General features: G+C 39.8%; 1 protein-coding gene across 5 annotated transcripts; it reads right to left on the minus strand.

The window, feature by feature from the left end:
- Positions 1-2156: 2156 nt before the first annotated feature.
- Positions 2157-99920, minus strand: LOC308385175 (CMP-N-acetylneuraminate-beta-galactosamide-alpha-2,3-sialyltransferase 1-like). 5 transcript variants are annotated; one of them, XM_080863963.1, is made up of 9 exons: positions 99653-99920; positions 91180-91335; positions 51680-51805; positions 47553-48237; positions 44162-44355; positions 21433-21612; positions 13158-13203; positions 8563-8682; positions 2157-5968 (listed from the first exon to the last, which is right to left on the minus strand). In XM_080863963.1, exons 4-9 carry the CDS (start codon positions 47841-47843, stop codon positions 5795-5797), a joined length of 1005 nt encoding a protein of 334 aa, XP_080720089.1. In that variant the 5' UTR covers positions 47844-48237; positions 51680-51805; positions 91180-91335; positions 99653-99920; the 3' UTR covers positions 2157-5794. The 5 variants fall into 5 exon arrangements, with proteins under 5 accessions (XP_080720089.1, XP_080720091.1, XP_080720090.1 ...); XM_080863965.1 differs by lacking the exon at positions 51680-51805 and adding an exon at positions 84318-84374; XM_080863964.1 differs by lacking the exon at positions 51680-51805 and adding an exon at positions 89426-89489.
- Positions 99921-144179: the final 44259 nt, after the last annotated feature.

Raw genomic sequence — 144179 nt, forward strand, 5'->3', positions numbered from 1 at the left:
CGAGACACAGACAGTTAGTAGGTGAAGAGGTGACACAAAGAGCATGTGAGGTCAACATACACACACACATGAGTTAGATTTATTTAGAGGAGAGATTAGTCATGTCTCGGTAAGAAAGAGGAACAATTCACTTTAAGACAAGAACGGAAAGTACCAGCCATGAAAATAGAAGATGATCTTCTGGGTTAAAAGTCATTGTGGTGTTGATCTGATCTATGTATAAAATGTATCTGTGACGCATGAAGGGGCGTCAGTAAATCAAACCCTGATGCTATAAAATATCTGTTCATGCTTTGATTAAGTTGAAGCTCAACTGCTGTCGGCATACAGAGTTGTCTTCCCACACGTGTGTGTTCATTAAAATCATTGTTTGACCAAGAGCTTCTGGACCAAGGGTGGTTTGTACTCTCCCTCCTCAATTTTGAACCTTAACAGTACTGAGCAGAAAGAAGAAATAATGACTTTTAGCTGTATAGGTCATGAAGGAAAAAGCAAAGTTATTATTGACCAAACTGTGAAGGGGATTCATGTAAATAGCGCCTCACCAATTAGGACTGATTAACCATCGACCATGCTTGTGATTACATCCTTAAAAAGAGAAAGATTAATCAGGAACATTAAATGCCGTGTATTTCTTTTCAAATCCCAAACTGTGAATCATCTAACTTTGTCTCAGCTGCTGCAGACTGATATGTTTCTGTGAAATCTGTGTAGACCCATCCACATACAAGCTCATGGCCATCTGGTGTAATTTGCACTCAGCCTACTCAGAATTTGTGAAATATTTTACAAATCATTAACCTTCTTGTCCTTTTTACACGTTTCAGCAAAAAGCTCCAGTTGTATTTGTGTGGGAGTCTACAGATAGCTGAACAACTGAATAATTCAACTTCTCATTATCTGTCTCTTCCACACAAGTCGGTGTCAATGACCTGAACTTGAACTGTATCAGACTATACATGTATGTATGTATGTATGTATGTATGTATGTATGTATGTATGTATGTATGTATGTATGTATGTATGTATGTATGTATGTATGTATGTATGTATAGATAGATAGATAGATAGATAGATAGATAGATAGATAGATAGATAGATAGATAGATAGATAGATAGATAGATAGATAGATAGATAGATAGATAGATAGATAGATAGATAGATAGATAGATAGATAGATTTATATGTATGACATGCTCTTGCTAATATAGTATGCCTTGCCATGAGTGTGTTGACAAGAATCTTGTACAATGACATCTCCACTAGACAAAATCAGAGAGGCAAGGCTGAGATGCTTTGGACATGTGCACAGGAGGGAAGTGGAATTGGATAAAGGGTGTTGAAGATGTAGCAATGGAGCTGCCAGGCAGAAGGAAAAGAGGAAGGCCATGCAGAGGGTTGGTGTGACAGAGGAGGATGTTATGGGACCCTCAAAAGGAGCAATGGAAAGATGAAGACAGAAGACACATGTCAATGTCAGTCACATGACACAGGTTGTTTTTACATTTTAAACTTTTTAATGTTAACTCTAATTAACAAATCTAGCAAATATGTAGAACAGCAAAACTGATCTTTTTTTAATATTGAAGGGTTGAATACTTTTGTCTGAAGCATCTGTGCCGCATCACTGCTGATACTCTGTAAAGGTTCAGAAAATCATGAGCCCGTTTTCTGTAGTTTTCTGTGGGTGACTGGCCTGGGCTGCAGTCACACCAGTTTTGCACATGGTCTTCTTTTTTTTTAAACCACAAAGCTACGCTGCTGGAATAGCCGTGCTGTTGAATATCTTCTGGGTTAAGCAAGACCTTCCCTGAAAAGGCATCATCTGGAGAGGACCGTTTTTTGTTTTATAACCTGTATCACTCAAGAGAAATGTTGCTCCTCTCTTTTTGAGCCTTGAGGACAGGGTGTCTGTGATTTCTAAAAAAATAACTAAAATGTTTTGTTCACTGTGTTTGAGTTAGGCTTACACTAAATGACTGAACTTTCTTTGATATAAATCACTAACAAATTCCAACAAGATATCAGTAAAAAAAAACGAATACAAAGGAAACAAAAAGGCTTGAACAGATATAAGAAACCAGCTGAGCTGTTGTAGGAATTTTCCAGCCTAATGTGTGTCAGACCGTGTGTTTAACAATTTTCTGTAAAACTAAATGAAGTCACCCATTCTTTTCATTGGAGCCTTTATTTTGTGTCTTAGTCTTACATACATCCATCTTCACAGCTAGTGTGTGTGTGAAGACTGAAACAACTGCACTACTTACAGTTTATTTAAACGATAAACAATGAATACAGTTTGAAAAGTGCCAGTTCATACTGAATCATATAATACCAAATCAAAACACGTTAATGCTGACCCACGTTTTTGTCCACTAGGTGGCAGTATTCCCTGCTCCCTGTATGACACATTCACACCACTGTTGTTTTCTGTGGCAGCTGAATGAATTCATGGTGACAGGAAAAACCAAATTGTGGTTTGTCTCTGTGTGTGCGGGAATGAAGAAAAGACACCGGCCATACAAATGTCTCTAATCTGTTACAAGGCACACAGAGCAAATCATAGCCTGTTACTGCAGCTAAGCCTAACTCCTGCATCATCTGAACAAGCACAACATTTCAGGTCAGATGTCTCTGAGTAAAAATAAGAAGGTGAGAGTTCAGTGTGATCAGCAAGCTAATAAAGTCTGGACAAAACAGAGCGACACCTCATCAAAAAGTGCAAAACATGTTGGCATCTTACTGACAATAAATGAGACAGCTATACTGTGTGTACCAAGCATATGAGTGTCAGATTTACACAACAATACAGTACACTTTAACTGTAAGGCACTTTACACATACTTTTCATTTACAAACTGTGTCACATAATACATCAAAAAATTTATACTACATCACTGATTTCAATGATAAGGCACCCCTGTATAGGCTGGTTCGTATGTCAGGTGTTAATGATCGATGACAAAGAACCCGCTGTTTGTGTTACGCTGCAAACACTGAAAACCTTTCTATCATTTTTCCATCACACCCAATGGCACAATCTCATTGATTGCTTTGCTATAACACAACTCTTAATCCACAGGTAGCTGCAGGTCTCCAGTAGAGTCCTTTTGGCCCAGCAGATTTAATAAAAGAAACAAATTCCAAGCACCAAACTTTCTTTCTGTCTAGAACAGAAACTAAGTTGGTGTTGGTATTCTACAATTTCAAATGTAGAATGTGCTGAAATTGTGAGAAACATCAAAAGCTGACCCCCTTCACCTCAGCTCAACAAGAGAGCGAGAGAGAGCCACAGTGGTTAGTGGTGAGAGAGAGAGAGAGAGAGAGAAGTGATCACGGGAACAAATAAGAGCAATAAAACATTATTTTCTGTTTCACCTCGGTTACATTTTACATATTAACACGCCCACACTGCCACATAAAGCCGCAGGAAGGTGCCACATTATGGTATTTTTAGTGAAAGCAGCTGAAGCACACGCTGCATCCTGTCTAATGTAATGTCTGTGCTCTGAATATGTAGCTCAGGCCAGCCCTCTGTCAAAGAGATGGAAATAATTCATATAATTCATGAAAATTTCAAGAGATTTTTCATTACAGTCATCTCTCCTAATACACACTGGGTATGTAACACTTAAACTGTGGGTAGAAAATTCGATACTACAACTAGAGAAAATGAAAATGACTGAACTGGTGTCCTTTGAAGAAGTTGCTTTGAAAACAAAGACTGGGTCTGGGACTACTCTCATCCTTGCTGACTTCAAGGATTGCAATGCAACAGCAATAAGATGGAGTTAGTCTGCTATCAGTTTGCAATTGAATGGGGTCAAGTTAGCGTTTAAATGCGGTCAGATTTTGTTAATATGGTGATCAACTGTGTTAAACTGGTGAAAAATACAAATTCATTGCTGTCTGTATCCACAGAAATTCATATTAAACAGAAATTTACATTAACTGCTACTGCCAACCAGAACCATGGATTTAAAATTCAGAAATCCCTCCACAAATAATGTAGTTGCTGCATTACGGTCATTTAACTGCAAGATGACATTGGCGCTCAGCAACTTTGCTTATATATAAAGACATAATGAGAATATAATTTTGGTGGCAAGCTGTTGAATTACAAGTTGTTGACTGTTACACACTTAACCTTTAGGCAACCAGTTGTTGGTCCCAACTATTTGAAATAAGTCGCCAATGTGAAAAAAGTCAGTACAAACAATGACTGATTTTTCCTAGTCACAAGGAGGTGGTCATTCTATTGTTCTCTATGTGACTGAGACATATCTGAAAAAGCCAAGGATAGAGGAGGTGGATACTGTAATGTAGCCCATGAGTACCAGCGTGCTAGCTCAGATTTGTGTGTCTACTTCTCAACCATCACAGTCAAGAAATATCCAACAAAATAAGAAGAATAAGATTAAAAAGCTAAGTCTTATTTGTACCCTCAGTGCGCAGCGAGCACAGAGAGTGACAACTAAGGAACTAGCTTATTAATTTTTTTTAGTGTCACCGTGCTAATTCTGACTTGCTAGGAGATACACACTTGTGTCACAAAAAACACTACAGCCCACAAATCTTCAACAAAATAAGGAGAAAATAAGATTAAGTGTGGAAAAATTAAAACACTGTATATACCAGCAGCTCTGAGACACAGGCGAACTTGGGCTCAATACTAGCATGCTAAAATGCTCTTTATGATAATGCTAGCATTATTAGCAGAAGGAATGTTTAACATGTTCCCCATCATAGCTTAGCAGGTTAGACAGCTAACATTTGGCTCGAAATACATAGCACTATTGAAGCTTATTAGACGCAAAACAAAGTGCATAGTCATTTTTAGACTCTTTTTGATAGAGACTTAATTTTTGCTCTAGCATTGACAATATGGTTATTTTTTAAACTATACTGCAAAACTTAGTATGTAGGGATGACAAAGTGTTTGACATTTGGACTGAACACTTAAGTATTTCCCATAGATGTGGCTGTAGTCCTGGGGGTTTTCTGTAAATGTCCCAATGTAGTAAAATAATTTCTTGGGGCTAGATTTTGGGTTCAATTTTAAGCACCCCTTTAGTGTCATTAAACTTTATTTTACAGCTGTAATCAGGAAAGCAAGTTAATAAATAGCTTTTTAGTGCAGGTTGCACATTAAAAAATTGGTGGGTCTGACAAAAAACAGCAGAATTTCTCGCATGTCCATCACTACAAAGTAAAAAACCAATGCCATATTGTGAAAATGCATTTTGATGTTAGGTCTGTAGGGTTTTGCTTTAAATGCTTTTACATTTATTGGGTATCAATTTAAACTTAAACAGTTTGCAACAGAGGCAATTGAATGACATTAACGGTAATTACGGCACTTGGTCTGATCATTAGCATACAAAGCTTTTGGCGGCCACAGTGCTGGACATCATTACCGTATATAGAAAAGCGACACATGGATTATACACATACTATGTAGTAGAACTTCAGCTTTTTATAATAACATGCTTATTAACATACATCTTTGTCTCCCTTCTACTATTATCTGCTCGGTCTCCCATGGCAGTGCTGATTTTGTCTTATGGATGGCCTGTCCTCGTCTCCTGGTGTGACAATAGAAGTGACATTTGTTAAACAGCCACTTCAGTAAATGACAGGAAACTGGGCTGAGCAGAATAGTGAAAATGTCTTTGGAATCTGTAAAATAAAGAAATAAAATGAAAACAAAATTCTTCTTTTGGTGGGTAACGAACATTAAAAGGCTGCTGAGGTTCATTTGGTGGTCATCCAGCTGCACATATGGGCTCGGTATCATCTGCCTTTAAACATTCGGATTTTGTGCTTGTCTGCCAGCAGCAGGGTGACATTATATTCGTAATCTCCATCGTGGACTCCTGTGTGTCGGAAAGCTCCGGCCAAATGGTTCTCCTCCCAGTAGTGGTGCCAGTTTCCATACTGGTCTGCACCGAATCCAAACACACTGACCTGTAAGAGACAAAGTTAATCACAGTGAAACTACCACAGATGCTCTTAGTGCATAATAACATACTTTGCAGTATCTCCAAAGTTCTCCAAATGCCTTTTTTTAATCATCAACAGAGCGATCTTTGCTTCACAAGTCCAGTTGTGGAAGCATTTTGCAAACTTTGAAATTGATTTTTTACAGAAATACACTGTGCAGTATCACCACATGAGGCCAGTGATATGTGATGAGATTTTGGTGACACTAGAAAACAATTTTGTTTCTACTACCTATTTTTTTTTATTTAAAAAGAGAAATTGTTGTAATTTGTAGATGGTCTGGATGCACTCATCCCACAGCCTGTTACACAGAAACTGAATTCAATTTGGCTAGATCAGATGATGGCTCATTTTGATGAAAATTTGGTTCTAGCCCATTGTCTACACAAAATAGTTCGCTGTTGTCACTAATGATGCCATTTAACCAATACAAGCCTGATCAATTCAACAAGCAATGGAAACAATCTGAGGAGAAGAGGTGGAGCCAGGTCAAGAAAAGTAATTTCAGGTGAGCAACTGAATTTAAACACAACCTATAATTTCTCTTTTTTTTTTAAAGAAGGGAGACATATCTCAGCCATTGTCCATTTTTGTTTTTGCTTCATATTTTTGTAGACTTCTAAGACATCAATATGAGGTTTAAAGGCCTGGGATACATCCCCTGAACACTGTGCTTTTCATTGTTTCATCTAGGGTGTACTGAAAGCTTAGTTCTGTTCTTATTTTTACTCTCTGTATGCATGAGCAGACCATTGTGTGGTTCTGACCACAGATAAAACTGTTTGGATGGGTTTTTAGATTTTGCCAGAAGAATCAACGGTTTTGCGAATGTAGTTTGAGAATTGGGTTTTGTTTTTAGAGTTATGAGAAAAGGGTGAAATGTTTCAAGAAATGTGTCTCTACAAGTGAAACAACTACAGCAACTGGAGGAAAGTGTTTCTTTAATTTGAACAATATTTCATTAAGGCGATATTGACATTGGAAGTTTAGTCAACATCTTTGCAGAAGCACTTCTGAACGCTACCAGATAGTGATAGCAATGGTTAAAAAAAAGACTTCAGCGTTTATGTCCTCAGTCACTCATTTTGGGTCATATTGAATAAAAAACTTCATTCTTTTTATTGTTTTGTTCTTCCACACTGAGGGCACATTCAAATCTCGCATTAAGAGATTTGAATGTGCAATCCAGTGTCAGTAATGGAAAGGAACGAATGGGATGCTATCAGTGATTGTACAGCCAGTGTGCAGTGGCTCTTCAGACCAGTCGATCGGCCCCAAAAGTGCGTTGGCACACTGGAAATATGCCAGATTACCAGTGATGGTAGAAACGTTTATCTCGAGGCTTTAAATTGATCTATGGTAGCTGTTTCTCTTCTACACTCTCTATGGGTATACTTAGTTCTTAATTACTACATCAAAGCACATTGGCATGGAGGCACTCAGCTTGTGGCACTGGTTAGGAATTAGCCCAGGTTGCTTTTATAGTGCTCTTCCATTGGTCTTTTTTTTTTTTTGGTCTGGAGTTTCTCATCTTTCTCTTGTCAATATGTCATAAATTTTCTATGGGGTTCAAGTTAGGCAAGCTGGCTCATCAGTCAAGCACACTAAAACAACCTTGACAGTAAACCGTTTTGTAGCAGTACTGGCTGTGTGAGGAGGTGCTAAGTCCAGCTGGAAAATTAAATTGGCATCTCCATAAAGCTTGGATTCTTTTCAGATTCTGTGCCTCTCCATTCTTACTCCAGACTTTGAGACAGACAGACTTTCAAATGAAATGCTGAATGTCCTCATCTTAAGTCCAGTGTCCTCCACTGAAAAGAGGACACTGGACTACTGAACATAAATCTCTAACTTTCCATTGATGTGCCCTGATATAGCACTTTGAAAACAGCCAGGCTTTTCAGCAATGACCTTCTGTGGTTTGCACTCTTTCTGTGGGGTGTTGATGATAGTCATCTGGACAGCTGTCAAGTCAGCAGTCTTCCCCACGATTGTGATTGTGTGTATTGAACTAAACCAGGAGATCCATGATGTTTCTAATACTTGAATACTAATTTACTTAAACTCAAAATAATATATTCTAATAATATTTTATTTTTGATTTCCATTACCTGTAAGCCATAATGATCAAAATGAAAACAAAGAAGGTCTGAAATAGCTCACTTTAGGTTTATTAAATACTCAATTTCTTGATATGTGCGGATATTTTATCTGTGTCTGTTCCTCAATCTTTGCCAGGTCACAACTCTATCATTTTACCTTGATGTAATTGAGTATGACATCACTGCAGGCTGAAATTATCTGCAGTGTTTGGACTGTATTTCTAAAACAATCTGACATCTTAGAACGCATCAGATAAACACACAAAAATATGGATACCAGGATGACAGTTATTCATAATGAAGTTTGAGGGTCACACATAGATAGAGGACTATCCAAGGAAAAACAATAAATAAGGAATTGGCAGGGAAATATGGGAGAAACTTATGAAAAATGGAGGTGTTGGCAGGAATGACTGAGGAGTCACATATGTTACCTATTAGAGTAGTTCTCCTTACCTCATCACATATGTGGACAGCGAGCAGCAAACTGAGGAAACCGGTCGAAGGATATCGTCCATGACTGTCAAGCCACGATTCGTAGACGTATTTGAAAAATGTTGGACTGTAAATCAACACCTGAAAAAGAGTGAGAAGAATTTCTACTCCTTTGTCATTTATCAAAATCAGGAAATGAAGAAATGTAAGTCACCAGTGCAGACTGCTTTTTAGATATTCGGTCTAGAGCAGATTGTGCTGGGCCCCAAATCGAATTCTTTATGGTACACTTCAGAAAAGTGGATAATGGTATAAACTTAGAGACAACAAAATAAAGCCAAGATGTGCCCAGAATGTGCTTTGTGTGCCCTTTCTAGGAAAATAAACCCTCTTACCACATCATGCTTTGTAAAGTGTAAAAGAAAATAAGATACACTCTCCACTTCACCTTGATCACACAACACACAAAATTTTTTTCTCTTGAATATTATGGAATCAATTGACGTCAGTAGCCACTGAAAAACACCCTGCTATCATCTGTGTGATTAAAGAGCGTTGACTTCAAGTTGAAAACAGGACTTGTGTCTTCTATTTGATTTAGAACTGGCATGACCTGTTAGCGTGATGCTACACTCGGTCGACGCTACACTCGTGTGGCTGTAGTTGTTAGAAATTGTCTTGACTGCATTAAAATATTTTTTTATTGCCACTGATCCTCTAATACAGTGCTGTGCATATTTGCAACTTTAAATATTTCAGATCATTAAACAATTTTAGTATTAGATAAAGATAACAGAGTAAAACCAAACAGCATTTTTTAAATGATGATTTTCATTTATTAATGGCCTGGTGTGAAAGTACTTGACCCCTAAAACTAAAAAATGCTTGTGGCACCCTTGGCAGCAAGAACCACAATGAAGTGTTTGCGAGGAGTCTTTTCAGTCTTTTGTCGCACTCTTCCTTTTAGGTTAGTCTTTATTCAGTCATACTAAAGAGTTTTCGTGCATGAGCGGCCTGTATAAGGTCTTAATTAATCATCTGAATCAGATTTAAGTCTGGACTTTGACTAGGCCACTCCTAAATCTTCATTTTGTTTTTTGTTTTTTGAGCCATGCAGATGACTTGCTGGTGTTCTTCAGATCATTGTCCTGCTGCATAATCAAGCCCATGAGCTTCAGAGCTCAAACTGAAGGGTGGACAATCTCCGTCAGGATTTTTCTGGAGAGCAGAATTCATGAATCCATCAATTTGGAAAGCTGTCCAGGTCTTGAAGCAGCAAACAGCCTCAGACCATCACACGATCAACACCATGTTTGACTGTTGATATGATCTCCTTTTTATTAAATGCTATTCTTTTCAATCCAGATGTAAGAGAACTCAAACTTTCCAAAAAGGTCAACTTTTGTCTTGTCAGTCCACAGAATATTTCTCCAAAAGTTCATTAAGATGTTTTTTTTTGGAAATGTGAGATGAGCCTTTGTGTTGTTTTTTTTCTCAGAAGTGATTCTCACCTTGGAAATCTCAGTTCTTTAGATGTTTTTTCTGGGTTCTTTTGTGGACATCTGGATTAGTCATTAATGTAATGTTGGAGTAATTTTCGTAGGCTGGCCACTCCTGTTAAGGTTTGCCAGCGTTCCACCAGGTTTTCTCATTTGTGGTTCACTGGAGTCCTAAGCCATGAGAAATGACCTTTTAACTCTTTCCATGACTTTGTTTCTCACCTGCTTCTTTATATCATGTCATAGTTAGTTTTTAGATCTTTTAGCCTAGTTTACTTTATCAGACTTAAATTATTTCTTGATTTAACATATCTGGAAGTAATGAAGCCTGGATTTTGACTTGTGACATTTACCTTGTGAAATTACATCTTCCAGGTAGGTTTGGATATTTTTTCCCCCTAATAAATAAAATCATCATTAAAAAATACTGGTGGCTGCAAGTGCTACCCATCAGCTTCCAACAGATGCACCTATGGTTTCAATTTCAAAATCCTACATCGCTTCAATGTTGAGTTATCGCATTCACAAGATTTTCAGAAAACCTGACCTCTGACCTTATCCTTTAAGTTTATGTCACTGAGATTCAAACTCGTCCTAAATTTTAAGAAGATGCACCTATGGTTTCAATTTCAAAATCCTACCTCACCTCATTCGCTCGTTTTTGCATTTAAAAACTCTGATGCCAAGGCAGCCGATCATGTAATGGCAATAACCCATCAGCCTTTCACAGCTGAGGGTGAAACACTGCATTCTATTTTTTGACAAGCTATAGTTGAATAATATTGTAATTTGTTTGATGGGCTGAATCTTTTAAATGTGACGATTATTTAAAAAGAATATGCAATCGGGAAGTGTGCAATTACCTCAAAGCACTGAACTTCTGCTATGATTGCAGTGAAGACCACCGCATGTGATTCACATAATTTTCATACACAATAAACCACTCCATGACCCTTTCTGACCAGTGGATGAGTGCACTGTCATCATTGGAGCCATTCTGTTATAGTTTGAAGGACTTTGGACCCAAAAGCTTTACAAGCAGGCAGAAACTCTACAGGCAGGCAGGTTTAACTAAAGGCTCACCTTTAATGGTGGAAAACTGTCCAAAAATTCAGAGAAACAGAATACATGACAGTCAAACACATAAAAACAAACAACAGTGAGATAAACAGACATTGCGACAAACACAAAGGGCAACTGAAGCTATTAAAAACACAAAGGCCTAATCAGGTGAAAAGGGAGCAGTTGGCTGGACAGACGGAATAAGGCACAGATGGACGGAAATATAAGGCACCAGGAGCAAAAGACTACCAAACAAAACAGGAGGTATAATAAGAAACATCTGGCACAGGGATGGAGATTTGACAACAAATTACAGGGAAACACCAGAGAGGCAGAAAACCTGAAACCTAAGGAAGTGATCTATACAACATAACTATGATCAAAGAAGACTAGATCAGAAAACTAAAGGTAAGAAAACATAAATATAAAACTGAGGCTACAAGGAAAATATTGTTAAATAGAAAATGAAACCCAAAGACTCAGAACACTAAATATAGGAAATCAAACAGTAAATGCCAAAAACCCAGGGTCTGTGACACGTTCACATCAGGATAGAAATGATTCAGTGCATTTCATAAAAATTCAAGTACTCACTCAAAACTTTGTATGGATTTGCAGTGACTCTAACCCTGCTGGGGTTCTCACAACGGCAGTCTAATTTTGTGAAGTGAACAAAAAACATAACCGATTGCACCTTTACTTTATACGCAGTTCAAGTCATACTAAAATATGGCACAAACATTTCAATGTCAGTACTTTTATTATAAAATATTTATGCATTCTAATCGTCCTGATCATTTTCTAAAACCTTTAAAGCCTGAACCATGAAACAACTGCCAGAAAATTCAAATAAATTTGCATCTATAAGTTTTAGTTTGTATAACTTTTGCTACATCTGGCATTTCTGTGCAATTTACTGCTCACAGTTAGTTTATCTTAAATCAACAAAAACATATAAGGGAATTAAAGTTATGGTTAAAAACAATCACAATGATGACGCAGAGGCCTCAAAAACTCATGTATCAAATGTGATACACTTGGCATTACTGTTGCTAATGCCAAGAAATTCAACATGTTGTCTCACAAATGGTTAAAAATATATATAAAGGAGTTAAAAAATGACAAAATCACTCTCCTTTGAACAAGGAGGTCACAAACAAGAGCTGAAAGTAACACTTGCATTGCAAGAGGGACTGAAATTACAACGCAAACCTCAACACGCTACAGAGTGACCGATGACTGATCACCGGCGTGAAGGGAAATAAGGGCCGCTGCTGTAGCCTACATTCATTATATTTCGGGCAGACATTTCACATCTGGAATGACTTATTCATTACAACAGCTGAATACAGTTATGAGTTTGGCATCAAGTCTCAGAGCTCATCAGCCCCTGCAAATATGATACAGATACAAATTTGGGAGAGATGAGTAAAAATTCCCCAGGAGCCTAGAGGTGAATGCTGGGAAGCTGGTGTAAGGGTTGAACATGTGAACATGAAAAATTCTGCGTCTTTAATAGACGGCCAAATTGATGTGGTATGCTTGAAGTGGAAACTATCAGAGTGCAGCTCTCGACAAGCTCGCAAGCCTTGCTACATTAGCGGGAGGGTTCATAACCACTCCACAGGCTCTCCTGTGCTGTTGTATGTTCCAAATAAATTATTGGTTTTGGAACTATGTTGTTTAATGCGTGGAAATTTTCTTAATGCGTTACTCTTACATGTTCACCCATGCACTCATCTACTTGTTGAGAACTTGGTGAAGGATGACTCATCTGGCCTTCAAGCATGTTCTTACTGGCAGTCTGATCACGTCGTCATTGAGATTCTCACTTGGCTGAGGGAGAATTGCTCTTCTGTTTTTCCTTTTATATCACACTGATGCATAAGAATAACTCAGTTGGCTTCAGTGTAGCTGTTTCTATTAAAACACTATCCAGGTGAGCGGTTTGTTTTTAAGTGAATCTCCAACAGTGAACCCTCTTTAAAAGTCATTTACCCATTTTCCTCTTGAAACAACGGCGCCTACTGATGCTGTAATAAAGTCATAACTCACCTTATCTTTATTTGCCTTTATCCTGGACATCACAGGTAAATATGTGCTGTAAGACAAGAAAAATTACAGGAGTTTAGACCATTGAATTGTCTAAAGCAGGGTTGTCAAACATAAGGCCCTGGGGCCAGAATTGGCCCAACAAAGACTCCAACCCAGCTAGCTGGAGTGCTTTGGAGAATGTGAAGGATGGCATAAATTTTGGATTTCTAACTTTATTTTCATAAATTTTAAATCTCTTCTTACTAATAAAGACTTCTCTCATGACCATAGCAGTCCTACTATAACAAAGTGAGTAAATAATAGATAAACAGAGTTTTTACAATCGTTGAAACAAAATTGGTTAAAAAATATAAACTTTCAGTTTTATACTTACAGGACAGTCTGGAGTTACCAGAACTGCTTCTGTAATTTTACACATTCACTTCTAATAATTTAAGCCCAAATCATGTATTACAGAAACATACTTTTGCATGTATTTTCCTTATATTAAGAAAATATTAATCTTCAGGATTAAATGTACAAATAAACTTCTCTATACTGACAGAAAAGGGACTTTAGCTGGTGCAGCCCACTTGAAATCAAAGTGGGCTGTATGGGGCCCATAATGTAAAATGAGTTTGATACCCCAGCTCTAAAGCATCCCCTGAAATGTTCTGCTGAACACCATCTGGCAGGTTACATGTTTGTAATGAAATGCCACTGATGATGTATAAAAATGAATGCCCAGTGTCCCTCCTCACCTGTATCAGGCAAAGTAATTAAAACCTCATGAACAGAGTTTGCAGTCATTACAGTGACTAATGCTCACCGTCAGCCTCTTTTTTTGCATCGTTCCCCACATCAGAGCTGTTAGTGACAACACATGATTTTTAAATAGAGGTGTGTGTGCAGTGCTGTGAGGTGGCTGCATTTAGGCTGTGTGGATTGTAGCGCATCACAAATGGAAACAGAGGCACATGCAAAAAATGGGACTCTCTACTTTCCTAAATAAAGAAGCTAATAAACTTAATTTACACTCCATGGGAATTCCACACTCTGCTTGTGCATATGTTCACACACTGCATGATAAACTACTAGGCTCAAATGAAAACTAAATACATGGCAAACTACAATAAAGATAAAGATGTTTAATTAGAAAAAAGGTTAATCAAGGTTGTGGCCTCAGAGGCAGCATGTAGGGTATTTTTCAGAAGAGATTTTTTTGGAAACCCTCAGATTTATTCTTCATAAAGAACCAAAAGAAAATGCAGCAAAGTGAAGAAAGAAAAAATGTTTACACTCAATTGTTAATAGAGGTTTCTTCTACTTGAACATAGTATAAATTTGTTAAACTTATTAAATGGTAAAAAAAAAAAAAAAAGGAATAACATACATTCTTTTCGAATAGGATAACACAAACTCTTGGCCTTTGCAAAGTAATTGTGCTTACATTTTAGTCACCCATCCTAGCTGTCAGAAAAACCCTAAGTGTGTCTCATTTAAAGAAAGAAGATGGTACAGAGAAAAGTGTTTCCAGGAATTCAAGTGGGCACAGTGGGGGCAAAGACCCAGTCAAGAGGAGCCTGTGGGAAATAAATATGCATCCATTTGATATTTGTCTGAAAATTCCTAAATATTTTAGTTGCAGACAGACCTGCAGCCTCCATAAACGTGCATTAGGAGACATGGCTGTCCTACAACAATATAGTCACTAAAGTGAAAGACAGGACTCTATTGTGAGAGAAAGGAGAGTCTCACAGATCCTATTTAAGATTCACATACGCAAAGCAAATTCAATTTAATTCAATTTAATTCATCTAGTGCAAAATGAGAGACCCTAGAACAATACTGAGAAAACCCCAGCAATCAAACAGCTTCCTTTGAACAAGCACTTGGTGACATTGGGAAGGAAAAACTCCCTTTTAACAGGAAGAGACCTCATGCTCAGGGACGGCCAGCCATCTGCTGCGACCACTATGAAGGTGGGAATCGACTTTTCAAGCCTTAAAAAACAGTTTTTCATGGACCCAACAGATTTCTATGCATATCAGATTATTAGTTATACTTAAAACTCAGCATATACCAATTAAAATTTTTTACAGCTTCAATATAATACAGATTCATTGGTTCATGGTCTTATAACAATGTTGTTGAATAAACTCCCCACTTTCAACTTTCTTCTGTAGAAATAAAATTTATAAAATCCTTCCAGGAATATATATATATTACCGAACTGATTTTAATAAATCAAATAATTTAAAAAAATAATAAAAATAAATTACAATTTATGCAATTATTTGCACTGCAATCTAATTAGAGCTCTTTTTTGCAGACACAAAACGCCTCCAATTTGCTTAATCTTTTGTGGTTAGCTTTCTCTTGGTAATGCTAGGTCTTCCACTAGTAATCGTTCCACAAAGTGGCACAACAGCTTTATAGAGTTGCATCTAAAGAAACCTTAAAAAAACCCCTCTTTAAACAATGTCCTTTCCACTAATGAGATCAACGTAGCGATGTCTAGCTATCACGCACAGCATGATATTTGGCAAAAAACTAAAAACTACCTCTGTAACTTTGCTCTGCTTCACTTCAGCAGCATCAGGTAATGTTCAGATGTTGATTAATGGTTTTCTTTCGTTGTTGATCTACTACAGAATATTTTTTTTTTGAATCCCAGGCCAGGAAAATCACCTTCGTGTTTTTTTGTGTTTTATCCTCAGTTACTTTGACACAGGCATCTGCTGTGATGCTTACACCTTTGATAAAGTCTCGCAAGTGTCAGCTTTATTTTTATAGATATAAAAATATGGACATGTACTGATGCATGATCTGAATTATAATATTTCTGACTGTCTGAGGCAAAATTTCCCCGATTCAAATCGACTTGAATCGAATCGTAGATCGAATTGATTCGGGACCTTGTGAATCGGAATCGAAACGATTCTAGAAATCAGTGACGATACCCAGCCCTAGTTTGCATAAACAATACCTGCGAATCTCAATGAACTAAAGCAACCTTGTAAATAAGAGTGGGTCAAAGCAATGACGTGAGTGACCGACAGTCATACAGAAAATTCCTGCATCAAAGATGGTTCTACAAGCTATAGAAGTGTCCTTAGTTTTTCACAGTACTGCACATGACAACTTGTTTTCAGGCCCTTCTGGTTCTTTTATTTAACTACAGGCTGTTATGCAGATTTGTCAGATTTTATTTTTTGTGCGTGTACAGCAAGGTTTGTTCCTATCCAGAAACAGAAAGCCATATGTCCATTTAACTAGTTCTGTCCTTTCAAAGCCCCATTTAATTTAACAAGCTTAGAAAATGTAAAACAATATAAATAACTGATAATAACTCATATCTCCCACTTAAGATCTACTGGCTGTTGGGTTAATGCTGACATTACTCTCAGCAAAGTGAAATTTAATGATGCAGAATGATTGCTTTGGCAGAGTTGGAAGACAACTGCATATTTATGGGCAATATTTGTTTGGCTACTTGCACCATCTAACATGCTGGCGTGATTGAGTTATTGGCAGTGGCATTAATTGGCGGTGACTTCATTTTTTTCCCTGGATGTCCAGTAATCAAGCTAATGATTATGGTTCACTGGGGGTGAAACAACTGAAGGTGAAATTTACTGGAAAATTTCAAAGTGAGTGATTATCCTTGTTATGGCTATGTGACAAACAGCAATATTGAGCAAGTCTGATTGCTGTGACAATCTGGTATTTGAAGGATGTAAATGAATCTGGGAATGCTGCACATGAAGTATGCCTGATTATGCATTTGGGGCTTTTACATTTCCATGCTAGTGAAAATGTTTGAGCTGATTCCAGTGACAAATGAGATGGTAAATGAAGCAAATCACATCCAACTCGGAATAAAAGAGAATGTCTGTGAAGGTTCTCAGTCATCCAGGTCATCGTAGTCAAAGGAGATTGCAAAGAAAAGTGTCTGGACTTCTTTAAGTTGCTTGAAGACGTTTCGCCTCTCATCCGAGAAGCTTCTTCAGTTCTAAGGTCCCCACCATTTGACCTTAGAACTGAAGAAGCTTCTCGGATGATCTATGCTACATGAAACCTGTGTGGAAAAACATTTTTATTGTCTAGTTACACAATAAAAATAGACTAACTGAACTCTGTGTAACTATTGAGAATTAAACTCTATTTGACCTCATGGCTATGCTTACATGCTGGCACTGCCACAGTATGCTGTCATACAGTCAGCAGGCAGAACACAGTGGGAGTAGATGGGATGTGTTGTGTAGCAGGCATGCTGGAAAGGTCAAGCTGTGCCTGATATGTTTGCCATATGAGTGACGATTCATGGTGTAGCCAGCATATCGATCCTTGTATATTGTGTATGCTTGTGATACATGACATGATTTTTACTTTAAATAACAAAGACAAGAGTCGGTGGCTCTTTGCTCTACAGGGTGGGCCATTTATATGGATACACCATAATAAAATGGGAATGGTTGGTGATATTAAAGTCCTGTTTGTGGCACATTAGTATATGTGAGGGGGCAAACTCCTCAAGATGGGTGGTGACCATGGTGGCCATTTAGAAGTCGGCCATCTTGGATACAACTTTTGTTTTTTCAATAGGAAGAGGGCCATGTGACACATCAAACTTATTGGTAATGTCACAAGAAAAACAATGGTGTGCTTGGTTTCAACATAACTTTATTCTTTTAAGAGTTATTTACAAGTTTCTCTTTGTTCACAGCCATTAACATGTCGAAGAGGTTAACACGTGAGGAGCGGATCGAAATTGTTTTGATATCTGGTGAACGCAGTAACCGGGCCATTGCAGCAGATTTCAATGCAAGACACCCTACGAGACCACCCATCTCCCATGCTACAGTTAGCAAATTGCTTGCTAAGTTTCGTGAAACTGGTTCAGTGTTGGATTTGCCAAAATGTTGATGCAAGAAAACTGTCACTAATCAAGAAACATCAGTGGCTGTCCTAGCTTCATTCAGCAAGAGCCCACAGCATAGCACTCGCCGCATGTCACTGGAGAGTGGCATTAGTCGAACATCCCTTCGGCGGATAAACTCCAGCTACTGCAGCATCTTAACGAGGATGACCCAGATCGGCGCATAGAATTTGCAGAATGGGCAAAACAAAAATTGGAACAGGACCCTCAGTTCACACAGAAGATTTTGTTCAGTGATGAGGCAAACTTTTATGTGAATGGTGAAGTTAACAAACAAAACCACCGCTATAGGTCTGACACTAACCCACATTGGATGGATCCCTCCAAGACTGTTGGACCAACAAAAGGTTTGGTGTGGTATATGGGGTACAATGATAGTGGGTCCATTCTTCATCAATGGAAACCTCAAGGCCACTGGATATTTGAAATTGCTACATGATGATGTGATTCCCTCTTTATGTACTGAAGCTGGCACGTTCCCTGAGTTTTTCCAGCAAGATGGTGCACCACCACATTATGGGTGCCAGGTCCGAGCATTCCTAGATGAACAGTTTCCTGGAAAGTGGATTGGTTGTTGTGGGCCAGTTGAATGGCCCCCAAGGTCTCCCGATCTGACCCCCTTAGACTTTTATCTTTGGGGTCATCTGAAGCCAATTTTCTATGGTGTGAAGATACGAGATGTGCAGCACCTGAAACTACGGATACTGGATGCCTGTGCTGGCATTTCTCCTGCGGTGTTGCTATCAGTGTGTGAAGAGAGGGAGAAGTAGGGTTGCATTGACAATCCAACACAATGGGCAGCACATTGAACACAGTTTATAAGTGTTCAGAAACTTGTAAATAACTCATGAAAGAATAAAGTTATGTTGAAACCAAGCACACCATTGTTTTTCTTGTGACATTACCAATAAGTTTGATGTGTGTAAGTTTGATGTGTCACATGGCAGCACGGTGGCACGGTGGTTAGCACTGCTGCCGCACAGCAAGAAGGTCCTGAGTTCAATTCTACCATCACATCTTTCTGTGTGGAGTTTGCATGTTCTCCCCATGTTTGCGTGGGTTCCCTCCGGGTACTCCGGCTTCCTCCCACCGTCCAAAGACATGCAGCTTGTGGGGATAGGTTTATTGGTCAATCCAAATTGCCACTAGGTGTGAATGTTCGAGTGAATGTGAGTGCGAAAGGTTGTCTGTCCCTGTGTGTTGGCCCTGCGAGAGACTGCCGACCTGTCCAGGGTGTACCCCGCCTCTCGCCCTATGACAGCTGGGATAGGCTCCAGCGCCCCCCGCGACCCTGAAAAAGGATAAGCGGAAGCGAATGGATGGATGGATGGATGGATGGATGGTGTCACATGGCCCTCTTCCTATTAAAAAAAACAAAAGTTGTATCCAAGATGGCCGACTTCTAAATGGCCACCATGGTCACCACCCATCTTGAGGAGTTTGCCCCCTCACATATATTAATGTGCCGCAAACAGGACTTTAATATCACCAACCATTCCCATGTTATTACGGTGTATCCATATAAATGGCCCACCCTGTATATAAGTGAGGGCCCAGAAGAGTCTCTTTTCACTGTTGGAGCATGTGCTTATGGGAAACATTCTGGGGACACTTTTGATTCTTTGACTAATGACCCTGCTCTTTTTGTCAACAATCAGTTTTGCAGCAAACTCTGTTTTTTCCCAGAGGTTCTTTTTTGAGTGTTGTTACTTTTTAATAGACTAAAAAGCGAGATTCCAAAAGTGATCGGCCAGAGAAAGATTATCATTTTGGCTCCGGATTTTTGACACACTTTTGTGCTAATTATATATAAAAAAATTACCTGTGATCTGTGTTTATGCTTTACTGTAATTAACTTCTTATAAATACATTATGGTCGGTCTAGAATTAATACAGTTCAAAAGAACAAAATATTTTTCCTGCATAAAAACTGGCTGCTGCAGGTCTGGCTAAATCTATTTTTGGACCTAAAAATTCTGACTTAAGTTATTTTTATTGATCAATTTTAAGTGTCAATATAGTTATACATAAAAATATGATATGTTAAATGATTCCACAATTTAATACATTTTGTTTAATACATTTCTTTAAAGCTAAAATAACAAAACCTTCTAATGAACTCATACTGACTAAACATTTATGTATCCATTCTGGAAAACCTGTGACATCTACTGTTACAGCTCTAAATTCTGGATAAGCATCAACTGGCCTTTTTTATTATCTTTGAGTTCATCTGCAATAGGCTAGTGACATGTTCAAGGTCAGTTGTGGGCAATGCAACAGTCACTTTAGACCTTGTTAACAACAAACTACCCATTTAAGATGGGCATACACTGTGCGATTTTTGGCCCATTTTGGGATGATTTTTCACTTATGCAACCATTTTGGGGATCGGCACGAGTTTCGCCTTAATCGTGTGTCATGCATCGTGTAGTATACATGGGATAATGTGAAGCAATTAACACCTCGCCGCCAGCTCCCAATCAGCAATCGTGTGGCCACGAGAAAATCAAACCTGTTTGAAATCCTGGTCGCCTCCTGTGAGGGTATTGCACTGCTGAAGCAGTGCCACGAGTCGATTTAACGCAACCTCTCACACTGCGCATGCACAAACACAGAAATGGAAATGACAGAGACAGAGCAGAATGGCAGTGCAGCGTGTGATCTGGACACAAGCGGTGGAGGCCCAACTTGTAGAACTTTGGCAAACCTTTTCGATGTGGCCTCACAAAACTATCACGACTGCAACAACCGAGAAAAGAGCTGGATGGACATTGCTGCTCAATTATGTTCTTCATTAGCAATTTAGCAAAGTTGATGGTGGTACGTGTGTGTGTGTCTGTGTGAGTGAAAGACAGAGAGGGAGAGAGAGACAGATTTTGTGTTATATATTAGTTATATAATATTTAGACGCAAATTTGGACGCACAGTGTGAGCACTCAGGTCGTATCAAAGCTTCGAGCCGTATAGCCGTATATATGCCCAGCTTTAGGCATGCAGAAGGTTCAAAGCGCCATTTCTCCATTGATTTGGAGTTCACTGAAAAACATAGGATTTCTCAGGAAAAAAAAGAACTCTTTAGCTGCTAAATAGTGAATATGTTGCTGTTAAATTTGGCAGCAATTTGGTGGTGAACAGATGGAGCCTGTCCACCGCCTACAGGTGGAAACAGTAAAGATGAGAGCGGGTGAATTTAAACAAGTTGCTGCCCATAATATAAGATTAGTGAGAAGAATGACATTATGTTACAACTCTCTGTGGGTTCTTCACTGACAGTCTTTCACATTATGCATCAATATTTAATCCATTTTGAATGTGGAATTATAGATGAGCGCAGCTTTAATGTTCACTTACTGTTTAATAGTGCCAGTGGTCAGAGCACTAATAATCCACTGCAGATCCAGAGTCTTGAAAGGGATCAGCACCAGACTAGTAATATTGTCCAGGTCTATGGCACTTTCTGGATACATGACGTGATGAGTTGTCCTGCTGCCCACATCTTCCTCAAAACCACTGGTGGGAGCCTGGTTCATCCTGCAGAAATAGAAGAAGACTTTTCTGAGTTATTTGTCACACATTCTCTTTCCACTTTAGTGCTTTTGCCATCTTTGTCTTTCATTCGACAGTTCAAAGTGAGTTTTATTTCACCCACATGTTACAAAGATGGAAACCATTTGGCTGCTGTTATGCGAATCCCTATAATCTTCAAAGGGTCTGTCTTATAGACCATGTGTTTAATTATCAAGATTCTCTCATGTCACCCAAACCACATGTCGCTGAGTCATACAAAACCAGCCATGATTGTGAGAGACAAAGACAACAATAAAAAGCACAATTTGTCCTGCTCTCCCATTTTTGGGCATCCAGACAGTAATTTTGAGATCAACAATTACCACCTGGCAAGCTAGGCGAAACATCCCTTTCATTATGTCAAACAATACTCTCTTAAACTGGAGCGGTAATTGGCAGGAACATAGCTTGACACTGGCAGTTGGTTTTGGTCAATGGCAGAAAGTGACACAGAGGAAAGAGAAATCATGAAGCTGACCTCCTATGTAACTAGCAACACCTTTTTGAGCGCTCTGGTCTGGGCAATATCATCTTCCTCATTACTGACTCTTGGGTGACAGAGATGTGATATTTTCAGACTGCTTCTTGAATCATTTTGACTCCTGACAGACTAGTTGTTTTTTTTCTTCTTCTTTTTGCTGCAGCTATTTATGGTTGACCAAAATGTTTGGGTTATTTGATGTTGCGACTTTTCATTTGAAATGACCTTGCACAAATTGAGACAGTGACAGTCTGGGTATAAAAGTAAAATTTAAGAAAGCGGTTGCAGCATCTGGAAAATATTTCCCGAGCGGATGATTGTTACTTTACTTCTAATTGGTGCTGAAATGCTTGGCCCAGGGCTTAAGATATTATATTATTTTTTATTTTAGACCGGATATGGTAGTAGAATATTTCAATTCTTTAGTGAATTTCAGGTATTTGAACATATAAAAATTGGAAATTCCCTCTTTTTTCTCAGAAAACCTTCTTTTAAAACCTCATGAACTTATTTTTAATTTGATATGGCAAATGATTTTGATCCTTAAATATCCATCCATCCATCTTTAGCAACTTATCTGGTACTAGGTCACAGACGCAGCAGCCTAAGCCTCCCTTTCACATCAAACAGCTTATCTGGGGTCCATCCCAGGCCTCTTCCCAGTAGGACATACCCAGAACACCTCACCCAGAGGTGCCCAGTTGGCATCATGCCTGAACCAGCTGGCTCCTATCCATGTGGAGGAGTAGCAGCTCTACTCTGAGTCCTTTTCAAATGACTTTACTCCTGCCTGTAAGGAACGGTCCAGCCAAAGATCCACAGTCAGGACGACAACAGTATTGTTTCCCCTGAATCTGAGTTTCAACTAATGGGTTGACTCTCTTCTCCAGTATACTAGCATCGACCTTTTTTCCTTCCCACTGTCGCCAAGTGTTTGCTCAAAGGTGGTTGTTTGACTGCTGGGTTTGCTCTGTATTATTGTAGGATGAGGTGACTGTTGCTGTGATCTGGCACTATTATCTAAAACTGAATTGAACTGATTTGAAACAACCCCCTTTTATTTATAGTACTGTATCACCCAGAGCCTGTCTTTGTCCTGTCTTCATCCACTCACCCCAGCTTGTTGAGGCAGATGGCTGCCTGTTCCTGAGTCTGGTTTTGCTGGGGGTTTCTTGCTGTTAAAAGGGAGTTTTTCTTTCTCACTGTTGCCATAGTGCTTGCCCATACAGGGTTATATGATTATTAGGATATTCTCTGTTTTCTTGGTAATATTGTAGAGTTTTTACCTTACGATATAAAGGGCTTTGAGGCAACTGTTTTTGTGATTTGGTATGATATACATAAAAAATGAAACGAATTGCCCGTGTCCTTGTCTTGTAAAAAACACTCAACATACAGGCAGCAAGCACACACACACAAAATACTATGAGAAGGCTGGATGATTATGCTACACATGGGAAACGTTTAGTAATGAGGTCAGCCAGTGTTTAAGTAGTTTCTAAAGCCCAAAAGCTCGGGCATCAGGCTGCTCTAAAAATTCAGTTTTTAGCTTTTAACTTTTGAATCTGTATGATGTAAATTAGAATAGATTTGGTCGTCTCAGAGAGCTCGAGGTGGGATCATCAAAGGCACCACACACATACCATTAGATCATCTGTTTACATCGGGGAGCCAATCAGAAGAAAGTTCAGCTAAAGGGAAAGCAGCTAAAAAGGTTCGTTCTAAACAATGGATAAACTGAGGGGCTGCACCGAGAACCTGAGCAAGCATCAATGAGAATAATTTTGAACTGTTATTCGTGCAAAGCCATTGAGTCTAAGAATAAAGTATATGTAGCTGTAACTGTAAATATGTAATTGAACCATTAAGCCTTTTATAAAAAAGCATCAAACATTAAACAAGCTCATGAAAACGAAGACAGTGTTAATGCAACAGATGACAAAAGTAGCTGTGGAGCGGTAGGAATGGCAGTTACTCACAGAGGAGAGTGCTGTGTTACTAGTAATAAAGCTGCGGCACCAGATGTGACTGCGGTTATTAACAGCACACCACTGAATATTATGATACATAAAGCATTTAAACTACATAATATCTCCATTCATATTAATACACCTACAGAACTCCTAAAGACACTGTTTAGTCTACTTTATACTTGACGTGACAGAAGAAGCATTGGTTTATTTTCTATTTGTAAGTAATGGTACCATTTCAGGGAAAAAACAGTCAGGTTTCAACAGCTGTTTGGTAGTCCTTTGTTACTTTGATGAGGTTCATGTATAACAAACTAGGTTTATGGCTCTGACTGAGCTCAAACTGTCAAGTATGGAAGAAGAGAAGCACTGATGATAGGCTTTATGGTGCAATATGTCACTAGAAGAAAAGCACTTTTTGACAGGAATACTTTGGTAGATTTCTTCCTTAATGGTAACTGCAGCATCTGGGAGTTTTAAAATTGCCCTACAAATGGATGCATCCCGTCGAGAGCAGATGAAAAAGTATGCCGAAGAGGGCCAAGCAACACCAAATAGTAAAATGTGAAGACTTCATTACTCCTGCAGTGCATTCAGATATATTCTTCATCTGCACCACATTACTTTGTGTTAGCTTTTCTTAGCCCTTAATTTACATCCCAGCTATTATGCAGGTGTTTGGGAGACAACTGGAATCAAGATTAGGCTTTAATAGAATTCGATGCAGATATTGTTCCTTTTCCACTGACACACAATAGGAAAACAGACCCTGCTCCATCTTCCCAGAAATAACCCCAACAGCAAACTATATCTAATTTAACATCTTACAAAACCAGTGCAGGCACTGTGAGGCACTTTTCTATCATCTTTCTCTCAATAGTAGAAAATTGCTACTCATTTTAACTAGAAGAATGGACGTGATTCGTCTGAAGACCTGCTGTGCACATAGAAAAGATGTGTGTAGATGTAAAAGATAGACGTAACCACTGGTGACATTATTCCCCACTTTGTAGACTTGTTAACGTTTTGGCTGCGTAGCATGTGTCGGTTTGTGACCATATTTGGAGGACAGGGCGGGGTTATCAGTCAGTCATCATCTTTAAATGGGAACTGACAAGTGGTTGTTAAAGGAACTGCAGTTTTTAGCACTTCTGTGTTGGCTTCATTTTTCAGCCTCTGCATACATGTTGCCATGCATCTCTACAGAGGTCAGTACTACATGAATGCAAATGTGTATGGGCACACAACAAGCCACCTTGTTGTGGGCTGCTCGCTCACTTAATGTTGTGGCGTGCGTGTGGAGTCAGCTATGTTAAGGAAGCAAATATATCAGACAATATTCAATCAATATTCAACTTATGCTTCAACTACCCCTTTGGCACTGGAAATTTGCACCAGATGGGCTTGAAACAAACCAAAGCAGATGTAGTGGGCCTTTGAAAAGCCCATCTCATGCACAGGAAACCCACAAATACCCAGGAAAAGACAGAAGACATCAATGGGCAAAAAAAAACCGCCTAAAAAACGTATTTAATGGCTCTGACTGATATCTTTTTGAACCGATCAAACAATAGTTAATATTCAGATCCTGAAGCAACATAGAGTTGCTTCAGGATAGATAGATTCAGGAAATTAGATTCAGGAAATTATAAAATGTCAACAGTGTTTTAAGGGAATGCATAAAAACAGGACACATAACTCATTCTCAGTGAAGGGAGGAAAATCAGAGAGGAAATCTTTTTATTTATGACAGATCTCTTAAGTGGTATTTATAGCAGAGGTGAATGAGGCTTATAAGTTTAAAAAAATAAATAAATGCAGTAATTTGAGCATCAACCAGCCTCACTCAAGTTTAGTGGCTCAAATCTAAGAGGCAGGTTGAAATGTGCATATATTTACAGGATTCATTTGAATTTTTTTCCACCTCAGATGGTTTTCTGGAGTTGAAGCATTTCATTTCAAACAGGAGCACTGCGTGGGTTTAACACTGCAGCAAACCTGACAGTGTGGATTAACAGCTGCTTCGTGCTTATCAATTCATGGCATCGTAACTTATTGAATGTTTATTTATGGATGAAATCAAACAGTGACTGAAAGTTTGTTGTCTGTGTGGTTCAGCGATGATCGGTTCATCTGGTGCCAGTTCCTAAAGATGTTATCAGTCCGTAAGTGTGGACCAAGCTAAGAAATGAACCCAACATGGAAGTGCCAGGCACTGCAGTTCCTCTAACAACCGCTTGAGGTGAGTCAGTCCCCACAGACCGTGCCTGCTACCTGTACCTGTGTACACACCCATACAGCTTGTGGATGTGGCTTGCTAATCAGTGTTGCTAATGTTAGCTGATATCTTGGAACTCCTCAGAGTAGTTTAAAGCTTGTGAGATCAATGGGAGAGCCACATTAGCCGGCAAGTCTGAGGGTCCTCTCCCTTGAGTTTTAAGCATCAGACACATTTCTTACATTCTAATTATTTTGTATGCAGCATTTGAACACTTTTTTGCACAATTTTATAGCTTAAATGTCTAAAAAAATCAAAAATAACAGGGGCAAAATGCATCCATCCATTCTCTTCCGCTTATTCTTTTCAGCCCCTGGAGCTGGGATAGGCTCCAGGGGCTGGACCCTATCCCAGCTGTCTTAGGGCAAGAGGCAGGGTACACCCTGGACAGGCTGCCAGTCTGTCGAAGGGCTAACACATAGAGACAAACAAACATTCACACATATGGGCAATTTAGAGTTTCCAGTTGACCTATCCCCACTAACTGCATGTCTTTGGAAAGTGGGAGGAAGCCGGAGTACCCATGCAAACATGGGGAGAACATGCAAACTCCACACAGAAAGACTCCGGCCTGATGGTGGAATTGAACTCAGGACCTTCTTGCTGTGAGGCAACAGTGCTAAGTGCACGGTGCCAACTTTATCATCACTCTAGCCAAGAACCCAGAGTGATGATAAAGTTGAGTGCATGCCGACTCCAGCCGAGCAGCAGCAGCCTGAACTTGAACTGGTAACAAAGGCAATGATGGGCAGTCAGCCTCGCAGCCTCCATTTCTATTTGTTCATGTTTTTACTGTAGAAATGACAGTAACGATCATGGTCATCATTTTATTGTGTAAATATAAAAAAAAAACATTCTATGTGTGTCCTCGACTGGATGGGAATTTCTGCTGGTGCGTGGGACTGCAGCCTAAGATTTATATTGTTAACTGCTAATCATGTGACAGCATATTTCAGATCATTTTACAGAGTAGCGTGAAAGTAATGTAACAAGTAGTGTAACAAACTGCTTTCTCTGGAGTAATGTAATGTATTACTTTTACGAAAGGTAACAAGTAACGTGTAATACTTCCCTGCTTTTACGTAACGACCCCAACACTGGTCTAGGCTCAGTTAAGATAATATATTTACATTGTTACTGTACGTCTTCATATTTTCAGTCAAGACAACTGATAGCCTTGAGACTGAAACATCACTGGAATCAGATGGACTTCAGTTTGCACTCAGGCTAGAAGTGAAAACCTGCAAATGTGCAGGTCCCGGTCCATGAGTGTGTGGAATTGTATTTTTAAATTGTTTATTTACTTACTTAAAAAAGGATAAAAACAGGAGTGTGAGGCTGATAAATGAATAATGACATCTTTAATATCAGGACTGTTTGCCTGCCGGCATGTGGTTGCACATTACTTGTCCAATTATTATGTATTTGCACCCAAAATGCTCACAGCCAAGAACCCCAGAGTTCCATAAGGCAGCCTGATGCTTACGGATCACGCAGCATGTAATAGCTGACTAACACTTTAAAGGTCACTGGTGTTTCAGAATCCTCTCTATTCTCCACATTGCTGCTGCTTTCCTTTGAAAACCCGAGTGTCTGTACATTTTTTAAAACCTAACAGTTAAGTTTCCACTGACCAATAATCGCAATTTACATTTTTATCGAATGAGTAAAGCTATGGGACCACGAATGAGGCAAGAACTGAGACAAAAGAAGAGATGTCCCAGTGTTTTAAAGGACACCAATTATGCTCATTTTCAGCCCCATATTTTCTATTCTTGGAATAGCTGTGAATGACTCAGAATTAAAAAAAATAAAAAATAAATCTTGACCTTATGTCTGAAAGAAGTTGTTTCATCACCCCTTCCATTGCCTTTAAACCAGCTTCTGATTTGCTGCCCTGGTAAACAAAAGAGTTGAACAGTAGGTGGGAGGAGCCAAAGCTGTTTGCCTTAAAAACAACAGATTAAGAAATATCTGCTTTTTACTGACATCATTCAGAGCAATGAATAAAAAATAATGCGAATCTTTAAGTTGACACACATTACTTATAAACATCTGTCTGTATCTGACCTCTTTGTTTTACACTTTTTTATATGAGCAACCACCGTTGTCATTTGTAAGCATTTTCTAAGATAACATTTATTTTTACGCTAGTTGGAACATAAACACTGCATGCATAGAATAACCTGTCATATTTGATATGCTTGGAAGCATTTTCTTCGCTCCTGGAAGTTATATTTCTAACACCATCTGTACGATTGTAAAATCCACCCATAGATTACATTTCAGGATTCTCTGAGCCATATCTCTCCCTTATGATGTCTCTACAACAGTCTGGCACCGCCTGCTCGGTATAGTAAATAGCTTGCAGTTGTCCTGGAACGACAGCTGATATTATCTACCTGCCTTCCGAGCACGGTCTGATGTATAGCAGCAGTCTGCTCTGTGGACACCCAAAGAAAGCTTGGCTACTACACTGTGAGCTTTTTATAGTTAAGTAGCAGGATGTTTCAATCAATTCTTCATCTAATAGGCATTCACCAGGACAGCCAACAACCATTAATGTCCTTTCCCTGACACAGCAAACACACCCGTGCACACTCCCTCACCTCACCTCACACTTCTTGTTAAAGCAGCCCTCAACTTGTAGAATGTGCAAACACATAATGAGCACTCAGACTTGTTAAGTGAGCACTAACGAAGCCTCCCTCATCTTGTACATCACACTCGATGAGCAGTTATTAACCTTTGGATGGAAAAGTGATGGAATGGAAACTAACTATAAGCAAGAATAATCTTTTGACTGAATTACAACACAATTTGGGGGAAATGTTGAGGAATCCGCAGGATAGGTTATTGCACACATCCACCAGACCCACTATGACTTCATTCTTTCTCTCCTTTACACACACAGGCATTCACCTTCACAAGCACACACACACAAACCCATACATCTCCTCATTATCATACTCTGTGTGACAAGCTGAACTGCATCCCCTCAGAAGATACAGTATCTCCTTGTGTTTCTGTTGTAAATCTTTATGCGTAGCACAAAGTGGACAAAACTGGCTTTGCTTTATAAAAGCACGTTTCACATCCCAAATTAAATTTCTTGCCATTATATATACAGATTTTAGGGGATTCCTCTTTTTTCTTCATTCAGTTAAAATATAATCGGCTGCTAAATAATTAAAGATTGTATATACTGTATTAGTGTTAGCATTAAATCATATATCGAAACAACCAATTTGGCAGTCTATTTAAGCTGCAAAGCATTTCGACCCCTCCATCACTCCATATTTCTTCTTTAATTTTCTTTCGTATTTGGCAGAAAAACAACTAAACAGAATCTGATCGATCTACATTAAACTTCATCCTTTAGGAGTTCAGAGCTCAGCAAATAAATTTAAAGACTTTCAGCAAGCCTGGCTAATAAAAGCAGAGCTGGGTACAACTGAAGACTCAAAAAAGCCTTCTTGTCTTTTCCTTGACCTTAAGACAACAAAGAAAGATGTGGGGAATTCATAAGAGTATCGCTGTGCTCAGCTTCACTTATTCTTGTCTGGGTGTAAAATTTTATGATTGATATATTATTAGGGACCCTAAAGCTTCCCCAAAATAGGGAGAAATATTTTTTTCCCCCAAAATTAAAAAGTCGTGCAATAGAGGGTTAATAATGTCACAGCAATTGTTTCTTACATGTAGCTGCTTTGTTAAAGCATAACTCAGATACTTGTCCCTCTGCCCATGTTGTTTTATGGCTGTATAAGCATTTTAGTAAGGCTTTCAACACTTGTGCTGAAAGACTGAGTATGACTGCATTTCACCGAATTAAAAAAGGCTCATTTATAAGCCCATGGTACAAAACACTTCACACAAGAAAAGAACTTCAGAACAAGCTAAGGTGAGCTGTTATTATGGCTGCCATGGAGATATTTTCAGGTCCCTTCATTCAGTTGGGAATCTAAGCAGAACTGACTACTCTTTCATGGTTCTTTCCAATCTTTATCCATCCATTGCTGGGTAGCAATCTAAGCAGACAAGCCCAGACCGCCTCTCTCCAGCTCATCTGAGGGTACACCAAGGTGTTCCCAAGCCAAACGAGGGATATAATCCTTGGTTGGTTTGACCTACTGGGACCTCCTCAGAAGGTCAAACACCTCAGTTAGAAGGTAGATACCCAAACCACATCCACTGGCTCTGATGGATTTGAAGGAATAGCAGCAATATCCTGAACCCCTTCCAAATTGCCAAGCTCCATACCACATCTCATATCTGCTCTGATAAAAAGTGTTTGTGGCAGGGATGTGGTCTCGGGCCTGCTGCAGTGGAGGGGTGGTACTGTGAGCTCTCAGAGCGGCGCTGAGGTGTGGCAGAGAGGGCAGGTGTGAGCACTCACTGTAATGATCTTCTTCTTCTCTGTGTATATATAGTGACGGCGGAGACGGAGGAGGGTGTGTGGAATGGAGCAGCTGTTACGGAGTGACTGGTACCGAAAACAGTTGCTAAAACAAAATAAAACGGACCTGCACTTGCATGAAATCCTGTGTGTGTGTTGGGTCCCTATCACAGTGTTCCTTTAATTTTTATGCGCAGTATATTAGTCTTTGATTCATGTTTTTGTTGTACTTGTTTTCTGCTGTACTCTGAATATCATATAAAACTTTCTGAAACTGTTTACCAATTTTTTTCTTTTTAAAAGGTTCAAAATTTCTTTGAACAAGTCAAACACCAATCCCAAAGTGTACCACAGACTGAAGTACAGATTCTGCAGCCCAGCATAGTTAGAAAAAACAATAACTCAGAGTCTAATTAACATCAGTTGGACCCACAACAGCTGTTTTGCATGTCAACCTCACCCCAGCACATTACCGCACAGCTGTGCCCTCACTGAACCGGATTCATCAACACTGGAGAGCAACTGAAAAATAAGCATTCCTGCAACCCCTGGCCTCCATACTGACGCTTCCTGGAGATGAGTCCCTGAGACAGCTGCAATAGACATGCAAATTAGATACCAGAAGGTCCTCTGATTTATGGTTTTTCCACAAAGAAGAATGTTATGTGTACTTTTGTTTCCAGGTCACCAAAAAGTTTGCCTGAATAAGTTAATTTACAACCAGCAGTATTTCATCAGGAAGTGTGCTGGGACATCAAACTTATGTGGCTACAAAGTAGTCCTGGGGGCTTCACACGTGGGGCTCAGCATTCCCAGCATCATTCCTGATGGGTGTGCTACTAAGTTGTAGGTTTTAGATCAGCTGCTGGTGCTTTCACCTGCATTTAACAGCACTCATAAACACCAGGATGAACCCCTCCTTCTTTATTGGACAGACGCAGTGAAGAGTGACAGGAAAGCAGAGGGAGACATGCGGCAAAATGGTCGGGTTCAAACCCAGGCCCGCTCATCCCAGTGAGCTAAACCGGCAGATGTGGCAGCTGTATCAAGGGCCTGGGTGAGGAGTGACTTGGTGCAATTATTACTGAATTCTTGAATTGTATTTTTTATTGTGTGGTGGTAAAGATAAATGAGCAGGGCTGCTGCATCTTGGAAAACAGGAGGTGATACACAGGAGACTGAGGAAGGCACTGGGGAGTTTCCAGTATAAAAAGACAAAACCTACTTAACCAAGACTGAATCACAGTTTACTTCATTCATATACAGAGATAAATCTTTTTGTTGACCTCGCTTAACAGATATCTGAGGATAAATGCCAGCTGAACATATAAAATGGTATTGAGTAATAATATCGACGGCTAATAACATCACGGAGAAGCTCGCAGCTATTAATGGGAGATTGAGAGACCAGTGTCGGAGTGTTAAAAACAGCTTGAAATTCTCAATTACCATCATAATGCGGCTACCCCTTCGGCGCCAGCTGTGGGCTCAAGGCCGGAGCTCAAGGCTGGAGCCGAACAAAAACTCCCTGATAACGACTGTGTTGAGTCTGTTCCTTCCCATTCCATGCGAGGCCACCTGGGTTGGCTGGAAGACTGTTTACTTAGCCTGGCAGGGCGAAGGACACTGTCTCAGCTGAACTATGGACACGCACACACATACATATACTGATACTGGTAAGCACTCACTGACGCATCACCCTCCCTACCCCGGATCCAACGCCACCTCCAACGCTTACCTCCCCCATGATGTGGACATCGGGTCAGCTGGAGGCGCAGTCGAAAGATTGCAGCGGTCCCAGATCAGATGTACACACTGGAACACTTTACCATGTTGCTTGTCTGTGTTTATTGTGTTATGGTGTGTTGATATTTGTGCATTCCTGTATTATCCTTTTGTGTTGCACATTTCAATGTTTTTTTTTCCTCGCTACCTGGCCTGACCTGTCTCCCCAATGTGATGTTTGTATTGTATGTACGGTCGGCAAGGTCTGTCATCTCAGTTGTGGGCAAAAGACCTGCAACTGACAAATAAAGGCTATCTCATCATCTCAATATCTGCTTACTTCACTCTGCTGTTTTCTTAAATGTTCATTAATGTTTTTTCAAGTTGTTGTGTGATATTTGGATTATCTGAAAGTTTTCTCTGGGATTCCCAGAACTGTCATGGATGAGTCTGCTTTGACTACCACCAACCTCAAGCAAATTAGAAACTGCCAACTTGAGGGTGTGTCTATCAAAAAAGAAAAAGACAAGCAAACATCAGTTGACACACAAAGCAGAAGATAAAAATGTATATGAAGAATATGAACAATACGGAGGCTGCATCACCTTTCAACAGCTTGAATTTTCTCCTCAAGTTTCAAATGTTTTGGGAAAAATGTTGTCAGAAAAGGCCAATGCCAATCCCAGCACTTATCATTCGAATCCAGAAAAGCTCCAAAGGTGAGCCTTCTGCGTGCTGTGGTTAGCTTTTTACGGAAGTGAATGAAACAGTGCTAACACAGCATTTGCACAACAATGCCCTCTTATTCAGTAATGACACAAGGGAGACATTATCACTTTTTGTGTTGCTATATCAGAAAATGAACACAACAACACTTACTGAAGGGAATATTGCTGCCAGGATGCATCCTACTACTGTAGCGTGGGAGTTGAAAGTATATCCCTTTTTTCCGTGTGTTTTAAGATATTTAAAACAAATGAAATGATCTGTTCTTGCTGCAAATGTCTTCAGGCACCTCTTATTTTTTCTTATTTTGCTTCCAAAGAGACATATTTTCCTGTCATTTTGAAAGTGGTCTTTCTGAACCAGGTTTTCTGAAGCCAAAGTTTTTTGTTTGTTTTTTACAGTCTAAGGAGCCTTGGAAAGAAAAGCACTTGGACTTCTATAAGTTTCCTTGAAGACGTTTCACTTCTTGTCCGAGAAACTTGATTTGATTTGATAATACTTTATTCATCCCGAGGGAAATTGGGTTAAGGCTGCCAGCCGTGCCAGCGCCATCTTACCCTTCCGACCATACATACATTACACAAACATCACGTGGGGTTGACAGGTCAGAGAGGTATAACAATGGAAAGTGCACAACATGAGGAAAGACGAGAAATAATCCTAAAGACCCTGTTAATATAGTACACGCATAGCTGGATGCAACACGATCAGTCAAGAGCCCAGACCAACAGCCAGCAAATATCCAAAGAAGAGCTTTGAATGTCCTTCAGGAAGTCTGGATAACTTAAAGAAATGACAAGAAAGCTTGCCTAAGAGTTCAGACTGTTCAGACAGACAAATATTGACTTTCACGTTTATTAAAATAGTAAAAACTCCGGTTTTAAATTGTACACTGTATGTCCATTTATGTTTGCACATGTTCCCCTTAACAGCTATACCTATTTCCAGTTTACCTTCCAAACACAAAGAAATGAGGGATCTCTTAACATTTTCGTATCATCATTGAAACACTTAGTATCAAATATTCTTTGCTGATCACTGTACATCAGGGTATATGCAAAAAAAACGAAAGAAAAAAAGATGATCATGACCCGATCAAGTGAATTTCATACAGCAAATCTAAATTTCCTACAGTGCCCTGGTGGCACTCATTTGTAGTGTGACGTAGCCTGAGTAGCAATCAAGCCAGAGACCTCAATTGTTCTTTGCCTCACAATAACACAAAGGTCCGCTGAGCCAAGGACAGCACTGATTGCAAAGTGGATTGGGTGCCCATGAAAATAAAGTCTTTAATGGAAATTTTAGGAAAAAATAATCTTTGAAGGCACCACTCTCATTGTGCAGTAATAATAACCAGGAGGAGGAGGAATAATGGAAGGACTAGCTTTTAATACTAGATCTTTGTTTGAACTTTAAACTACTGATTACCAACACCAAAGTGCAGCTTATTTATCCTTAGACAGGGTTAAGAGGCATCACATGGAGCTTTCTGGCCATTCATCAGCCCCCAGGAACATATCAATATCTTAATGAGTCTCTCACTGAGAAAGGCAACCCCCCCCCCCCCCCCCCCCCACACACACACACACACACACACACCCAACTTCTTTCTTATAAACAAGTATATAAACAAAGAAAAAGATTGAGAGAAGACCGAAGAGAAGCAAAGCGAGAAAGCATGTGCATTACTTGTGTTAAAATCCCAGTTTTAAAGCCAATTTCATCCAGAGACTTTGAGTCACAAATGCCTGCCTATTACATCTGCTGGCTCCAAGATCCATCTTAATGAAGTTATTTGCAAGGGCTTACATTATCATGTCGACTATAAGCTTGACTGATCCTCAATTCAGCAGAGTAAATAAAAATGATGAGACAATCATACATCCCAGACAGACTACTTCTATTTCAAATGAAATATGCTAGTGTACCCGCAGAGCATACAGACTACTAAGAGAATGCAATTGCTGATAGTCTCTGTTCAGACGTGCCTCGAGTGATTAGACTTTTTATAAAAATAAATTCCCAGGTTTTGTATGTGTTATAGTGGTTATTCTGGTATAGATTGACTAACATCATGACTTATCCCAATACCACCTCTAGAAATATTGAAAAGATGACTTTACCAGACAAGAAACAGCACAAAAGTTCTTTAAAAAGTGCTGGTTGATTTTGAGAGCCATATGTCACCAGTGAGCGGAGTGCTAACTAATGCTAGCAAGCAGTGACTAATTATTGAAAAACGAGCATCACAAACTTCTTGAACAGGCTTCACCACATATTATTGGACATATTATTTGCCAGCTAATTTCAATGTGCTTCAAGGATCAGTGTGTTGTGCATTCAGAGATGCTATTGTACTTTAGTTGTAAGAAGTGCTAATTTCTGTCGAGCTGATAGGCAACAAAGCATTTTTCCCCCAGAGAACTGCCTGTCACTGGATGTCTTCTGTTTTTTGGGACTTTAGAAATGGATGTGCATTAAAATCCCAGTCAGCAATTTCTGAAATACTCAGGTAATACTCTGGCACCAGCAAGTATGCCAAATTCATTGGAATAAGGGGAAGAAAGGTAATTTAAGTCACTTGAATCCCCTTTTACCTTGCATCCTGTCGATGCTCAGTTTGAACATCAGCAGGTTGTTTTGACCCAAATGGCCTAAATCCACTGAGCAGCAGCCACGTGATTGGCTGACTAGATATCATGTTAATGAGCAGTTGAACAAAAATTGTGTGTTCCCATATGTGGATAGACCTGCTATTGTAGCCAGTGCCATGTGGCTAGTTTTTGGAACTTGGTTTCTAATTGAATATGATGTATGCTAAACTTTTACCTATTAACTAATCTATCCAGTTTTTCTCCTGAAAACTGCACAACGGGTCATATGAATTCAAAATGAGGTCATAGAGACAATTTTTACACTTTACCTTTCAACCAAATTTAGCAATAAAGGGATGTCTTTTTAAAGGTCAAAGCTGATGATCTTTAATCCAGAAAATAACTTCCATGGACATCTGATGCTTGGTGACTTTTTGTTTTTGTTATTTTCCTCTCCACTTAGTTGCCATTTTTAATTGTGTCTCTTGTATTTCTATTCAGCTATTCATGAAAGTATTAATTTGTAATTATAGTTCCTCACCTTTATGCTGCCCTTTCCATTACGCTTTCCATTAAGTTTTGTCTGGTGTTTGCCCCTTATTACTCTCCCTTATCTCTACTACAGTGCAGGACAGATGAAATGTGATTCCACTATTTGTGTCTTCACCTCCATAAAGTTAGCTGTATTTTTACATTTACTAGACAAAAACATTGACTTTGTGTCTAAAATGTCCTTATCTGCAGATACAAACTGGAATTGAGCATAGTGTAACACTGTAACATTCCCTAAGACAAGCTGAAAACAAAAAAAACATCTTGAATGAAATTTTAATAATTACAGTGACTTACTGGTGCTTCAACAGCATATCTCTTATAAGATTTCATCATTCAAAAGCCAATGAGCTCACTATTGTCTGTCAAAGGAAAATGCACAGCTCTTTTTATGAGTCAAATCTATTTTTTAATGAAATCTGCTGAGCAAACAAGAGGCTTTAGCAGATACGCCAGTGCCATTCAATATTCATAATAGTCTGTGAAGGAGGCTTTAGAGGATCTGAGTGAACTGAACTGTGGATATTTGGAATCCTTTGTTTTCAGCCTGCTCGTTCTTACTGGACAGTGCTCCCAGCGAGTGTCAGCCACTGCTTTAGAAATTTGCATGTAGACGTTAGTCCAATCAGCGCAACAGTTTATTTCAGGTTTGTAAAAAAACAAGAAAAAGAAAAGAAAAAATGTATGTACCCCTTAGTGGTCCCTTTCCTATTCACTGTTGTTGTGACCTTTTGGCTCAGCACCACAGCTTCCAACCAAGCATGACTGAAAATGTGACGCTCAGCCTACAGTAAATAAAAAGACAGCAAACATTTTCAAAGCATACGTCTAGAGGAAGCTCTTCTGCTAATAGCAAAGTAATAACTCTTGTCTTGCTGCTGTCCTGTCATTCTATAATTGAATTGGTTGACAGTATCATGCTGTTGCCATGGAGGGGGCTGCCAGAGAAGATAAGTGCAATAATATGGTTTTATACAGAGGCAAAATGTCATAGCAGGTTGGCAAAGCCATGCTGGGTTGAATTAAAAGCCTTGTAAGAATAATGCAAGAAATTTGCTTTTGGATATTTGCTTAATGGTTAATCTGTTGATATGACCATCATGCTGAATAGATTATCTATCTGTTTGCTATCGATCATAACTGAGTGCTTGTCCACAGAATTGGGCTAATGTTTGTCCCTGCTCCTCTAAAAGCATCCAATTTTTTCAGGCTCAAGTTACTATATTTAGTTTTAAAATGTCACTTCAATTTGAAGTAGTAATAGACTTTCCAAAAAGGTCTTATCTTAAAAGCATTGTATATATATACAATGTTTTTAAGACAAGAAAATGTGGTATGTTTTTATATATAAAAGACACCACAAAAGCCCTGCCCTATGAGTCTCAAAAAAGAAGCCAATTGCCAAAATCTGCAGTTCCTCTAATGGCCACTTGAGACAGGCCCCATATAATTCCATGTTGAAATTCAGCCATGAAATTAATATGTTTGCAGCCTCGTCCTAAAAAGAGTTTTGGTAATTAATGTTACTACATTACTTAATAAACATTAGTAACTCTGTAACTACTGTTCCCTTTGCTGACAACTGTATCAACTGTATAAATAATATCAGATTAATCAACTAGTTCAGGCCTAGCTAACAAAAATATGTGGCTCCAGTAGTTTAGTGGTTAGCATTTACTTGGCAAGCAAAAGCTGGGTTTAATTCTAGCTTGACACAAGTCTCCCTTGGGATTGTGTCTGGTATACAAACATGTGGAACTACATGCTGTGGTGACCCCTGGTGGCAAGGGTGCAGCTGAAAGTTACTTTTTATCTGAATAATATGGTCTTCTTTTAGGCAAAGTTTGCACCTTGTCAACGAAGTTAGGTAGAACTTGCTCAGTTAGCAACCCACCCTCTTTTCTAGATGTGGTGACACCTGGGTCTAAAAAGCTAATATGGCTAACACTGAGGTTTTAAAGGTGGACTCTAGAAACTATTGGCTGAAACCACAACAGTAATGCTCATCTTTTGGGTATAGCCTATAGTCCCTCCTCATGCTATTCATAAAAACTATATTTGTCTGGCAAAACTCAAATGGACCATCATATCAGATGGACAACATAGTGGGCCTAACCGTAACACCTTGTAGCTAGGATAGGCTCCAGCCTGCCCATCCCCTTAACCCTGATCAGGATAAGCAGAAGAGAATAGACAGATGGATGTATGCGTTAAGTGTGGCTTATCAATTACTATGTTTTAGAAGAACATAAACTATTTCTATCCATTGTTATTTTTATATCCTTATATCCATTAAAGTAACTTGAAATATTTATCTAGAGTTCATGCACGTTATTTTGCACTTTCTATGGCACTGGCTGTAATTTTAAACAAGCACAGACATTCCAGGCCACGCTTATTTGCTCTTTATTCCAAATTATTCTCCCTTCTCTTCCCTATTTGTGAACTATAAAACAGATGAAATGTGATTCCAAGTCTTTGTCTAAAATGTACTTCTTATCTGAATTCCCACGCCAACAGGAAGTGGACTTTTGTGGACTGGTGCATTTCAGAAAGATAAGACAACCCCACCCCAAACAAAAAAACGGAGGTTTTAGTGATCATGTGCATCGGCTTATCAATTATACCGCCTTAGAAGAACAAAAACTGTCTGTGAAAGGAAGATGCAAAGGCTGCTTTTATGACTCAAATCTATTTTCCACTTCAATCTGCTGAACAAACAAGAGGCTCTAGCAGACAGGCCAGTGCTGTTCAATATTCATAATAATCCATAAAGGAGGCTTTAGAGGATCTGGGTGAAATGCATTGTTTTATTGTTGTTGTTTTTTTTTTAAACCCTCTGCTTACTGTTCACTAATCAATTCTGATCTGATATAAAACATTTAGTAGGTATGGTATTTAATAAAACTATTTCACAATCTGTAGTGCAGACATTATTGTTCAGAAAAAAAAACTTTGAATACTGATGAAGTTTTATCTCTTGTAGTTGCAGAGGATAATTCCGATGCAGACTGTAACAGCCTTCAGAGTTGTTAAATACTATTCTGAGAACTCCCTCTAGATAATACAAATCCACTCTCGAGGAATATACATTTCCCACCCCTGCAGCCTTTAGCTTATTCTGAGTCAGAGCTCAACAAGTCTCATTCAAATCCAAACTGCAAAGTGATAAAACAGAATCAGGACATAGCAAAGGCTTCAGTTTGGCATCAATGTTATAGTATTTGTTTAATTCTTTTATGTTTTGTGCCAATTGAAAAGTTGAAAACACATTTGAAGCAAGGTTTTGTCTTTAAGTGGTCATCCTCATCTTCTTCAAGTCATCTTTTAAATTTTGATGTTAATCTGCTTTAAAAAAACAAGCTGTACTACACTTCAGTCTTCAGATATAATAACTATCAATTTGATTTTTCTCCTAAGTTGTTTAAGAATGCAATCAGTGACTTCTCTACTCTGGAGAAACAGCATCAACAAAGTCTGAGCGAGCATGTTTTTTAACCCTTTCATGTACATTCTTGTCATTTATACCTCAGAGAGCAAACTCTGTTGTTTTTTATCTATTCAAATTCCTTCTCTGCTGTGCTGTAATTGATATGTGAGAACACAGAGAGCAACAGACTCTTCTTCTGTTTCTCATCACCGCAAGGCACGGGAGAAACATTATAATATTCAAACTGCATGGTTTTTATCTCCTGCATTGTTGAGGCAATTTACTCAAATGGTTATCTAACCCAGAATGAGGATGTGGGACAGTCAAATCTCTAGCCCCACCTTTCTTTCTGGAAAGCTTCACGGCAGAGCATAAATGTGTGAGTGAGACAGGACTGATGAGTGCAGTCGGCAAATCAAATACAGAGAGAGAGATATGAGTCATGAGAGAAATCAGTAAAATAAAAACTAAGTGCATCTACTCTTTTAAAACAAGATCACAAAGACACATACTTTATGTGTGCCAAATACTGCAGTTCCTCTAACGACCACTTGAGCCTCTGTGTCTCCAAACGTCATAGATGTTAAAATGAATTTCCAACTTAACAGTATTAAAATCTGTGTTTACAACCTGACAAAGAATAAAACGAAAACACAAAAACAAACTTGTTTCTATGCTTTACTCCTTTATATGTATGTTATATGTATGTTGGGTGTTTGGTCCAATTAATAGACAATAGCATTTAGCAGGTTAGCAAGTATCAGTGTCTGTGTAATGGACCCATAAAATTTTTTGTTGCATTTAGTAACTAAATGTTCATCTAAATGCAGCCACTTTTGTCATGGCGACTATGTCCATCTTTTATATACAGTCTATGGCAATAATAAGATAGATAGAGAGATAGTAGGGCTGGGCGATAAATTCATATCTCGATATTTTTTATCTGGATGGCGATATACGATATATATCTCGATATATTTTTTTAAGCCATAAGGTAAGAACACAAAGAGAGTTCTTAGTCAAAGCTGTGTCCCAGATGTCACACAGGCACTTTTATTAACATACAGCACAGATGTACATGAAGAAATTACTCAAAAATAATATTATTAAATAATAATGCTCCATAAATAAAAGAAAACAATGTTGTTTTTGTGCATAACAAAAAGCTCACAATTGTGCAGTCAAAATGTAAACTAAAAGACGCTGAGCATAATAACAAAGACAGATTTCACAGCTGCTCTATTCCCATGTTCTACTGTGTGGCTGACAGCCTGGAGTTTGAAATCTGCTTCGTAACCGTGTCTTTTAACAGGTGCCATTTATGGCCATAAGCGCACTGTCGTTTTTTGAGAAAATGAAAGGATTTTAGGCCATGCATGTCGTTAGCGCGGTTAGCTCGCGGTTGATGGCGTGCAGCCCCACGCACGGGCGATCCGCGGTAACTCGTTAACGGAGATTTGTCGTGTCCATCTTGTCGTTGCCTGCAGGTGAAGTGATGGGGGAGGAGGAGTTGTGTTCAGTGAAGGAGAGGCGAGGCCCAGTAACGTTGCATAGAGACAAAAGTGGACGAAAGAGAGGCAAACTTGTGGCTCCACAAGTATAATTATAACGTAACATAGACTATATCGATATAAACGATAATGTCATATCTTATATCTTGTATGAAAATATATCGATATTTTTTAAAAACTCGATATATCGCGCAGTCCTAAGAGACAGATCATTATTAATCCATCGGGTAGGTTCCTCTGGGGAATTCGGTTTCCAGTAGCAGAACACCGATAGAAATTTGCATAGTAAAAGTTTTGTTAAGCTGAAAATTTTGATAGTTAACTGCAGTACTTTTGTATCTTCTGTGGCGGTAAATACTGGTTGGACTGAACAAGCAAGAGCTGCTTTTGTTAAAAGCAGCAAACCCCTCAGTTCATTTTTAAATCCAGGGAAAGAAAAGACATCTGACGAGGCAATAACAGTAAGACAAGGATGCCTCCAGGTTAATAAATTATGAAATGAAAGAACAAAGACAAAATTAAAAATGATAAAACATCTGGCACATTTAACCAGGTTCCTGGGCCGACTTTGATTTGTTGTACCAGCAAAGTAAAAATTATTTTAGGGGCATAACCAGGAATGATGACCTAAATATTAGAAATCTTTCACTGCCTTAATATTCTACCTCTATATCTATAGATCTATCTCTAAATATAGAGATGAGTTTAAAGAATGCCAGATTCTCACATTCCAAGAATACACACTGAGAACAAGACCTCATAGAGTCAATGGTGCACTCAGCCCTGAGCAGACTTCTTTCAGTATTATCTCTAAATTAAATGGGAAGCATATTTTGGCTACAGTGTTTTCTAATCATTTTACTGCACGACTTTCTGCTCTATTTGAGTTTGTCGTAGCAGTAATTAGCTGGAAAGAATATATTCATACGATATAGGGAAATAAGTATAGTTAATATTTTAATATTATTTTGAACTTATGAAATATCTAAGAAGTAGAGTTTATTATTGAAATATACATGTTGCTTCAGTGTTGGGATGTAGGCATGCCTGATGTTCTTTATGGTAGTCATAACAACAACCAGCCACTTGAAAGGCAAAGTAGCTAAGCTTCAGTTAGCAATCATTATTATTGATGCCAGCTGCCAGCAAACTTTCTTCTTCTACAACTAATAGACTGGTTATAAATGATGGATGAAACTACAGTGTGGGCTTCAAAGCAGAAGCCTTCTTGTTAGAGTGCAAAATTTAAACCCTGTCTGATATATTGACCTTGATATTTAGCTACTTGCTGATCTATTGGTGTCTGCAATTATAACAAGCGATAAATGGGATTTTAAAAAGTAAAAAAGAGAAGGGAGAAACACCCTTCAACCATGTAATCTGGGCTGATATTACACATTTTGTCCACCGGGGGCACTCTGCAACTTGGCATCACACATGTTTGGAAACGCACAAACAAGGAACTGATCCTAGCAGAGTCAGGGAGAACGTAAACAAGTACTCCACAACTTCTTGTGACAATAAAATACCTTTATTCTGCACCCCCATATTTCTATTCTTAACTAAAAAAAAAACAATAAAAATACAAATAATTTCACATAAAAATATTTAGAATGTCTGTTTATGTTTTTGACAGCTGAAAGATTTTTAAAGCACCAAATATCTGTATCATTTCATATATAAGACAACACATTTTATCGTTCTAAAATATAAGTGGTGATCTCAGTAAAATAGTAAATGGCAACAGAACCTAAATAAATCCAAAAGAAATGTAAGCAAGTTATTCATTTTTCAAATTTACACTAGTCTGTAGTTAGTAAGCTACTGCATCTACTGCGGCTGTTTAAAGCTGTGCTCATCTTTACTTTCCCTGCACTGCCTGTAAGCACACCTCCTCACACACCACATATCATATATGGAGTGGTGCTGACAAAAGACAGATGGAGCAAAATAATATTAATCTAGTCAATATTAATCAAATGTTCTCTAACCACGAGTGCAATAAAAGCAAATATTGCCTTGAACATAATGAAAGGGAGTGAAAGAGAGAGCTAGAAGCGTCATCATCTGAGCTCTTCAGTTACGTCGGAATACTTAACCACAGTTTGCAAATAAATCAAAAACTACCGTAAAAATGAGAAGAAAAGCTTTTGGTATCGCAGGTATGAAAAACCGCCAAGCTACTGAACCTTCAAAATGACCTTCCTCCGTGGTATGTTAGCTCTCTTACTCCAAGATAAAGCATGGGACACTTAAAGGCAGAGCAAGAAAGAACTGTATCAGTCGCACATATCGACCTGTCCCAGATACCCAGTGTTTTTAGTCAGGAGTGGAGCCAGTAGGCAGTAGGCCATATTATTAGTCAGATAATTCCAGGGTAGAGACATCCAGCTCAGTTCAACCATGGTGGGCTGTGATGCTGGGCCTCCACAGAGGGTAAAGCTGCTATTGTACCAGGCTGTAATTATACTTTTTAATGTTGTTTGGTTGGGAATTTTACATGGAAGTCTTGCTTTTGGAATCATCCTCATGTGCCCATTAGGGGAACTGCAATTTTTGACATTTGTGTGGCAGTTTTCAGCTCAGAGGTTGCCGCTTGCTTTTCTTTCTTCTTGTTTTTTTGTAATTCTGATGTCTAACGACAGGCTGCACTGGCAGCTACCTTGCCCTCGTGTGATGCTTTCATAACATGAACTGACTTGTGAAGCTTGAAAAATTAAATTCAACTCTTAAATTCACTCTGCCCAAGCAGAGTGAAGCAACAGATCCACAATTCAATTTTCACAGTGCAGAGTAAATAGAAGTGAGAGCTTCAAAATCAAACCTCTGATTGACGTGTTTACTGACCTTATGATGAAATCACTAGAGTCGATGAGGCCACCGTAATGGGACCCCTTCAGGTTCCCGGAGTTCCCCACGACGGCGCAAGTCCTGCAGCGCTCGGGACCGGCATCCATGTAAAGCACCTCATCGGGGATGACTTGGAACAGCTCCTCCACCACTTCGTTGAAGTTGGCCGGCTGCCTCTCTGACTGCAACCACTGGTGACAGAGCACATGCAGGCCTCAGAGACAGACACACAGCTCCAGGGCCACTTTAAGTAGAAGTGATTGAACAAGGGCAGTGGAGCTCAAGACACCGAGCACATTTCTGAAAGAACCTGAGGGGCGGCTTAGCTCCGTCTGCGGGGGCTCTTTTGGCCCTGCTTTCTTCTGGCAGCTTTGAACTCGGAGAGTCAGCAAATAAGCGCAGGAATGTGCGTGTGCTGTCTGCTGAATGGATACAGGACATTCTACATCAATCTAATTTTAAAGCATGGCTTTGGATACATGTGGTTCAAAATTTTCATTCAGCCTTTTCTATCATATTTAAACAACTGGGCAATAAGGTTTTAGGTGGACAGCAGGCAAGTTTAGAATATGCAGCAATTGATGCAGGAATTACATTTAGCTGTGTAACATGTAAATTGTGACAGCTCCTTGGAGAAAAGTGCTCAGATGCACCTTATGGTCATGCCCTTGCCTTGGAGCAGAGCAGGCCACACCATCTGGCCGGGCAACCGTTGATATGTGATGCTTGCCTCATCAAGCTTCCTGTGAGAAGCACTTTCTGGAATGAATAGTGACAGGAGGCAACCTTGCAGTAATTTGCCTATTCCTGCCTCTAATTGGACATGGTGTGAGGTGAATGTGGGAATACTGGATGCCTTCCACACAAAGGTAGGATCATTTCTGTGAATAGCTCTTTCTGATTTAGAGAGCTGCAGTTTAATGATGACATATAGAGAAAGTAAACTATATATTGGGCTGGTACATAAGTACTTATGTAGATGGGGCAAGGGATCCATAAAACACTAAGCGCCATGGTATCCAGCGACCGTGGATTCCTTTTTATGTTTGCTGCGTTTTATGTTCCCCACACGCGACAGGCCAAATGTAGGGGGCGTGACATCCATTAAGCTTTTTTTCCGGTGGAGAGAAAATGGAGGTTGATATGGGGGAAATCTCAGTAAATAACAGTAAAAAAAAAAGTGGATTTCCTGTCACTCTGCATCCAAGGGCTTCTACTCTCAGGGGGCCATTTAGTCAGTGATGCCCAGCAATCACACAGGTGACAAAATCCATCTTGGAAGAGGCAGAGATAACAATTCCTCTGCTGACTGCCATGTCAAGTCATGGTGCTCATGTCAAAACAAATACATTATGTTTAGTCTGACACTAGACAGTTGCCAGATGGAGACTTCAGTGACTTGAAAAGACTGGGATGCACTGAGTTTTCACTGTTACAGTAATAGTAAGATTAAACAGAGACTTTTATGCTTTGTCTCATTTCCTCTCACGCATATATGTTACAGCGTTGGATGCTCATCTTAAGTGTGGCCAAGATTTCAAATGAGGTTGATTTTTTCAATTCTTATCTCCATATGATGTCAGTAGAAAAGGATTTACAAAAAATAGTAAAACATGTTCTGCTGTTTAGAGTAGGGCAGCCCATTCAGAGGAAAGTTGTCACGAAGCATTAGCCAAACCTTTTCTGAAAGAAATGAGGTCCTGCACCTCACACTTTTTGTCACTTGCAGTGATGAAAATGTTATAATTTTGGTGAAATATTAGTCAAGTTAGTGAACTTCAAATGTTTGTGATTTGGGAACAGAGCCATGCGAGATAGTTGCGTTCCTTGTGGTTTGTTATTACAAGGAAACAGACATACAGTGTTACCGATGTTTTTGTTAACTTTCTAGCAACAAAGTCACTAAAGTAAAGCTTTCTGAAAGCTCTTGTAAAAGTTTACTGCTAAACTAGTTTTATGACTGTTTAATTGCCTACAGCAGGGGTGTTAAACATAAGGCCCGGTGGCCAGAAACGGCCCGGTTTGAGCTCAAATCTGACCCACTGGATGGGTTTGGAAAATGTGAAATATTTTTTAATATGTTTTACAACATTTACTGATAATTAAGTTATAACCTTTAATACCACACCAAAGTATTTACATTAACGATAAACAATTCTGCTATTTTTTTAACTACTGACTATAAAAATTGTTTTTTTTTAAATGGGTATGGCTAAAAAAATAAGAAACAAGGGACTTTCTGTGAATTAGCAGAAACTGTTTCATATTTACCGGACAGTGAGAGCAATGAGCTACCAGAACTTTGCAATTTAAGTCCAAAGAGTCATGTTGGCAAATTTCCTTTCATTTACCTCAGCAACATTTCTTTATCATGTAGAAAAACTGACATGTACTGTTAAAAATTTAACTTCTTTTCCTTATAATAAGATATCTACATGTATATTTAACCTTCTTTACACTGACTTCACTGGTCCCGGTGTCCTGCAGGGGAATCAAAATTTGATTCCCCTGCGTCGGGAGCATGTGTTGGGCTCTCCAAATCACAAACAAACAGGATCTCACATTCTTGATTTTTAGTTCCCAAACACTTCTTATAATGACTTATTACTCCTGAAACTTTGGAAGTTTTAGCTCTTTAAACAGTAAAGTTACAGGAGGATACAAATAATTATCAGGCAAAATGTCCTTGGTTTGTTGAAATAATCCCATTGAATACCACGTGAGAACAATAAATGTATGATTTTCTGTTGTAACGCTCAACAATGCAATGCAACAACACTCATTTTTCACTTTTTTACAAAACTAAAACATCACTACATTCACGTCTACTTGACTGTAATGGAGGCGGAGTAAACTGGATCCGCCTCCCTGCTCAGCGAACGCTCCCGACGCAGGGGAAACAAATTTTGTCGGGGACACCATCCTCGGTACAACATCGGCTCACTTAAGTGGCCCAACACTAAGGCCTACAATGGAGTTTGACAACCCTGGCCTAAAGTGTGATGGAGACAGATTCCAGTGAGTGAACAGTTAAAGCATCTTTTACACTTTCAAGTCATGTATGGAAAATGTCTCTCGTTATCTACAGATTCTCTGGGAGAGAATTTCCATATTCTCCATCTTGCTTGTTAAATATGAACAAATTGTGCGTGGGAGTTTGCTTCACAACTTGATCCTGGTAAGGACTTGTTGGATTTGAAACAATCAATGTGGCAAACACAAATGTGTCGTGGGAGCATTACAGCAGTGTGTAAACTCTGTTCTTTATTCATGATCTTTCCTTTTCAGCACCTCACCTTCTCTCGAATGCTGAATGTGCTTTTTTATTACCAATCTTGTGTAGAAACAGCATTGCAAATTCCCCCCACACACATCCCCTGAATCTTACCTGCCACCACTTAAAGGTTTCATCCGAGAGGGCACTGTTCTCTCTGGTCATCAGAGGGTGGATGGACTGATTAAAGCGTTCGGCGAACCACGGGTCATCCTCCAGCTCTGCTATGCACTGACGACAGGCACACAGCCCTTTGGAGAAGAAGTTGTCCGACAGGCGAAATGCGTACTTAAAGAAGTAGAGTGAAGGGTCCCGGAAGGTATAGCTGAACAGGAAAGTTGTAAATGTAATCACACAAAAAAGGAGAGCAAAAGTCCTGATTTTCCTGACTTTGAGCAGAGGCATGTTGTCGATAGTCAAATTCCGCTTGTGGGAAACTCCGAGAGCGCAACAGAAAAAAGCAGCATCACGATAAATCTAGAGTCCAAAAGGTATGAGAAAAGAGCAAGCCCATTGACCACATGGTACAGGTGACTCAGATGTGTCAAAACACGGCGTCAAAATGACTTGCGATTATTTTTCAGACAACTCGGGGTTTCAGTCAAAAACGTCCTTAATTAAATCCATCAATGTGACTTCTTTGCAGATTCCTTTCAAATCAAAGGAAGATAAATCTGCTGTGTGGTTCTTCCAGCCTGGTGGTCCCAGGTTTATGAGTGTAAATCCGATTTACTGACTGCTCTGATGTTGACTCTTTGAGGTCAGTGACTGTTGTGTCATCCATTGTTTAATAATCCACCTAGAAGGCAAATAAAAGGACATTGTGTAACATCGACTTCTTGAATTCCCCCAGCTCACTGACAAACCACTTAAGCGTAGGGTTAGATTGCATTTTATGCTAAGAAAGCCTAGAATCACAGATTACAACATGTTACCCTTAAAATCAAGGTTTTTTTCCACCATTCTGGCCTTACAGTACCTGTATCATAGGATATCCATTTGTGTGTCAAATAGGAGAATTCCATACATAGGTTTACAGGCAAACCTAATACTAACCCAAATCCTAACCACCTGCGGTCTCAAGGCTGGAGCCGAACAAAAACACCCTGATAACGACTGTGTTTAGTCTGTTCTTCCCATTCCATGCAAGGCCACCTGGATTGGCTGGAAGACTGTTTACTTAGCCTAGCAGGGTGAAGGACACTGTCTCTGCCGAACTCTGGACACGCACACACATACATCTTATAAATCTTATTCCCTTCCGATGCTGACGGTGGATCAAGGAGACCAGCGCACAGGCTGCAGGCCCGGATGTACTGTCTCAATCGGCTGTCTCTCACCTTTACCCATCCCTGTTGCTTGTCATGTGTTTCTTTGGTGCATTAAGAGTTTTTTTCATGTGCTATGTGCAGAGGTGTTTTTTTCTGTTCTCAAACTGATCTCCCTATTGGAGCTCAGTCTGGGGGGAGTTATTTTTTTCTCTTTCCTCATGTGGTGCATTTTTCCATTGTTATACCTCTCTGACCTGTCTTCCCCATGTGATGTTTTGTGTAATGTACGTATGGTCAGAGGGTAAGATGGCGCCGCCATTGCGTGCAATAGGTCGGCAGCCTTATGAAATTTCCCCTTGTGGGACTAATAAAGGTATATCAAATCAAATCAAACACATTGCCAGAAAGCTGGTGGCTCAGTACACATCACAACACACATTCTTCAAAGCTGGCTTCTTGTAATTTCACAGCACTAACAGTTCCAAGAGGAGACTGTACTGCAGTACAATTTGCAAGACTGTGAAAAATGTTTTCTTTATTGTTCTGTTGTTGCCAAATTACACAGGATGCATCAAAGTCTTTTAGCTCTTAAAAAAGACCATCATCAAAAACCATAAATGTCTTCAGCAAAATCATATCAGCTTTTCTGGAATGAAACAGGAAGCAACCGTAATCCCCTTTTTCATCCCCCCACTCCCCTGTGGCATACATAAAAAGACAGACTGAACATAGAAATCATTGACTAACTGGAGAATAACTACTTTTTGGTTGTAAAACTCCAGTACGAACAGTCACGCTGCTGTTTTCATCCATGTTTCTTTGCAGACATTAGTATTGCAGTTTTGCACTTGCCATCAGCCACATTAATTAGGAATATCAACAATGAACTAGCTAGCTACCTAGCAACCTGGCCGGTTGGCCAGTCAGCTGGTAAAACACGAGAAACACGAGACAGGAAAACCTGGAGTCTGCTAGTTAGCATCGGGGAAACATTTAGATAAAAAACAACTACCCTGCTACTTCCAAAGGTGGGTTACCAACAGCAAGACCTGCTTGTCGGTACTACCATGCACTACCGGATACTACCATGCGAGTGGCAACATCAAGGGTTAAAGCAGGATTAAAAATAATTCTTAGACTTCAAAATGCACAACCTAAAATCAGGGGCAACTGCCATCATTTATATACCGTCTTTGAGACCAGAGCATAGCTAGTTAGTTGGGATAAGCTGACAGATACCACTTTGGTGATATTTACTCATCTCAACAATCCCATTTTGATGTCAAAAAGGCATCAAGGTACAGATGCATGGGGACAAGTGTTCGGTTGGCCCTAGCTAATTGGATTTGGTGTTAAATCTTCTTTTTCTTTTATAATTAGACACATTCACATTCATTCGTCTAGGCAAAATAAGAATATTCCCTTCGGAGGGTAGATTTATGGTGAAACTTCACTTTTAAGGAGACAGCAGATCAGCACATCATTACATCATTGTTACAACATTAGTGGTTATTTGCTTCTCCAGCTAGTTTGGCCTCTTCCTTTAGCTCTGACCACACTTTCAGGTCATGAGTCCACTGTGATGGTTGCAGCAGCTAACGTCTGGATTAACTTGCTTATTTCATGCCCACAAGAAGTGGGCAACTTGCTGTCACGGAGTTGACCAAGAACACCTCCGAATATTAAAGTATTCTAGAGTCAAATGTGAGGTTATCTGTCTGGCAGCTAAAGCTTGGCCAAAATTGCCTCGTGCAATAAGACAATGATCCCAAGGACAGGAGCAAATCTACAACAGAATGGCTGAAAACAGAATCCAGGTGTTAATCCAAGCAAACCTGATCAGGACCATTAGAAAGCCCTACATAACAAACATCTCAAAGAACTGAAGTAACGCAAAAAAGAGTGGGACAAAATTCCACAACAATTTGAAAGACTAATAAAGTCATGCGGAAAATGATTAACTTAGTGCTGCTGAAGGTTGTTTTACAAACTACTAAATCGTAGAGTGTATTTGGTTTTTCACAGGACTGCTTAGAATCCCGTGAAATGTTCTGTTTTGCATGGCTGTATAATGTATGGTTTCAAAACTAGTGGTTGAACAGAATAAAAATCTGAAAGTCTTTTTTTTTTTTTCCAGAAGGATCAGAAGGGCTTCCCACTGTCCACAGGCCTCTAGGCCAGGGGTCTCGAACTCCAGGCCTTGAGTGCTGGTGTCCTGCAGGTTTTAGATGTGTCCTTGTCCTCCAACACAGCTGATTCAAATGGCTAAATTACCTCCCCAACATGGCTTGAAGTTCTCCAGAGGCCAGTTTTAGATAACCACAGGATGATATCTAAAACCTGCAGGACACCGGCACTCAAGGCCTGGAGTTGCCTACCCCTGCTTTGGGCCAATACCCAGAATACACACTGGATAATCCACAAATCCCAGCAAAATCAAGACCAAAAAACCCCTAAAAAGCAAACACAAAGAAGAATTTGACCACGGTAATTATTTAGAGAAACTGTGATATAATATGACAAGCCCTGTGTTAAAATTCAAATACATTTACAGCATGACATGTAGTGTCAGTGAAAGCGTACTCAAACTGCTCCATGAGGGGTGTCTGCTAAAAATAGTTGGGAAGCAATAGTAAAAACCACGTTCAACCTACTACGGAGCCTATAGAGTTATTCAGAAACACACTGCTGATAAAATTTCCAGAATATCATTAAGTATTTTTTGGAACGTGGCTTTTCTTGACGCACAAAGCAGGCAGACCTCCTGGGGTTTCATTTCCAACATGAAAAGGCCACCTCTGCCTTTATCCAGGGCCCGGGCTTCATTGTGATGTGCAGTGGTGTTTAGGATTCCACAAATACCTCTATATTTAGGTAACAGCAGATTCACACTGGTGATAAAATGCATTCATTGCAATGCAGGTCAAAAAAGACATCAGAAAAATGAACCCTAGAAAACATGCAACCTACCCTTTGCTCTTAACAATTTCAGAGCAAGCCTGCCATATAGAAGATCTGTGGGAAACTCCATTACAACGAGAGAAAGGCTGCAGGTCTTTCCTGATTAGAAATTGATCAGGTCATTCAAATTCCACCCTGGAGGGAAGCAAAGAGGATTGGGTTTAAGACTGCCTGAAAAAGACTACACAGCGACACAGCTTGCCTGTTGATTTCATTCTCGCTATCGGAGCAGGAAAACAAACTGTACAGGCATTTATCTGCTGCACTGACACAGACCAATGCACAGGCAGGCTTAGAAGTGATCCCGTCTGCTGTTTGAGAGTCAGTAACTCACGGCGCAACACACATTTGCATAGAGCCCAAGGTTGGTTATTGTCAAAGGCAGCGAGTTTGACAAGGATACCTGGGGACACGTCTAATGGACATATCAATGAAGAGGCCTACTTCTATAAAACAAGCTGTTGACTCCACTCAGTTTGAAGCTCTTTGGCATTAAGGGTGCAGGTAGATGGGAGAGTGAGCAGAATTTATTCTCAAACAGGTGGCGCCTCCCTGCTTTTGACAACACACAGACTGTCATCTCGCTCCTCTGACCTTGTCCGACTGAAGGCTGGCAACCCTGCGTTGATCAAAGATTGCCAAGCTGAGACAGCAAAGCGTCTGTTCACACTTCACAGACTCCAGGGGGGTTTAGGGAGAGAGAGGGAGGGAGAACGAGATGGGGTGGCAAACAGTAAAGGGGGGGGAAGTGCACCCCCCCCCCCCCCCCCCCCCCTAATCTTCAGTTCTGAGAAGTCATCAACTTTGCAGGGTGTAGTTACAGTAAAGTGTTTTCAGTTTGTGTTCTGTGGAAATAGTTTTTTCTCTCCAGCTTACCTCTGCCACAATTTTAGAAATCAAAATTCTGCAGTTTTTGAACTCCTTTGTATTATATAGTTGAGAAAGGTATCTGCTGAGCTGTGAACTTGCTGAGTTAAACCAAGCCTCTTAGTTGGAGTTAACTCTCAGAAGTGCTGCAACCACTGTTTCAATGTCATTTTTACATAAAAATAATAATATACTTGCAATGTGGCACACTGCCAGACTGAGTGAATGGGTAATCTTTTCATGTAGGATGGAAAAATCTCCCCCCTTGTGTTGCAGAACAAGAAAAGTCTTCATTCATGGGACACTTTATAAAACTAAATGCCTGATTGTGTCAAATTTAAATAAGTAATCCTAATTTACAGCAACATTGTCTAGTCAACAAAACATCCATCCAGCCATCATTTTTCACAACATAAAATAATGTGTGTTTGATTGCACACGATCTGATATCCCTCTGTTGGTGTCGTTCCTGCATCATGTTGGTCCTGGATCAATATTGCATCACATTGTCAGCTTTTAGTTAGCCAAGAGGTGACATAATGCTGTAAAATGCTGTCACAAGGAGACTAACATGTGTAACCTAAATTTAATAACCTAAAAATCTTCAACCTTACCACTTGTTGTAGAATATTTTTGTATAAACAAAGGTATTCTTTCCCCTCCATGTCCCAAAGCTATAGCATCACAGCGATGTGTCTGGTAAGCTGCCATGCTGATCAAATACAAATTAACTCCTTACAGTTCCTGTTAGATCTATCATCACCCACTGATTTCTGGATTTTATAGCAAAAGGCATAGCCGTTCTTTGAAACCAGGAACTGCTAACTAGTGAAACCAGTGATCATTAACGATATCAGTAATCATTCATCAATGTTACCCCAACTTTAAAAAAAATATAGTGATATCCAAGTCCCAGCCTGACTGCAAACTAAAAGTCAAACCCAAACCCACCTGATTCTAGTAATGCTTCAATATTAAAAATATCAGTTGTTTTAACTTAAATATGAAGTGATTAATTTAGACAATAGTGAGCGTCACATTTCAACGCCTTCCTCTGTGGTTTAGTTGGTTTCTTTTTGTTGCACCTTCTGTTTCAAGAATCAGTTTTTCTTATTTACCAGTCATTACTCTAGGTTATGTGTGGGTGGGGCAGTGTGTCACCGCCACTGCTGCAACTGTTGATCATCATGATTAGTGGACCAGGCTCCAGTAACTACCCTTTGTTTATAGAACGTTGGCGTACACCCTTTGCCTCACAGTCCTCCCTCTAGCTCTCCTTACAAGTCGGCCACTTGTCCCTTTCGATTTGAAATACTGTCAGACTTTTAGTAGCTTAGAAACACATAGGAGTACAAGAGTGGCTCATTTTATAACACATTCTTTACCTGCTTAGTTAAGCTAAGATAGCCCAGTATCATGTGGAAAAGCCCAATGTGGCAACACTGAAGCAGGGAAGATGTGTCCACATCACAGGCTGTATATAAAAGACAGGCGTACTGTTTTGTGGATTTTAAAGCCTTGGTGTTGGCATTTTGGCAGCATTCTTCTTGCTATTTTGAAGCCAGAAATGACCAGTGTTGGTTTAGCTCTCCAGAGAGTAGAATTCTAGCTTATCAGCTCATGCTAGCAAACTTGGTTAGCAAGCTGCATTCTTAAACTGCAGTAGTGCGTCACATATATATGCAAATCTGTGCCAAGCTACCGAACCACATTTTCTTTGACTACCTGTAACATTAAATCAAATATCTCCATTAAATATGATTAAAATGATGCTACACTGAAATTCCCCTACTATACAACTGATAAGCTATTTTATAAGGCCATTGAAATAAACCAGCTCAATGCACGAGTTAATCTTTTGGAGGTATTTTATCTGTCATACTAGCTAACAAAGCTAGAAAATTCAGACAAGTAGCATATCTCACAATTTGATGGTTGTATAAATTAATAACATAACAATACTCATCAATTTTCTTTCTGCATCCACTGTTACATTATATCATGTATTTTTGGAATTAGCACACATAGAGCTTTCACTTTAGAACCACAGCACCTTACCAAAGGATAGTAGGGAAACTTTTTTGCTGACCAACGCTAGACTCCCACTGTGTACCCAGAATGCCTTCTGTTCCAAATGAATGATGGGGCAGCATTTCTTCATGCAGGGCCGCAGCCGATCTCTACATGGTCAAAAGAAGAGCATTTATAACGTGAAACCCATCTGAATGGCAAAATGCCTTTACTCTCAACAACACGTACAGCCAGTGATGATACATAGTCCATGTCTGAAAAGGGCTTTATAAACACTTATTGTACAAATATAGGAGCCTACCAGCTCAATTATTTAATAAAACAACATTATAACAAACCTAAGTGTAAGAAAACCTCTTTTATCATCAGCATTCAATATCCCAAAGTGCACCAGACAGGATGAATAAGAAAAGCTGTTTAAAGCAACCAAGAAGAAATCCAGAGGGATTTTCTGTGAAATTTCTGCTTCATAACTAATAATACCTCTCAGTGAATAAAAAAATGAAACAGCTCCAGATTTTACATTTGATGGCATCAGATCTATGAGTCTTCATGTTCTGGTCTCTGCCTTTGATGGAGAGTATTTCATTTTCACAGTTATTGACTTTCAGCTCAGTGCTCTATTTTAATAAAAGGGGGGTTATGGTTATGTTTCTTGCTCTAGCAGATAAAGAGGATTCCAGGGTCACTGAGGGATTGAACAGTGAGGGCAAAGTCTTCTGAGGTGATTTGAATAAGCTGAGAAATGTTTTTGAGGTCAGTTCACACATGTGAATGGAGCATGGGATCAGTTGGTAGATAACTGAAGCTAAATAACTGGTGAAAATTTGCCAGCTGGAATTTACTAATACTTTTTTTTTGAAAACTTCAAAGCATGAAAGTTTTAAGACATATCCTTTTTCATTGTTTGGCAAATTAATACTGAACTGAAGACTGATGTTACACTTTATTTTTAGTCAATATCAGCATGTTAGCTTAACACATACACTGGAAAAAGTCAAACAGGTAGCCTTAAAGTTTAATCCTAAACACTTTACATCATCTTTATTTTATTCATACAAAAAAGAAGTACAAAATAAAAATATGTCCGTTTTCTTTAGCACCCACTTTGGTTTTCTTCACTTGTTATTCAAATTGTCACCTCTCGCCAAGGAGGTTATTTTGCTTGTGTGCGTGTCATTCTGTCTTTCACATTAGCTTGAAACGCTTTAAATGAATTCTAAGAAAACGTTAGGCTGTAGATTTGGGTCATGTTAACAAGCCATTAAAGTTTATAATAAAGTTTTCAAGGTCAACTTCATGATTAATTGGTCAAAAAGCAGCAACTTTATACAAGCGTGGTGTGTATTGTCAACATATAGAAAGTACTGTATAAAGATTAAAAACATCAAGTCACACTTGATCTTTAACCTCTCAATCAATGTCAAATTGATCATAAAACAAACTTTACTAAACAATGAAATGAATGCTACACATATACTAAATAAATAAAAAATAATTTTACTCCAAATGATCTCAAGCATATGAAAATTGGTTTCAGGAAGTAAGCAAATAAGAAAATAAGGAAAGCCTGCACTTTGCACTTGTTTTTACTGGACTGCAAACTACTTAAAGTGCATTTCGAAAGAACAAAGAAGTAAAAATATATACAATAGTATTTCCCTAAAAGCTAATGCTGCCCAGAGGTGTGTTTTACATTACATTTTATTCTGAGGTGTCTACCCAAACCAATTTTGGGGAGTTATTTGAACCTAACCCTAACCAGTCATCAGACTTATCTGCCTAAATCTATCAGTTTTAGACAGCTCTAAAACCTTTCAATGCCAACATACAGGTTTGTCAGGGATTAAGAGAAGGGTAGAGAGAAGTAAAACATTACTTCTAGTACTAATAGAGTCTCTTCTGGCGGTCTGACAACTGCTCAGAGCCAGAAATAATCCAGCAAAGCACAACATGAAACTTTTTTTTTTCCAATCTGTGCCAGGTTAAGTTAACTGACTGCTGGCTTTTTATTTAATGAAGCTATGAGAGTAAGATTGATTGTCAAATGCAAATTTCTCACAGAAAGCGTATTTTCCTGAAACCATTCCTTTTATGTGTTCCACTGTTTTCAGGAGGAATCACTAGGTTTACGTCCAGAGCCAACGGCAGTGTAGTAAAGTCAGAAAGTCATGGGATCTGTCGAAAATAATAACACAATATGAAAACTTGGATGTTATTTAAGCCTGAGGTCTACAAGTTTCATAACGTTAATGCCTACATATTATAGATGAAAAAATAGCTGTTTTAAGAATGGTAGATTATATACCACCACCACCACATACACACACACCTCCACTGCTCTTTTGAAAAAAGTATCAAACTTTACATCACACTCCACCTCTGGGCATGTCGCTTCATTTGACTGAAGGTCACTGGGTTTGTCACACTCTCTCACAGTAACTAGAATGTGTAGATTTTAAACAAATAAAGCATCTCACTACTGCACAGCTGCACGCGTGGAAAGAAATGCTCTCCGTGCCCTTGATCTCTCGCAGACTTGTGTAAATGACTGTGACGTGCTTCACTGCTACAAAGCAGCACAGATTCTTTCCATTTACATCCCCGCCTGCTTTCTTCTTTAACGCCCTTGCTGAAATCAGGTTTACTTTTATTAACACAGCCGTAATAAACCTTTACTCATTTGCCTTGAGTCAGCAGCTGATTATATATCTAATTTTATTGCTGCAAAATTACATTATCCACTCACTTTCACCCTCTCATTGCATTTCCACTGATTACTGCAGACTTTCATTCGTCACATCCTTCACAGCCCTCCATGTACCTGCAGTTGCCTGAAGCAATAAACTTTCTCTGGTGTGTTAACTCCCTGTGAGGCTGCCTTATTCACTTCAGGCTGATGTCACCAAGTACAAACAGAGAGCAGTGCACTTTGAGATGAATCTTCACACCATGTTTCCAAGCAATTCCCTCAGCTCAGGCTTACCATTTTAAATGCCTTAACATCCCCCCCCCCGTTCCTTTCCCTCCAGCTTGGTTCCAACTACCTCACTCTGACAGTGTCACATATATTCTGTGCCACGTTGTGCAAGCTTCTAGCGATATATGATGTTTACACAGTGAAATATTTAAAACTCTGTACTTTTTTTATGGCTGTACTAGTCAATCAAATAAAAGATGTCTTGTGCAATTTCTCTAAACCACCCCCTCTCCAAGTGTGGTACCTTTGAATACTTGGCTTCTCTACCTGAATTGAAAATAAGCTTTTGTCAGTTCTGAATGTTTTCATGTAGAGAATAAGTTTGCAAAGAGCGACCCAGCAGGCCAGGATGCGTTTGAATTCATTTTTGAATATAAGGTTAAAGACTGTGTCAGCAAGGGTTTAAAGGTTAAATTCATTGACTGATATGAAGAATCAAGGAAACAGACTTCTATAAAGGGTCAACGCTTAATAATCTTTATATCATAGTTGAAAACCAGCCAAGAAAATTTCAGATGAATAAAAGAAAGGCTCATGGATACAGCGATTATACTTTCACCCTGAGCTCAGAGACATTTGGACTCCAGCATGGAACCTGATCTTCTTATTACTTTTACACCGCTTTCATTCATTTAGTTAGTTCAGGTTTTTTTTCAAACCTCGGTTTTCTTAGTTGCCATGGTGATTTTACATCCCAGATGAGTCTTGTATTTCCTATTTAAATACATTTGTTTAAAAGTCATGCTGGCTGTAATGCAAACAGGGGGGAAATGTGTTGCGTTCTTGTCACTACTAAAAGTTTTGCCATGATACATGCTTCGGTTTATGTCATGATTTTATTTCTATTGGATCTTTTCTTGTTTTTCATTTGTCAAATAAACTTTGCTACCTCAGCAAGTGCAGCAACTTTTAAAAGCTATTTTTGTGTGCGTTATTTTACTGGCACTTCTACTGAAGATTTTTATCATTCAAAATGAGAAAGGTTTTGCTGCAAAATGAAAAAAAAAAACACAAAAGGATCAGAGCCCCTTGTTAAGACCATGCCTTTGTGTAGTGCTGCACAACTTTTAGGCTTAGATTGCTCTTGGCAAATGCTATTCTGATCACCTGCGTGTTCAAATGGTGATTTAAACTCTTACTTTCTCTCTCTTTTTTTTTTTTGCCTGTCCCGTTTGGTTCTTTTGCCATCAGAATTGTTGTCTAAAGGCAAAGAAAGATGCCCAACGGATTTACTTTATCAAATGGACCATCCTAGCCTTGCCGTATTGGTCTATTTGATTCACCTTTGCTTTTATTGTTTATTTTATTTTCATTTGCTGAACACGGGGCAGACTTGACTGGGGAAAAGGAAAGGGAGAAAGAAAGAGGGAAAGAAAAAGAGAGGGAAGAGGGACGGTGATAAAGGGCAAAAACCAACAAAATAAACAGACAAAAAATACATATATCAATTAGGGCTGCCACGGTTAGTCGACTAGTCACGATTACGTCGACTATCAAAATCGTCGACGACTGATTTAATAGTCGACGCGTCGTTTGAAGCTTTGTAAGATCCCAAAAGATGCAGGAATAAGTAGGATTTAAGAGTGTAATAACGGACTGAAACAGAAGATGTCTTTCGCTACTCAGGTTAAACATGATAAATAAGTCACTTAGATAACTTAAAAATGTTATTGTTTGGCTTTTTTTAGTATTTTATTTGTTCCTGAGTAAATCGGTTTGGCTGAGATTAAAGCTGTACGTTTTATGTCCAGTGGATGATGATCTGATTAGTCGACTAATCGCAAAAATAATCGGTGACTAGTCGACTATCAAAATAATCGTTTGTGGCAGCCCTAATATCAATCACCTTGATCACCTGTTGAGAAAGAAAAAAGAGAAAAAAAGCAAAGAAAAAGAGAGCAATATAATAAACAACTCAAGGTAAACGCAAGGATCGTATTTGTGGGTTGAGGATAAGCAGGTGACCATATGCCACATGGCTGAGAGTGGCTAGCCCGGCTTCGAATCTGTCCCGTGGCCCTTTGCCAAATGTCTTCCCCTTTCTCTCTCCTGTCCCTCTTCACTGTACCCTTTCAAAATAAAACTGTAAAATATTTTTTAAAAAGGGTAATCTTTGGTGATCTTTCACTGAGTATGCTTGTTTTGTTCTTGTTGCTTTTTTGACAGCTACAAGAGTTTTTATTATAATAACAATGTAAGGCGTTTTGCCAGATATAACTGTCACAATGCATTAAAATTTGGGGGGCACTAGCAAGAAAACTGTCAAGATTCAACGTGTGAAGTCAATGCTGCCACACAGGTCCATTGCCCCAATGGACCTGTGTGGCAGCATTGACTTCACACATTGCTGTACACACCCAGTTAAATTGTAAATGAAAAACTAAAGAGCCAAGGATGGGCTGCAAGAGGACAGTGGACAAATTTAGGCACAGTTGGGTTTTTTTACTCAACGTCTTTTACTCAGTGTTGCGTCTATTGTGTCCTGTAATTCCAATTTGACAAATACTGTATACCAAAGAGAAGCCGTCTTCTGATGTTTTAATATGCTGTCACATGCTTGCAAATTGCAGTTGGTTGTACACTACAGGTAAATCTTTCACTAGAACAGAGCCCCATGAAATCTGTTTAACTCCCTGATTGAGGCTTTTGTGCCATTTTGGTGTTTGGAACAATGTGTTTGGCTGTCAAACACAACAAACACAAGTCGATGTTCACTTTAAATATTTTTTCTTTACTCTGCTATAGTGTCATGACACAGAAAAAATAAAACATGAATGTGATAATGAAGCCCCCCATTCCAAAAAACACACGAGGTACAGGTGCACATTTTGTACAAACCATTTGCCCTCTCTAACTCGGTATCGGCCAGCTAATGATTTTCAGATTTGATGAGCTCTTTGTGTAGTAAAAAACAAACTCAGGTAGAGGCAGGCACAGCTACAGCCTCCTGTGAAAATTGGGTTTGATGTTCACTCTCAAATGAAAATCTCTGACCAATTTTGCATGCAGTCAAATGTCGTCCGCTCCCATCCACGCACGTTAACTGAGAGGTGGACAGAATGTAAAGCAGGCTGTGATTATTGATGTCTGTTGTCAAGCACATTCTGTGTCCAAAATGAGAAGTCTCACTCATTAATCATTAACAAAAATGCACAATGCCTCCAATAGAATGAAATGTGTAGTTCATTTGGCAACACACAATCCATGTTCCCATGATACTACAGCTTTTTTCCCCCCTCCAGTTTCGGTGTTTTTATCTCTAGTTTTGATTAGGCCATTTTGCATGCAGACAAATGATTTTCCTGCACTTTCACTGATAGATGCAGCCAGAAAGAGAATGTAAAACAGGTCTCAGTATTAATGTGTTTTGTCGAGGAAGTTCTCCATCCGAAAGGCGACGCCTCTCCCATTAATCATGAGCACCAGGGTAAGGTGTGGGAAGAAATAAAGCAGTCCATTTGCATTTCTGGCAGACATAAAAATGTCCACCATGATGCAGCACATTCTTTACGTTTAGTCTTTCTGATCGTTGACTGTTTTACTGTAAAGCAGTTTTACACCCGAATGCCTTTTCCCTCTTTATGTAGATGCAAAAATACAAGCCGCAAAAGGAGATCAGATGGCACAGCAGCATGTTTACTGAGGACTGAGGTCCTTGGAGGATTCTTCAACACTGTAAGCTATTTTGCCATGTGGAGTCAAAAATTTGGCACACAACTAGGAAACATGTTTCCAGCAGCATGTTTCATCATGAAAGTGGTCCTATTTAACTGCTAGGCACAAGGACACTCCCTTTGTTTAATTTCTGACAGTCATTATTCAGGCATCAGGTGGGATGGTGGATCTGTCACTACATCAATGCCACAGAATGTTGGGTTTTTTGTTTTTGTATCAAATGATTTCTCTATCAGCGTGCCAGTCAGATCCACTGAGGATTTCACTCTGTCTCTGATCTTGTTCCAGATTCACTCCTGCATTTGGAAGAAATCCTCTTCTGTCAAGAAGAACATGAAAAGCAAAGTGTCCTCTCCAGAGAACCAAAGCATTGGTTGTTTGTTCAAATTTTAAAGAACCAATGTTTATGTTTACTACCGTGGCACAGCAGGAAGTGTGGTAGGAGATCCTGCAGTGAAAATGATCCACGCACAGGTGTGTGGTTGGTTAACAGAAAATGGTAAAAAGAAAAGACTATGAGTTTAGCACTTAATAATGACTTTCCATGCGCTGTAGCCTCTATACAGTTTATTTTGTTAACTGGTAATTACCCTGGAAATACCCAAAATGATCACAGACATGTTTGCCATGGTTTGAATATGAATAGAAATCCTAGTGAAACAGATCTGAGTGACAACAAAAAAAGGTGTTGATACGTTTCCAATATATAAATGTATAAGTGGTGTGAACAGTTGCCACATGCACATTAAGCAGGTTGCTTCCCCAGACAAAAGAAAACGAAAGTATTCTGACCTTCACATCTAAACCCAAGCAAACCCACATGAGTACAGAAGAGACTGTTGACTCAGTAGGGATAATATTTAACAAGGACAGATGAGAATTATTATTTGAAAGTAATACAAAATGCATGAGAGCCTCAGTGCGTTTCTGCCACAAACTGATGCAGAAAAGGTCTAAATTAGTTCATACAAATTCACCAGAATTCTGAAAATTAAGAGTCTGATATCCAGCTTACTGTGTCTGATCCACAGCTCAAATGAAACCTAAAGCAATCTGCGAAGGTTCACACAAAACAAACTTTCTTTAGAAATATGACTATGCCTTAACTCTTCTTGCCTGAAGCTATTAAAAGCCTAACCCCAGGTAGGCAGATAAGTATGAAGCTCATTAACAGTCTGTTTTAAGGCTGTTTTTGGTGTATGCGCTCGGCTCTCACCCTCCACTGAAAGATCCAGATTCAGTTAGCTCAGGCACCATAACACTGCATATCCACACAGAATTCATAGTGATGCTGATCAATACCAGTACTGTGACGAGTACACGTCTCACTGGTGACATTTCAGGCTTTCACAGCATCTCCCTGTTCAGGAACAAAGATTCTCATCCATCCAAAATGTAAATACTAATGCACTCACTAATAACCACTTCTGACAAAAACAGCAACTCAGGTAAAAGCAGAGGAGGGGGGCTATGTGTTTACGTGCATAACGAGTGGTGTTGTAACAGCAGGATCATTCACACACACTGTTCTCCTGATTTGGAGGTTCTGGCAGTCTCGTGCAGACCTTTTTACATCCCGAGGGAGTTTACAGTAGTTATTGTGATAGCTGCTTATATACCGCCGGATGCTAACGTTAGCACGGCTCTCAGCCTCTTGCTCAACACCATAAACAAACAACAGCTTGCCCACCCCGATGGGGTTTTTATTGTCGCCGGCGACTTTAACAAAGCGTGCCTAAAGACTGTGCTTCCTAAATTTGTCCAGTTTGTGGACTTTGCTACGAGAGGAGAACACACTTTGGACCATGTCTATTCAAACATCAGGCATGCTTTCAGAGCGACACCCCTCCCCCACCTGGCTGGATCTGACCACCTCTGCATGTCCCTCACCCCCACCTACACCCCCCTGCTGAGAAAAACAAAGCCCCAGACAAAGACAATAAAAACCTGGCCTGAAGGAGCCCTTTCTCAACTGCAGGACTGCTTCTCAACAACTGTATGGGATTTATTCTCCAGCCACAACCTCCAGGAGTACACGGACACTGTACTCTCATACATCAGGAACTGTGTTGACAATGTCACCGTCAACAAAAGGGTCAGGGTGTTTCCAAATCAAAAACCCTGGATGAATAGAGAAGTGCAATCCCTCCTAAAAAGCCGCAACACTGCCTTCAAGTCAGGGGACAGGGCTGCGTATAGGGCGGCCAGGGCAGACCTGAGTAGAGGCATCAGGAAAGCTAAGGCTGCCTATAGGAGGAGGATTGAAGATCACTTTGCTGACAACGACCCCAGAAAAATGTGGCAGGGGATCAATCACATTACCAACTACAGAAGCAATAACCAGGCAACATCTAGGACTGATGCCTCACTGGCTGAGGATCTAAACCGTTTCTTCTTTGAGACGACCAAGCCCTCAGCTGCCACACCACTTCCACCCGCCCCCAGCACTGGCACACTAACACTTAGGGAGCACCAAGTGAGGTGTGTTCTAAGGTCAGTGAATCCCAGGAAGGCGGCAGGTCCTGATGGAATACATGGAAAGGTTCTCAGAGCATGTGCTGACGAACTGACCGGAGTCTTCACTAAAATCTTCAACCTTTCCTTGTCATCAAACACCGTCCCGCCCTGCCTCAAAACCTCCACCATCATCCCCATCGCCAAGAAGACAGCTGTGGCCAGCCCAAATGACTACAGGCCTGTTGCACTTATGCCTGTAGTGATGAAGTGCTTTGAGAGACTGGTCTGTCAGCACATCAGGGCCGGTCTGCCTCCCACTCTGGACCCCCACCAATTTGCCTACAGGAAAAATCGTTCCACCGAGGACGCTATCACCATAGCGCTCCACACTGCGCTGAGTCACCTGGAGCACCGAGGAAGCTATGTGAGAATGCTCTTTCTGGACTTCAGCTCAGCATTCAATCATATCATCCCGGAGATCCTGGTCCAGAAACTGTCTCACCTGGGACTCTCCACCCCCATCTGCCTCTGGATCAAGGACTTCCTGACAAATAGACCACAGTCTGTCAGACTCCTGTCAGTCCCCTCCTGTTTACGCTCTACACATCCGACTGCTCCCCTACCCATCTCTCAAACACCATCATAAAGTTCGCGGATGACACCACAGTGGTTGGACTCATCTCAAGGGGGGATGAGTCGGACTACAGAGATGAGGTCAACAGACTGACTGAGTGGTGTTCAGTTAACAACCTCCAACTGAACACCACGAAAACTAAAGAACTTATCTTGGACTTCAGGAAGGGCAGAGCAGACCCGGCCCCACTTTACATTCACGGGAGCTGTGTGGAGAGGGTACACTCCATGAGGTTTCTGGGCGTGCAGATCTCTGATGACCTCTCCTGGACTGCAAATACTACAGCGGTGGTTAAAAAGGCCCAGCAGCGTCTCCACTTTCTGAGAGTGCTCAGGAGGAACAACCTGGAGGAGAGGCTGCTGGTGACATTTTACAGAGCCACCATAGAGAGCATCCTAACGTACGGCATAACAACATGGTATGCAGGGTGCTCAGCTGCAGACAGGAAAGTACTGCAGAGGGTCATCAACACAGCCCAGAAGATCACTGGCTGCTCTCTGCCCAGCCTGGAGGTCACTGCAAACTCTCGGTACCTCAGCAGAGCTGGCAATATCATCAAGGACCACTCTCACCCCAGCAACCAACTGTTTGAACTATTACCGTCAGGCCGACGGTACAGGTCACATAAAACCAGGACAAACAGATTCAGGGATAGCTTCTTTCCCAGAGCTATCACCGTAGTAAATAAGCACAAAAACAATTGAACCTATTCCATACCGTCACTGTCATTATATTATGCTGCTATTCATACTGTCATTATATTAATGCTGCTATCCTGTATATATTGTACATACTATTGTTTGAGTACTTACGATTGTTTTTTTTTGTACCTTTTATATTTTACATTTATATTTATTATTGAAACTTGCACCAAGGGAGTGGCACTCCAATTTCGTTGTACTCTGTACAATGACAATAAAGGCTATTCTATTCTATTCTGTGAATATTTTTTCAGAGAGCTTTTTAGTGTTTAATCTAACCCCAATCAGCTTTTTCTATGTATTCCTAGTTATACGGCTTTATACGGCCAACACCAAGCACAGTTTTAATTTGTACAATGATTTTGCTTTTAACCTCATACCAACCAAAACTGTACTTCATGTTTCAATTCACAAATGTCAGCATTAGTGCTGTCAAAATTAACGCATTAAGGCAAATTAGTCCACCGTTACAGTCAGCGCGATTAAAATTTTGTAACGCAATTAATGCATCTGGAGTGCAGAATGACTAAAAATCCCTAAAATGTTTCTGTCAATGCATTTCGGGCAGTTTTCGGGCAGCGAGTTACCCTCGCACATCTGCAAACGGGCAGTTGATCTGGTAGTGACGGGCAGCTGAACCAATCAACTCAATATGGAAGATGATAAATGCACATTGGCCCTTGCAGCTTAAAATATCCCATTGACGCGAAGCATACGTTAGCCGGGCATGCTGTTAGCACTTTGGCTAACGCGTCACACAGCTTGCGACAAACCACTCGCGGAGCATCGGAGGCTCAGTGAGTCTACCTCGGACATATTGACTGACACAATTGGCAAGTGAATTGCAACAAACTGCAGACCTGTTAATGTCGTTGAGACAATGAGTTTTACATAGTTTTGGTTCCTCGTTTCAAGGACTTGAAGTGCCTCCCCAAGAGTGACAGAGAGAGGTTAAATGTCTACAGAGTTTTTGGTTTTTTGTTAACATGAATGTGCAAGATGTTCAACAAACATGTTAAGTGCCAGAGGAGCCCGCACCGCCAGCTGCCTGAGCAGGAGCTCGGCGAGCCGGAGGAGCCCGCTCTGCCAGCTGAGGAGCTCAGCGAGCCGGAGGAGGAGCTCTCGCTGCCGGCCGAGGAGGGTCCCGCTCGGCCGGAGGTCAGCGGACCGGAGGGACCTCCACGTCTAGCGCGGCCTCCTCGCCGTCCACGTCAGCGATCGGCACGTCATGGACCTGGTGCCACGCCTCGCTGTTGCTCACCGGAGCAGCGCCGCCGCCACCGGACCCGTGGCAGGCCACCAGAACCGTTCCGCCGCCACCGGACCCGTGGCAGGCCGCCGGAGGAGCAGCGCCGCCGCCACCGGACCCGTGGCAGGCCCCCTGAACTGTTTTGCTGCTGCTGCCGGACCCGGGGCCATCCGCCGGAGCTGCTACGTCGCCGCCGTTGGGCTCGAGGTAGGCCCCCCGAACTCTCTTGTTGTGTTGATGGGCCGCCTGTGACTGTTTGTGGCGTCTTTTCGTTTTCTTTTTGCACCGCTGCGGGATGCGCGGTCTGACTCTGAGACTGTGGACTGGGTCGGTTTGTTGTTTTGTTGTTTTTGCCAGGGTCCTGGGACTGGGCGACCCAGGATCCCTGAGCAGTTATGTATTATATTATATTATTATTATTATTATTATTATTATATGTATTTTGGTGTTGCTGCTGCTCTTCTCCATGCTTGTAGATGTGAGTATGTGTGTGTGTGTGTGTGTGTGTGGGTGTGTGTACGTCTGCGGGTATGCTTGGAGGATGGAGCTCAGCCACCTGCAGGCCTGAGGGGTGTGGCCCTGTGGAAGGACTGGCCACACCCGAAGCCACACACCTGCCGCTGATCAGGGCTCGTCGGGGGAGCTACTTAGGAGTGTCTTGGAGCTCCCACCGACGCGGGATCATTGCATGAGACTCCACGTTAGTCACCCTGTCTAAGCTAAATCTGAAAGTGTATGCCTGCCATTCTGAGTGTCCTGACAGCTGCCGTTATTGTTTCCCGCAGGAAGAGCGTGGAAGGCACGGAGAGCAGCGAGCACCGGTGGGTGCTGAAACGGGAGCAGAGAGCACACGGACTATTCACGGGAGACACGACACGGGAGTCTGGGAGAATACGGGGATTTATTGTTACGTTGTTTTCACTCTGTAAATAAACACTGTTTGTACATAGAGCACCGCGCCTGGGTCCTCCTTCCCCCACTCCTTCCACGGTGTGCCATGCCATACCTTGACAATTTTCCCTTTTTTCTCGAGTCTGTTTGCTCATGCAAAATGAAATGCGATTAATATAGAATAAAAATTAATGATAATTAATCGTGATTAATCAAAATTAATCCACAGTAACCCTGTGATGAATCTCATTAAACATTTTAATTGTTTGACAGCACTAATATATATTACATATTAGAGATGGCACGATACCACTTTTTTATGTCCGATACTGATACCGATATCATAAATTTGGATATCTGCCGATACCGATATGAATCCGATATAGTGTTTTTTAATCAACAAAACTGCTTTTTTAAATATCTTGCTGCATTTTGTATAAGTTCATACTCAAGTTTAAAACAACAACTACACTAAAGCTATTCTGTTATACCTGTATGCAAAAAAAAAAGATTTCATAGTTCAGCAATACTGATCAATCTAATAAACTTAAACCTACACCATCCTCCCTATTCTGGTATTTTAAAGAGTACTTAGCATAAATATTAAGCAACCTAACTAATAGGGTTCCAACTCCCAGCAACAACAAAAATAAATAAATAAAAAATAGGGAACCACCCCTCACGCTCCACCTCATGATGCTTAATCGATGTAATCAACCTTAATTTGATGCAGTGTGAAAAAAAATGCACAGAAATCAATTATTTTTCAAGAAATATTAAATAGATTCAACATCTTTCTTCAACAAAATTGCAGACTGCACAGATGGTACCTTCCCAAAGGAAAAAGTACTATAGCTTACTAGGGTATATATATTAGACCTAATAGTCACTATATACAGTAATTGACTTCTATTCATTTTACATCAAATTAAAACTTTGGGTGTCAGATAATTATTTATTAAAAGCTACACATTTTAAATGAGAATAAGAAAGAAAAGTATGTCTTTGTGCCCCCTTTTCCCTGTTAATGCCCTATCGGCCCCCTGGCTAAACTTTGCTAGATCCGCCCCTGCACATTACCAGCGTCAGCTACGTAGAAAAAGATCCTGGAGTAGAAAGTAATATTAAATACATTCTAACAATAGCTGATCAAGCTTAAACGTGCTGCTGTTGTAAATCCGCTGGTTTCCTCTTTCTGGTGCAAAGTGGGCCAAAAGCAAACTAGAGACACGGACTCGCGACAGAAAAGCCGATCAGCTGATCGTTAAGCAGTTTCATGATTGAAGTAGCAGCAGGAGAGGCAGTCGCTCGTTAAGCTTAACGCAGGAATGCTTTACAAACATTCAGAGATGGACTTACACACTTGCTTTACTTCTCTCGGGATAACTTTGTCGGAGATGAAATGCCGGGTTGCTAGCGAAGCTCCACATGCTATCCAGACCACCGACAGGTCCCGAATGCCACCGCCGCTCTATCACGTGATGCATACTGCTCCGACGTGCTAACGTTCTGAGGTGAGTTACGGCGTGTTGCAAGTTTTGTGAGGTGCTTTCGTGATATTTAATGGATCGGATTACATTTTTTATTTTTCTCCGATATCCGATCCAGTAATTTAGGTCAGTATCGGACCGATACCGATACGTAATATCGGATCGGTCCATCTCTATTACATATTAGTGAATACTTACCTATTACTATTTAGGTTTTTTAAAAAGTTGTATTTCACAGGAGAGAACCTGTGCTAAAAGAAAGCTATTCAAATTCTCTTTGAATTTAAGCACACACTCTTTGTGTTTATTCTGCATTTATTTCGTTATATTGCATAAATGTTAGTTACAAGCTTAAATATAAAGTTAAAAAAATGCAATTACAACCAGGCAGTTGATCAAGTAATTGCAATTAATCACGAGTGATTACAGAAAACTGTGCGATTTATTAGTTAATTTCTTTTAATCTATTGACAGCACTACTTAGCATGCTAAAACTCTGGATGAATGTGATTAGTCAGCTTCTCACAGTTTTTTTTCTTCTTTTTTTTACTGTTTCAATTGTAATTGTGATGCTGATTTTGCAATAGGAATCTTAAACAAACATTGAAATTACATTTCAATTATTACACACACATATATATTCATGTAGCCCCTTCCGCCAGGGTTACTTGCGCAGTAGCATTCCAACAACGCCCTGTTTTCGTCTCTTGCCCACCGATGCCTTCCTGTTCCAGTAGCCCACTTGTCGTCAGGGTGCCCTGGTTCCTCAACACCTGACGCGGACCTTGTTGATCCGGGCAACGTCCGAGCCGGCATGCCTTCATATTTATCTGTCTCGCTCATGTCTGCGGTAGGCTCGCTTAGCATAGGGGGTCTAGCCTTAGGACCCTTACTGGATACAGACGCCCCAGGCAGGAATAGAACTTGCGATCCTCTGCTCCAAAGGCGTGTAGTCTAACCACTACGCTATCCAGCAGATCCTGTGGGACTTCCAGATACTGACAGACAAAGTGGTGGTGGACAAACAGAAGAAGACGGCCGTAGCGGTTCCGAATGACAGCAATATCAGGAAGAAGGAACACGAGGAGCTGGAGAAATACCAAGGGCTCAGAGAAGAGCTCGAGAGGATGTGGAGGGTGGAGGTAACAGTGGTCCCGGTAATCGGAGCACTAGGTGCGGTGACTCCCAAGCTAGGCGAGTGGCTCCAGCAGATCCCGGGAACAACATCGGAGATCTCTGTCCAGAAGAGCGCAGTCCTGGGAACAGCTAAGATACTGCGCAGGACCCTCAAGCTCCCAGGCCTCTGGTAGAGGACCTGAGCTTGAAGGATAAACCGCCCGATAAACTTCACACATATATAAGTGTTAAAGTGTTAGATGCCTGTTTTTATTCAGGCACCTAACAGTGGTGGTGAAATCTGTCTGTGTTAGCAAGAAATAAAATCAGCCAATGAATAAAGAGTACAGCAACATCTAGCATAGTGTTTATTGCCCGTTTTATCATATATATATATATATATATATATATATATATATATATATATATATATATATATATATATATATATATATATATATATATGTATATGTATATATATTCAAAGTCCACACGTCATAAACAGCAAACAGCAAATTCTGAGTAATGAAGGTGCTAAACGCAGCCTACAGTGGTAACTCCATCAAAACCCAGGCTGGTGAGGTGATGGGCACAGTCTGTGCCACACCAGATTGCGGGATACACTTAACTCTAAATACCACTGTCAAAATGTGCAACAAGCACCAATAAAGTGCATTTTGGAGGCATGAAAGCACTCTTTGGCTGGCCTTCGTATGCAGCGATCGGCTAGTGAACATGAATAATATCCTGTCATATATGGATTTGTAGCAGTGCAGTAGCTGAGCGCGCTCACTAAAGCTTTTCAGGAAAAAATGCTAATGGACACAAATGACTACCACTACATTACTTTGCATGCTGTTCACTGGAACTTTGGGTTGGTTATTCGCCACTAACAGATGAGGGAGCGAAAAGGTAGGCAGTGTAGAGGCTTGTGTGGGAGGAGATATTTTCTATCAGTGTTTTCTGGTTCCCAAGAGAAAAGTGAAGCTACAAAACGGTTAAGCACCAACTATAAATATTTCCACATGTAGTTCCACATAATTACTTTTAATGCTGTTTTGAACCAATGTCATCAAGCCCCAAACTTTTAAAACTTCATATGTATAAATTATAAACATTATACACACCTATATGCAGGGAACAGATGGGCTTCTTTGGGATTAAGACAGGCTGCATTAAATAACCTGAAACTTCTCAGGAAGAACAGCCGGCTCTGCCCTGTCTAATCTATTGCCACAGTGTTATCAGACCACTGCAGGTTGTTAATAATGTGACACCCCACCGCCATGCAGAGCAGTCAGGATGGGTGCTGCCATGTGGAGTGCTAGATGGACTTGAAGTGGTGAAATCTGTCTGTGTTAGCAAGAAATAAAATCAGCCAGTGAATAAAGAGTACAGCAACATCTAGCATAGTGTTTATTGCCTGTTTTATTATATATTATATCATATATATATATAAATTAATATATATATTAATTTATTCATTTGTACATGTTATGCAATTCAAAACTGTAGCGTAATTGTAGTGTAACATGTAGTGTAATCTATTAGTGCTCATGTACCGCACATTAATGTTGGCACAGTAAATACTGCTGTGTAATTTAAACCAAACGAAACACATCACACAGCTTGTTTATTAATGTGTGTATGTGTATCTATACATCATGTTAATGTAGTGAAGTAAAAGATGCAATATTAGGAATACTGATTTAAAGTATAGTGTAGCAAAATTCTAATTATCAAGCATTTTCACAGTTTTTCTACACTAAGTAGAATATGCTAAAGATAGCTTTTCCTTTCTGAAAACAAAAGATTAGAGTAGAGGCAACATTTAATGAGATGTGTATTTACTGTTGTATGTAGCTGAGAAAAGTGCACAACCAAAAGATCACAGATGTTAATAGCAACATTACTTATGGGTCAAATTTTATGTTCTGGGCATAAAATTTGAGTCCTGACCTCAGTCTGTCAATTAGACTTGCAGATGAATGTGCTCTTAGCACATAGCCAACAATCATATTTACATTTTACTCTTGGTTATCTACTAAATGATTAATTATTATTAACACAGTCATGTAAAAAATAAACTTCCCATAGAGTTCTGTGAGAAACTATAGCAATAGCTTTAGGTGCAATAACTTGAAGTAATCATTGGTGGTATAGCTTCGTCAGTCTCTTCCGTTTGTGTCATTGTCTTTCAGTCGCACCGTAACAGTGGGTCAAGATTTTATGTTTTTAATTTGCCATATTTTTATAGCTTATTTTAGTCTAATATTTTTCAGGTGCAGGATTTAGCCACAAGACATTTCCAGGGCTGGAAAATATTTTATGAATTGTCATAAAAACTTTAGCCGGGCTCACAGTGCAAGGCTTTTCAACAATCTCTTCAGGAGCCAAAGCTGCTGACAGAACCAAATATGTGTGTCCAAATCATTATAACGAACATGAAAACACCAAGTTAATTATCAGTTTCACAGCCGTTAGTTACATTCATGTTAAAATATGGCTATAATAAGAAATTATGTTGAGATAGAAGAAACCTACATCCTGTTGATAAACAGGGTGTAGGTTTTAATTGGTTATCTTTGTCCAAGTGTGAGAAACATGCAAACAAACTAAGAAATCAGAAAGATGGAAAACACGTTTAGAAAATCATCACAAATCATTTGAAAATCAAGTGGAGCTATAACATCATCTGCTTATTCTTCTTCTTACAAAACCACTATCAAACCTTATAAAGTGAACCCTTCTGCAAACACATCCTCGTGTCATCCATTCTCACAGCGAACTTCAGGACTCAGTTCACTACAAATTATTCTAAATGTTAAGAAACGAGACCATCTGCAAGCCTTTTATGATTGTACGGAGTCATAAAACTTATCATTTATGAGAGTCATCCCTCTCATAAATGTTAAATCCTGTGACTGAGTTACTTTACGGTCAGAGAGATGTGAAGATCAAATAGGAGATAAGAAGGCAAATGAAAGATAACAGGATGGTGCCTTGGGGTGGCTCCTGGAACAGTACCAACAGGAGCCTTTTGGCAAGATAGTTTGTAATCCAGGACACCGCAGGGCCATCCACCTGCATCCCCCACAGCTTATCCCCCTACAGCAGTTTGATGTTAAAGGGAAAAAAGAAAAAGAAATGCTCAGCACTGTGCAACCCCAGTCACTTAAACTGCAAGAAGTATGCGGCCGGGCGATGGCATCTGCCAGAGTATGAGACTGGATGGTAATGACATAAAATTTCCATAAACTCAAATAATCAATGTTAACCTGATAAAGACTCTGAGTGCAAGATTATCATTTAGATTGTTTTATTCGATTAGCTAAATCGGAGTACGCGTTCCACTAAAGCTACAATTAGGTTTATGTCCTCAACTGAAACAGGAAAACACTTCTTTACATTTTCGTTTTAAAACTTAAAATTCTTACAATTACACACACCAAAAGAAATGCAGGCCCTGCAAATGCTTGTTGTAATGTTTTTGTCCTCTCAGACCTTTGGATCAATAGCATGGACCCAGTAAAAAGCCAAGTCAGTGGATTAGAAATACCATTGATCACAATGATTCTCACTAATCCAATACTGTTTGTGTAACGGTACTTGAGCACTCAATGCAGCAGGAACCCTGGAGATGGCTGAGTTCTCTGTTTACGGAGGACTGTCTGCATTTCAAAGTTCACAACCATTTCACTCGAAGTACATACAATTTATATTGGATATTTATGTTTATCTGTCTGTCTACTACTCATTGGGAAATGCTCATATTAATGACACTTTTGCTAAACTTCTTTAATTTAAGCTAAATGTCTACATGTCAATACAATCTTGATTATTTGTTTTAAACATAATCAAGCTGGTGATATAGAACATGATGGGCCTATGATGCATACTTTCACTAATTAGACTCAAAATAATGACATGCTCATTTAAACCACAAATTTCTATTTATACACTCACTCAATGCCAGGATGCATATATGTGCTTCTGAGGCACCCATTGTTCTGGCACAAATGGACATGGTGCTCAAAAATAGTGGAGCAGTAGGGGATCGAGAGCTTGAAATATCAGTGCACTAAATATTCTTTATGGGGTTGAAAGTTATCCCAATACAATTGGTTATCTGGGTAGATAATTTCTCCATTTGGATCTTTCTACTTTGTAAAACTGGCTGGAGGTACACCCATCATCCATCTGGTTCACTGCCTATAGGTCCATTTTTTTTTTTCAATTTTATACCACCAGAATAGCGCTAACATCTCTGATCCCATCCCCCCCCCTCATTTTATGAAGTCCTTCATGAAATATCCCTTCAATTCATTCTTTCTGCTAACCCCTGACCACATTTCAGAAAAATTATTTATTCACATAATAATTGCTTAATATACAATACAGAACAGACTTTTCTCAAAAGTGGTATTAACGTAGATTTATTAAGTTCATTTCCTTCTACTACTAGAATTCATATGCTTGATTCACAGTTAAACATCCTAATTTATGTTCTACTGAATTAGCTTTATTCCTTTTAACAACGTAGCAACTCATTAATCATTCAAAACCAGATAGATAGATAGATAGATAGATAGATAGATAGATAGATAGATAGATAGATAGATAGATAGATAGATAGATAGATAGATAGATAGATAGATAGATAGATAGATAGATAGATAGATAGATAGATAGATAGATAGATGTTTTCTTCTGATTGGCTGTCTATCTTTGAACAGGATGTTTGAACAGGTGGCTTGGGCTACTGTGCTAAAACCTGACCTGTGTGCCTGAGATGATTACATTAGAGATATACCCTCTCACTGACATAAGACAGAATAATTTACTTCCTTGTATCGGATTAAGACCTTATAATTATTGTAAACCTTTGCAATAATTACAATCTAATGTTGTGGTGTAAAGAGGAAAATTTAAAAAGCTGTCACTGTCCAAATACTTGCTCTAACTGTATAACGCAGCAGCTGGTCTGCTAATCAACTCCTGATGAGCTTTGCTAAATCAAAAAGGGGTGTCTTTTTATGCCCTTCATAATATTTAGAAAAGGGTAAAAAAAAACCCAAAAACATTCCAGCACATTTACTTTTAGAGACAGTGTTGGAGAAAGGAATTTCACAGGACTTCATTTTATTTCTTTTCAATACAAGTGAAAACAGAGGACACCCACCCATCTAGCAATTCTAAAAGGAGTCGGTGTAACACTTGAAAGCAGTAAGAAGGTCAGAGCAATTCTGTAAAGATGCTAAGAATATCTTGTTATTAACTAAACATAAGAAATGACCAGCAAGTGGTACAACATGATTTGCCAGCGAGCTACTTGTCAACAGCGCATGTGGAGTGGATTGCTGCCTACACACCGGCTTTCTCCTTTCACCCAAATTTCTTGAATCCCCCACTCAGCTCAGATGGAGTACTTTGCATAAATGTCAAAGAAATGTATTTCAGTCTGAAGTGAGAAAAAAAATGTGCAAAGCAAACACTTTTTATGGCTGAACCATGGGGACTGTAAGCAGAGGTTACAGGAAACATTTTTGCCCATTTGATTTCTGCAGATCTCTATTTTTGGCACGTCTTCTTTTTAAATGGAGCAGATACCTTAAAGTGCACACATCTAAATGTTGCATGTGTCGAAGACTGTGCTTTTTGGCACATTTATGTCTTACACACTTCACTCACTTATTACCATTACTTATTAAAATTATTCATGATGAACAGACAGACGTTCATGTTACTTGGACTTATATTTTTAATATTTAAATGTCTCCTTTTTGTAAATGTCCTGGATCCCCTTTTTTTCAGCTTCCACACAGCTTTATAAAGCTACTGCACACTCAGAAAATTCAAATTGTTTCATAGCTCTTTCAGTGTTGCCATCAAAGTCCATTCATTTCAGCTGTCAGGCTAGTCTGTAATGTAGGCCGATTAAAGCTGACAAAGCTAATAATTCTGAAATATAATGAATATGAATATTTTTAACTTAGTGTTAGCACTAAATGAGAATTCTGCTGTCAGAAACATTCATACAGTCTCTACATGGATGCAGATACTTGACACTGTAACTGCCTTTACATCATGGAGCCCTGCTCTCAAAGACTTACACAGATGTATCTCTATCTGTGTAGCAGGATTTAAGAAATAAGCACTCAAAGTTTTAAAAACATGTTTAGAGCCGTGTTCTGTCTGTATGAAACGTGATGCCATGTAGCTGGTTGACTGATTGCAACTAATAGACTTACATTAGTTAGCTAGTTAGCTAGCTAGTGAAAGAATCGATAACTCAGGGGAAAATAAGGACACTAAAACTAAAAATCAGTTTGAGGGAATCACTGTTGGGCTGCCTCTGACTGCAACAATGAGTTTTATGTTAAAATACCAAAGATATACTGTCCACTTTCGCTCTCTGTCTCTTTAGCAGTAAGTGGTAGGGGTGCAACGATATTCGTATCGATATTGAACCGTTCGATACAGTGCTTTCGGTTCGGTACGCATATGTATCGAACAATACAACATTTGTAATTTATTTTATCAACTTTCCTTCTGACAATGCTGTCTGTGTTGAGCGCTCAGTGAATCTGCGTTCGACTACTCCGCCTAGGCTGCACTGTCGAGCGCAGATCCACTGAGCGCTCAACACAGACAGCATAGTCAGGAGGAAGAGCGCAGGGCAAGCTAGCGAGACAGAAGTTAAGCTCTCCTTGCAAGATGGACCTCCCCCACCCTCATTCAGATCTGGCGTTTGGAATTATTTTGGTTTTCATGTGACGTATGACCCTGAAGGTAAGCGAGTCATGGACTAAAGTAAAACAGTATGTTGGATGTGCCATGCAATGCTTAATTACATTGGTGTGAACTAGTGTGTTAGCGCAGTTAGCTCGTTAACGTGTTGGCCGTCTAGCCCCATGCACGGGGCGATCGGCGGTAGCTCGTTAACGGAGATTTGCCGTGTTGTGGCGTTAAGGTCATTTCAACGAGATTAACCTGAAAGCACTAGTGGGAACACAACGAATATGACTGCACATTTACGCCGACATCATCCTAGTGCAAAGACAAAAACAACAAGCATGCTACTAACTTTAGCCGAGTCATTTAGACAGCTGTTAGCACGTGATTCTCCTTATGCTGCTGAGAATATAGCCCAGAAGAAGCGGATAGTATAGCTTTTATTTTGGAAAGAGACATTTCTCTGTAATAAACTCTCTTTTCCAAAGATGAGTGATTCCTCAATCAGATACAGGGCTTGCAAAATCGCTAGCCCGACGTCCCGGAGCTAGCGATCTTTCCAGTCGGGCTACAAAAATCTCTCTGCCCTGCCCGTCGGGCTATTGTAGGAAAAATATATGTCAATGCTTTTGCATTCTTTCAGAAATGTAGCTGGGTAATTATGTCATTGGCATCGGTGAGCCACTGTCAATATGTGACATATTGAAATCGCGTTTGAATTTGCGCTTGTATTTTGCTTTCACTTTGCAATGACAGCACTGATCTGTGAGTGATGATAATTTGTGCACCAATTCCTCTGACATCGTCTTATTAATCGTTAGCTTACTATGCAAACATGACAAGTGAAATCTCCCGCAGCAAGCTTAAACATGTGAGAGGTTGATCGCGCAGAGAATCGCTGAGCTTATGTGAGTCCGTGTGTAAAAGTAGCAGTATATATATTTTAGTTCTGCTGAGCCAAATAAGACAGGTCGGGGTGAAGAAGTGACAGCCAAAGAAAAGCTTACCACAAAACGGAGAAGTTATGACAAATGAGACTATAAGGCAAAAAGAAAGTGCAGCTTTATGGTTTCATGGACAAAAGAATTTCTGTGGCTGCAATATGACGAGCTAAATAACCAGGGGTGCACATAAGTGGTCCGCAGGTGCGCATTCGCTGTCAAAATAAAAAACGCGAACAAGGGTTAGGGTTAAATTTAAAAACTGTACTTTTGAGTTAAAATATATATTTATAATTTTAATAAATGACAAATTAAAAAGGCATGAACATTTTTTGTATCGAAAAAATATCGAACCGTGACACCAAAGTATCGAACCGAACCGAACCGTGAATTTTGTGTATCGTTGCACCCCTAGTAAGTGGCTATGCATTGTTTAGCTAGCAATGAAACGGAAAAATCCAGCCGTTAGCCGTAATGCTCGGGTTTGTAAAGCGCTTTATAAATGAGCACTATGTCAGTTTTTGAGAGCAGAGCACCATGATGTAAATTAGCCTTTATATGTTTATTGTTTAATGTACTCTTTAATCAGGACCAAATTACCTCTGTAAACACAGTCACCATTCAAACCACTGCTGCCCATATGAATATAAAATATGTTCAATATTTAAAATTCAATAAACAAAAAAACAAACAGAGACATACACACACATATATTTACTGCTGGCCTTTATATATAATATTTGTAATACTGCTTTTAAAACTATTTCTTATCAAACAGACAAATAAGCACATTTCCAGAGTATTAGCTCCACTTTAATCCCTGTGGATAATTGTGTTGCCGTGTACCACATTCTTGGATCAGCATTAATTTAACTGCAGAGTAAATGCTCTCAGAAATGTCCAACTTTAGCCTTGTAAAAAAAACACATGTATGCAAATATGGTTTGGTATAGTCATGACATTATCAACAAAAGCAGAATATGCAGGCGACTCATTTATGGTCAAACACTGCTCCAGACAGTGGTACATGCGCATCACTCGTTTAGACTAACCACACATTCATATAAGAATAGCAACAAGTGAAATATTAAAGGTTTTAAAACAAACACTATTTCAGAAACAAAGTATGTCCTCAACAGACCAGCTGCTCTGAAGCTGTACTTAAGCTAAACGCTAATGCCAGCATACTGACATGCTCACATGGCCTAATTCACAAACAGTGGATAGCCACACATCTCAGATTATACTGAGTGTATGATTGTTTCACACACACAAAGCCAGGATTCATCAACATTTTCTCAACTGAATTTGTTATACAACACTTTTTTAATTTAACTGGGCAACAATTTCCCGGCTAGGTTTCATCAACACAGAGAACAAACAAAACAGTAAATAAAAGAAAAAAAAATAGATGATCATGCTGCTGTTTCACATGTGCAGTATATAAAATACATCCCAGGGGGGCAGAACCAGCTCATGAACTATCTCAATCTCCATAAAGGAAAGATAAACAACTTCTACCTACTGCGAAAAAGGTAATCAAAAAGAAACATTTTGTTAATGAGTTTGAGGTGTACGACTGTAATAATTCATTCTAACATAAAGTTCTTGGGTTTTGAAGTATTTTTTTGTCTACCATAATTCACCTTTGTTTGTTTTTTGTTTTTCAGCATAATTTCAAAGTGTGGCTCTTTGCTTACTACTTTGCTTAGTGTCTATGAAGAAAAATGTTGCTTACTCCTGGTTTAGCATATTAAAACTGCATTGACTAAAACAAGATTTCCATCCTTGTTGGATGTCATCACTTACAGTTTAATCCATCTCTTAAGTCTGATCTCAATAGCCGTTTCCGGGTCCAAACTCCTCTTCAGTTTCTAAACTCAAGCAAACAGTGCTGCATCACTGAGAGTTAAAAACTGTCTAAATGCTTTCATCTTTTTAATAAAATGATCAGTGTGTCTTCTCTACCAGGTGTAACAAGGAAGATATTAACCCTAAATTCCTTTTTGAAGCATCCTTTAATGCTTTGAGTACTCCAGGAGGGTAGAAAAGCACTACATAAGAATCAGCCCATTTACTTTTTGGAAAGGTTTGCCTTTTTTGGCTTCCTCCTCGTTGTTTTGTCTTTCTCTGGGTTTCTCACTTAGAATGACATCATCTACTCCATGATCCACCTCAAATTAAACACACTTCATTCTTTAAAAGAAGACAGGCATGGGTATATGCAGATTGCAGATAGCAAGCATGTGCTCATGTATACAGAATTATTCTGACTCCCTAACCTAAACATATGGTAAGAACAAAACTTGTCCATGCGTATGTTTTATTAGTGTAACTGTAATGTTGCATGTGCATTTATTTTCTGCACAGGATAAACAGAATTTGTGTGCATAAATTAATAAATTACACCCAGTAAGTAGCTAACAAGTTTTCGCTATCTTGGTTTAGCAGATTAGTATGCTAATGTTTGCTAAGCACATTGCAAGATACCAAATGGGACACTGGCAGTGGATCCTTTTGGTTGTAGATTACAAAGTTGGCTATTTGTGGACTTGGCTTGTATAGTGGTTCCCACAGGAAGTGTTGATGCATTGTATGGATGTGCTTTGTGTGCAGCAACGTTTAGATAGTTGGTGCATGTCGAAATAAAATTCAGTTGAATGAAGACATTTGCAAGCAGAGCATTACATTGTAATGAGATACTTCAAGTTATAATGTTTCAGTGTATATGAATTATGCTAATAGCAGCTAGCTGTACTCAAGATTAAGTAAAAATACTTGAGTTTGATAGGCTACAAGGCTTCCGGGCATTATAATAATATTTCCTGATCCTGAAACTATCCTGTTCAGCAAACAGGGATTAGGGCATATTTATTTTGCCTCATGCATGCTGTCCTCCCTGTAAATGTAGAACTCAGAGTGGGAGTTCGCATTCGTTTTGATTTTGATTAGTCACTCTTTGTTGTGCCTGCAGGGGGTGCTATTTTACATAAATCTTACATAATCTACCTTTGAGCTGAAGAGGGATGGGGTGGAGGGGATTTCATGGGATTTCTTTCAGCACCAAAATATCTCCTAGAAGTATAGGTCTTATTCTCTGTAGAAGGCAGCTTTAACATCTAACATGTATTTTTCCATTTTCTGCCAGGCAGTCTCTGTTTGGCATGCGTTACCTTCCTAGAGCTTATATATTGGAAGTAAAAGCATCCTTCAGTGTAGTTTAAATAAGTAGGGTGCTTTCAGGGTGCTTCAAAAACATTTTTTATTTTGGGGTGGGGGCTACAAAGGTTCCAGCAGGAACCCTCTGAGGCTTCTCTCCAGTTGTTTAAAGATTACTTTTCTTTCTGCTTACCTTTCCACATTAACTTTTAATACTGCTCCAAGAAATCTCTGAAATACTTATTAAAGCTGTAGTCTACAGTTTTTCAGGACCAAGCCTCAAGTTTAACAATGATGCATGGTGGTGTGTGGGACTCTGACATGAAATTTGCTTCAGTGCTTCTTAGACCATTGTCAGATACCCTGTCCTCCTAAAACATTAACAATACCGAAATATCTGATGAGTTCATACTGTGAAACAGGTAGAAAATGTTAGTCAACAGTGTGCTGCAGACAAAACACTGCTTTAAATATGGGTTTAAACATTGATGTGAGGTTGCACTTCATGTCATGCATATCCCACATCATAGGATAAAAACAATTCTTTGAATGGCTGTGGTATAGTATATGTGTATTAGCAGTGTTTTTCTTTGCAGTGTTAACATTTGTGGCCAACAGCAAGAGGAACATTTGGAAGATTCTAACGATATAAACCCTCCTCGTTAGTCACACACCCTGTATTAATGAGCAAATATAGAAGCAATTTACTTTTTGTGGCTGGTAAATTAATCAATTAGTATCAGTTGTTGTTTTTCAGTTTATCTACATTGCGCTTTATCTGAAATCAAAGATGAGAGGTTCAGGGTTGATTATGATTCTGTTCTTTCGTCCTGCCTCAACAGTTCTCAGTGTTGATTAGGCTGATCAGCAGTACTTGATATCTGCGCTTTTAATTATGCTGCAAATGCGTCTTAAAAATAAAACATGAAGCACAGGATTTAGCAAGACTTGTATGCTGACATAAAGTGACTGCTCTAGCTGAATGGAAATTTGCATTTTTATATTTATCACAGAATTTATTGACACCAATAACCAGATAATATAAACCAACTGGGAACCAGCAGACAATCATGTGCTTATTTCACAGCAAATAGGCACCCAATTTGAATTTAAATCAGGGTTTACCTGTGTCAGTGCAACTATATAGAGCTGGTTAATTAGTCCTTTAAAACAAAATACTGTAAGCTGTCTCTGTCTTTGAAAATTAAATAGTTCATTTGAACATTCTTAAGATATTTTTGTCATTAAGCAGTAAAAACATTTTGGTTTATGAAAAATGTCACATTTTCATTTTCTGCATGGAGGGAAAAACTGGAAAACTCTCAAAGCTAATTTGTGCAGCATAGTGAGCACATACAAACTTCACACATGGACAAAACCCGAGTTAAAAGACCAACACAGTAACCATGAAGCCATCTACTGGTTTTAGACTTGTTACCATGTTGATTATAAGAGTGTTAGGACCACTTTGGTATCAGATTGGCGACCTGTCCAGGGTGTACCCGCCTCGCCCTATGGTAGCTGTGATAGGCTGCAGCCCCCTTCCCTCCATGACCCTGATAAGGATAAGCTGAAGAGAATGGATGCATGGATACAAGTGTTTGAGACTGATTTTACTTTTGAAGTCAGCCTCAAGTATAGTTGGTATTCCACACTTGACTTGAAGAACCAGAAGTTGCTGTGTTGACCCTTTTGGAACGATATAACAACGTCTCAAAAGCAGGAATGCTTGTTCTGCGAGCTAAACTGTTACAGTCCCGGCATACTATTTTTGGCTCCATTTTCCCCTTCTTTTTGTTATCCAGTCACCCATCCAGATCCAGCAACATCCTGACTCTTCACATTATTTTCTGCTCTGTGTATAACCTATTAAATGAACTAAGAATGGTGAAAGGTGGAGGAAACAACAGGAAGGACTAAACAATTATACAGCGATTAAGAATTGGTCATTCCAACTTCAGCAGACATCAAACTTGTGATTTCAATCACTGTAAATAAAAAATATCACTGAAAAATGGAAGCATGTTCTGTTTTCATGTGAGAAAGATGAAGAAGAAAGAAGGGCTGCACCTACAGGACCACAACATCTGAGTGTGGGGACTCGGCTCAGAGAGGAAAATTAATATTTATGTTTTGAAGCAAAATGTACCAATGTTACACAACTGAACAACAGTACAGACTGTGGAAAACAATAGAAGACCATAATCTAAAGGAAGCAGTAATGCAACTGGGATACCCCTCCAATGATGTCACTCCTGCAACTCAAGTGAAATCATTCGAGGCATCTCTGTGCTTGTTTTTGCCTCACACAACACTCAAGACACCCTGGACAGAGGGTACATCTCTTGATCGCCACTTCACACCACATAACCCCTCTCTCCACACAAACCAGCTACAGGGTGGGCCATTCACCGTAATAACGTTGCGTTGAAACCAAGTGACATTACCAATAAGTTTGATGTGTCACATGGCCCTCTTCCTATTGAAAAAACAAAAGTTGTATCCAAGATGGCCGACTTCTAAATGTCCACCATGGTCACCACCCATCTGGAGTTTGCCCCCTCACATATACTAATGTGCCACAAACAGGACTTTAATATCACCAACCATTCCCATTTTATTACGGTGTATCCATATAAATGGCCCACCCTGTAGTTTCCACCAGTCCTTACAAGGATATCCAGCTACTCGGCTGCATCAGCCAGCTTCTAATTACCTAAAGCTTAGATCTAAAAAATATCTAACTGTTTTGTAATTACATGAAGCCTTGTTCTGCTGTGGTAATTCTAATTTCTCAGTTCTTCTTTTCCCTCTTGTGTAATCAAATTCCTACCACATTTTTCCCCCAGGAGCTAATATTATTATATTATTCTCGAGGTCTGCTATACAGAGACATCTTCAGGAATGTAAATCCAGAGGTGCAAAGCACTGGTTACACTGAATAACAGGAAGGCCTGATTAAAGAGCTGGCACAGTTCTGGAAAGAAATTCTTTGGACAGATAAAACCAGGATTAACCTGTACTAGAATCAAGAGAAAAGTAGCAGGATGAATTCTGAAGTGTACAGGGAAATACTCTCAGCTCACGTTCAGTCAAACGATGCAGAAGTGATCAGAGAGCACTTCACAGTGCAAATGAATAATTACCGAAAAGGTGCTTCAAAAGCAACCCAAGGGTTTCTCAAGGCAATTATATAGGATATTTTTCAATGGCCAAGTGATTCACCTGATCTCAGCAGAGGATGCTTTTCAGTTACTGAAGACACAGGTGACGGTAGTGAGACCCACAAACATGCAGCAGCTGGAGGTGGTTGCAGTAAAGTCCTGGCAGAGCATCTCAAGGGAGGAAGGTAAGCATTTGATGATGTCCATGTTTTCTAGACTTCAGACAGTCGCTGACTGCACAGGACTTTCATTCAACTAGATTGAAATAGTCCAGTTACTTTGGAGACTAACATAAAAATGCTCAAATTAGATTACACAACCTATATTACACAGCATAATATCTCCATACAGAAAGCCCCCAAATATAAAAGAAGAATCAGCAGACTCCATATTTGATAACTTTATTACAATACTGTTCAGCTTTGTGAAATTGCTATAGCGTCCACTGAAATGGATGTGGGCATAATTTTAAATTAAATATAAGTTCATCACCTTATTCTAATTGAATATTGGTTTTCTGCAGGCAGTGAAGTTAGGTAACATTAATTTGTCCTTACTCTCTCATCTCAGCTTGGCTGTTTTTTCTTCTTCTTCTTTTTCAATTAAACATCCATCTGGAAAACAGACATCTCCAGTGAGTGAGGGTTTGTTCAAATGCTTCAGTTCACTGCCCATAAATGCACTTTAGGGTGCTAGGGCTGTCAGGCCAGCTCTTTTTGCTGGATAATATATTGTTCCAGAAATAATTGCAATAAACAATAATAGTCATTTTAAGACCTCAGAGCACAGAGAAAGGGTGGGGGTACAGAAACACAGCATGTCTTTTCTGCTCATTTGATTTAGGTAATGTGAAAAAACATCTGTCTGTATTTTGTTACTTTTGTTCTGTGTCCAGAAATGATTTTTGATAATAATTAATGTCTGTAGCATTGCTTTGATAAATTCAACAAGTCCAATTTTGTCTTGAGGATACAAAATTCACAATTCTCATGGAAGTCCTAGGCACTCCCCACCTTTGTGCTGAAACCATAGTACCTTCACCATACAACATATGGTCATCATACAATGACCATACTTAATTAAAATGAGTAACTAAATTGACGCTGTTTGTTTTTTAACATTTACTCAGTAGTTTCTTTCTATATCTTTGGCCACACAATGATGTACCGGAGCAAACTTGTTTTGTTTTTCTATTTGACTTTTCTAAGTATAGAAGACTTCTGCACTGGCAAGCGCAAAGACTCATGAGATGGTTAATGTTTAACAACAAATTGTTAATTTAGTAGTGTTGTGATCATTATTTCAGCCATGTTGTGTTTAGACTCTGATTCCTGTGAATGTGTTATGTTGTTTCTAGTGCTGTGTGCACAGATTTAGCTAGAAATGGGCCACCGTGACTGAGGCTTCTCTGGCAACTGACTTTATTTTCACCCTGTTTTACAGCAACAACAGCAATGACAAATTCTTTGGTAAGTCATTTCTCAGCTGGCTTCAACAAATAAGAAACACATATTAATAAATTAATTATTCTAAAAATAGAACAAAGATGGTTTATCATCTCATCCACATTTACCTCCTCTTCACCTAACCTACAGCCTCTCTCTCATCCACCGTTCACATTGCTCTGCCTCGGTCTGCAGCTCGATTTGTGTGATTTGCTCGTAGTAGTTCTCCACAATCTGCCCTGGCTTAACATGTCATCCATGGCAATTTCAGTCCTGCAGTAATTTTTCATCTTTTATCTAACTCCAGTCCTATATATATTTATTTATCAATCACATCTAGCTAGGTGGTTCATGTTTGTAACAGAAGATCCATGCACACAGCATTGCAAGGTAAGTGGATGTTTCCTCAACTGCTTGTGCAGCTTTCAAGCTCCCACAATTCTTTTCCATCCAGCAACGCTCTCTTATCAGGTCCTATGAATCCCACTCAAATAGGGGATGCATGATTAGATGATGGAGATCTGCTCAGCCTCACCTGACACCACACCCTAAACCCACTGCTCCACCCCTGCCCTGCAGCTGAGCCAGAAACCATACCCTGCCACAATGTAATATGTTGTGCAAACAACATATGTTACAAATTTTAAGAGTAGCTTTTTACATTGAAATGTGGTCAAAATAATTCTGTGTATAAGTGATTCTTGGTATAAGTGGCTGCAATGGTTCTTTTACTTCCTCCCCCCCCTTTGAATTATAAATTGACCAATTTTAGGAAAAGTCATGAAATATCAGATGATGACATTTTATTTAAAGAGAGTTACATGATTTGTAAAATGCCAAAGAGTCAAAATAACCTGTAGTGGTGATGCAAACAGAGAAAAATAAACCATACAATGGTGATTTGAAAACTAAAGGAACGGTGAAAAGTAGACACCGAGTTGGGATTGTTTGTTTCAAAAAACAGCTTTCATACTCAAGAATAAAACTTGAACACAAAATTGATTTTTTCTTCATGTGCCCATGCTTTGACTTCAGAGATTACACTGGGATTCGCATCAGCAGCAAGGAGTCAGTAACACAAAAGAAATGAAACCAAATTTGGGGGATTTAAAGAAGGAGAACATTACTGGAGCAGAAGATACTGACAGGCAGGCACTTTTATTTATTTGCAAGTCAAACCTGTAACCCTTTTGAAAACTTTAATAACTGTAATAACAGAGTTTGCATACATCACCTGCATGTAAAAGCAGGGTTAATACAACCAATGTGTTAATTGTTACAGTTATTGCTTTATATCCCAGAATGCTAACTAACCAACTAAGGTCATGTTTAAGTGGGAAAACATCTTTCACGAGGGGGAGGCCAGAGTATCAGCACTGCATATTCATGAAAAGCTCGACTGAGTGACTGTGACTGGTGATTATGAATTTGTCTACTTTCATCACATTCATTCTGGTGGAAGGCTACAAAGTATTAAGCCTATACAAAAGTCTTTTCATGCACTCAGGAGGAAATGGAAGCAATAAAAGAAGCTAAACCAAATTTGTAGATAGCAAAGAGAAATTGTCAGAGGTGGATACAGGAGATCACTAGCCATTGGAGATAAGGAAAAACTCAATAATGGCGATATTATCCTTTAAGCTGATTACTAGCCCCCATGAGATGAACTGACCTAATCTGACAAAGAGATTTTGTGTGTTTACTTGGATGATGAGAAAGTTTCAGGTCTGATTCAGATATTTACTAGATCCAACAGAAGAAAGCAGTTCTTTTCTAAGAACTCCGGTCCTTTTATTAACCGGAGGTGAGCATCTGCCTGTTTCGCCTCCTCCTCCCTCTATTCTTTTCTGCAGCTCTGCTTTGATAACAACATCTGTGACATAAACTTTATAGAAGAATTTGGCTGTTTGATCAATGGAAATGAAAACGATACAGTTTGTAAGCCACACAGGCACTAGTCTGTGTTCGCAATTCTAAGAAATGAGATGAAGTCTCTCCTGCTGTGAAGCTCAGCGGGTAAGTCCAGCACAACAGTGAATCAAAAGTTGAGTAACACCACCAGCTGCAAATTCATGTCTTCACTCACTCAAAGAAAGTTTTATAACAAAATCTGGACTCCCACCTGTGGTGTGCACCAACCCAGTTTCCCAGAAATTACCTTTTCATAAATTCAATTACGTTTTTGCAACATAAGGTAACAGGTAGCATGTTTTTAGAGTTGACAATGATGCCACAGAGGCAAAAAATGAAAAGTTAGTGTCAGAGAAAGTTTGTCATTTTGTCTAAATGTAAATAAGATATCTTAATTTACCATTGTCTGCAATCCCTACTCTTAATTTCACTGCAGTTACTGAACTGACAACTTATTCAGCATCAGTACTACATCCATTTTTATTCCAGCATCAGAGAACTGATTTTGTCAAACTTACACATACATCCACACTGAGCTGGACTATTAAAAAGGCACCAGAGCCACAGGGTTGATCTATCCATATAAAGAGAGCATGAGCAGTATAAAAGATATACATAGCTTCTGCTTGCTAAAGAGAAGCAGTGCAGAAGTGCCTATCACCCAGATAATTTTTAATGGCATGAAGGGGGTGACACTCTTTAGAAGTCCATGTGAAAACAGCTCTTGGCTTCCTCGCTCTGTCACTCAAGTAAACATTTTCCTGATTAGTTTCAGGTCTTGTTGAATAAATTATGAAGTTCAGTTTGTGACTTATGATCATTATAAGAGGCAGAAAGGAAGATTGCCCAGTGATTGCTAACAACTTGTCATCATTAACAAGTCGTTAGCCAATGAGCATGCAGTGTCCTGTTTGTCTGTGAGATCCACCGCTGGCTTGTTAAATCCTATATTTAATTGAAATAGTACAAAGATACTATATCCTATATTGGAACAGGTAATTATTTGCTGTTTTGCTGGGAGTAGGACAACAATAAACTGATTGGTTCATTAGTAACATGACTGGGTAGAAATGAGTTTTAGGAGTAATGACAGGGAGAAAATCAAGCATTGCTTATTTCAGCAGGACAATACAAAGAGCATGGGTCCTTACTAAAGCGAAAGGCTAAAGTGGGCTGTCTGATATCTAGGCTGGTTAAATTTTGAAAACATTTGACACTTAGTACAAAGATACTATATCCTATAATATACTATCTCACCTTTTTTCCCCCTCAAGGAATATCCCCGCACAAGAAACGTCTGCATACATACAGCACAGCTTCAGACAGCAGGTCTGCTAAGGAAAATCAATTTTACATCTCAACATCATTTTCTAGAACATTTTTCTGTAAGAATATAAGCCAACCTCAATTCACATTTATTCACAAGAAATTACATTAGAGGTATACCAATAAAGCAAATAAGTGTGGATCTACTGTCTGCAACACAGATCTTATTTTTATATAAGACAAAACCTGATGATACCGACGACAGCTCTAAACTTTACCCATGTGACTGCATAGAGGATGCAAATATCTGTATAATGGGTGGTTTCTCAGTTTGGCTTTAAATGCGATCTAAGATATGATATGCTTAAAAGCAACAAAAACCTTCTTATTCACTTTCTTGCAGAGGGGTGGATGAAAAATCTGTGTTAAACCCCTACGTGTCCATATAGCCAGAGGCAGGCTAGCTCAGCTTTGCATAAAACAGCTAGACTAACTCAGCCCAAAGCTAACAAAATCCTCCTACCAGCACATATAAAGTTCAGACTACTTGGTTTAAAACAGCAGAGTAAAAATGACACATTGCGGATTCATGGCAGGTATTCAGTTTTTAATTTTAAGGTGTTTTATATTGTAAGTTATAGATCCTGCAATATTACTGTGCTGGTCTGATTGTTTCCCCTCCGTTTTGTCTTTTACATAATTAACAATGAGTGAAATTTAGGGGCAATCATTGTCATCATAGCTGGAGAAACAACAGCTGCAATTAAATTTTTCACTCGATATGCATAGACACATTTATTCTAATAATTATTCACTGAAAATCCCAATTAAAGCCGTGAAAGCAGCACTCTTTATGTACTTACAATTAACTTCCTGAAGCTGCTGTAGGTTTTTATGACACCATATTTAAAAATCAATAAGGAAGTATTAACAAGGACCCATAATAGCAGACACCCTAAACGGTTCGGTAGTGTTGCAAAGAAATATATGTGCATTGTTAAGTGGACATTATAATGCTATATAGTAACTCTTTGAACACTCACAGAAAAGCAGCTGAGTAAATGAGCGGGGAAGAGACTGCATATCGTCAGTGTCCCACTTCAAGAGCTAATGTGGGGCACAAAACACACAAAAAAAGAAAGAGTGAGGAGAGCAGGACCACAAAACTCTAGCTACACTCGCTTTTTTAAACATAAACTATGCCCAATAACGACTATTTATCAGGTTATTACTGCCATTACATCAAGATGCAAGTGTTGTGAAACAAATCACATGTTCATGCATTGGGCACCTCAGCCATGTGTTTGTACACCACTTTGCATTATCATTAGTTATTATTAATCTTTGGTTCTCTTGCACAGTGTGTCTTTTCTCCAGTTTCCTCCCCTCACCCCCAGCCCCTCAGCCTAAGGTAAAAGGGAGTTTTTCCTTCCCACTCTCATAATCGGTCGTCTGATTGTTGGGGTTTTCTTTGTATTATTATCCTGTTGGTATTTTACAATATAAAGTGCCTTGATGTGATTTGTTGTCGTGATTTGGCACTGCATGCCTGCTGCTATGCAACAATGCCATGTTTTGCATCTTCCACAGTGACAGTTCAGTGTGGTGCTGCTGCGATGTATTAATGACTTATCATCAGGATGTGAAAAAGCTGTGTTAGCTGAACAGTTCCATACATGTTATTACTTGTTGAGACAACTGTTGAGCAGAAGCTGCTGCAGAAGGAGGTATCTGGATTGAGATTGATGGAGGCTGAGTTTGAGCTAAACGTGTTCTGTGCTGCTCATGATATTCAGACTCATATTAAAAGTAGCTGGCGGAGATTTGGCTTTTGTTCCTTTGTTCCAAGCTGTGCACTGAGTGAAGGAGGACAGGCTGCTTAGGCATTTGTTAAATTATGAAAATGCCATTGTAAAAATCTGACCTGTTATCAAATGCTGATCAAGAAGCAAGAAATTGGAGTAATTTATATATATTTTAATGTAGCTTATTCTGATATTCAAAAGAGTTTTTATTGGCCTATTGTCCTGCCCACCATGAAGATGATTTAAAATAATGAAAAAAAGTGAGAAGTTGGGGTAATTCCTTACTTAAACTTTTTCTTGTACTATACAGGAGGTAAATTGCATCCTTTTTTGCATCTCTTTAAAAGGCAAGCTCACTCGCCACTTTAGTCAGCTTGAGCCAAGATCTAAATCTAGATCCATCTGATCTAGCTAGAGAAGAGCAACTAGATGAGCTAGAGGAAGTTTACAAAAATGTTCTTGTGCAGCCACCTTTTTATCTGGCTCCTTCTGGGTCTCCCTCACACTCCACTTTCTATAGTGTACAAAAGTTCGGCTCTCTGTTGCTTGCCCATAACCACCATGCAGGTTTCCCAAGGTATGCGACTGGGGCTCTGTCCGCCACCTTCTTTACTCTCACAGAGGCTGCTTTTTAAGACTGGCTATACAAAAACACCCCCTAGCCATGCCCAAACTCCCAGCCAGACAACCATATTCAGTAAATGCACGATATGTGTTATGTTTCTGAATAATCGTAGTAAATAAGCAACATAACAATAGCAACCAAAAAACGTGTGATTACGACTTTTGCTATAATTAAGCAGTCTTCCTCTGGGCACTTGGAGGGTGCATCATCTGCCACATTTTGCCCTTTAACAATGACCAGGATTGCCACAAAAGCTGACAGGCTCTTGATTTGCTTCTTTTCCACCTTTACCCAAATTTCATGAAATTTGGCTCTGCAGTTTTTACATAACCTTGATCACAAATACTTAAATAAATGGAAAACATACCTCTGCTTTGGCTCTTGCTTTAGTGGAGGAATGACACTGGTACGCTTCTTGAAGTGCTACATCATGCCACAGGCTGGACAGGGGCTCTGGTCAGTGTAGAGGGGAAGATGAATGGCTCCAAACACCAAGTTGTTTGAGGCGACAATCTGCTGCCCTCTGGAAGAAAAATACACTGCTAATGTCAAAGAAGAATTTCATCTTTCAACTTGACAACAACCCAAAGAACACAGTCAAGTCAACCACCCAGTCAGCCTAAAGGATGTCTTTTTCCTGGATCCCTCCATTTGTACAAACTCTGTGGACAGAACCAAAAAGAAAACTGCGTATAGGCTCATGAGCTGAAGACACAAATGTGGGACAATTTCTAAATCAGATTACTCGGGTGGTAGAAATCTTTTCAAAACAGTCATACCTATTATCAAAGCAAAAATTACGGGATGTTCAGCATTACGCAACGATGGAGGTTTTGCTTCCCCTTTTTTAATACATTGCCCGAAATTAGCTGCTTCTCATTTCTACCTTTGGCTCTTTATTTCAGCATATCCAAAGGAAAATGGAAAAATCAGCTTTGATTTAATAGGGTTTCATTCCAGCCTACAAGGCAATAAATACTAGAAAATTAGAAAGAGTCTGTACATTTCTGATATCCCTGGTATACCCATGCAGAAGCCAGCCAGATGTACTTCCAATACTGATTACAGAACTGAAGACAGTAATTATTCATAACCATTTCAGAAGCCAACTAGCATGTCTGTGTTGCTCTGATGAAGACTGGTGCCCATTCTCCTCCATTTCAAGGATTTCTCGAATGAAACATTAATAAGCTCGACTGCAAAGTGTTCAGAAAATAAAAGTTCTAAAATTATAAGACGGTTATGAGAGGTTTAGAGCACTAATAAACTCTCAGTAAACTCTCAGTAAAACGAATGCTGATAAAGTGACACAAATTAGTTGTGTATGATTTGTATGCTGTAAATGAAGGTGTAGCTTTTGGTAGTCCAAATGTCCCGATTTAGAAAAACTGGCCCAGTACAAATTAGAGATGGACCGATCCGATATTACGTATCGGTATCGGTCCGATACTGACCTAAATTACTGGATCGGATATCGGAGAAAAATAAAAAATGTAATCCGATCCATTAAATATCACGAAAGCACCTCACAAAACTTGCAACGCGCCGTAACTCACCTCAGAACGTTAGCACTCGGAGCAGTATGCATCACGTGATAGAGCAGCTGTGGCATGCGGGACCTGTCGGTGGTCTGGATAGCATTTGGAGCTTCGCTAGCAACCCGGCATTTCATCTCCGACAAAGTTATCCCCGAGAGAAGTAAAACAAGTGTGTAAGTCCATCTCTGAATGTTTGTAAAGCATTCCTGCGTTAAGCTTAACAAACGACTGCCTCTCCTGCTGCTACTTCAATCATGAAACTGCTTAATGATCAGCTGATCGGCTTTTCTGTCGCGAGTCCGTCTCTCTGGTTTGTTTTTGGCCCACTTTGCACCAGACAGAGGAAACCAGCGGCTGAACAACAGCAGAACGTTTAAGCTTGATCAGCTGTTGTTAGAATTTATTTAATATTACTTTCTACTCGAGGATCTTTTTCTATGTAGCTGACGCTGGTAACTGTGCAGGGGCGGATCTAGCAAAGTTTAGCCAGGGGGGCCGATAGGGCATTAACAGGGAAAAGGGGGCACAAAGACATACTTTTCTTTCTTATTCTCATTTAAAATGTCGAGCTTTTAATAAATAATTATCCAAATCTTACACCCAAAGTTTTAATCTGATGTAAAAGGAATAGAAGTCAATTACTGTATATAGTAACTATTAAGTCTAATATATATACCCTAGTAAGCTATAGTACTTTTTCCTTTGGGAAGGTACCATCTGTGCAGTCTGCAATTTTGTTGAAGAAAGATGTTGAATCTATTTAATATTTCTTGAAAAATAATTGATTTCTGTGCATTTTTTTCACACTGCATCAAATTAAGGTTGATTACGTCGATTAAGCATCATGAGGTGGAGCGTGAGGGGTGGTTCCCTATTTTTTATTTATTTATTTTTGTTGTTGCTGGGAGTTGGAACCCTATTAGTTAGGTTGCTTAATATTTACGCTAAGTACTCTTTAAAATACCAGAATAGGGAGGATGGTGTAGGTTTAAGTTTATTAGATTGATCAGTATTGCTGAACTATGAAAAATTTTTTTTTGCATACAGGTATAACAGAATAGCTTTAGTGTAGTTGTTGTTTTAAACTTGAGTATGAACTTATACAAAATGCAGCAAGATATTTAAAAAACAGTTTTGTTGATTAAAAAACACTATATCGGATTCATATCGGTATCGGCAGATATCCAAATTTATGATATCGGTATCGGTATCGGACATAAAAAAGTGGTATCATGCCATCTCTAGTACAAATGTTCAACATAACAATTTTTCTGTTAGCCACAACTATTGCGCTTTACTATAGTCAACCAATTCTGACTGGTTATTATTGGTTATTATTGTTTGAGGGATGTCTGTTTGACTGACAGGTGTACCGACACAGGGAGCTGGAGCTGATAGCTGTCTACTGGGCCTCATCTGGTCAGTCAAGTTGTGGACCAAAAGCACTCATGTTGAGGCAAAGTCCAAATCCGGTGTATGACATCCAAAGGCTATGTCCATCTATTATATATACAGTGTAGCCTGTTGAAAAGGCACATATACAGAGTATATTGGTCCAACTGTATTTATTCACAATGTATCTTGTTGTGAAATAAGAAAATCAATGCAGAGCCTGTGCATAAACACGATATAATCCATGCTGGTTTACACTTTCAAAGGTTATATCAAATCAGTGTGTATGAAACTCAACGATTACACATGAGGTGTTTCAACTGCTATACTGGGATTAACTGAATTGCAATTTGCTTTAGTTTCAAAGCTGTTTTCATCAGAGATAGCTGCACCCAGTCACAAGGTTCAGAAAACCCACCACTCGCTATCTACCCAGCATCAAATGACAGTCTCATTAGTAACATGCTGGGCAACAGTGGTGATTACTGCACAGTAAAAGGACCGATTCCCTTCCCTGAGGTGTTAGCACTGACACAGAGCTTAAAGGCGAAAGGATATTGGACTTGCAATTACAAGTTACCACAAACATGACTGCAAATAAATGGTAATAATACCCTGTAGCTGTCATTGTCTTACAAATTCACTTGTTGTTGCTGTCCATGCAACGTTTGAGCAACATTAAGATTAACTTAGTTTACCTTGAAGACTGGAGGGGGACAGCAATACAGCAGGGTTATTTCTAAAAGCTGCCAAACATCCCTTTGACAGGGTAACTTATTGCCTGTCTTTCAGCCCTTGCACTGAAGTAAGCTAACTTCTTCATCTCCATATTTATAGTCACAGGCAAGAATTCCCAATGTCACACCAATGAGATAAGAGGGTTTTCCATCCATCCATTCGTTGATCCATCCTCCTGTGCATATTCCAATTCAGGTATTTTTGGCATAGCAAAAATCTCTGTTTTTCACTCCACTGGTCCAGCTTGTATCATAATAAGCTCCTCATTACGAACCTAAATCTCAAATTTGGCTTGTCTCAGGTATTCTAAGTGCTCTGGCAGTTAAGCAAACAGGAGTATTTACATTTCTCCCACCTCATTATTCCTGAGATGACCTCCAGAGCAAAGTAAAGCTACAGTGGGCCCAGTCTAGAAGTCCTTTCCATTGAGCCAAAGTGCAGAGTTGCAGTGTTGCTGTTTTTCATAGTATGTTTAATTAATGAAGTGTTATTAACGGTGGTTGCAGTGAAGCATTAGGGGAAGTAATGATTTCACTATCAGTAATTATAGCAGTGATAGGCCTGTTTATTCCAATTAGTCTTCATATGGCAGTAATTTGCTGTTTTTGTTATTCTTTATGGTTTGTCGATTTTTATACATATATATTAAATGGACTCTTGCAACTTAGTTAAGACTAATTGTTGCTGGTGCTTAATATCCTGCTGATAATAACTCACTTTCTCATCGATGACGTGCTTCATATAATATACTGATATGCAGAATTTGTAGGCTGCTATCATAAAGCACACACTGCCAAAGCTCTGCGCCTAAACACAACATTTCCTGGAAAAATAAACAGAAAAAACAACAATTCAAACACATCCACATCATCCCCAGCTCTCTTGTAGAGCGTTAACATTTTTTGCCTACAGCTGCAAACACAACGCAGCTCCAAAGCGTTTTTTAAGCGCTTCTTCTATTGCTCCATCCATCAAGATATGGCACATTGTCTAAATCCGCTTTACATCTCAAATTCCCATTGTGATCAAAGAACAAAGGCACGACACATTCGGGTATTACTGTGAACCCTAGATGCTGGAGCTGCAAGACAAAAACAAAGCTTTTGACTTTGTGGCACAAAAAGACAGAGGTCTTTTGTCCTCCGGAGCACGGCGACGCTGGGCACATTTTGCTTGAGTCATACACAGGTCACACTTCCTTGGCCTCTTCTACAGACTTTATGATTGGGCATTGTGATTGCTGCAGATTTGGACCAGTTAGTCAAGATTAATGGGGGTCAAAGATGGATTTTCTCCCATGGCAGAGACGCATCATGACTCTCAATCACGCGTGGGAAAAAAAAATCTCACACTATTCCAGCTTACTTTGTGGGATCCTGGTGTGAGTTTCCAGCGCGCTGTGAAAAGCAGCAGCATTCTCTCTTGATTGAATTGCCGCCTTTTCTCCGCAGATTTTACCTCCACGTTGCAACTGCACTGAATTAAAAATTTAGAATGTGGCTTTAATTGATTTGAACATTCATATTTCCCCCGCAAAGAGCAAAACAGACTTAATTACACAATTGTTCTCTTATCTGCTCTGTACTCTGTGGACAGAACCTCTCTGATGCCAGCTATTGTTCAGTCACAGGATGAACTTATTTTTCCTCTGTAAAGCACAGGTAAACAAACCCTGCACAGGCTGTGCTTGGTGTTGATGTGCTGCCACCTCACATCGCCTGAAGTGTTAGAAATCCGAAACAAAGAGGTGTGATGTGTGACGACATGTGTATCAAAAGATTACACTAATTTTTCAGAACCTTTCTTTCATGCCGGCTTCCAAAAAAAAAGGCTTGCTCAGCTACGTAGCATGAAATAACCTTTTGCAGCTGTTTTTCAGCTTCGCCATTTCAGCAAAGTTGTCCTGATATGGTGCCCACCCTCTTCCCCTCTCCTCTATCTGTCTGTCTCCGCTGTCTGCCTTCGTTTAAGAGGCCACAGCTACATAATGCCAAGGCCAGTGGCTTTGCTGGGAGCACCTGGTGAGTTAAAGGCTGGGCCAGGTGGTACACAGCTTTGACTGCCAATTAGTGCGGTGACCATGTGAGAGCTGCCCGAGATAACTTCTAATTAACGACGGACCTCCGAGGCATAACAATTAGCCTTTCCTTCAAATAAATCCACAAAAAACGTATCCACGTGTCAAGCCCACTAACTAAATTACTTTGTGCTGGCAAATAAAACCCTCATGAAGACAAAACAGCAGTTAAAGTTAAGTAGAAAGTAGCTGCAAATGACAGCCTGTATATCATAGTGACTTACTGTTGATACGTATTGTAACAGTAAGTCTCTATTAAAGAAGAGAATGAAGGCATTTTCCCTGACAAGGTCATAGATACTGCGGTGCTGTCAACAGGACTATAAGTAGAATGAAAGGAAGCAAAGATGCTTTACATTGAGGACGACACTGAAGTAGGCATGCACGCTTTCAGACTAACTGATTGGACCAGAAAATGATTAGACAGCACTGGAACAATTTGTGTAGACAATGACAAGATGAAAGTCAAGGACGAGGCACGTGCGTCCATGGGAAAGACAATGAAAAAAATCACAGGAAGAACTCCCGAGTACGCCGCTGTGATATGGAGATGTATGGTTATGTCGCTGGGAGGAAACATCTGCCTGCACGATACAGTATGGCTTTACATAATGCATCAGCTGTGGGCTCCCTTCCTCTGCTCCTCCAAAGGCACCTGCCAATAAGCATTATCAAACAAGCAGTCGCGGATAAAAAGCCACGCTGTAATTTTGACAAGCCTAATTGCAGGACTGATGTGCAGTCTCGATGTTGTTGATTGCACTCGGGAAAGATTACGGCAGCAATCACAGGAACGGCTCGCTTTGTTGCCGCATTCAAATTGTCATTTTGTAATCGTCTGTGATTAAAACCTCAGAAGGGGGGGGGGGTGCAGCCTAGGTGCTGTGTGACAGAGCACAGAAGCCTGAACAAAAGACACTAAGTATTAGTGAAATACCCTTGTACAGGCTGCAGATGCATGTGGACCACCACCCTGGGGAACTGGAAACATTTTTTGCTGTTGCTGCTGCTGCTGCACTCGCGGTCCCAGACCTTGCTCTAAAGCTGTGTACTTAAAGGGCCTGATTGGGTTTGTGGTGAGCCACGGGGATTCCTCTGTCTGGAGCGGAGACTCTGAATGCCAGAGCTGAATAACTGATTACAGTAAAGCCTTCACTGACTTAGCACAGCCTTTACACCACGGCAGCTTAAGCTGGAAATACCTCGCAGGAAAGATCTGAAAACAAAACTGGAAGTCAGATTGTTAGAGAAACTTACTCAAACTTTGAACGAGCTGTTAGGCGTGCTCGTGGAACGCTATACGTTATACCACGGCGTGCTTTGAAGTAGAAAGAGCAGCACACGAGTGCGGCTGCAGTTTCGTCAGACTTTTTGCTTGCAGCATGTCTTCATCTGGCTGGCAGCTGGTGAGAGGCTGCCATGATTCACTGTGACTCATTGCCTCTTCCATGCACCGTTGTTGAAAGGAGCTCACAAAGGACTTTTCATTCTGAAGAATCATACCTTTCTTTTAAATTAAAAGACGCACATTAAGATGAGACGGCCGACACCCAGAGCTGTCCGAAGTACATATTATCAGAATAACACACATTTCTCTCCAAATAGCCCCACTATCTTATACGGCGTAACAAATGGCAATTGCTTATGGCAACCACATTTTCTTGATATAATTGGGTTCCTTGATAACGGATGCCACCAAAAGCAACCCATCTCCATCTCTGCCACCCTCCTTTCTAAATGCTGCAGCACGGTCCCCCACCCACCCACCCACCCCAAGGTCACGCCATCCAGTCTGATTGGAGACATGATGAGGAACTGGCTGAGCTAATGGGTTCTACTTGCTTATTATTTATAATGGCAAGGAGAGGTTTCAGGAGAAAATGAACCAGCCTGCTGGCAGACGCCTTCATTAGTAAATGAGGTGACGTCTCGTGCAAAATACAGATCATTACAAAACTCATAAACCTGGAGTTTATGAACACTGGGATATTAAGCATACAATGGAACCCAGAGTGATTAATGTTTACAACAAACTGAAAGGATTTCTGACAGCGAACATTGTTGCTTTAACTTAATGAGGCTGCTTGCAGCATCCCCCAGACAGCTCCTGAAATGTACTCAGCACAGACCTGTTTCCCTTTCAGTAGATATTGACAGTCATTGATACCAACACTGGTATCGGACTAATACTGGCATGATAGGATCGATACTTTGTTTCTACCCCGTAAGTTCAGTATATAGCCCGACTGAATTGTGTTAAACATATACCTTAAACGTTTTTGCATTTACTCTCATGGTTATTTTATTCATAGCCTAGAGCACATTTAAACAACAGCAGTTAACCATAAGTACTTTAGAAACAGCTACATTTAAATTCTAGGTCTCCAAAAACACACACAGTTTGAAAATACACGGAAAGTTGACAAAGCTGACCCATGACACGAAGCTCTCGCCTACATAAGCTGCCTTAACAAGTAAAAAGTATCAGTATAGTCAGTACTGGCCCTCTTGGTACCTTTTTGGCACTGCTACTGTATATTCAACAGTTACCCTGAACGCAGTGAATGGTCCATGCAGCATATCTCTGCCTTCTTTGGATGCTTTGATGGGATAAGAGTATAAGAGGATGAGTTTGTCCTTTTGGTCATTTTTCTCTTAAATCTCGAAGAACAGAAATGTGGGAAATCCAATCCAGTCCTCAAAGAGAATAAGTTGTTTTTCTCAACATGACCCTCCAGTGCGAGCTGTTTCCTTTATTAAGAGATATTTACACAAAGAGAGTGAAATATGATTTACGGCCACTGATAACTGTTCTCCTAACTGTGCACATTTCAGCATGACACTTTCTCAACATTAGAAAGCATGCATCTCTTTTCTCTCAGTGCGCAACTGAATAATTGTGCAGATTTTTTATTTTTGTTGCAGCAGAAAGTTGCAGCGCAACACCTTCTCAGCCGCACTTTAAAATACTTTAAAAACCTGCACGCGCGCCGCTCACTGTAAGGCACCTAAGCTTAAAAGCTATACGTAGAATAGGACGTGATTATTACCGCAGTCCACACAGTTAGAGCCACGCGCGGTGATCCCACACTCACCTAAAGTCAGTCCCCGGAGCTGCGGGCGAAGTCCCTTTATTCCCGCGCGGAGTGACGGCGGCTTCAGCTTCAGCTCCACAAACAACGGAATAATGCAAATCAGCCACAAGCTACAGCTCCAAAGGTCCAATTTAAAGGAGCAGGGAGGAAGAGGGGGGGATAGCGCCAAACTGGCAACCTCGCACCGTTGCCTGTTTGAATGTGACAGCGCTGGGAGGAGGTTTACTCCCCCCCTCCTGGAACAAGCGGCACATCCGTGCGTTTTTGCTTTTCTTGGGGGGGGGGGGGGGGGGGTCAGTTTGTTTCCGTGAAGGAGGGAAGGCTGGAAACAGGTTTTCTCACGTAAACGGGCTACACGTTACTCTCTCCCAGGCAGTGAGGAGCATGCATTTTAATTCCTGAGCGCTGACCATGAGGGGCACAGCGCTGCTACGCCCCTCAGCATCCTCACTCGCACACACTTGCATCAGGATGTTTTTATTTTTTCTTCCTTTCCCTTCCTTTGGCATGCGTGACCGGGTCCTGGTGTTAGCCCGCAGCTCGGTGCCGCAGGAATCACCAAGCGCTTATAAAGTGATAAAGAATTTATTTCATCAATTTATGGGTCTTTTTTCATCATTCTCTCTCACTCATTCCTTTTCCTCTATTAAAATAAATATATAAATAAATGCAAGGGTAAATGACAAGCTCATCCCCAGTTAATATCTGCCGAGAATCTTTAAGGTTAAAACTTTGGAAAGCTTCCAATGAATTTTGCTTACAAGACCAGTACGGCTGATTTCCATACTGTACTGTAAGTGCTGCTGACTAATAGGATAATAGAGGTGACTGGTAGCTTAACTGCAGTGAGTTTAAGCAGGGTGAACTCACCCAAGCTGAAGTTCACTCAGCCATAATAGCCTCAGGCCTGCAGAGACCTGTTAGTTTTTCATGCCCTTGGCTAAGGTGACTGCATACCCTCACACCCTCAGGCCATAGGAAATATTTACTGTCATTGGGTTTCATTGAAAGTGTCTGGAATTATTTTTGCAGCAACCTTTATCAGATCCATTGAGTCAGCCGAATCATATTTCAAGGCCTGCAATGTGAACTCACAGTGTGAAGAAATATGTGGCAAATAAGTTATTGATACTTTTTTTAAAGCATACAAAAAATTAGGTGTAACTAGAAGGAAAAACTGTATTTTAATGGTTAGAAATTGAAATACATGAGGTTAAAAGGAAGCACATTGCTTGCTTAATCAAAGCCAAGACTACGTCTTTTATAAGTGAAGCCTCGCCTGTAGTTCTGTGGCATGCCCTGCATGAGTTCTGAGCCCAGAGGCCCTGAAAGCTGCTGTTTGAATGCAGATAAGTTCATCATTTGATAGAACATTTCCTTTCTGGTTTCAGAGCTGCATGCTGTCTTAGGCTCAACAGATGGTTGGGCACTTGGCTAGATGGGGACTTGACGGGCCAGCTGAACATACACGGTGGAATGATGGCTTCTAGCAGAGAGAGCGTGTGTGTGCAGGGGGGCTGGTGGGAATGGAGTTTGTGAAGAGTGAGGGAGGAGGTGCAGATAATGTGGTTAGGCTGGAAGCCGGGCAGTAGGAATGGAGTCCCATTTAGAGCGATGTCCCATAATATCTTTTTCTCTCTCTTTTTGTCTTTTTTTCCCTGCTCTGGGCAACATCTCTGGTTGTGATGGAGGATGTGGTTTCCTTTGTTGCCATGGGGTTTAGGACCAAATCTACTGGCTTATAATACTGCGTTTAAAATATTGAAGATACTCATTGTGGTTGTTGTATTTCCTTGACCTTCAATATTTAACCAAGGGTGACAAACATTTGGCCCGTAGGCCAGAACTGGTCCCTCAGACACACAAAAGGTCCTGGTCACATTAGCAGTAATACACAGTCATGCAAATGAAATAAAAGTTATAATTATTTCTCAACCTTGATTAAAATAATTTTTTTAACAAGTTTGGAAATCCATTGTAATCTTAATATCGTAGTTCACATGTAATGAGACAAAGGGAATATGAATAAACGATTATCATCCAGTGGTTTCTAAATATACTGACTTCATTATATAAAACTTTGGCAATGTGTAATATGAACATTTATCTTTGTAATTTTTTTCTTTAATAAGACAAAAATAATTAAAAGTAAATTAAGATGTATTATTGCATTGGTGCTCCATCCCCATCTGCAAAATAGCAAGACTCTGGACCTCCTATAGCAGGTCAGCACTTCCAGTATCTAGTGTGTAAGTGTGTGAGGATGCACAACACCCACTTTTTAGAGAACTTTCTAGAACTGGTGAGGTTAAAAGGCCCTATGTAAGTGCAGAGCATTTACCTTTTTTACACCAGATATTTTGGCATATCATAGCAGGGAAAGCTGAAGTATCTGCTGTGAGTCCTATTTCATTCTACTTTGAATGTAACTCAAAATCAAGCAGTCTGTAGTACTGTTCAAGATTGTTTTTTTGTTCTTGTAATTTTAGAATTCATTTTGGCACCAATCAACAGTATTTTTAATTAACTAGTCAGTTTGTTCTCTTAGATGTTTATTGTATTGAACAGTCAGGAGATAGTTGAGGACAGCTTTACTACTCACTTTAAATGGAAAAACACACATTCTTGCAAACAGCAAAATAAAAGACTAGCAGCAATCTATACAATTTCAAAACCAAAATGTGATCAATTAACAGTCAAGGGAAATGGCGTATTATATACATATATATGTATTAACTACAGGCTAATAGCAACTACCTACACACAAAGATGTATAGCTAGAGCTTTACATTCCCTAGGCATACTGTATAAAGGTGAGTGACTCAATAAAATAATAGTCTTATTATTGAAGTCGTTTATTCTTTTGAGCATATGACTCTTGGGGAAAGGGGATAAAAAAATATTCTGCTTCTACATATCCCTTTTAGTTCTTAAGCTTGAACTCCAGCTTCAGGGTCCGAAAATGAGTTTTGTTAAAGGGGGGATAATGCAGACCTTCCTTTGATGTGGCTCTAACATTAACGTCCCAATTCCTTTGCTGATCGGCAGTCCTGATCTGCAGAGAGGGCCGGGGGTGTCAGCCTGTCACAAGACTGTGTGTTGGTAATTGTGTTTGAAGGTGTGAGTTGTGAAGGTATAAATTCATGTGGATACCCTCCAGTGGTCACACGCCTCACTCTTCTAACCACTGGTGTGTTTTAAATTTAGAAAAAGCTCATATTTCTTTTTTCCCCTTCTTGATAGGAGAGCTAATGAAACCTAAAGTGTGTAGCCATGTGTTTGAGTTTGTTGATCAAAGAAAAATCTTGGGCTGCCTGTCACCCCTTTTTGGTTGTTATTTGCATATTTAATGTTGATGATGTAATAACCTTGAACCCAACAAACTTAGTGCATTTAGCTAATGCTTCTGGCTCTAAAAGTATGCTTGGTTCTGGCTGTCGATAAATGTATTATCTGAAAATGCTAAGCTAAGTATACAAAACTACAGTGTTGGGTAAGTTACTTTAAATTAGTAACTTAGTTACATTACTAGTTACTTCTATCAAAAGTAAATCAGTTACTTCAAATTAGTCGTTACTTTCAAAGTAACTAGTTACTAGGGAAAGTAACTTTGGCTTTACTCAGAATTCTCTTCTTAATGTGTTAGCACTATCCTGCCACAACTGCACTGTGCCACCTACCAATAGAAGGGAAAAAATAATGTGCATATTTCCACGAGAGAAATCCCACGCCTGGACTGTCGTCAACTGCCGCTATGATTCTAACCTACATCACAGCGTCATGTGCGCTTTTTACATCCAACAGGAAAACTGCAGTTGTGGTGCTTTCGATTGTACTCAGAGCTCGGAAATTCTGCCTTCCGTGTAGGAAGATGTAGGTAACACCAGACTGCAGATGAGCTGCATACTGGACTGGGACAAAAAATCGGCCCGCCATTATAGGAAAAACCATAAAGCCTTTGAACGAAAACAAACGCTGTTGTGACAGTGATGTACACTGTCTTGTCGTATTAAAAAAAAAGGATCCTTTGTGTTATTTGTCTCTCAGAAACAGTTCATAACTTCCCTTCAACTCATTCATGTCACCTAAAAGGTAAACCTGTTTCTCCATCCCCTGTTCAGCTCTTATGATTCATACGGAGCCCTGCAGGAGACATGGGAGAAAAAAAACAATTAAGATGGACTTTTGCGAGATCTCGCAAAAGTTTTGCGAGATCCCGAGTTAGTTTTGCGAGATCTCGCAAAAGTCCGTCTTAATTTTTTTTCTCCCATGTCCCCTGCGGGGCTCCGTAGATTCAGTAAGGACGTCTCCTGGTTTTATCTTCATGTTTCCCTCTCACCAGAAAACCAAACCGATATTATGACCAGCAGCTTTTACGGCCCTGGCTCCAGCAAACATCAGCTGATAGTAGAAGGTAATGTTAAATAAATTCTAACAACAGCTGACCAAGCTTAAACATGCTGCTGTTGTTTAACGCGACCTCCGCTGGTTTCTTCTTTCTGGCGCAAAGTGAAAACAAAAATAAACAAACAAGAGAGACGGGACTTAGGACAGAAAAGCCGATCAGCTGATCATTGATCAGCTTCATGATTGAAGTAGCAACAGGAGAGGGAGGGGGAGAGAATGAGAGAAGAAGAGACAGCTGTGCAGCGTAAAGACACAGAATAACTCCAGCTTTGTGTCTTTTTTTCATTGTAGCTGAAGTACGGGCCAAATTGCATTCCTTTTCACCTCAATATGAAATATTTTCTCTGAATATGGGACGATTATGTTTTTTACAGGACGGTTGGCAACTCTTATAACTAACCTTACGAATAAAATAAAGTTCACTATCAGTAACATCATAGCACCCGCCCAGCAGTATATAAACTCCGTCATGCTAGCTAGTACGCAGTATGAGTGATTGTAACTGACTGTAAAAAGTCAGCATAACGAAAATAAACTACACACACCATCGGCCCACCGAGTCCAGCTATGGCTGCATATGTGTTTAGTAGTAATTTCTTTTTGTAGAGGGCTAGCAAAACAACAGTTTTCAAGGGCATGGCCATATTGGAATCCCGACTTCTCTGACAAGGCTAACCAGAACGCCGTTTACTCGAGTGTGACATTATTCCCAGGTCCGTGTTCCGATTTCGAGGTAAGTCAAACGCAACACACAAAGTAACGAATAACGACCCTATCTAAATCCCAGTAACGATTAACGCGTTCCTGATTTCGGCATAATAACTAGTTACCATGGTCGTTACCACAATAATAACGTAGTTGCTGTGATGCGTTACACAATAACGCGTTAGTCCCACTGCAAAACAATACCTATTTTTCAGTTCTTATAGCCTACTCCTGTTAGTAGTTACCTTTCCATGTAGTTGTCAGTTATATACAGCAACACTTGGGTGAATTTTGATAACCTATATAGGGTGGTCACCAAAATGTACAGTTACTGAAAATAATGACTAGCAACGTTAAGCAGTTCCTGAAAAAAACTGTAACTGTTGTTGTTAGCTAGCTAATAATAATATGATGCAGTTTATTTTTAAAGCACGTGTCAAAGTCAGCATTAAAAAGTAAGTGGAAATGAAAAATAAATCAGAAATCAGTTGAAATAGGTCACTCAAGATTCATGTGGGGCAACATGGTGGCATGGTGATTTGCACTGTTGCCTCGCATCAAGAACATCCTGAGTTTAACCTTCCTGCCTTCTTGGGACCTTTTTGTGCCACTGCTATGTGTTAAATGGCTGCCATTTCCACTGTGTTCAGTGGAATATAACCAAACTTGCCACAGGATAGTTTTTACCTGTCAATGTTAATATTCCAGTGTGAATTCCTTAAATCAGCCTAAAATGGCTGAGCAGCAGAAATCCCCACACCCATCACCCTGGGGACCATTTTCTGCCCATTGACTTCCATTATAAATGCTATTTTTCAACCCCAAATTATCATCATATGATTTTATTTTTTCTTCTTTTCTTGGATGTCAATGAAGACTCAGGGCCTTGAAGTTTTAATTTTTAAATTGCAAAAAAAATGCAAAAAAAATAATGGCAGGTCAAAATGTATGTTGGTGCCAATCTTTGGTCCATCTAAAGGCCTACTTATAATGACAATCACATATTACTTCAACTGGTTTTTTGTGGAAATATTTAGTTTCGTTTTTTGGTTTTTGGGGCTTATAACACAGGGCGCTCATGTAATAACACTGGGATTTGAAGGGTTAAAACAACGAAAATATAATTAAAACTTTACATGAATATTTCAGGGAGAAGTAGTTTTACAAGGTTGGCTAATTTAAAGTGGAATAAGATATGGATATATGGTCTTTTTATGGCGTGGCTGAGAATGGTCCCTAGGGTGATGGGTGTGAGTTTTTTAAAGGATGGCAGGAGGGTTAAAGCCATCATTTGGCCATTGCTTCTCTGTACAGGGTTTGCATGTTCTCCCCATTCCTGCGTGGGATCTTTCTGGGTACTCCAGCTTCAGCTTCAGTTTTATTTGTCATATGGAAGTTAGCACAGGGTCAACATTGCAATGAAATGTATTTAAATGTATTCCTCCTACAGTCCAAAAACATAGTTATTCACATTAGGTTAATTTACTTAGATTAATATGTATGAATGATATCAGGCTCTCTGTGTTAGCCATGTGACAGACTGGTGGCTGGGGCCAAAATAGTGTCCATTTAGGGTTGGAAGGCTACAGCGTTTCACTTTTCAACTACTGTTAGTAAACCACCTGAAACCATTAACCCAGACTTTCTCTGTTTCCATTTTGGAAAACCTCAACATACACAACCCTCTAGACTGTTACTAGTAATAGAAGCAATGTATATATGCTATATATGCTTGCTAAGATATAATTAGACCATCACTGATTAAACAGGACCTTAGTAATCTGTAAATTGAAGCTATATGTCTTTACTGCAAAAGTAGAAAACATAAAAGCAGCCACAAACTAAATAAATAAATAAATAAATAATTAACTGGTTCATTTTTTGATTGACAGCATGCCTTTGTCCCCAGGTCATGAAATTTTAATGTATGGGATAATGTCAGCTGGTAATTACAAAAAAAGGCGGCAAGATTGGATTTGTGCACTCTCTGCAGTGCCGCCAGTGTTACTCTGAAGGCCGGGTACAGGGGAATCAATACTGTGAACATTCACAATTCTCCTCAAATGCTACCCTGGAGTTGTTCAATTAACAATGAATGGTAGATGGATTTTGTGGTTTCAAATGTTGTCAGGATTTGTGCCTTCAAAAAAGCTTTAAATTCTATTGAATCTGTCAGTTTTAAATTAGGAAGAGTGTTTGCTGGAGAAACAGCTTACAATCAGCATTTTCCTTTTCATTTTATTTTGTCATTAGACATCTTAGATTAGAAACCAAGACAATATATTTTTGTTGCCTTGACTCATTAATGCTGTGTCTCAAGAAGTACAGCTGGGTTAAGAATAGTTGTAGGAGAAAAAAAAAAGTACAAGTACTGAATTCATTTTCTACTGCTGGCAAATCTTCAACATCTGAAATTGGTACAGGGTCTGGCAGGTTAAATGAAGCATAGGTTAATTAATTTCAGTATGTGGGGCTAAGAGGTCGGCTCACACTGGTTTTGAACATCCTCGGAGAGGAAAGAGAGTTTGTCTGTTGTCACTATGAGAGAAAGATAACCAATGAAAAATGATAATTTTCCCTGAAATATTAAATATATATATATACTTATATATATATGAAAAAACATTCTGTACTGTAAACAACACCAAACAGCAAAATAAAAGACTTGCAAGAATGTGTGTTTTTTTTTAAACACAGAAAGTGCAATGCATGCTGGGCTTCAGCTGCAGTATCTGTGCGCCAAATAGCAGTATCTCCCAGCATGAGTCGTACAGCCCTCTGGCAATATCCTTCTCACACAGAGCCAAGGTCACTTGGCTAACTACAGTATCTCATCTCACAATGCAAAAGGATTACCATTTTTTGGGCTACTGTCCATTGGGGAAGCTTCCTCACTATCGCTCTTCTTCAATAGCCGCTCCAACATCAAGTGCTGTCGACTCCGAGCTTGCGCTGCCCTTTGTCATTCAGTGCGTGTGAAGTGTTGCTTGTATTTTCGCAGTTTTCCAGGTGCACACCTAATTACACTTGTGGAAAAAAATGAACCAGAGCCTTTTTTGGCTCGTTTCCAAGGATGGGTCTTTCACCTCCTCCCACTCTTCTCTCTTCTCTTTCACCAGGAGTGAGCAGTTAGGTGTTAGGGATAAATCCTTCTTTGCTGCTTCTCCGTATAGTTTATTTGTCAGAGTGGTCAAATGAAATCACCAGCCTTCAAGCTGGTTTGATAAAAATGGTATCTAAGGAGAGAAGTCCCCATAACAACCATTTTCAAGAATTTACTTGGCGAGGGAAGTAAGCTTTGCTGTCCTGACAGTGCCATTTTACACTGTATGAGTGTAAAAAAAAAAGTCAGATTAACAAGCAAAAGTTTCAAAGTTATCCTCACAGCAGCAAACTACTCATGATTTGTGGATATAGTAACAAATGAATTAAAGCCTGTGTCATGTAATTAATTGCTTTTTTTGGCATGTTAGTGTTTTGTGGCTCTGCAGTCATGGGCAATTAGGATTAGACGATTTGAGATATGGAGAATTGAGTGTTGCGCCCGTCTTCCAAGCAACAGCTCCACAAGAGAGTGAGGACCCCTGGAGTATTTTACAAAGCGGATTATCAATTCACTGCTGCCAGGAGAAAAACTCTCTCTCCACTGGGAGATGCTGTTATTTCAAATCTTTGTCCAATTATATTATGCTCGCAGGGGCTGTGTGCATGTGTGTGTTTGTGCTCGCATGCATGGTGTACGTGCAGGTTAAGCAGGCTTGAGAGGAGGACACTGTGTAGTAGGGATATAATCAAAAGTTGTGCTTGCAATCAGTTGGAATAGCTGGAGAGCTGCATAGCTTCCAAGGAGAGATGTGAGTCAGGGTCTCCAAGGAGGAGGTGTTAGAATGTTTTGTTGATGGAAAATCATAATCAAGCGCGTTTGGAGCGCTGGGGGTGAAGACAGAAATGTAGCCCACGGACTCTGTCTTGGTGTCGTCTTGTGAAGTATTGATTCTGCAACAGCTTCGCTTTTGATTTTGAGTAGTTTTTGTTCCTGAAGTCCTTGCCTGTCAATTTGTAAAAGAGCCTCAGAGTTGGTTCACAGCGTGGGTGTTAGATGGGTTATTGGCAGTGTGTGACTCTTGCCATGCCTTGGCCTCTCCGAGTCGCTCAACTCTCTTTGTTGTTATTCGAGTAAAGAGCAAAGTTCATTGAAACTTTGCAGAGGCCTATTTGAAAGCAAAAGAAAAACAGATTGAGAAAGCCTTCCAAGCAGTTTGCACAGGTTGTGTGGCTAAAATGTGAGTTTTGTCCTTTAGAATGGAGCGAAAGTAAAGGATCACATATTAATTTGAGATAATAAAGAGCTGACCGTGGGACTAAGAATTCAGTCTTTTACATGGGGACAATTTTGATTGCTAGGCTACCTGATGATTTTTTTTTTTTTCGTGTCCCGTTTGGATCTTTAGCCATCAGAATTGTTGTCTTAAGGCCAAGAAAGATGCCAAGCGGATTTATTTTACCAAGTGGATCATTATGGCCTTGCCATATTGGTCCATTTGATTGACCTTTATTATAATTATGAATTTATTTTATTTTCAGTTGCTACAAACGGGACAGACATGACTGGGGGATAGGACAGGGAGAAAGAATGAAAGAAAGAGAGGGAGAGAAAGAAAACCAAAGAGGAGAAGAGACTGTGAGAAGGGGGGGAAGAAAAAAACAAACAAACAAACAAAAAAACAAACAAAACACCTGGGTCACCTGTATGGAGAAAAAAAACAGAAGAGAAAGCAAACAACAAAGAGCAACATAATAAAAAAAACAGCACCATCACAATAAACTAGCTAGCAGTAGATATCAGTAGATACTAAATAATAAACGATATTGTGCAGCACGCAAGATAGACAGCGCACAATGTGCTTTGAGGCAGCAGCCAAGAAAGCTGTAGTCCGCGTCTGTGAATACCCGTGTGTACACCTGTGTGGATCAGCATGCTTGCATTCCAAAGGTTTCTCCATGTAACGATCTGCTAGGGAGTGTGGGGAGCCACAGCCCCGTCCTCCAGGGCATGAGGAGATCAAAACTCCAGACATCCAGAGGCCCCCAGAACACAAGAGACCAAGGAAGACCAACAGAGGGGCAGCCGCGCCACTGTCCCAGTAAGAGCTGAGGAGAGTCCCAGATGAGGGCTCACTCAGCAGCCGCGGAGCAGAAGCCAGGGGGGAGTTGCAGTGACGCGCCCGTGAGCTCCGCCGGCAGCCAGCCGTGCCTGAGTGACCGAGCCCCAGGCCAAGAGGCCGGGGGCACCCCACCTCCGAAGTGGCCCGAGCGAGCCCCAGGCTCCAGGCCCCGATAAGCGGCCGCCAAGGAGTGAGCCGGTGTGCACCCGGATGCCCATCCCCAGACACAAAGAACCACCAACGCACCGATACCTGAGGGAGTCCGCCACTGGCAGGGGAAGTGGTGGTGGGTGGAGATAGGCCTCCAAACCTTGGAGGGCCTGAGATGTCCCCAGAGAGGTGGCGTCTGATACCCAACCTGACATATAGACACAGACATACAGGCACACACAGACACAAACATCCATTCCCACCCTCATGCTCTCATATGCACTTACTCCACACTCAACCAACGTGGAGACAGATATAAAGCACCGCAGCAATTTCCTAATGTTGTAAACCTGCTCAACATTTGGCAATAAAACCCTTTCTGATTCTGATTCTAAAGAGACACTGTACACACGATCACACTCCCCAAGCGTACTCTATGAACCGGGTCTAGGTACCCTTGCCCCTGGAGGGGGGAACTGCACCCAGACCCAGGTGGTGTTACCCTTTTCCCTGCGGTGGGGAGAAGCAGACCGCCCCGACTCCGTAGCAGCAGGGAGGCCCCACACTCCAGACCGCAGTCGGACGGCCACCTCGGAAGGCTACCTGATGATTAACAGGAAAGAAAAAAGAAGATAAGAACAGGAAACCAGTATATATGATAAATATGAAATACAGTGTAGGAATGTGCCCCAAAAGACATTTAATACATGAAGAGTGGCATCTCATAAGAATTTAATCATCATTTTGTATTGAATAACAGGTTTGCAAAGTGGCCAAACAAGCACGGACTCCATACTGTAGATCATAATTAATGATACATTAAGATTCACCTTTAGCTATTATGATGTAGCAAATTAGCAGACACAGACGCAAGCATAATCCTGCGAACTTGTAACTGGTGATGGGAAAAAAAATCCTGGTACAAAGAATAAAAGGAATACAAACATTAAATTAACTAAAAAGAAAGATATAATAAATAATAACACTAATAAAAATGTGCTGCCTCTGGGTTAATAATATGCAATTAAAAATAAAAATCAAATCGTACACTTTGTGAATGCTAGGCTCTTTCTAGACACACTTGCTCCTGAAACAAAAACACACATACACACAACAAAATACACACACATACATACACACTGTTACGTTTCCAAGACCACAAAAAGCCCAGCTTCCCCACAACATTAACTAAAAGTTATTAAAAAAAAGCCCAGAGGCAGTCTGACCTCTAATTAATAAAGAGTCTTCTATTAGCTAAACCTATACACCAAGCAGAGGAGCAACCCCGTCCCACCCCACAGCTAAAACTTTAAAATGAAAAACAATAAAATAGCAGCATAAATTCTAAAAGGAAAATAAAACCAGACAGGTATTTTTCCTGTGCAACCTCCACACAAGGAAAATAACCTACACACATAACAGCATCAGGAAAAAGCACTGAAGATAAAAGACAAATATCAAAAGACTCACGTCTGCAGCAAAGACTGTGTATAAAAGTTGAATGTAGCTCCTTTGACATTAGTCTCAAGCTTAGTGTTTTGGGCTGATGCTATAGTAGATTTTTGGAGCCAGAAGTGAACATATATGGATAGAGTTCAGAAACTGTGTACAACTCAAAGATACACAACATGCTAATGACTGCTAAGTAATAGATTTTACCTTCCAAAACTGCACAATACGTGTTTTGGAAAGTAGTTTATGTAGTATTTTATGTACTTAATTAACTTAAAATAACATAGCAGAGAGATTTAGGTGAAGTTATCAGGAAATGAATAGTTACAGCATCCTTGGTCAGTTAATCTGTCATGTCAAAAGGCTTTGCTTTCAGGCTTTTGTTCAGCAAGTAAAACCTTTAACTGCTAACACGCTAACATTTAGCATTTAGCATGAACAAACAAAGAAGCCAGGGCCCTTTCGGTACTTCACACACTCCAATAAATGGTAAATGGCCTGTATTTGTATAGCACCTTACTTAGTCCCTAAGGACCCCAAAGCGCTTTACACTACATTCAGTCATCCACCCATTCACACACTGGTGATGGTAAGCTACATTGTAGCCACAGCTGCCCTGGGGCACACTGACAATAACCTGAGAATTGTGCTGAATCATGACCCAGTTGACTTTCTTGCTCGTCTTACCTTCATGAACATTTTTCTTTGTCCGTGCACTTTTTGTGTTTCAACTGTTTGTTTCTCCGGCTAGCTTCTCTTGTCATCTTCTCTTCCCTTTTTAAACTGGAATACCTGCCACCTTCTGCAGCACCTTTTGTTTGGTCACGTACATTTTAAGCATGAAAATGATTTATTTCATCAGTTATTTATAAAAAAAAGAATAGATTAATTTTTAATTTTTAAGTTATTTTAACTTTTAATGTTTTTTTATTTTATTTTATTTTTACAATATTTAATTCATTTAACAACCTGCCTTCAGGCTCTTTTATGCGTTTTTCTAAATGGCTCTTCTTACGAACTTTACCAGCTTTATCAAACTGTGATACTTAAACTATTGGAGAAATAAAGATTTCTAGGAGTCCATAGTTATTGTAATTCATATTTCATCTCCACTCTAGTCTTCTATCATTCTGTTTTTCTTCAAAAATAAGAACTTTGACCTGTTGGTGGCACTAAAGGGATCACTAAAGACAGCATTCATCCTCAAAGACCCACTGATGTTCACTTTCCGTTTTATCACTGACTTGGTGGGAGCTGGCAGCAGGCATCAGTGGAATGTGAGAGCGATAAACAAGTTTATGGAAACCATATGAAGCACTACCACTACTCCTGTTTCAAAAACAGGGCTTTGGAAAATTTGATTTACAGTTGCAGAAAAAAAACATTTTATGAACAAGAATGTTTTTGAGATTGGTCAACAAAAATGAAATGAAATAAAATAAAACAAAAGCCAAAAACAACCCAGTCAAAAATGAAATTTCAATCAATTTCAAGTAGGGCTGCCACGATAAGTCGACTAGTCACGATTACGTCGACTATCAAAATCGTTGACGACTAATTTAATAGTCGACGCGTCGTTTGAAGCTTTCTAAGATCCCAAAAGACGCAGGAATAAATAGTAGGATTTAAGAGTGTAATAACAGACTGAAACAGAAGATGGCAGCACTGCATGTACAAGGATGCCAGGTGCCGTTAAACCCCGAAGAAGAATCAGTGTCCCAGAATTCATAGCGCGGCCCTGCTTGTCACTACCGGAAACCCGATCGGTACCCCGCATGCGCAAATCTTACGCCACTTCCTCTCTTTGCCAACATTTCGACATTCAATATATTTGAATGACACGGTTAGCGCCCAGTTAGCTCCTAGCATTTCTCAGAAACTGTTTTATTGCTAACTTACATTGCTGTCTGTATTATTGCTGAAGTCCTAAATGATCACCTTTAAAGTGTTTGTGCTAATAACATCATGTACAGTCAGACAGGCATGGAGAACAGCACTGACTGGGAGGCTTTGAACAGATCACATAGTTCAATTCAACATATAAGACTTTAAGAATGCACAGGCATCTACTTAAAATCTATTGAATTTATCATCTGTCATATTATCACGTACAATTCCAATGTTTGTTCATCTCACCTGAACCTGTGCTTTACTTGTGTTGTTGTTGTTGGTGGTGATGTGTACAGTTGGCAGCGGGAGAGCTGCAGCCTGTTGAATGTACTGTTACAGCAACCGTGTGATTATTGTAAGAATAAATGATGCTGCGAAGCATGAAAATGCCATCAGGTCTGTCGTGGTGGTTTAGTTATCAAGTTTTTTTCTTAAAGTGCACGCAAACCAGTAAACAAATTCAAACAAGTACTGCTGAGAAACTATAATCCAAAAAATTACAATTCAAATTCTCAACAACAAAAACAACTGGTGAAAATATAATTAATATGTAAACAACTTAACAACCCCCGAAGCGTCTAAGTCACGTCACATGACAGCGCAACACCTAAACACAAGAGGGGGGAGGGGGAGCAAAGTGTGCCTGCTCTGCGCTGACACAGGAGCGGCGAGTCCGGCGACCTGGCTGTTTCATCTTTGCCGAAACACGGCACTGCAAACAAGAGCAAAACTTAAAGTAAAGAATCGATCTCACCAGGCTAGTATATGATACCAATGCCTACTTGGTATCGATACAGTCGATATTTGGATTGATCCGCCCACCACTACCGTTCATCGACAGTTCGCCTTATAATACTGTGCGCCTTATGGTCCGAAAAACACGGCAGCTGTTTCCTGGAAGTTTGCCCAGCTGGAACCAATGAAACCAAACCGAACTAACTGCACCCAAACCCTTAAACCAAACTAAATATGGCATTTAAATTTTTTTTATTACACAATCAGGCCCACTTGTTGCGCCCCCCCCCCAAAAAAAAGAAAAAAAAAAGAGGATCATACATCATGATGTGATTTAGATTCCCATAACATAAGTAATCCCTGGACTCTAACACCTACACACACACTCCTACACACACACACACACACACACACACACACACACACACACACACACACACACACACACACACACACACACACACACAAACTCTAATTCGTGGGGATGGACATTTTGTCCCCACACACAAACAAACACATCCTATACCCTCAACTATACCAGATGATCAAAATAGCTTCATGGGGATTCTGGGACCAAATGTCCCATCCCTTCCACCCATGTCTTTTCTTGCCTTTTGTGCCTGTTTTCCTTTCACACTCTCAGCTTCTTAGCAGCAGGAGTGCAGCAGCGCTGTTGCCGAGGTACTAACAGACATTTTGCCAGATTGCTAAGAACTTCAAAGTGTGTTTGACATGTACACTTGGGAGGCACACACTGGGAGCGAGAGTGGCTCATGCTGAGACCTTAGAAGAGGCCTTAAAAGCACCACGTGTATATATATATATATATATATATATATATATATATATATATATATATATATATATATATATATATATATATATATATACTATTAACATTCAAAGAGACTTGCACTTAGCTGACTCTCACATAGCGCCTTTGAATTAAGTGTGTGTCATATTTGTTTATAGCAGCAACAGTAATGTACTGCAGGTTATACTACTGTGTGTGACTGATAAGGAGTGAAGAGACCCACGTTTTATGGCCTAGATAGCAATTAAATGACTATTTCCAGCTTTTTGTTTGTCATTTGACTTTATTGTCCTGGCTACCACATTTGTGTATGTCCTTGTTTAATATGATGAAACTTCCTATTTGGGTAAACAACTGTTAATTCTTCTCCACGGTGAATGTTTTAAAGGGGAATAGCTTTTCCGTATTTAATTCAGCACTTCTTCCACAGAACAGGACAAGTCTGCATACAAAAAGCTTTCAATCCTCTCAGTGCACTTGAAATCTTTTCATTTCATTATGATACGCCAGGGTTTTCCTGCCTTGTCTTTTTATCTTTGCAGCCTCTGTGCTCACCAGTGACAACACTCAATTTACGACAATCCTCAAGTGGACTTTAAAATCTGAAAAGTGCAGAGAAATTGATTTAAAGCAAGAGAAAGCATGAATGAGTAATGAATTCAGTAAACACTAGGGTAGAATTGAATTGAAATAATGTTCCTGTCATTAAAATTTTGTTCATACTGCACGTGCACTAAAAAAAGGGGGTGCAGAAGAAAGAGAAACAATCCTCTACTATCCAGAATTTTTCACAACATAAATGAGCTTTCATTGTGTGAATGTTCAGGAAAAGATTGTTTTATACCATGAAACCTCGGCAATCAGGGATGGGCTGTAAAGATACGAAGAAGACAAAGACAGAAAATATCGACTGAAACAATGAACATGGTATTTGTTTTAGACACATTTGCTTGGGGAGGTACACTCGGCATTTCTGGCTTCATCAATCTGTTAAAGTGATGACTTCTGTCATTCAGATGTCAGTCACTGTTGTGTTATTGTTCGTCACAGCTTCATTCAGACCTTGTCATAAATGATGTGAAGTGTAAAATGTTTTGTTTTCTTTGTTTCTTCATTGTGTTGCAGCTCCACCGCCCTTTGCACATGGACTCAAAGAGAAAGCTTTCGAAAATACTTCATAGAAGGATGTGTTTTTATTAAACTGCAAAAGCAGAAAAGAAATAAAGACATGCATAGCCATAACCCTGTGAGTCAGAGGATGCTGCTCAAGGTGTTTTTTTGTCTAAATCTGAGTTAGAAATGATTATTCATGCTTTTATTTCTTCTCGCTTAGATTACTGTAACAGTCTTTTTCTTTGTTTGAGCAAAAAGGGTCTTGACCTCCAGTCAGTCTAGAATGCTACAGCAAGGCTTTTAATAAAGACACAAAAAAGAGAGCACATTACACCAGTTTTACGCTCATTACACTGGCTTCCAGTACATTTTAGAATTCATTTTAAAATCTTAGCTTTGAATCATGACGCTCCTGTCTATATTTCTGATCTCTTAGAACCTCACACTCACTCTTGCAGCCTGAGATCATCTAATCAAAGGCTGTTGGTTCGAGTAATGCGTAAAGTAAGGGATAACTATTGCAAAAAAGGTAATTAGATTACTGTTACTTTCCCGTAAGCATGCTGCGTTACTGCGTTACTAAAACTGTGATTTTTTTTGCCAGAGTGTCTCATGACAATGACGTAAGCGAGTGCGACGTTCGTGACAACAGCTGTGTGCAGATCAACAATGGATAATATAACGAGTGCAGGAGAGAGTATGCGTGCAGCGTTTAAAGCGTGGAAGTACTGACCTTACTTTGAGTTTGATTCCGTAAAAAGTGACGAAAACAACGAGTACGCTGCCACGGAATGGGCAATTCACAGAGAAACTCCCAGATCCTTCCACTGACCGCTGCAGCACACCTGCACCAGGGCAAACCTCCGCCTGCCCCACACCTGCTATACAGGTGAAAATAGAGCAACAGGACCGCTGAGTCTTTGATTTTATTTATTTTCTGCTGTGTTTTACTTACATCTATTTGAAAGAGTGAGTGTAAACACAAAAAACTATTTTATTTTATGTGCTGGAATGTGCAGAAAATAGGTTTAAATGTTAAACTAATTTCTTCCAGTCAGAGAATGTTGCATATAATTTAATATTTGCTTCATGCGTAAAGTTAAAAGATTAAAACTAATAAAACAAGTTTTAAAAAGAGACTTTTCCATTTGATTACATTTTATATGATGGATTATGCAGAAAAAGTAGAATTGGGCTGAAAGATCTATCGCTTTATCACCTATTTAGGGAATAAATCATGTTTTAAAAATTAACTAAGTAACTAATTACTTTTGAAAATAAGTAATCAGTAATGTAACGGGATTACTTTTTTCGGGAAGTAATCAGTCATTAGTTACTGATTACGTTTTTCAAGTAACTTGACCAACACTGGTTGGTAGTTCCCTGAACAAGTTTTAAAGCCACAGGTGATAGATCTTTTAGAGCGGTGGGCCCAAGGTTGTGGAATTCTCTCCCTCCATCTCTACGTTGCCTGGATTGTATTTATTCTTTTAAACATCATCTTAAGACTCATTTATTTAGACTAGTTTTTAATCAGATTTGTGCTGTATGTTTGATTGTACTGTTTTATGTTTATCTGTTTTATATCATTGTGAAGCACTTTGTGGTTTTTATCCTGTGAAGAGTGCAATATAAATCTATAAAGTAAAGTAAGTTTAGACTTCAAACAATATTGAAAGTGATTTGTTAATCACATCAGTGTAGACCTGGGAAGATTGCCTTCGCACCTTTATAATGGACATGTTATATATCTAATTTATTTCTGGATGTCAGACAAAACTTTACTATTATCGTTCGTGATGAACAATAATCCATATTTGAGTTTCTGGCTACTTGGGGCACTGAAAGAAGATATAAGCACAAGAATGTCATATTTAAAATTCTTAAATCACCTTCGTAAATAGTTATCATGAATAGAATAAGTTATTGTTGGTTGGAGTGACAGGCTGGTAGAGAAAAGTTTTTACAATTTTACGCCACCCAAATTGTCGGGAATATTAATCATCATTCAAAGTCAGCTTCTGAGAAAGTCCAGCTTTAGCTTCAATTTTAAATACTCGGTTGTGTCCTTTAGCTGGTCTCTATGATTGCCACTTTACCATTTGACACTGGTCGGGAATGTGCAGTGTGTTCATCAAGGTTGTCTTTTCATTAGGTGGAAACAGCAACCATCTGCATCTTGAAATGAGGTTGGTGAAAACTATGAGCGAACAAAAACACCAAAGCTGCATGCTGTAAAAAATACTGAAAAATCCTTAATGCAGCTTTATTACTACCATAATTATCATACACATATACTGCTACACATTCTAAAATGTTAGCCTTAGTTCAAATGAGAGATTGGCATTTACTTAGAATGTTTTGCTTTTCTAGTGGGGTTAATTGTTATATATAGTACTGTGCAAAGGTTTTAGGCAGGTGTGAAAATGCTGTAAACAAAGAATGCTTTCAGAAATATAAATGACTGTTTGTTGGCCCCAAATGTATTCTGCAGCAGGACAATGACCCCAAACATACAGCCAAAGTCATTAAGAGCTATCTTCAGCATAAAGAAGAACAAGAAGTGCTGGAAGTGATGGTTTGGCCCCCACAGAGCCCTGATCTCAACATCATCAAGTGTGTCTGGGATTAAATGAAGAGACAGAAGGATGTGAAGAAGCCTACATCCACAGAAGATCTGTGGTTAGTTCTCCAAGATGTTTGGAACAACCCAGCCGAGCTATTTCAAAAACTGTGTGCAAGTGTACCTAGAAGAATTGATGCTGTTTCGAAGGCATAGGGTGGTCACACCAAATACTGATCTGATTTGATAGATTTCTCTTTTGTTCATTCTCTGCATTTTGTTGATTGACAAAAATAAATGATTAAAACTTCAATTTTTGAAAGCATTCTTTCTTTATAGCATTTTTTCTATATACTTTAGTTCAGTATATATATGTGTGTGTGTGTGTGTGTGTGTGTGTGTGTGTGTGTGTGTGTTTGTTTGTGTGTGTAGATAATGACATTTCAGATGTTTTAAAAATAATGAACATACGATGGCCGTGAGAGCTCAAATACACTGCAGCTTGACCCTGAAAAAGATGAACCATGAAATAATTACCAGAAAATTCTAATTTGTTGAAAATGAAGTGTTTATTGTCCCGTCTGCCAGTTTAGATTTTTTTGCATACTTAAGTTTCAATTTGTATGATCTTTTCTACATCCAACATTTTTATGCCCTTTATTTATTTATATAGGTTCTTTGGGGGGAAATAATTACAAGGATGTTGCAGAAGTCTCAAAAACCCATGAACCAACATGATACACTTGCTGTTACAGGATCAAGCAAACACCAGCAAACAAAAATTGCTTCAGAAGCACACTTTAATAGAAGTTGAATAAAACACAGCAGAAATAGAAAAAACAAACTAACAGAAACAACACAAAAGCTCACAAAGAAGCGCAAAACACTACAGAAGTGTTTTTGGGGACACACTAATGGCTAAACAGCTGTGACGTGAAAGTGGTTAGCCAGTGTCTTTTGACTACTTTCACATCTATGTTCTGGATTTGCTCTGAATTGGGCCTTCAGTGTTGGGGAGTAACGGAATACATGTACCGACGTTACGTATTTAAAATACAAAATATGAGTAACTGTATTCCGTTACAGTTACCGTTTAAAAAGGTGGTATTCAGAATACAGTTACTTTGTTGAAATAAATGGATTACACTGCGGTACTTTCCTGTTTCATATTGTCGCGGGTCAGGACTGTTTGGGTTTTGTTTGACAGCTACGTTCTGTTGTTCCAGGCGGCAGCGTTACGGTTGCCATGGTTACAGGGCGACGCTCTCTCTCTCTCTGCGACTGTGTGTTTCCTGGGTGAGAGAGCGCCTTTTCGTTGTTGTTGTTGTTGTGCTAAGCTAACAGGCAGAATGCTACAAGCATAGCTCTAAAGAATGTAGCATCATGGGCAGTGTAGTCCGTGTTGCAGGGAGAATGGACTGCCATACACGTTATGTGTCTGTTGTCATCGAGGAAAAACGGGAGCTGGAAGCATGTAAATATAATAATAACCACTTCAGCCAAGAAGAGTGCCTGACGAGCCCAGTTGTAAGTAAGCTATTAAGACTCGACTGTACACTTTGTTCGTGTTTTCCTCCGAAAACAATAAGTTCCGTTGGAGCAGCCTTTCAACACCTCTCTCTGTCTCTCGCAAGAAAAGTTGACCCACACAACAAAGTAAAGCTATTATTCGGCTACAAGCCGACAGGGACCCCGACGTATTAGTCAGAGGTCCCTTTACTACAGTTCGGAGTCGCGGACCTTCAGTAATAGTAATAAATCACACAGCAATAGTACATTCACGTTGTTGTAAAAAGCATGATAATATATTAAGTAATCCAAAGTATTCAGAATACGTTACTGTCATTGAGTAACGTAACGGAATACGTTACAGAATACATTTTGGGGCATGTATTCTGTATTCTGTAATGGAATACATTTTAAAAGTAACCTTCCCAACACTGTGGGCCTTCACTAACCTGAGGTCTAGACTGTCAGTTGCTTTTAGCTGATCTTAACTTGAGGACGCAGTCACTTGTTCCAGTTCCTCTGTGTCATATATTCCAGTATCTGAAATGGGAGTTTTATAGTGGTACTGACATGCTCTCATCCGACCTGGGTATAGGGGTGGAAGACCAATCTAATGTGTCTCTATAAAATAGACTAATGTTCTGTTTTACATGTGTTACGTATTAAATAACTAATGAAAAAAACTGTGATGACGATGATGATGTTAATTTGTTTTGCAAGCATGTTCCTGAGAACAGGGGGAATCTCTTCATTCCTTGTCTGTGGCTGCTTTTTTCTCATCTCTCTTTGGAGGACAAACAAAAAAAAAGGATGATGTTGTGTTGCTGCAGATAGCAGCAGACAACATCCATCTTTTTATTTGGCAGCACCTGACATGGCTGATCTTAACTGACATTGTTTTACTTTTACAGGATTTCAGTCTTTGTGAAAACTGTTGTGAAAACAGTTTCTGTGTTCTTTATGATTCCCCTTGCAAATTACTCATTGCAAACATTGAATCAGAAGAAAAGCTTTCTTGCAGCTAAACAGGTCATGTGAGGAAAATCTTCCACGTCAAAAGTGCAGGGGTTAGTAAGGAGAGCCTGCCTGCTCTTTGCTTACCTTTCTGCAGGATGAGATTTCCATGGCAGCTAATGATGTGCACACCCTGTGTGTCTCATGCTATCCTAATAGCATTACCAAGGGGATTGGACTGCAGGACAAAATGTGTTTGGACAGGTATGTCAACATGATCACCTCTCAGCTAATAAGATTTGAGAAATCAGTGGGAGGAAATGCACAGGGCCATTTAGTATGTGGGGATTTCACAAGGAAATCTTCTATATTGCACATATATTTTCATTATGCGTCTATGGGGATTAATGAAATGATTTAAAGCAGAAAGCTGGCAGTTTATTCACATTTTGTTCTGCCATTCCACAAAAACAAGATCATAAAAGAAGTATTGCCAGTATCCACAGCCTGCTTTTATCCTCTGTGCTGAAGAGGTCCATTGTTGTTACAAAACTATTAATAAAACATCAGTGAGTCATAGCGGTGAATAGACTGCCATGTGTTAGGATGCCTGGGTCGTTGACCCAGGGTTTTTGAGTTTATTATATTATGTATACTTTCTAGTCTTTGGTTTCTTTGAGTTCTGTCTTATGGTTTATGTCTCTGTCTTCTTTAGTTGCTCTGTCTCCCCTATCACCTGTATCCCCTTGTCTAGTTCGCGTCTCTGTGTATCCTTAGTTCCTATATCCCCGTGTTCAGTCAGTGTTTGTGTCTGCCCTGGTCCCACGTCTCTGTTCCCTCTGTAGTGCCTGCATGTGAGTCTGTGTTATGTGTTTCCTGTTTTACTTTGAAGGTCTCTGTCTTATCTCAGTGTGTTCAGGTTATGCTTCTTTGGTCTCGTCAGTTCTGATTTGTCCCAGCTGTGTTTTCCTCCTGTTATTCATTCCCTGATTGCTCCTTCTGTGTATTTAAGCCCTGTGTTTCTCTGTGTCCGTGTCGTGATCTACCGTTTACCTTGCTGTGTGTTCTGTCATTCCTCCAGTTTAAGTTTATTTTGAGTTTTTTCAGTTATGATATATTTTGAGTATCACATTAAAGCCATTTTGAGTTCCCGACTGTCTCCGGAGTCTGCACCTTGGGTCCTATTCCTGTCTGCACACAGCCACTCATAACACCATGTTCCTTCACTACCACAACACTGTAACCTACCTCTATTTTACATATACCACAGCGTCCTGACAGAAATGACAGGTAATATCACTGAATTGATTGATCAGCCTTTTTGGTGCTGCCAAAACTATCTTAGGCTACGCTCACACTGCAGGTCTTAATGCTCAATGCCGAGTTTTTTTGATCAAATCCGATTTTTCTTTCTTTTTTCGTCTGGTTGTTCACACTACAAATAAAATGTGACAGCAAACGTGCTCTAGTGTGAATGGTTCAAGGCCCTCAAAGTGGCCCACATTCGCAAAAGATGACGTCACACATGACGCGCACTGTTTGCGGAAGTATAAATGGCGGCTACCGAGCTAGTAGGTGTTGTTGCAGCAGTCTATCAATTTCTGCACAGTCGATTCAGTCACAATTCAGTAACCAACAGAATTTTGACAAATTAGTTAGAGAAAGAAGGACACTGTGAAAAGGAGAGCCCGTGCTTTAACAATGGCCTTGTTTGGAGTAGTGGCTGCTACCTCCGTGCAGAGGTATATATGGACACTGAGTCGGAACCAAGAGTGGTGGGATTGGGATGTGAGAGGCTTCACTGACTGTCCATTGACTCGCTCCGTCTCTGGCGCTGATAATTGGCGACCGTTCAAACAGCAGTCACTTTCTAAAACATCGGATATGTATCGGATTCAGTACCACATACGAAAGTGACCCAGATCAGATTTGAAAATATCTGATTTGTGCCGTTCACACTGTCATACCATGATCGGATATGGGTCGCATAGGGTCAAAAAAGTCAGATTTGATGCGCTTTCGCCTGCAGTGCCTTAGACTTGGAATACACCGATTTTCCACTGGTGCATCCATCCGTGCAATTCATATTCACTGCTTTATTCTTGACTTCTATGTTTTATTATTCTAACAATTCAGTGCTTCATTGTGTCTGATGCTTTTATCCATCATCAGATACGTGTACCAGCCTAAATTGTATGTGGCTTTAGTGCTAAGCAGTGATTTGTCTCATATCTATCTAACAGACTCCAGTTTGTTCATGTAAATGGAGAGTCCTCTTCACACACTAAGGTTAATTATGGACTTCCACAGGGTTCAGTGCTAGGACCAATTCTGTTTACATTATACATGCAGTATCATCAGAAGACATAGTACACAATTTCACAGCTTTGCAGATGACACCCAGCTCTATCTGTCCATGAAGCCAGAAAACACACACCAATTAGTTAAACTGCAGGAATGTCTTAAAGACACAGAGACCTAGATGACCTTGAATTTTCTGCTTCTAAATTCAGATAAAACTGAGGTTATTGTGCAGAAAATCGTTTAAACATGGTTTAAAACCAGATACTTAGTCTGGATGGCATTACCTTGGCCTCCAGTAACACTGTGATGACCCTAGGAGTCATTTTTCACCAGGATGTGTCCTTCAATGCAAAATATTAATTCGATTTCAATTCATTCAATTTTATTCATACAGCACCAAATGACAACAAAAGCCACCTCAAGGTGCTTTATATTGTTAGTTAAAGACCCAACAATCATATGGCCCCTTATGAGCACTTTGGTGACAGTGGGAAGGAAAAACTGCCTTTTAACAGGAAGAAACCTCCGGGGCCATCTGCTGCGACCGGTTGGGGTGAGAGAAGGAAGACAGGATAAAAGACATGCTGTGGAAGAGAGACAGAGATTAATAACAAGTATGATTCAATGCAGAGAGGACAATTAACACATAATGAGTGAGAAAGGTGACTGAAGAAGAAATACTCAGTGCATCATGGGAATCTGATCCAGCCCTAACTATATGCTTTAACAAAAAGGAAAGTCTTAATCTTAAAAGTAGAGATAGCGTCTGACTCCCGAATCCAAACTGGAAGCTGGTTCCACAGAAGGTTTCTCCCTGTTGCCAAAGTGCTTGCTCATAGGGGGTCACATGATTGTTGGGTTTTTCTCTGTATGCATCATTGTAGGGTCTACCTTGCAATATAAAGCATCTTGAGGCGACTGTTGTTGTGATTTGGCGCTGTATAAAATTAATAAAATTGAATTGAATTAAACATGTTACGTGCTAAAAAACATCATACTCGAGTCACCCTGAGAGTGGCGCAAAAAGTGAATCAGTCCACAGAGACTTCCATGTCAAGATGCCAAAATGCATCTTGCAGTTGAACCTTTCACACACTTTTGACATCAAAAAACCAAGATGGTGATGGTCAAAACCCTCATGTTGAGACTTTGGAATAGGGAGTCCAGAAACCAGTGGTGATGTGTAATGGTTGCTATTTATCTTTTATATACAGTCTGTGCTGTAGACTCTTGCAGTTTTTACTTTCTTCTTGGATTAAAGAACCTATGTCATGGTCCCTGTGTCTATCTGGCCGGCTCACTCCTGGCCACGTTGTTATTGTTTTCCTCTCTTTATCTTTCTCGCTCTCTCCTCATTCTCCTGTCTGCCTGGGTGGAGCATATTGTGGACTCCTGTCATCGGCCCACGCACCTGGCCTGATTATCCACCTGCTGTTGCTCATTGACCCAGTTTTCCTGCCACTACTTAAGGCAGTGGCTCAGAGCTTCTCATCCCTGGATTGTTGAGCTATCTGAGTTTGTGTTTCTGGCATATTCCTAGTTCTCCTCCTTGTGTTTGCTTACTATTTTTCTGACCTAGTGTCTCCTGTACATAGTTTCCCTGGACCTGTCCCTTAACCTTCCTGGATACCTGTTTGCATGGAGTGTGACGGAGCATGAGTGGCTGGAGAGGACCAAGAATGTGGACTGTTTTCCCCTCTTCCTTCACTGGGGCCCTGGACCCTTTGCCACACACCTTACATAAATATTGCACTGTGGACTGAAAATATATTTGTGAACTCTCTTTCAAAAGTCCGAGTCTGCACCAGGATCCGCTCCGGACTCTAAAGTTATGTTTAAAGTTAACTTTAAACACAAAATTAACTTTAAACATAACTTTAGATCATGTCATTACCATTCTTGAGTGTAACATTTTCCAAACTAATGTGTTACTGGTTTCATGTTATGACCCAAGGAGTGTTCCATTTTAAAACAGAACCTTTTAAATTAGACAGAGAAACAGTAACAAACTAAATGGAGGTAGCACACGCAAACTTGAATATAGATTTTAACCATGATTTCAGATCATGTCCCAGTTTGAATTTCACTTTCATTGCTAATTTCCAAACCATCTGAAGCTGACAAAACAAGCACGCATATCATTTGCAGTTATTCACAGGCTATGACGTTGCCAATAAATGCTTCACCTGGCAGCCTGCCCAGGGCGTGCCCAAATGATGAAGTTACAGAAACCTGTTAGGCCCTAGAGTCAGGTTCATGTTATGAGAGAGAAGACAAATATGCTCAAAGTGCATTTTCTTAAATTTATTAAGCAGTTAAAGGTTCAAGTTAAAAACGAACAAAAGAGCACCACGCCCAGGCAGTAAACACTTTTATTGCAGGTCACAGAAACAGAATGTTAACATGATTAGTTGCAACAGCTGAGGGTGGTCTTAGGTCCGATATCTGGCTCGTGTTTCATCTTATGCACCTTCTTGACATCCTCCTGTAGTAGATGACTCTTTCCTCTTCACCATGGCAACCATCTGTAGGTTGGTGTCCGGCCTGCAGAGGTAGAGAAGGGGACAAATAGAGGAATCCCTAACACCAAAATTTTTTATATCCCTGTTTTTCTCTTGCAGAGTCAGCCTTAACCTCCTGGGACCCGAACTCTTCCACAGCATGCATTTTTAATTTCTCTTTGATATTTGGACATATTGGGGCCCGATGAATGTAAAAACGAAGAATTACCAGATTTTTTTTTTTTTTTACCTTATTTTTGTTTTTAAGAAAAATAAGAGCCACATATGAGGATATTTAAAATTTTGATAGAACAGAAGCAGTATAATGTCCTCGTAAGTGGATATCAGGCCCTTGTAGAGCAAAATTGAGTATTTTGGTCTAAATAACCCAAAATGTGATGTCCACATATGTGGACGCCAGGTCCTAGGAGGTTAAAGTTTTGCACCTTCTGGTGCCATCGCCAGTCTAGGCAGACCATCCCCCTCAAATTCCTCAGAGAAGGGGCTTCTCCCTGTTCATATCTGTTATGGCTGAGTGTAACAGTCTGAATCCAAAACAATACTTATTTGTGTGCAATAAGGATAACACAAATTACGAGTTATATAGCCTTAAAGATAAAAATGAATTCCAGCGACGTTGTTTTTAAATGATCAAACTTTTTTTTCCTTTGTCCGATAATTGGACACAACACACAGACGTGTACATAGATATAAAAATAATATTTTCAAATGGTGAGCACTGTACCTTATTGGAAAAAATTAATAGTAACCAACACAAAACAGGTTAGTGTCTGATATTAATGCAAAATGAAGCAGCCAGGGCTTTTCAACGTATTTTATAAAGATAAAACTATGCTTTTGCACCACAGATGAGCTATCATTCAAAACTGCTTTCTTTCTCCACAAAACTTTGCATGCTTTACTTTGTAACTCACCTTGAGAATGTCTTCTTGTAAACACAGCTACAGCTCTACAGTAAACTAATTAGAGCAGTCTTTGAATGGAATTAAGGTATTTCCTCCTCAGATACTTCTATCGTGAGCATGCCCATTAGAGGTAATTGGATTATTTCTACTCTGTTTATCTCTTAATTCTCCGCATCTGTAGTTTAGGGAGGTTGGGGTAGCCTGGAAAAAGGAGAAGCACCAGGGGAGCATTTCCACAGTGGGATTTCATCCCTTCCCGTCGGTCTCCAGGGGACGAAGCCTGAACATGTGATATTAGAACCTAGACGAGGGAAGACAAGGGCTTATCCATCCTCCATTACACACCGCAAAGGAGGGACAACTTCATGCTTTAATGTGACTGTTTGATCCTTGTGACACAACGCACACGGTACCAGACACGATTACCTTCCAATCTAACCAGAAATTTTAATTTGTGGCAGCAGATGAATACATAGTACAAGCCCATTGATTTTTCTCAGAATTACATCAATGTGACAAGCTAAAAGTGGAAAAGAAAATCTGTCATTTTATTTTTTTTCTTTCTGATGCATATGTTTAGGCGGCAGACCTGATGAAAGAGAAAATTAGCTTTCTCTTTCTTCTCTCTTCCTCATGAGTTGGATTTTTGTGTACCTACGGCTTCACGAGGGTGAAAAGTAAACCCCTCGAACCATGTAATCTGGTCACGCTACCTGACTTTCTTTCCCACTGCGGAGAAAACTGTGAAGCAAGACCTTGGCTTGCAAATAAATTTCTCTGCAAAAAAAGGATCAGTGCACTCCGCAAGAGTGACATTCACCTCTCCTTCTTCTTTGCCTCCCCACTATTTGATTTCAATACTGCTTATACATTCTTTGTCTCTCATTAGTTGAAAATTTCTCCAGAGCTTCAATGCCGCTGATTAATTATGCATTGTCCGACCTACATTTTTTTTTCTTGCTGGGATTGTTTCTTTCTATTTGAAGCCTGCAAAAATAATTATACTCTAAAATCTGTTCTTACATTAAAATCAATCCTGGGTGTTATGTGCTGAGAGACTGTAGCAGCAGCTGCAGCAGCAGGAGCAGCACTGCCAGAAGGAAAAAACGAGCTTCCGGGCTCGCTGCAAATTCCCTACACAACTTACACACAACAGGACTTTTTACACAACCGTGACATAAACAGTAGTCAGTCTGCCACCCTCTCCAAACCCCCCTTTACCCCACCGTCGCAGCCTCTTCCTTCCATAAAATTCATTATTTAGCTTGATGTCATTGTCACTTCTGTGCACATCACAGTCTGCTCCGTTGACCTTTTTCTGGCAGATATAAGGCTGTGCGATTTCTGTGTGCTGTTGCTGATCTGCCCATTTATAATAGTGAAATAAAGGAGATTGCAAGGTTATACACATTTCGAGAGCAACAAAGAAGCGCGGGAGAGGCTGCTTACATCTGCTACATACTTCGCTTTCAACCTTGGCAGACCTTGAAGTGCTATGCCTGCATGACTGGCAGCTAGAAAATAGTCTTTGGTTTGGGATGACAATCTCAAAGAGATGTGGAAGTGGGTGGCATTTGTTCTCCAAGATACTTTTTTTTGCATAGCAATGTAAAGCCTTGAGTGTCGCAATAAAAGTGCAGGACACACATTGTTTCTTCAAGGGAAAATCGAATTCCATTTTTATGGAGTTTTTTGAATTTACGACAAGGAAAAATAAAGCGGTTATTTTAAATAATATCACAGTATGAGCACAGATTCACCAGGCACCTCAGTGAGAAAGCGCTCAACCCTACGCTGTACAGCCATTCTCGCTTATTATGAATGGCATCTTCACCGCTTCACGAGTCAACTGATTGTATGAATTACAGTCTCTGGAGTAATAAAGTCATTTGCATTGCCCTGGTTTACACAGCTGAGAAGAGGGGCATCTATTTTCTCCCTTTGTCTCTGTTGCAGCAGCGATCTGCCTAAGCATTTGCCAGGTCTGTCCTGCGGCGACCACATCTGGCCCCTTCCTCGCTCTGTGAGGAAGGGGCCATCCTTGCTTTTTCAGACTTGCATTAAGTTGATTTCAGTTGGTGTGTGGGAGAACGAAAATGGCAGAGCAGTCTACAACTTTTCAGGTGTGTTGATATGAGCATTACTTTTAATTTTATTCTACAAAAAGATGACAAGCCAACGGTAAAGTGCAAACTGGATCCTGCATAGAACTTCAGCTCTTTGCAAACATCTGTGCAGCCAGCATGCTAATGCTAAGCTAGCCAAGAACCCAGAGAGATTGTAAAGCCGATTGCATGCTGACCCTAGCCCAGCAGCCAGAGCCAGATCTTCAAGAGATAACAAACTGATGAGCAGTTAGTCTGCAGCCTTATTTTCTACCTGTTCATGTTTCTAAAGTTTGATCACTGTGGTGATAACTTTGAAGTCTCTTTGAAGTGTTTTTTTAAAAAAGAAAAATCATTTTGTTGATACGTAAAAACTAAAAGAAAGATCATTTTTCTGTGAATAGGCCCATATGGAAAAGAAATAGTAAAAACTTCTGAAAGACTTGCATAAGATGTGGCCTACTTCATATAGTGAATCATATAAGGCCTATATGATTTACTCATGAAAGTGGCCACTTTCTCATTACTTTCATATATTGCTTTAGTAAGTATCCAAAACATACAAGTTTCAATTATATAATTTTCTTTTAAAGCATACACTCTTGTATGCTTTTCATACAAGTTTCACACAAGACAGATACAAACTTTATAAGATTTATATATATATCTTTTCCATATAGGGGATTTGTGTTGGTGTGTTGAACTGTAGCCTCAGGTTTATATTGTTAACTGGAAATTATATGACATTGTGTTTCAGGTGTAGTTTGGTAAGAAATTACTTTCTTTGGTGAATAATTAAACAATGCACTGCATTACTTTTAAGAAGAGTAATGAGTAATGTGTTATACATTACTTTTCTTTTTGGAATAACGAAACCAAAACTAATGATTACTGCCATTTTAAAGTAATCTGTTACTCTATAAAGTCACCTACTATCTAGTTAACTTTTGTGTTGCCAAAAATAAAAAGCTTTTGCAATTAGCTTGCTAACTTTAGAGTCAGGAGGTGTGGACTCTAGGGTTGTGCCAGTAGATGATAATATCAAAGTTAATAATGATAGGTTCCCAATCAAGGCAATCTAATTTCCCCACTGATGTGTTATATTAATATTCTCTTTGTGCTGAGATTCAAAACAAATTACTTATCCAAAGTCACAGTTTCATATTACACTTCCATATACAACCCATACAAACATGTCTGGTTGTGTTTATTGGGGGAAATCTGGGTTTTTCAAAGAATCGTTCTGTTTTAAAGTCAAGTTCATGTCTGGGCTTCTGCTCACAGTTTAACTGAAGTTAATGGGTGTGTGTGTGTGTGTGTGTGTGTGTGTGTGTGTGTGTGTGTGTGTGTGTGTGTGTGTGTGTGTGTGTGTGTGTGGAGTGACTACATGATTACATCATCATAAAGTGAGAGAAAACAGGAGGTTATTTCTGACTACCTGATTGATTTTTGAGTCAGGGCTTAATGTGACGGCATCTGCCGAGACACTGGTTTCTCTCATCTCCTTTGCTTTTTCCATCAGGCCTTTTTGTTGATGAAAACCTCATAGATAATTTGGGATCCTTCTGGGGAAAACTTGGTCTTATTAGGAGAGATGGAATCCATCCCACTTTAGATGGAACAGCTCTCAATTCCAGAAATCTGGCCAAATTTATTAAACCCCCCAAAATGTGACTATCCAGAGTTAGGATGAGGAAGCAGACTCTCTGCAGCTTCTGTCCTCCTGTCATCCCCATAGACATTGTGTCTGCTCTTGTATCATCAAAAGACAAGCCCCCCAAAAGTATACAAATTAACAAAGAAAGACTGATATAACACCTTCAACTTCACCTGAGAATAAATCAATTAAATGTGGACCTTCTACTGATATTCCTTCTCCTCAAATACAAAATCTTGAATACTGAGGCAATATCTTAAAGACCTCATAGTATCTTATGAACACTTCACTCTCAGGCTACGTCCACACGTACCCGGGTATTTTTGAAAACGCAGATTTTTCTATGCGTTTGCACCTTTCATCCACACGTAAACGGCGTTTTCAGTCACTGAAAACAGAGATTTTTAAAAACTCCTGCCAGGGTGGATATTTTCAAAAACTCAGTTTTTGCGTTTACGTGTGGACGAGGTAAACGGAGAAAACGCAGCGTCAAAGGTGTGCGCATTTTTTGACGTCACACTGTGCGCCACGTTATTGTTTCGGTGAAATGAATTTCTACAATGGCGGACGTAGACAAAATACTGTTACGGTTAATTTTTCTCTCTGCAGTGTTTACAGTTTTTTCTGAATGCTTAAACCCTAACTGTGATTCCTGTAGCACAATTCCTAAAACTATTCAGACTTATAGCAAAACCACTCACTGAGTTTGCAAAACTAAAAGCACAAAAACTGCTTTGCACTCAGTTTGCAATTTTGTAACACACACTTTGCAAAACTGCAGGCACAATTCACTGCACAACACTCAATTACCAAATTTCCAACACACTCCTAGCAAAAGTATACACATGTATGGCTATCATTAACACTAATTTGCCAACTGTCTGGCACACTTTCACATGTGAAAACTTTTTTAGATAATTAGTTCACTTTGCAATCAGCCTAAGCACTATAATACAGGTAAGCTGTGTGTGCGGAGTACAATGGAGGGAGCAGAAAGAGTGAGAAGTAGAGGAGGCCGAGGAAGAGGACGTGGAGGTGAAGAAGTAGGATGAAGAGGATGACAAGGACAAGGAGGAGCAAGAGGAAGACGAGGAGGGGGGAGAGGAAGATGAGGAGGGGGGATAGGAAGGGTAGGAAGAGTAAGAAATAGAATTGCTGATGACATCAGAGCTACAATAGTGGACCATGTAATCAACCGTGGAATGACCCTGAGGGAAGCTGGCCAATGGGTTCAGCCTAACTCGAGCCGCTACACTGTAGCAAGCATCATAAGGACATTTTGAGAATCGGTTAGTACAGTCACTTCGCACAAAGATTTGTAGCACTGCCGTATGCCAATGAGAAACACAACAATACCATTGATGTAAAAATACTGAAATTGTTACTTTACAGAATTGCTAGATGACCAGATGCTGGGGGCAGAGGAAGCATGTTCACTGCAGACCAAGTAACCCATATAGTCATTATGGCGGTTGCAAATAATCCTATACTTGGAAATAAACACTTGTGTTTGTTTTGATGTGTTTGAATAAACACCAGTACTTGAAGTTTGGATCCCTCTATGCTTATGGATCTATGACAGAAGTATGAGCTCAAACTGACATAGCCTACCTTGTGCACAGAGAAAGCAAAAGCCAGATGTGTTTTGTATTCATACCATCAGTGTGCAGTTGGCGCATTGTGTGCTTAGTAGATGATGGCTTGTGTGTACTGTTTGATATGGAAACACCATTTTTACGAAGGTGTGAAGAGTTAATCTAGCTGTGTTTGCTTTTGCAAGAGAACTACAATGTTTTGATTATTGGGTGACAGGTTTTCTTATTTGTGTGAAGAGTTTTGCAAAATTAGCAAATAGTTACAAAAAATGTGCTTAAGCAATCAGAAAAAACTGTAAATGCTTACATATACACACACAGTTACTGTCCCTCCACACATACGACTCAGTTCTGCTTCTGTGCGCCATCTTTGTTTACTCTTTCCCACCCAGGCTTATTGACTTCTGATTGGCCAACATTTCTACACAGATAGGAATATAGCGCCTGCTGCTTTGGCATGTTCCTAGCAGAGTTTTCCTTCGTTTTTGGCTTTTAAGTGTGGACAGGATTTTTTTTATAAACGAAAACGGAAAATCTTTGTTTACAAAAATACACGTGTACGTGTGGATGTAGCCTCAGACTGCAGGCTTAATGGTGGAGTTTTCTCAGTCCCTGTCTGTACTTGTATTAGTTCTTTCCCCGATTTGTTTTTCTTCCATCCTCTCTTGTCAGGTCTCCTTATATTAAATTGTGTCCCTGTTTAGTTATTGTACTTCACTTCCTGCTTTATTTTGTCAGTTATTTGTTCCTTGTGCCTTGCTTTTAGTTTTACTTCCCCTTTCTTGTCTTCTGATTTATTTCAGCTGTGGTTTGTCCCAGGTGTCTCCCCTTTGCGCTAATCACCTTTCTGTGTATGAATAGTTGCTGTCTCTGTTTTTTAATGGACCAATGGACATTTATTTATTTATTTATTTTTAAAATCAAGTTCTCCCTCATAAGTCCACATTTGGGTCCTTTTTCATACAATCCTTGATAGAAGGCTCTGACAACAACATAAACCAGGCAGACTCTGGGTTTGTTTTGGACGAGCAGCTGAGGTGTTTCAAGTTAACTCTCATTTTTCTGTATAGGGAGTTGTTCAAATTTTTTCTCCATTCCCATCACAATCCACTTGTTGCCATTACATTTAGCTAATTCTTCTCTCTTGGAGCAGCAGCCCAGCACTCAAGCCACATCACCAGGAGTCAGCAAGAGAAGCCAAGGCTCACAGCGGTGGATTCATGAATGTGAGCCTGGAGTCACAATTACCTCAGCTTTCATCCTTCTTGCTGTCTGAGTGTCTTCTTGCAGTGCTGCCCAGCTTTCCAGCCGCTTCCCTGGCTAGGCTGTGGGCAGAGGACTATAAGCCTGTAGCTGTTGCTCTGGCTGGTCTCTCATCCAAAAGGATGAGCCTTTGTCTCTTTTTCCCAGCCAGAGACAGCTTCTTTGCCCATGTTTGCTAATTCCTGTGGCTCTGAAAATATCTCCAGTGCTGGTAAATTGTAATAGTGAGTTGGCCAGTAATAAAATGACACCATTAAGACTGAATTTTCTTTTTCTGAGCCTGATAGTATAGAAAATGAGTTTTTTAATGCTGAGCATCCTGAGTTCGAGCTAGAGCTCCTAGAGCTCCAGCTATCAGAGGAGACTGCTCTGCTGAGCAGTCCCAGCTTTTAGAGCTACCTGAATATCCTGCACCACTGAGTGTCCTGGATATTCAAGACAGACAAAATCGGAACCTACAGAACCTGCAGAGACCCAGGCAGTGGATCTTGTGCCGCCTAAGGCTGAACCAATGGACTGTACGTTTCTATCAAGTTCAAAGGTCTCAGCCTCATCTTGGCCAAGTGTCATTCTTCCAGAAGGGTTCCACCTCCTCTGTCATCAATAACCCCCAGCCAAACCAGAATTGCCCTATTGCCTCTGCTGACACTGGCCTCCAAGGGGTCTTCTTTGTCTCTGACGTTCATCACCTCATTCACCACTGCTGGCTGCATATTAGGTGGAAGGTGCCTCAGAAATTCGAATTATTAAACTCTCTCTCTCTCTCTCTCTCTCTCTCTCTCTCTCTCTCTCTCTCTCTCTCTCTCTCTCCCACAATGTGTCTCTTGTCCTCTCTCTTTTTTCTGTCTTCTCTTTCCCTTTATTTCAAAAAGGTTGGAACAGATGGACTCTGTTTACTGAACACTTTACACTTTTTACACAGAAAAAAAACAAACTGGATGAGTTGGTTAAACTATAGGTCTTGAGTTTAAAAGTTAAACTCAGCCAGCAAATGTCATGACTTAATGTTATAGCTGGTCAGCTGATATCCAGCCATTTAATGATTGGCTAAAGTCAGTATTATGTAAGTGTAAAATATGTCTGGAAGTGGAAAATTAATGCCAAGTAAGTGTGTTTCTCTCTCACCTGTGTGCTTTCGTTGTGGCACACATTTTTACATTGCACACAGTGGATAGCGCTGCCATAATGGTATGCTCCTCTGGTGCCTGGCAGTGATACAATCAATCATTGCCAATGCCAAATGAGGTACATTTACCTCTGCAAGAATGACTAAAAGAATAACACTTTTTTTTCCTTTTGCATTGAATGACATAGTGCAAAAATACACTAACAAAGTATAAGGTGGCAGATATTTTTAGGTTTTCTGAGGTAGTGCTGGACCATAAAGCAGGGCGATATGACCAAAAATATTTATCACAATATACATTTGAAAATTTGCGATAACGATATAACTGACGATGTAATTGACACTAGACAAAATACTTTACAACTCCACAACTTTATTAGTGCAAAAAAACCCATAAATGTATTTTCACTTAAACAAGCAGCTGTTTTTTATGTGCATTAAAGTTATATAAAAATTTAACAGTGCAAATGCAAATTCCTTGCTGACAGTTTAACCAAAAGGCATTTCCAGTGGAAATTGGCCAACATATCCTGAGGATAACCATGTATAATATCCACAAAACTTCAAAAGAGGTTATACACACACAATGCGGTAACATTATGTTGAAGCACAGTACGTATCACTCCGCGAGGCTCCTGCCTACGATAGCCGTAATGCTCCAACAATCCATCAAGCGGTGCGGCTTCGTAGCTTAGCAAAGTCGTACTAAAACATTTGACAGATTTTTGAGCGCCGTGTACGACATAAAATCGTTTTGAGGTCAGTAAACACAACCAGAATTCATACATAAGGCACACGGGATTATAAGGGGCGCTGTCGACTTTCAGAAAAATCAAAGGATTTGATTTTAAGTGTGCCGTATTTTCCAAAAAACACGGTAATAACGACGGCCCGCTAGCATGTGCTATTAAAAATAGTGCTTTGTTGTGTAACTGACAGACGAAAGCATGTGCAAATGAAAAAAAGGCACTGCGCATGCGCGTTTTACCCATATTCTATCGCGATATTTCATTTTCTTATCGTTGCCCAATATTATACTGGTATTACCATGAACGGTATGATATGACCCAGCCCTACTGGACCATACTGTAGTTTGTTGCTGATCAAAAAGAGTTGATAAGCTAGACTGCCTGTTTGGTTGCTAGAAGACTTTTGTTAACTTCAATCTGAGAAACAACACTTTTTAGACACAAATCAATATGTTCTGCAGTTAAATTAACACTGCCTATTAACATTACACATGGCTAGGACCGATGACATTTTCCCCTAGCTCCAACAATAATGTATGTAGTAGCCACTACCCTAACAGTTGGCTTACATTTTTAGTATCACTTTTTCGATAAACCTACTCTGTGCTGACTTTAGCTAACTGAGATAACCTTGAAATCTGCTCAGTGCCACTCTTGCTTGCTTCTTCTCTGTGGCAAGGTGAATTTTCCGACAAGTATTGTTTTCTATTATCCTTTTATACTGTTAAACAAAATAAAAAATTCTGGCTTGTGGAAAGAGTAAGAAGCTCGTACAATGCTAATCTCTTGCTTTGTCCAACATAAATGCCAACAAAGGTTTATAGGGCTGGGTAGGGATAGAAAGACATCATCAGGAAGCTCTGACAATAAACTTCAGCAAGCAAGGCAACAATTAATATGATCCACCCACTTTGAATGCTGACCACCATTGTCTGTAAAAATAACATGCAATCTGTGGGTTCATGGTTCAGTATTTGTACACACACAAAGTCATGTTCACTGAAAAACAACGAGCTGGTTAAATGTTCTAAATGCTAACCATTGTGTTTTTCTGCAGGATAGGGACTGGTTGTGAGGCTAGTCAGTGAGCTTCACAACCTGTGTTGTGGAGCTGTACTAGGTGCTTCTTTAAAATGTGAAGTAGCACTTCTTAGCAACTGACAGAAACTTGAAATCACCCAGTTTATATTATTTATATACTTATTTGACAAAGTTACCTTAATTTCAGGTCTCATAGGTAGAAGGTGGGCTACAGTCTGATAGATTTATCTTTTTTAATTAAAACCAACACAGAAGGGCAGCGAGCACTCATTCTGTTCTCCAGTGCACGTTAGTGATGTGTGGATCGATCCTGAAATATCGATTCCTCCGATACCAGTCATTTATGTTCTAGAATCGATTCTCACATTAAAATATCGATATTTTAGTAATTTAGGGTAAATTTGTAGTTTATCATTAACAGGAACACAGTGGAAAGGAACTATAACATTTGGATTGTCTACATTCGAAGGAACTACTTCCTCTGCCGCCTTTCATAGTCATGTGTGAAATACGGCTGTATAAATGTGTGGCAGCCCCTGGCGTGCGCACTCATAACAATGGCTGAACGTAATTGGAGTCATGTGTGGACGTATTTTACCTCCACAAACAGCTGAGATGTGGTTTGCGATACATGTGGCAAAAAAGTGAGGTGTTGCCGCAACACCACTGACCTTGTCAAACACCTCAGAGGAAACCATATCACAGAATATGACGAGCGTATGTTGAGGCGAACTGAAGAGGAGGAGAGGGACAGGTGCTGCTAGGGCGAGACAGACGTCTCTCACTGAGTCCTTTAGTGCTGCAGGCAGGCAAGGTGTTCAAATAGCGCACAACTTCAGTTTTTTTATTTCTATATGATGAACTCTGCATTATTAAGTGATAAGAACAAGTAATCTGATGTCCTGTAATCATTATGACGCTATAATTTGAGATACAAAAACTAAAAAAAGTTTTTGTACAAAGTATCAGTATCGGATCAGTATCGTCGATACCACCCTGAATTTTACTTGGTATCGGATCGGAAAGGAAATCAGTGGTATCGCACATCACTAGTGCACGTATTACCCAGAGAATGTAACAACCTAAACAGTCCCAACATAAACAGTGACAAGTAGGAACCAAAATTACCCTGGACAAAGAGTTGTACTATAATACATAACTCAAATGTTCTTGTACACATTATGAAAGTCATATAAAATCATGTTTTACATTAAACTGTTGGCTGCTAATCAAGGTTGCAGGGGGACAGTTTAATAATAAACACAAATGAATATGTACTCAGTTAAAATGATAAAGGTGTACTAACGAAGGGTGCAGCAGCTAAAAAACTGATTTCTTGAATTGAAAAACAAGTCCATTTGTTATTAGTTTCAACAAAGAGCACTCTAATGTCAAATGTCAGCACCCAGAGCTGACATTTGGCTACTGTGAGCCCTCGGCCTCTCTCACCTTACCACCTGATAAAATCCCATTAGCCATAAAAACACTTGCTAAACAATGTGAAACCTAATCCTGTCCGAGTTCATCTGCGGCTTTCGCTGCATTTTCTTCCCATTTCTCGCTCCTGAAATGTGTTTCACAGATGGAGAGTGCCAAGGTGCATCACTAACTGTCTTTGAGTTTTAAGTCTGCAGTGATTCAGTGTCGGCAATGGAGTAAATGCATATCCGATTCCGGAGGCACAGGTGAGCCAGACAATGAGAACTGTCAGCATGTCCAGTTTGATATATAGTGTTTGCCGGTGTGAATGAAATGTATAATTCCAGCTACGTATTAAGATGGGCAGACTCCATGCTTCCTGTAAATGAGATACTCTCACACGGACATATATTTATCTGCGTTTTATGGCACACAAGTGCATTTGGAAGTTCTAATGAAGAAATCCTTTCACAAGATGCTTCTAGATGTCGTAGAGAAATTGCTCTGCTTCATGTTTATTAATTATAGGGATATATCCCCAAGCTGGGAGGGGGGAAAAATACAATTTGCTGCACCACAGGACAAGAAATTCATCCTTGGGTGCTGTGGGTTCAGGCTTGTTTGTGGATTCAATGTGTGTATTCCATTTTTTTTCTACAGAGAGAAAAAACTTGGAGGGAGGAGGATCTGAGATTCAATTTACGGGCAAGATGGAAAGCCAACACAGATGTCAGGAGTGAAAAATAGTTTCAGTTGACAAGTGAAAGAAGTTTGCAGTTTGGGGCTGGCAGATGTGTTTCTGTCCTTGGCACTGTGTTACAGCTGACGAGCATGGCTGACATCCTGCAAACTTATTTACAGGTTTTTTCTTTTCTAACTTGAAAATCCTACAATACAACAGGTTGGAAAGACAAGAGGCATAACTGATGTGTAGTGTGTGTACAATTTATTTCACAGTCATCGTGATCAAAAGCAGCCGGTGCCATGTTGCTTCTCACTGCACTGTAAGACGACAAGTGTCCTACCTGTAACGCAACGTCTGTGACTGACGGAGCAGCTGTAATCCCTGCTCACACTCACCAACTGGAATTCACCAATATCCAAGGGTATTGCCTAATCAGAGCTTGTTCAGGATGGAGTGAATAGCCAGACTTTTTCATTTGGGAGGAAGCGAATAGCAGCGCATTTAGCCTGGGTGACTGTAGGGCAGGGAATATCAGTTGCCTGGCTGACCAACGTTTTTGGCACTTAATATCACAAACACTTGTACCATAATTTTGTTTACTAGTGTTGTCCCAAGAAAATAAAAATTATTCTGATCATCAGTGGAACCACAGCTTTTTTCACAGGTTGTTGACTTTTGTTTTGATGCATGTCCAATCATCCAGGTAAGTAAATCCCAAAAGGTTTATATTGTTGGGGAATCCTGCAGTCAGCTGAGACTGAGGAAGTCACTTGAATGAGCAACGAAACGTTTCTCCCACTGAAAAAGTTACATCCAGATGAACAGAATCAACCTTTTGGGGTTGTTGACTTTTATGTTTTATCTCTTAAATTTCAGAAGTTCAGTTTATCCGTGTTGATTTATAACAACATTTCTGTAAATGTCACAGCTATACTTGTACTGGTGCTTCAGTGGTACATTCAGTGCTACCTAGGAGATAATAGCATGCTTGTCTGCTTGGTAAGCAATACAAACAACCTCTTAAAACTGTGTGACTGGTGAACAAGCAACAACCTTCAACAATGAAAAATTAAGCCAGCATGGAAAGGCCACAAACTGCAGTTCCTCAAGTATCCTCCTGAAGCTAGCCTAAAACACGAGTTCAACTCCACAGGCTCAAGAGGTTACAATGTTCAACTTTACAAAAATAAACTGCATGCTTCCAACATCTTTACCACCAGTTTCAATTTGTAACTGCCAGCAACGCTCTCCAACCATTTGGCAACCCCGTTTTTTCCCCCTAGTGTTGCGTGGTTGCTTTAAATGCTTTCCATAAATGAAACAAACATTGTTAAGCACGCACCCCGTTCCCCCCCTGCAAATGCTGTATTCTTCCCCGTCAGTGTTTGTTCATTTTCAGTTTCCTTTGTCATGCATCACTTTTAAAATCTCCCCTGTCTGGGTGGAGGTGTTTTATGTTTACCGGAGTTAATAACTCATTCGTTCACCTGAGAATACAATGGAGTGGCAGGAAGCGTCAGCACAAGCTGCATGTAATTCATAAAGATGAAGTAAGGAGAATGCCTTCTGAAGACAAAACCAACTACTGCGGCACTTTTTGAGGCACGCTATGGACACAGGTCATTTCATATCATTTCATGCTGAATCTCCCAGAAATATACTTTATGATATGCTTTGTAGCCATTTTGGAGTTAAGGCACTCCTCAGAATGTGAAAAGCTTGTGAAGAATCAATGAAAAATAGGCACAGGTGTAATATGAGTCTGGTTTTAATGGATCAGTGAATACCCATTCTTCTGTATGTATGACTTATTGTTGCTCTGTTCAAAATTCATCTTAGGAAAAGGTAATCCCTGCTATTGTGTTTGAGTAAACCTTGGGCCATATGGAGCTGCAGAACATGTTTATGCAGTTCTCATTGTGTGTGTAAGGGTACACTTGTACTGGTGCTTCAGTGGTACATTAAGTGCTAGTTAGGAAACAATAATATGCTGGTGTACTTGGTAAGCAATACACACAACCTCTTAAAACTGTGTGACTGCTGAACAAGCAACAACATTCGACAATGAAAAATTAAGCCAGCATGGAAAGGCCACAAACTGCAGTTTATGACTGCCATCCACTCTCTAGGCCTGTGTGACTGAGGACTTATGAATGCAGCTTGCTGACCAAGTAATCCACCTCCTCATTCATTTCTAGACACATTTGACTCCTGATAACCAACCTTGCAGAGGACACTAATGTTGATTTTTCAAAATGTAGAGTCCAGAATGATTAGGTGATGCCACAGTACCGGTAGTTATTTCCATGTTTAATATAGTCTATGGTCTCAACTAACTTAGGAGAGAAGCTCTGCTGCATGTCTTTTACTGGAAGGTTTCGTATAATGTGGGGGAAATGAAGTTTGTGAATTAGTGTTTTCTAAATTAAAACAGTTAGATAAAAAAGGTAGTAACCCATCAGAAATACACCTCAAAAATGAGAAGAACTGCAGATCCATTTGACCTTTTGTGGAAACTTGAATTATTTTTTAAGGGTTAAAGACTTATCAGATTCATGTTGCTACTTTCCCACATACACATAATTCATGATGTCAAGTAAATCCTCATGCGCACACTTGGCAAGAAATCCTGTTGCACTGATACAGCAATCTATATTATTGGGCTTTGCCCTTCACTGTCTTAAGTGATGGAGTCACTATGTAGATGCCCCCATTCTGGCAAAGCAAGTCAGTGGATCATTTATCATCTATCATAGAGGACTTGGCTGGTATATAAGGTTATAAAAATGCAGCCAAACCAATGCAGTCCTAAATGGCTAAAGGAGGAAACGAACCATTTCATTTCATCAGAGCATTCGGGTTTTCAGAAAGCCTATAAGAAGCATTGGGACTGAGCCTAGTAATATTTTTTCTATAATGTGATCACGATGCTGTTTGATGCTCCTGGAGCTGTTTGATAGTCTTATGCTGACATGCTGTGCAGCTGTAACACTCTTCATAATTTCCAACTAACATGACAAATGCTTTCACTGAAGAGAAAGATTAGCTGCTTACCTCTGCTGGAGCAAATGTTCAATTAAACACTTCACAGTCTGGAGGATTTCATAATTTATTGTTTGAGAATTTGCCATAAGGACGATAATTTGCAACAGAGATGGCTGGATATTTTCTTCAGGTACTGCTGAGCTTTGGTAAAATGAAAGTGAGTGCAGTAGAAAACATGCTGCATTTTAAAGTGTATGCTAGTTATTTGTTCACATCTGTGCACAAAATACAGTGGGTGCAATTTTTTCCCCCTTTTTGACCACTGTGGAAACAAAAATGCTGACTGCGGTGAGAGATATTCGCCCTCTGGGTGAGAATATTTCCATGTCACATCAGGGTGAGCTTAATGAAAAATGAAGATCCAGCCCCAAAGTGGAAAGTCACCCTTAAAATGTTATCTGATAATGCAATTACTAATTCTAAGAGCAGAGTCATAAATATGACAGGACTGCTTTAAGAGTCTCTTGAGCCTGGAATTAAACTTGCTCTCTTAATAACCTGATGATTAACACATTCATAAAGTCTGGCTGCAGACTGCTCACAGCTACATGGCACACTCATAAATACTGATTTATGACTTGTGCCAGCCTCATCACAACTGAAATGATCATTTGTGATGGACCATGGAGCAGTGTGTCAAAACTGTTTGTGAAAGACTAAAGGTCTTCCTGTCACTTTATGTTTCCTGCAGAGAAACATGAGCTGAATTTTGTTTTTAAGTCGAGGGCTTCTCTCTGCTTCTGTGTCACCTGCTCCTCTTGTCGTCTTCCTGGTTGGTCTTTGTCTGATCAAATTATAAAAGATCAATGTATAAAAGATTTTGTTTTCAATATTTATTACTGTGAATACGGTATTTACACTTTGTTACATCTTTGCAGCTGTGCACGTGGGTGTGCTTTTCAGTGAAGAGAGACACATAAAGGCTTTAATCTTCATTAATGTATCCTAACAGAACATGAAACAGTCACTGGATTTAGGACGGTTTTTTAATTTAATTTTTATTTGGCATCCAAAGTGGACTGAATATTAAAAGGTGAGAGGAACAACTGTCATGGTCCTGGTGTCATTTTGACCCAGCGTTCTTAGTTTTCTTATGTTTTTGTATTTTGTTCTTTATTCATTCCATGGTTCCTAGGTTGTTCAGTTTAGTTTACTAGATTTCCCCTTGTGTCTGTACCCCGTGTCCCCCTCCACGTATCTGTGAGTCCCCATGCCTCGTTTCTCCTCCTCATGTTTTATTCTATGTTTTCCCCAGCCCGTTATGTCTGTGCTCTCCCCGTGTTCTCTCTCCCCCTCCTGTCTGCGCCTCTATGCACTTCCTGTTTTACTTTGACAGTCTCTCGTCACTACACGTCATGTTGTTTGCACCTGCCCTGTCTCATTATGATTATCTGTGTCAGCTGTGTTCCCCGTGTGTTCCCATGTCCCTCGTTATCCGTCTGTGTATTTATGTCCACGTCTCCCTCAGTTCTTTGTCGCGTTCTCCCTCTTAGCTGTGTGACTTTCCCAGTGAGTTTAGTTTTCCCAGTTTAGCTTTGTACTGGTTTCTGTATAGCCTCTTTCCCGTTCTGTAAATAAAGCTATATTTTGAGTTGAGTCCCCATTCTGGTGAGTTTGTGTTTGGGTCCAATTCCTGCCTGCACACAGCTGATTATGACAACAACACATAACCATAAAGGTGGAAAAGAATTCATACAGAAACTGAGAATTTTTTTAGCTTGCAAATATCACATATTTGATTTTTGTCCAAGCGATCTTCAGATTAATCACTTCTGACTGGAAAATGTTGAAACTCTGAATTTGTTCTTTTTCTGTGCAGCTGCTGATGTAACAGTCGCAGTGCTCCCGGCTTTGACCTTGCACCAAGTGTCTCTCAACTCCTCAGCTCTACAGTTATTTAAATCTTGGCTCTCTTTGCCTTCTCGTCCTTGGCAACCTTCACAGGAGCATAAAGTACAGACCGCACAGCATGCAATCAGAGTTGACTCCGAGTCATTTCCCTGCATGTCCACCCTGAGTTTAAAATCGCTGAACTTGAAGTGCTGGATATTAGTCACAATTGTAAAGCACAGACTGTAAATAAAAGATTTCATGTTAGCATTTTTCATCACTGCCATGCTGGTGTTTTGGAGCCAGGAGAGTCATGATCTGTGGCTTTTGTGACGTTTTAAAGCGTTTCAGTTTAAATTTTTCACTTCCTCTAGTGCTTAAAAGTTTAGATTCGTATATGTGGTAATTTTAGTTTTGGATTCCTGTTTTAGTTTATTTACTATTGTTACAAAGAACCTGATTTCTCTTGTTATTGTTCAGTCTTTGATTTCTGTCTTTACTACATGAATTTTGCTTTGTGATCCTATGCTTTGATTCACTGATGTTAGCAGAGGTGAGGCCTAGCAGACAGATAAAAGCTACACCTGCTGGTTTTACACACTGTACAATTGTTATAAAAGCGAAACTAATCTATAGAAGTCTAAACTTGATGTTAAAAAGTCCTACTGTTTATTTGCATGGCATAAAACCATTTCATACATTAACATGAGATTCATTATGAGCCTCGTGATCCCAAAAATCTGAGAACAGGTTAATAAAAGTTAAAAAAAAAAATCCTACTTGAATGAGCCAGGCTCATTTGAAAGGAACTAGAGCTGTGCTGT

This window comes from Rhamphochromis sp. 'chilingali' (genome assembly GCF_963969265.1).
Source record: "Rhamphochromis sp. 'chilingali' genome assembly, chromosome: 17".
NCBI classification, from domain to species: Eukaryota; Metazoa; Chordata; class Actinopteri; order Cichliformes; family Cichlidae; genus Rhamphochromis; species Rhamphochromis sp. 'chilingali'.

What these genes read in the sequence shown, in the direction of transcription:
- LOC308385175 (XM_080863962.1), bottom strand. Translation starts at nt 47,843, where the DNA reads ATGCCTCTGCTCAAAGTCAGGAAAATCAGGACTTTTGCTCTCCTTTTT. An exon ending in AAACCTTTAAGTGGTGGCAG is followed by an intron (nt 44,356 to 47,552) that starts GTAAGATTCAGG and finishes CTCTGTCACCAG; the next exon opens with TGGTTGCAGTCAGAGAGGCA. An exon ending in TAAAGGCAAATAAAGATAAG is followed by an intron (nt 8,683 to 13,157) that starts GTGAGTTATGAC and finishes ACTCTTTTTCAG; the next exon opens with GTGTTGATTTACAGTCCAAC.